Below are 121,896 nucleotides of genomic sequence, written 5' to 3'. Positions count from 1 at the left end.
GACAGAAAAGTGCCTCGGCGCCAAAAAAGAGATAAGCTGCACACAAGTTGGTCAGACGGTATTCCCAATACCAAGATATTAGCGTGAGCAGGTGAAGTTAGACCAGATGCAGTGCGCTAATCAAATAACAATAAAACAATACTTCCCTCACAATTCCTTTAACATGCGGTATACCATGTATTTCAGACAAATGGAATCCATATAAGGGAAAGAAAAAATTCCAAATATAGTGTAGTATGTTCAAGACAATATAATTTTAATACAATCATATAAAATTTGTCAATAAAACCATTGTAACAAATGATATTACAATCTAATGGTAATAGATGGGGAATTACCAGAGAATGGTATAATAAAAGCCTCAAATGGTGCCTTTAAAATGTGGCTTGCTGGTATGTTATCCACAAAACAAATGACTTGGTAATGGAAAAGTGAAGATGGAGGTTTACCAGATTTAAGCGGGGTAAGTGCCTTTAAGATGCCAACTTGGGGAGACACTGGCTCCGGAACCTGTCTCCAAAGATCACGCTACTCCGTCCGTCTGGTGAATCTCCCTTCAGCAGTAGTTTTTCCTGTCATACAGTGCCAACGCGTTTCGGGATCTCTCCCTTCCTCAGGGCTGCATGACAGGAGCTGGAAACATGTGCTATTTATACCCGATTGCAGTGGAAGCCTCAGTGCTGGAGGATTTGGACAGTACAGCGTTTCCCGTGATTGTGGGCCCGGTGATGAAACAGGATCCCCAACTGGGGACCCCCAAACTACAGGATGCCGGCTCTCTGGGTGAGGTAACCCAGGGAGGTGATAAGGTGAAAAACTACTGCTGAAGGGAGATTCACCAGACGGACGGAGTAGCGTGATCTTTGGAGACAGGTTCCGGAGCCAGTGTCTCCCCAAGTTGGCATCTTAAAGGCACTTACCCCGCTTAAATCTGGTAAACCTCCATCTTCACTTTTCCATTACCAAGTCATTTGTTTTGTGGATAACATACCAGCAAGCCACATTTTAAAGGCACCATTTGAGGCTTTTATTATACCATTCTCTGGTAATTCCCCATCTATTACCATTAGATTGTAATATCATTTGTTACAATGGTTTTATTGACAAATTTTATATGATTGTATTAAAATTATATTGTCTTGAACATACTACACTATATTTGGAATTTTTTCTTTCCCTTATATGGATTCCATTTGTCTGAAATACATGGTATACCGCATGTTAAAGGAATTGTGAGGGAAGTATTATTTTATTGTTATTTGATTAGCGCACTGCATCTGGTCTAACTTCACTTGCTCACGCAGTCCTGTACTTTGTCCGAGACACGTGTACAAAACCCTGCGTCCGCAATAAAACAAATCATACAGCTCTATAAATGTGAACAATACTAATTACTATTGCCCACTAGACACAACTTGTTCTGTATAAACTTTTATGCAGACCTGCATTTGTGTCTTTACACTTACTTCCTTAAAATACTGTTATTTCAAGTTTACCTATATAGCAACAAATGTATCCTATTTCACACAGATCTATAATGACTGCAATAATCTATAATTTAAATGATATGATTCAGATTGGATAACTATCTTGCAGAACATACACTGATATAAATATACACATAATTATAATAATATTATATATATGTACCATTCACTGGTCTCCTATGAGACACCTTACCTCTTATTTGCATATCAAAGCTATGTGCTTTTGCCTGCCTGTAAAAGTGGTTGAACCAGTTAGTTAGCATTTCAATGCCTATCTTATAGCAAACAGAGAGTTAACTAAATCCTGGGAAAGAAGAAGAAAAAAAAGTATTTTTTTTTTCTTTTCTTTTTTGTGTGCAATTTCTTACACCAAGCAAAGCATTTATCTCACCATTTAGTCTCACTAGGCCCAATTGAAACTATTTGTATTTGACTATGGAATGGGTTAAATAAATGCATTGGTAACTTATAAATGGTGCTTGATGTGACCAAGGAAACTAATTGTTCTGAGCAGACTGAAAATCAGCTATTTAGAAAATGACCTTCCTAAAATGGCCACTGCTCCTCCCCCTTCCACATCCATGAGGTTTACACAAAATGGTGGACAGGCCATGTGGTTAGTCCAAAATGGAGGACAGACCATGCGGCTTCCTTTGTCACAAAGAAATCACACATTATACAAACACCAGAAGTTATTTTAGGCCTGAGTTAAAAAAAACTATATCAAGGCTATGCAGCAACTTTTAAATGTACTTTTAAACCTACTTAACAGATAAACAATCCAATCTGAATCAAACACAATATGACTTATTTGAATTTTGTTTTGCAACAATAAAAATACATTTTAGCATTTTAAATATTATGAGAAACGCATTGTCCCTTGAAATTTCATATCATTGTCTTACTGATATCACAACAATACACACGGATATGATTTTCTCAGCTTTACGATGCGTCCACCAAAAGCTGATCGACCACAGCGTCGCGTTTATAATGTACAGTGCATTATTAAGACCATGATATCCCGTAAGAGCCCTCATCTGTGAATGCCAAATTGTTTCCTCACAAATATTTAAAATGCCCGCTCTAATATATATTGTAGGCGCCTGCACATCATATTACTTTTTGCCATGAATGTGCGCTGTACATTGCAAAACACTGCATCCCATAAGAGAAAACAATACACCCACACATTATCTGAGTTCCAAAGCTCATTGATGTATATATTTGTTATTAAAAGGATATGGATTCAATATATTACAATGTACAGTATACCTATAGTTACATGGTTACAACTCACACAGTAAGCAGTTAAAACATACAGTTACAGGCCAGCATACAATACCATTTTTCTTAAGTTATATAAATTTGTCTCTCCATATCACTCTCTTTCTCTGTAAAATCATGCAGGCACTCCATCATCATCTGGGACCGATCAGCAACTGACTCCTGTGTGATCAGCAATGTGTTATCTAGTTTTTGGGGGAGGGGACTTTCTCATTCATGATGAGTCACTAGTCTATTCGTGTGCTGAACAGGTTCAGCCTTGGGGACGTCCAAAGGGGCTGGCCTGAGTTTCCTGTCCATTGTCCTAATAAGAGTGATTTTTAGCTTTCATACATTTAACCATAACTATTTGTTGCAATGTCCTACAACTTAATAACAAGTATCAAATGAATCTACACATTAATCTGCTTGCTTTAATACCAAATATGACAGGTGTATCTGGTTTCGTTCAAATAATACACATACATGACATTACTTCATTATATAATTTTAAATCATCATGATGTCTGGCGCTTGATATTATTATAATTATGTACTGTATGAAATAAGTGTCGAATCCATCTCTGTGGCATGTCCATGTAAATGCATGTGTTACCATATTTTGCAGTGCTCGCTGCGCGTATTTGCAAGTATAGCGACTCATAATGGGTGTAGTTTGTATGTTCTTTTTATGTAATATTTTTTACTTTGACAGTGCGATCAACTAATCTCCGCCTATGGGGTAGTGTATTTTAGCATAGCAGGGCTGTGAATGCTTGTGCAGCCCTGCTATGCTAAAAAAGTTTCCTGCAAAACAAGACCAGCACTGTACATACTTACCCTGTGCGACGGATCCAGCAATGATGGGCACAGCTTTGACGTCAGACATCCGCCCTCCGTTCGCCTTGACACGCCTACGTTTTCCTTACGACTCCACGAAAATGGCTCCAAGCGGTGAGTTGCCACCCCAGGAACGCCTTCCTGCTGTCAATCTTCTTGCGGTCGCTACTGCGACCGCTTTCTTCGTAGTCAGCATTGTTGCGGGCAACAACATGCGTGTGCTTTACGGACCCCGTGGGTGCGCAGTAGCTTTTGTTTCCCAGCATTGGAATTGGGGCTCCTGGTCACAGGACCCCAATTGTAGAATTGGGTTTCTCTTTGACCGACCTTCTTGTTGTTCCTGGCCGGATCAGAAGGAGCTGAAGATTCCACATAGGAAGGTTTGTAACTATGAATGCTGTGATGTGGAGAGCTAACACACTTCCTTGGCTTACGGAGAGAACAGTCTTTAATAAAGTGATCAGAACCCCCACAGTAGAAACAGAGTTGACACTGCATGCAAAGCTTGCGTTCCTCTTCAGAAAGTCTAGACTGTGGCGTACTCTGGAACGTATCTTTACTTGATGCAAGGGGAAGCAACTTGGCCATAGAGAGATTGGCAGCTGTCGCATCTTTGTTCTCAGCAGACTGTGGGAAGGCTTTCATGGAGATGGGAGCAGAGATATTAGGAGTATCACTGAGACACTTTGAAATAATCGGAACAATGCTAGAGGGAAGGTCTTGTAACTGTTCCAACAGTTGATTGAGAATCCTTAAATATTCAAATTTACAAGCAACAGGGAACAGTGAGGACCGGGAAAGATGAACAGAGGAGCTCATCCCCTCAACAGGAATGTCTTTCACAAAAATGTCAGAGAGTTCTCTTGAATCAGATACCTGAAGGAGAATATCAGGTGTTGGTAAATGGAGACGAGGAGCAGAAACGGGAATGGTGGGTGGGGATACCACCAAAGGTACAGCAGTTGGCTCACTGGACGCCCCTGAACCACGAAGGGTTGTTTGGATTCCATCCAGCCGAGTGGAAAGGTCCTGGAGACAGCGAATAACTTGACCCTGTGCAGCCTCCTGATGTTCAAGGCGGGCTGCAAGCTCTTGCATCGGGCTAGTCGCTTGGACCTGGTCTCCTGCCGGATCCATTAGGTCAGTGCTTACTGTCACAACTGAGGGCTGGTGCTCACTACTGGAAGCCTCAGTTGTAGGGGCTGAGGTATACTTAAATGTGAAAGGCCAGATAGGACTCCTGGACATGCGTGAACCTGCACTACCTAAAGCCCGAACGCGTGACCACGACAACAGAGGATATGTTCAACAGGTTTATTAAATGAACTCAGCTCACAAATGAATATTGGCAGTAGCAGAATGACAACAGATAACAAGTCAGAGTTCTTGGAAGTGCATATAGGAAGTCTCTAGGTGTGGTACAATTGGGTACAGTCTTGAAGTATGTCCTTACCAACACCAATGCACTAGGGAGCTGATTGGAAGTAGAAGCTGGTGACTGTGAATTGCCGGGTTTTACCAGATGGGACTGGTCCAATGGAAGAGCTGACTAGATAGTGCTGGAGCGCACTAATGTAGCTTGAGAGCGAGTAATGTATAGATGATGCTTGGGAGCATATACAGGAGATGCTTGGGAGCGTATACAGGAGATGCTTGGGAGCGTATACAGGAGATGCTTGGGAGCATATACAGGAGATGCTTGGGAGCGTATACAGGAGATGCTTGGGAGCGTATACAGGAGATGCTTGGGAGCGTATACAGGAGATGCTTGAGAGCGTATATAGGAGATGCTTGAGAGCGTATACAGGAGATGCTTGAGAGCATATACAGGAGATGCTTGTGAGCGCAGATTACCGGAATACAGGAACAGGGCACCACTGGAAGCTGGAAGCCGGTGTTATAGCAATATGCTAAACGCAGGGTGCAATGGGAGATCGATGGCAGAACACCGATGGTGACTGGAGATCGATGGCGGAACACCGATGGTGACTGGAGATCGATGGCGGAACACCTATGGTGACTGGAGATCTATGGCGGAACACCGATGGTGACTGGAGATCGATGGCGGAACACCGATGATTACTGGCAGGGCAGAGCACCGCTGGAAGCTGGAAGCCGGTGTTGGGTAACTGCCGGTCACAGGATGCAATGATGAGACACTGCAGAGTCAGGCTGCACCATGGAGAGTGGAACTGGTGTGAGTTTCTAGTGGAGTTTGCAGGCAGGAACGACCACAATAAGAACAGACTGGTTTCACTAAGATGACAACTGAAGCACTGACAACTTTCCAGCCCAGGAACAGGACATTTATACCAGCTGGGAAACAGGGATTGGCTTGCTGATTAAGCAGATTCTAGAGTGCAGCTGCTGGATAATTAGGCAGAAACCAGAGTGCAGCTGATAGGCTGAAAAGTAACATGTGATGAAAACAAACATGGCTGCGCCCATGTTTGAACTTGGAGGGAAAGACTGTTTGTAACTTGCATGTGAGTTTTAACCATGAAGCTGCCAGAATCACAGTGAAGAGACTTGAGACAATGAGATGCAGCCTGCTGCATGCAGACAGTGCAGATGGAATCCAGGCTTGGAACGCTGGGACAGTCTCAAGAGGCATTTGGAAGGTAAATACTGATAAGGAATTACCTGGTTCGTGACAGCCCTGCTTTAAGCAGATCACTTGCTTCAGAGTCAGGCCATCGGAGTTCAGTCCGACAATGTCACGACATCTGCACTCGCAGCCGTGCGGCGATGTGAGAGGCCACCAATATCCTACTCTGAGCAGAGGTATACGCGCTGGCCATGTCGGCACTCTTCATTCCAGGGGTGGTAAATTGGGAGGCCGATTATCTCGGCCACCAAAATATGCGCCCAGGACAGTGGACTCTCAATCCTCAGGTGTTTCTTCAGCTGGTCCATCGGTGGGGCTGTCCTCAGATCGACCTCATGGCGTCCCGCCTGAACCACCAGCTGCCTCTTTCCTGCTCTCAGATGATAGACCCAGCAGCAGGGGATGCCTTAACGGCTCCTTGGGACTTCCAGTTTGTTTATCTCTTTCCTCCTTTTCCGTTGCTGCCTCGGTTTCTGCAAAGCATAGGGAGTGAAGACGCGCTGGTCCTCCTAGTGACTCCGGATTGGCCATGCAGGGATTGGTACTCAGGGCTCCACTATCTGTCAATAGCGAAGCCTTGGCTCCTACCAATCTGAGATTATCTACTACAACACAGCGTGGCTGTTGAGAAGACCATCTTGAGGAGGAAGGGGATTCCTCTTACAGTTATACCAACCCTGTTTCAGGCTCGTCAGTCTGTCACATCGTCTCATTGCTACCGCATATGGTAGGCCTATGTGGCCTCGTGTGAACGACGGGGGTTGTCTCCTATGGGTTTTTTTCTATTGGCCCGCCTTCTTTTTCTGCAGGCGGGTTTCTCTGCGGGATTGATTGAGACTTGGTTCTCAAAAGGTTCAGGTCTCCGCTCTTTCTGTTTTCTTCCAGAGAAAATTGGCTTTGCTTCCAGAAGTTCAGACCTTTTTTCACAGAGTTTCTCCAAATCCAACCGCCCTTTCGGCCTACGACAGCTCCGTGGGACCTAAGCCTGGTCCTCTCTTTTCTACAGTCACTGCGTTGTTGTTCGGCTCACCTTCGCTGCGGTGGTTTGTGTCACACATCTCCTTGTGTGTTGTATTTGTGTACTGTGACTTGGTTAACCTCCTCTGTTTAACGTTGGTTTCTTCCAGCTCTCCTCGGGCACAGTTTTAGTAGACTGGCTTGGAGGGGGAACATAGTAGGGGAGGAGCTAGTCACATTGCTAATATTTAAAGTGACAGCTCCCAGTTGCTACCTACCATACTCCCCACTGTAACTGCTCTCCAGTGTCCCCTGTGAAATTGGAGAAAGGGATTTATCGGTAAGTATCAAAATCCTGATTTTACCCATGACAGCAACGAGTGATATGTGTGCAGACGGCCTATCGCACACGTTATATGCCCACCAAGTCAGTGCACGACACGTGACGTACTTCACGGGCTACTTGCTGCCGATGTCAAATGTAGGAGGTGGTCATGTGACTATTGTGTAATTCAGCTTCACCTTTAAAAGCTAAAAAATAAGAATTTACTTACCGATAATTCTATTTCTCATAGTCCGTAGTGGATGCTGGGGACTCCGTCAGGACCATGGGGAATAGCGGCTCCGCAGGAGACAGGGCACAAAAAGTAAGCTTTTAGGATCACATGGTGTGTACTGGCTCCTCCCCCTATGACCCTCCTCCAAGCCTCAGTTAGGTACTGTGCCCGGACGAGCGTACACAATAAGGAAGGATCTTGAATCCCGGGTAAGACTCATACCAGCCACACCAATCACACCGTACAACATGTGATTTGAACCCAGTTAACAGTATGATAACAACGAAGAAGCCTCTGAAAAGATGGCTCACAACAATAATAACCCGATTTTTGTAACAATAACTATGTACAAGTATTGCAGACAATCCGCACTTGGGATGGGCGCCCAGCATCCACTACGGACTATGAGAAATAGAATTATCGGTAAGTAAATTCTTATTTTCTCTAACGTCCTAGTGGATGCTGGGGACTCCGTCAGGACCATGGGGATTATACCAAAGCTCCCAAACGGGCGGGAGAGTGCGGATGACTCTGCAGCACCGAATGAGAGAACTCCAGGTCCTCCTTAGCCAGAGTATCAAATTTGTAAAATTTTACAAACGTGTTCTCCCCTGACCACGTAGCTGCTCGGCAAAGTTGTAATGCCGAGACCCCTCGGGCAGCCGCCCAAGATGAGCCCACCTTCCTTGTGGAGTGGGCATTTACAGATTTAGGCTGTGGCAGGCCTGCCACAGAATGTGCAAGTTGGATTGTGCTACAGATTCAACGAGCAATCATCTGCTTAGACGCAGGAGCACCCATCATGTTGGGTGCATACAGGATAAACAGCGAGTCAGATTTTCTGACTCCAGCCGTCCTTGAAATATATATTTTCAATGCTCTGACAACGTCCAGCAACTTGGAGTCCTCCAAGTCGCTAGTAGCCGCAGGCACCACAATAGGCTGGTTCAAGTGAAAAGCCGAAACCACCTTAGGCAGAAACTGAGGACGCGTCCGCAGTTCTGCCCTGTCCGAATGGAAAATCAGATATGGGCTTTTGTACGATAAAGCCGCCAACTCTGATACTCTCCTGGCTGAAGCCAGGGCCAGTAGCATGGTTACTTTCCATGTAAGATACTTCAAATCTACCGATTTGAGCGGCTCAAACCAATGGGATTTGAGAAAATCCAAAACTACGTTGAGATCCCACGGTGCCACTGGAGGCACAATCGGGGGCTGTATATGTAGTACACCTTTGACAAAGGTTTGTACTTCAGGCACTGAAGCCAATTCTTTCTGGAAGAAAATCGATAAGGCCGAAATTTGAACCTTAATAGACCCCAATTTGAGGCCCATAGACAATCCTGCCTGCAGGAAATGTAGGAATCGACCCAAGTGGAATTCCTCCGTTGGGGCCTTCTTGGCCTCACACCACGCAACATATTTTCTCCAAATGCGGTGATAATGTTGTGCGGTCACTTCCTTCCTGGCTTTAATCAAGGTAGGAATAACTTCCTCTGGAATGCCCTTTTCTTTTAGAATCCGGCGTTCAACCGCCATGCCGTCAAACGCAGTCGCGGTAAGTCTTGGAACATACAAGGTCCCTGCTGAAGCAGATCCCTTCTTAACGGTAGAGGCCACGGCTCTTCCGTGAGCATCTCTTGAAGTTCCGGGTACCAAGTCCTTCTCGGCCAATCCGGAGCCACGAGTATTGTTCTTACTCCCCGTAGCCGTATAATTCTCAGTACCTTTGGTATGAGAGGCAGAGGAGGAAACACATACACGGACTGGTACACCCACGGAGTTACCAGAGCGTCCACAGCTATTGCCTGAGGGTCTATTGACCTGGCGCAATATCTGTCCAGTTTCTTGTTGAGGCGGGACGCCATCATGTCCACCTTTGGTTTTTCCCAACGGTTCACAATCATGTGGAAGACTTCTGGATGAAGTCCCCACTCTCCCGGGTGCAGATCGTGTCTGCTGAGGAAGTCTGCTTCCCAGTTGTCCACTCCCGGAATGAACACTGCTGACAGTGCTATGACATGATTTTCCGCCCAGCGAAGAATCCTTGCAGCTTCTGTCATTGCTCTTCTGCTTCTCGTGCCGCCCTGTCTGTTTACGTGGGCGACTGCCGTGATGTTGTCCGACTGGATCAACACCGGCTGACCCTGAAGCAGCGGTTTTGCCAGGCTTAGAGCATTGTAAATCGCTCTTAGCTCCAGTATATTTATGTGAAGAGACGTCTCCAGGTTTGACCACACGCCCTGGAAGTTTCTTCCCTGTGTCACTGCTCCCCAGCCTCGTAGGCTGGCATCCGTAGTCACCAGGACCCAGTCCTGTATGCCGAATCTGCGGCCCTCTAACAGATGGGCACTCTGCAACCACCACAGAAGAGACACCCTTGTTCTTGGTGACAGTGTTATCCGCTGATGCATGTGCAGATGCGATCCGGACCATTTGTCCAGCAGATCCCACTGAAATATTCGTGCGTGGAATCTGCCGAATGGAATTGCTTCGTAAGAAGCCACCATCTTTCCCAGGACTCTTGTGCATTGATGTACTGACACATTTCCTGGTTTTAGGAGGTTCCTGACAATTTCGGATAACTCCCTTGCTTTCTCCTCCGGGAGAAACACCTTTTTCTGAACAGTGTCCAGAATCATTCCCAGGAACAGCAGACGTGTCGTCGGGGTCAATTGAGATTTTGGAAGATTCAGAATCCACCCGTGTTGTTGAAGCACTACTTGGGTTAGTGCTACTCCGATTTCCAGCTGTTCTCTGGACCTTGCCCTTATCAGGAGATCGTCCAAGTAAGGGATAATTAATACGCCTTTTCTTCGTAGAAGAACCATCATTTCGGCCATTACCTTGGTAAAGACCCGAGGTGCCGTGGACAAACCAAACGGCAGCGTTTGAAACTGATAATGACAGTTTTGTATCACGAACCTGAGATACCCTTGGTGTGAAGGGTAAATTGGGACATGCAGATAAGCATCTTTTATGTCCAGGGACACCATGAAGTCCCCTTCTTCCAGATTCGCTATCACTGCTCTGAGTGACTCCATCTTGAACTTGAATTTCTGTATGTACAGGTTCAAGGATTTCAGATTTAGAATAGGTCTTACCGAACCGTCCGGCTTCGGTACCACAAATAGTGTGGAATAATACCCCTTTCCCTGTTGTAGGAGGGGTACCTTGACTATCACCTGCTGAGAATACAGCTTGTGAATGGCTTCCAATACCGTCGCCCTTTCTGAGGGAGACGTTGGTAAAGCAGACTTTAGGAACCGGCGAGGGGGAGACTTTTCGAATTCCAACTTGTAACCCTGAGATACTACCTGCAGGATCCAAGGGTCCACCTGTGAGCGCGCCCACTGTGTGCTGAAAATCTTTAGTCGACCCCCCACCGCCCCTGAGTCCGCTTGCACAGCCCCAGCGTCATGCTGAGGGCTTTGTAGAAGCCGGGGAGGGCTTCTGTTCGTGGGAAGTAGTTGCTTGCTGCACCCTCTTACCCCTTCCTTTGCCTCTGGGCAAATATGACTGTCCTTTTGCCCGCTTGTTCTTATAGGAACGAAAGGACTGCGGCTGAAAAGACGGTGTCTTTTTCTGTTGGGAGGTGACCTGAGGTAAAAAAGTGGATTTTCCGGCTGTTGCCGTGGCCACCAGATCCGATAGACCGACCCCAAATAATTCCTCTCCTTTATACGGCAATACTTCCATATGCCGTTTGGAATCCGCATCACCTGACCACTGTCGCGTCCATAAACTTCTTCTGGCAGATATGGACATCGCACTTACTCTCGATGCCAGAGTGCAAATATCCCTCTGAGCATCTCGCATATAAAGAAAAGCATCCTTTAATTGCTCTATAGTCAATAAAATACTGTCCCTATCCAGGGTATCAATATTTTCAGTCAGGGAATCCGACCACACCACCCCAGCACTGCACATCCAGGCTGAGGCTATTGCTGGTCGCAGTATAACACCAGTATGTGTGTATATACTCTTCAGTGTAGTTTCCAGCCTCCTATCAGCAGGATCCTTGAGGGCGGCCGTATCAGGAGACGGTAACGCCACTTGTTTTGATAAGCGTGTGAGCGCCTTATCCACCCTAGGGGGTGTTTCCCAGCGCGCCCTAACCTCTGGTGGGAAAGGGTATAATGCCAATAACTTCTTTGAAATTAGCAGTTTTCTATCGGGGTTAACCCACGCTTCATCACACACGTCATTCAATTCCTCTGATTCTGGAAAAGCTACAGGTAGTTTTTTCACACCCCACATAATACCCCCCTTTGAGGTACCTGCAGTATCAGAGATATGCAAAGCCTCCTTCATTGCCGTGATCATATAACGTGTGGCCCTATTGGAAAATACGTTTCTTTCTTCACCGTCGACACTAGATTCATCTGTGTCGGTACCTGTGTCGACTGACTGAGGTAAGGGACGTTTTACAGCCCCTGACGGTGCCTGAGACGCCTGGACAGGTACTAACTGGTTTTCCGTCCGTCTCATGTCGTCAACTGACTTTTGCAGCGTGCTAACATTATCACGTAATTCCATAATTAAAGCCATCCATTCCGGTGTCGACTCCCTAGGGGGTGACATCACCATTACCGGCAATTGCTCCGCCTCCACACCAACATCGTCCTCATACATGTCGACACACACGTACCGACACACAGCAGACACACAGGGAATGCTCTTATCGAAGACAGGACCCCACTAGCCCTTTGGGGAGACAGAGGGAGAGTTTGCCAGCACACACCAAAGCGCTATAAAAATGTATATAAACAACCCTAAAAGGTGTTGTTTCTGTTATATGCGCTTAATATATAAAAATATCGCCAAAATATGCCCCCTTCTCTGTTTTACCCTGTTTCTGTAGTGCAGTGCAGGGGAGAGTCCTGGGAGCCTTCCTCACAGCGGAGCTGAGCAGGAAAATGGCGCTGTGTGCTGAGGAGAATAGGCCCCGCCCCCTAAAACGGCGGGCTCTTCTCCCGGAGTTTGCGATATATGGCAGGGGTTAAATACATCCATATAGCCTCAAGGGCTATATGTGATGTATTTTAGCCATAGAAAAAGGTATTATACATTGCTGCCCAGGGCGCCCCCCCCAGCGCCCTGCACCCTCAGTGACCGCTGGTGTGAAGTGTGCCGACAACAATGGCGCACAGCTGCAGTGCTGTGCGCTACCTTATGAAGACTGAAAGTCTTCTGCCGCCTGTTTCCGGACCTCTGGACCTCTTCAACTTCGGCATCTGCAAGGGGGGTCGGCGGCACGGCTCCGGGACCGGACTCCATGGCTGGGCCTGTGTTCGATCCCTCTGGAGCTAATGGTGTCCAGTAGCCTAAGAAGCAAATCCATCCTGCACGCAGGTGAGTTCACTTCTCTCCCCTAAGTCCCTCGTAGCAGTGAGCCTGTTGCCAGCAGGACTCACTGAAAATAAGAAACCTAAAAAACTTTTTCTAAGCAGCTCTTTATGAGAGCCACCTAGATTGCACCCTGCTCGGACGGGCACAAAAACCTAACTGAGGCTTGGAGGAGGGTCATAGGGGGAGGAGCCAGTACACACCATGTGATCCTAAAAGCTTACTTTTTGTGCCCTGTCTCCTGCGGAGCCGCTATTCCCCATGGTCCTGACGGAGTCCCCAGCATCCACTAGGACGTTAGAGAAAAAACACTAAATACACTTAAGGCTGCACTACTAGCTCTTCCCCAACTTGGAGCATTTGGGATTTAAGAAAATCAGCAGACGACTGGGAAAAATGGCTGCTTATAATACCCATTTGGGGGGTAGAGGAACATTAGTATTTGGTACTGCAGTGCATGAGCCTGAATTTAGCTGCAAAAGCAGTTTCTGATTTGACCATGCCATAATCCCTTTCACAAGATAAATCATTCCAGCTTCTTTGTGGAAAGGCATACATAATTGTGTATTTTCAATAGTCATTGTCATTTGTTTTCTAATTCTTTGGGGCCAGTCCAGTTACATGTAATGTCCTGTTGGTGCAAGTAAGTGTGGTTGTATGCTGCACTTACGGTACTGAAGCCTATGGGGCTGCAAGCAAAAATGTGTGAGGCGGGCACTAGAAGGGGCCACAAGGGGTGCAAGTTCAGGTGGCGTTGCTGGCATTTACATTCCGCGGCAACTGCAACTTATATCCTTAGCAGTTAATTGGATTAATAATAATAATTATTATTATTATTAATTAATATTTTTAAATACATTAAGGGACAATACAAGGATTTATCAAATGATTTGTTTATTAAAAAAACAAAACACTACATAGGACACGAGGACATCCCCTGAGGTTAGAAGAAAAATAATTCCATACACAGCAGAGAAAAGGGTTCTTCACAGTAAGAGCAGTAAGGATTTGGAATTCTCTGCCAGAGACGGTAGTAATGGTGGACTCAATCAATAAGTTTAAAAATGGATTAGATAAATTCCTAGCGGAAAAAAATATCCAAGGATACAGCATTTAATTAATATTAAAAAAAAATGTATAATACAGGTTGAAGGAGATGGACATTTGTTTTTTTTCAACCTCAACAACTATGTAACTATGGATTGACCCGTGTGTGTGTGTGTGTGTGTGTGTGTGTGTGTGTGTGTGTGTGTGTTTTTTGTTCCTTTGTCTATACTGAGCGTATTTCTGATTAATTCCTTTTTCTTGTTGCACTGAGACCTGTTCCAAACCAGAGTTGGCCATGTAATCCAAGTGCTATCTTAGCCCCTTTAACCCCCGAATGTGTCCCCCTATTTCCTTTCTATACAACATTTGTAAATGAAACTGACAAATGAAAACTAATATTTTTTCTACTGTCACAATTCTGAGTTTTACGTAATGTCTTCGGTCAATGAAGACACACATCCTCAGTAATGATAGGTGGACTTGTCCAGTGAAACATAGGAGAGCAGGGTGGGAGCAGAATTTTTTTTTAATCAAGTATTTTTATTGAAGTTTTTTGTGTTCAATAACAGAAACAAAACACAAATAAACAAGAGTACAATACACAAAGTACTGTATAGCAGATACATTGATTAGTATCATAAGAAAATAATACGACCATAACAAAGCACATTAGAATAAATAGAGCAGAAAGGAGCAAACATTGGGGGAGATGTATTAACCTGGAGAAGGCATAAGGAAGTGATAAAGCAGTGATAAGGGCAATGTGATATAAACGCACCAGCCAATCAACTCCAATATGCAAATTGACAGGAGCTGACTGGCTGGTGCATTTATCACCTTGCACATATCACTAGTTTATCACTTCCTTATGCTGTCTCCAGGCTTAATACATCTGCCCCAGTATCTGTACAAATGCAGTTATCCCATATCAGGAGGAATAAGAGAGTACTTTAAAAAGGCAATGTTAAGAGTAAAAATGCAATCCATGCTGTAACAGGATAAAAGAGACTGGCAGGGGCACAAAGTAGACACAACCCAAGGGGAATAAGGTTGGTCGGGAGTAGGAGGCTCAATAGCATACATAGATGATTGCCAAAGTTTCCAGTCTTTGTCAATGTCAAGGGGACATTTCCACTTATGATACATAAATCGTTGATATGAAATAGTAACACTGACCAAAGCCACCCATGAGTGAAAAGAGGGAGGATCAAAAGCCATCCAGGTTTGGGCAATACATACCCAGGCGAAAACAAAAAGATTATTATAAACATATAGTTGGAGGGAGGAGTTGAGAGAATCTACCAGGCCAAGACCAAGACCATGGGAACCTAACTGGGGATCCGAATTCCAGTGGCCTGTATACATGTATACATATATATATATACACTTGAGAACAGAAGGAGGCAACCTAGGAACCAGGACCATAACAAATGCCAGAAACCAGCAGAGGAGACTGGAGCAGTAGTAGTTTACATTTTTAGCCAGATATATAGAAAATGCAAACACTAAAAAGCTGGTCGCACATGCACAATCATGTTTCCAAAGGCACTATTGCATTTTTCTATCAATATACAATTTAAGCACAACTTTGTAATCAGATCATTGTTAAACTGATTAGAAACAATCATATTGTAAGTAAAAAAATAAAGAGTGAATGATTGTGTCACACCCGGAGAGCAAAAAGATCTGTTGCTGTAGACATTTTACCAACAGTGCAACCAACCTTTACATTGTCCAGCTGCACAAGTCCTCTGTTTAACACCTGGATAAATTGTGAACTATACAGGATAAATAAAGTGCTGTCTGCTTTGTAAATTACAAATAAGGAAAGAAGATGTGAAAGTAAGTAAAGTGAATTATTATTATTATTATTTTTTTTTTTAAAACAATCACTGGTCATTGGCTACTGTTTCCGTAGTGGGCAATATAAGAGGTTGGGGATTGGTTCCCCTTTCTTGCCAGCACACGTCTAGAACTGGGTAAAGCTTTCCTTGGAACTCGGCCTGGAACATATACAACGGTATCAGCTCGTCGGGGCTATCTGCATTATAGAAGATCAGCTCTCCTTTCTCATAATTAAGGAAGATGCCAATACGTTGTGGGCGGGAGTGGATGGGCAGGGAGACGCTGGGAGATGTGAAAGCTTCATAGAAACGTCCTTCTTTGAGTCCAATGAGCCATGCTCCTGCCTCAGGTGCTCGGACCATCTTGCCCTTGCGACTCACTGTGCCCTTGACCACACCAATTCTCCACTTTTGTTTGGTACCGACAACCACTTCCCAGTAATGCTTGCCTGTGGAAAAACCACGTGTGGCCAGAACACAGCTGCTATTTTCAAAGCCTTCAGGATTGCTACCACGACGATTTGCAGGTGATCGGCACTGCACCATGGTATCTCCCTTGGACAACTCCAGCAGAGGATGTGCGGTGAGAGGGTCTAGTTTCAAAATCTCTGGCTCTAAAGAAATGAAAGGAAAAGTATTAAAAGGAGAACAGAAAGCTGTGAAAGCGTTTGCACTGGAACGCCACCAGAAATAAGGAGGAACTTCAGTAAAAGAGTAAGGACATAAATATATCTACAGTAATTAAAGAAACAAGAACTACTCACTAGCATGGAATGCAGATGAGTTTTATTTGTGTGTGTGTGTGTGTGTGTGTGTGTGTGTGTGTGCGTGCGCACGCGTTGCTGAGTCAAATAATCATGAGACAATGTAATTCTTAGCAATGTGTCTTTGGTATGGTCACGCAGGCACTAAGCAATTATGTATCGTCACCAGTGGTGGCTCCAAAGGTGGGTCTGCAGCACAGTCCAAAATTCATATAAGGGAGCCATGACAACTGCCAGTGAGTTACGGCTGCAATGTTTAGCAGCATTTGGGGTGGCAGTTGGTGTGGCTTACCCCTATTTGAACCTCTTGAGCGGCCCCTGATCTTCACTCATTTTTCCTTGCACCCCTTGGAGGTCCCAAGAAAAGGATCATACTGTAGATTGCTTACTATAATAATCGGAAATGGGGCTGATTCTGCGTTGGAGGCACCTCTGTTTTTACGGTCACAAATAGCAGGAATTAGCATACTGGGCATGCGCAGAAGCGAAGTTACACATTTTATCTCTCTTTGAAAGAAATGGGCTTTGGCAGAGTCGTCACCAGGTCTGGTGACACTCAGTGCGCACTCCATAACCCCTCTACACCCAAAGTGGGGGTGTGGTCTAACTGAAAGGAGCCAATGGCCTCACTGGGAATCTCAATTACATCACTCCAGGGGCATGCCCAGCAATCTCGGAGATGCTAGCCTGCCCCTGGAGACTTGTACCTACACTGCCCCTCCTCCTCTGTGACGGAGCTGAGTGTACAGAAGAATGTCACACCGCAGCACCTGGATCACTGCAGAGGAGCTGGGATTTTGGAGTCACCTCCTCTGGGGGTGACAACCTGGTGTGGCCTGAACCCTCTAAGTGACTACATTGTCATTAGTGGGCGGCATCCATGGGAATACATGACAGAAATGTGTGTCATGGGAGTGTCATAGAGTGTCATGGGTGAGTAGCTATAGCTCAGCATTATTCTTGTGGTACGGAGAAGGCAAGCCTGTTTCTGATGGATCTCCTGTGCCTAGCATGGGACTGCTGCAAGTGCCTGTACAGTACTAATAAAGACGGTTTGGACTGCGGATGGATAAACAGTGGGCAGAAAGGCTTCCTGTATGAAGTGGCACTGATCCTAGCATTAGCCGTATGGAAACCACCTTTAGCATAACGCAGTAAATCTGGTTTCCACGGTATAATGCACACACAGCAACTTTGCAGCTGAATCAGAATAAGCACCAATGTGTGCCATATATTGCAAGGAACTGAACTGCCCCAATGGTGACAGCTTTACAGGGGATGCAGTCAATTTACCGACAATCAAAATACCAACAACCATTGACCGACGGTCAAAATCCCGACAGTTTAAAATACAGACAAGGTCAAAATACCGACATTTATAATGTCGACAGGACAAAAAGTTGACATGATTTTTTAAATGAAACTGACTTGTTCATAATTTACCATCCCAGTGTACATGGAGAGGGAATATAATAGTGTGCCCCTGCGAGGGGACGCGGTACACTTATATGGTGCCCATGTTGACTTATGTTGACATACACATGAAAAAAACAATTAAAAACTCATGTTGGTTTTTTGATCTGTCGACATTATAAATGTCGTTATTTTGACCTTGTCAGTATTTTAAATTATGGTATTTTGACCATTTCGGGATTTTGACCTTGTCGGAATTTTGACCGTCGGTCAATTGCTGTCGGGATTTTGATTGGAGGTATTTCATACTGATCCCCTTTACAGATGTGTAACATAGCATGTTCCTCACTAGGCAGAATCCGCCGCTGCAGTCGTTTCCAGACTGTGAACTTGATGTCATCCTGCCGGAATCCAGGCTTAAAGAAGATGGCAGTGTAAGATGTGTCGGCAGAACGTGGTAGCGGTGGTTGACAGCTGAGGGAGAAAGAGCAGCATTATTTTAAAAAATCACCTACAATTTACATTATCTCCACATTGTGAATGTGTGTGACTTACCTGGAAGTTATATCAGTATAGTTCTGTCAAAAGAAACAAAAATAAATAAATGGTTAAAAGCATCTTGGAAGAAAGAAAAGCATTGTTCGATTTCATTTAAAGAGTGACGAAGAAGGCTCCTGCTGCTGCTGACTTTAATGATCTAGCTAGACTATATATTTTGTGTGTATGCAAAACTGCTTCACAATTGCTGGGTGTTAGGTTCCTGGTGCTCAGAACAAGGGAGATGTTGCGTAGTGAGTCCAGAGCACCAGAACGTGACGCTGAAATAAGGTGTGGTTTGGAAATAGCCCCTAGCAGCCTACCTCCATTGTTTCACCCGTGTGGTCAGTTCACGCCTGCGTGACTATGGTTTCTTGGGCCCACGGCAGCCGCGTTTGAAGGGCGGATTAGGTCTGCCCAACTCCGATGCCCCCAGGTCTTAGAGTGAGACAAGGCGTAAACGGAGACGGGATGATAACAAGGGGACCTCTAACTAAAGCAAACAGAAGGCTAGGGGCTACTAACAACCCTAAAACTAAGTATATGTGCGGCACGCCGCCAAAGGAAAAGAACAACAAAGGAAATGCTGTCCACACGCCGACACAATACTGTTGTGTACCGGCGGTGACAGCATATGCAGAACCCTCTGCAAAACACCAGTAACAAATAAAACCAAAGAATACAGCGGCCTAGGCCGACGGATGCGGCAAAGCCGCTACTCACGGAACCGGTACAAATACTGGCAAACGGACAGGAACCCCCAATGTAGCCGACACAGGCTCTCAGAACCGGAGGACAGGCAGAATCCCGAACGACAGACCGGTGGTGGACGCCAAGAAGCCAGATACTCGACCAGGCACAGACTAAGCCACAGGACTTCTGGACACGAACGCTTCACGGCAGGACACGGGATCAAACACTGGAACCGACACTGGAACCGACACTGAAACCGACACTGGAACCGACACTGGAACCGACACTGGAAGCAGCTAGACAGACACTGCTAGACAGGAGCACAGGAACTGGCAGGAACTAGCTCAGAACTCAAGAACTATCACCAGCGTCTGTGTATTGCACTGAGCCAGAATATAACAGAGAGTCCTAATTAATTATGTCGTGCAGCTGCCCTGCTGCACAACTGAGAGGTGCAATTAACAGACAGGTGAGGCTGAACACATGGGAACAAGCTGCAATTACACAGACTCACCACCGGCAGCAAACAAGAGTCTTCTTAAACCAGTTCAACGGGAAATCCTGGCCTGCAAGACAACTATAAACATAAAATAGGAATGAACCACTACCTGTGGTTCATAACAGTACCCTCTCCTTAAGGGTGGGCTCCGAACACCCCATGACACCCACGGGGAACAGAAACAGAAGTATAACATAAAATACATAACCAAAATGCAAAACAGGAATGAGCCACAGCCGTGGCTCATAACAGTACCCCCCCCCCCCCCTTGAGGAGGGGTCAACGGACCCCAAAATTCAGACTTTCCAAAACAAGGGATACAAAAAAAAAACCTGACACACTGGTCTAACAGGCAAGAAAACAGAAACAAGCTGTGGCAACAGCTTGTAACAGTGCCCCCCCCTTGACGGTGGCCACTGGACACAAGACAAGGAAGGAAAAATTTTTTTTTTTTTTTAACAAGGCAAGAGTCAATAATTATTTCTTTTTCTTCTTCTTATTTTTACAAAGTTCTTGAGGTCTGACCAAGGTAATTCCCCAAACATTGTCTGAACTGATGGTACCTCCCAGCAAGGCTGGGCTCAAATCAGAGATTGGTTTCTTAACCTTGGGAGCTGAACTTTCAGGCAAAGTACTACTATTATAAGAAGACAGAAAAGCACATACTGCAGTCAATACAACGGCCTGAGACTCTTGTGCCGAGTTTACAGTATACGGTGAACTCTCAGCAGATAAGACGGGTGACCTAGAGGAACCTGAACCAATTTCTTTGGAACCATATCTCTTAATAACTGAATGCTGGGGGATCCTGAAGAATGGGATCTTCAGTTTTCATTAAATTGGATGCCCACTCAAAAGGCTCCCCTCTAAAGGAATATATCAGATAGAGCACAAGGTTCTCTGAAGTTATGCCCAGAAATGGTCTAGACGACATAATGATGTAATAGTGTTTGTAAAGCGCCAGAAATTGGACTAAGTCCCCATCAAAGATTATAGATGTTGAGATATCAACAGAGTCAGGATCTGCTTCCTTCCCATCTGACTGACTAGAGTGCTTTGCTAGAACCTGGTCACTACTGACCTTACTCGAGGCTGAGACTTTCTGAACCCCACCTGGGGCAGTGACTTTCTGAACCCCACCTGGGGCAGTGACTTTCTGAACCCCACCTAGGGCAGTGACTTTCTGAACCCCACCCGGGGCAGTGACTTTCTGAACCCCAACCGGGGCAGTGACTTTCTGAACCCCACCTGGGGCAGTGGCCATCTGAACCCCACCCAGGGTAGTGACTTTCTGAACCCCACCCGGGGCAGTGACTTTCTGAACCCCACCCGGGGTAGTGACTTTCTGAACCCCGCCCGGGGCAGTAACTTTCTGAACCCCACCCGGGGCAGTAACTTTCTGAACCCCACCCGGGGCAGTGGCCTCCCCGCTGGGACCGGGCCGTCAGCCTCCCTCTCTGGGACCGGGCCATCAGCCTCCCTCTCTGGGACCGGGCCGTCAGCCTCCCTCTCTGGGACCGGGCCGTCAGCCTCCCTCTCTGGGACCGGGCCGTCAGCCTCCCTCTCTGGGACAGGGCCGTCAGCCTCCCTCTCTGGGACCGGGCCATCAGCCTCCCTCTCTGGGACCGGGCCGTCAGCCTCCCTCTCTGAGTCGATAATTATCGAAACTTCTCCCGGGACATTTACTGAAGCTATAACCTTCAGAACCTCCACTAACGCTATGCCTCTTGAGTCCTTTCCTGGGGAAGCGACTTCTGGACCCTTCTCTGGGGCTGTGTCTCTCGAGACCCCACTTGGGGATATTACTTCAAAGATCCCTTCTGGGGTTTTGCTTCTCGAGTTCCTTTCTAGAACTATGGTTTTAGACACCTTCTCTGGAGTTGCGCTTTTCAAGTCCCTACCTGGGGTAACAGCTTCTGAGACCCCTTCTGGTATTGACACCTGAGCTATAATATTCGATGTCCCTCTATGACCCAGAGCATCGGGTACCGCTCCAGGACTCTGGGCATCGGGTACCGCTCCAGGACTCTGGGCATCGGGTACCGCTCCAGGACTCTGGGCATCGGGTACCGCTCCAGGACTCTGGGCATCGGGTACCGCTCCAGGACTCTGGGCATCGGGTACCGCTCCAGGACCCTGGGCATCGGGTACCGCTCCAGGACCCTGGGCATCGGGCACCGCTCCAGGACCCTGGGCATCGGGCAACACTCCAGGACCCTGGGCATCAGGCACCACTCCAGGACCCTGGGCATCGAGCACCACTCCAGGACCCTGGGCATTGGGCACCACTCCAGGACCCTGGGCATCGGGCACCACTCCAGGACCCTGGGCATCGGGCACCACTCCAGGACCCTGGGCATCGGGCACCACTCCAGGACCCTGGGCATCGGGCACCACTCCAGGGGTTTGCAACTCTGCTTCCACAGGAAAATCAAGAGAGGGGAGAAACATTCTCCTTTGGTTCCTGAATCTATAATGGGGCTCCCTAGCCCAAGGACCCCAATTATATGGACAGAGTGCTTTTTAGTGTGGGTTGTGTGACAAGTACCTCTGCCACAGTAGAGACAGGAGTAGGTCTTGTATCCTGACTCAACTTGGCCAGAGGGCAGGACTTGTCACCACACTTTCGCTTGTGCGACTCACAGGTCTGCAGATAGTGGCCTAAACCCCCACAATATAGGCATAAATCTAAGTTTCTGTGACGCAGAGGCTCCTCTTCTGAGAGCCTGGGCCGCAGAAAACTTTTAAACTTTTTCTCTCCTGAGGATTCTCTTGTCACCATATTGTGAGCAAGAGTCTCTTTAGAGGTAGATGAACTCTCAATGACTTCTGGCAAGATAAGCAAAATTTTAGTCAGAAGGTTTTGCAGTTGCTTTAAGGATTGCTGCAAAACTTCCAGTCGCTCAGGTTTCAAAGCACTGAAAGCAGAGTTCAGGGCTGAGAGAGACGCCTGCAGGGCTTGCATAGTTGGCATAGGAGGATTAAACTAGACAAGACAAGACTAAACTAGACTAGACAAGACCAGACCAGACTGGACCTTTTTTTTTTATTTAAACTAGACAAGACAAGACTGGATTCTGCACACCGGACTGGATTCTGCACACTGAATTCTAGACTGGACTGGATTCTAAACACCGGACTGGATTCTGCACACTGAGTTCTAGACAGGACTGGATTCTAGACAAGACACTGGACCAAAAAAGAAAAAACTACTATTTAGCTTTGTTTCTTTTTTGTTGTATGGCTGGTGATAATGTTAGGTTCCTGGTGCTCAGAACAAGGGAGATGTTGCGTAGTGAGTCCAGAGCACCAGAACGTGACGCTGAAATAAGGTGTGGTTTGGAAATAGCCCCTAGCAGCCTACCTCCATTGTTTCACCCGTGTGGTTAGTTCACGCCTGCATGACTATGGTTTCTCGGGCCCACGGCAGCCGCGTTTGAAGGGCGGATTAGATCTGCCCATGTCAGGTCCGGGTGTTTTTGTGAATCCGTTAACCCGGAACCAACCACAGGTGTAGGTGCTGGGGTATGAAGAAAGCAGGGAGGACGAAGGAAGTTCCGTTTCATATATTTATTAAGATAACAATTCAGTAAGGAGTTAAATGACTAGTTGTTAATCATCATTTTATACTGAAGTATTGCAGGAATGGCAGAAATAATATGCTAGAGAAAACTCAAAAATAAATAAAAGAAATGTTCATGGAAACATATGCAAAAACAAGCTGATGAATAAATGTTGAATTGTCCAAATATAAACAAGCTTTGATGCTGAACTGCAGAATGTGTTTAACTGCTTAATGCAGACATGAAGAAATAACTAAGGATTTGCAATGGAGTTTTGAGAGTTAACTGAGAGACTGTGAAGAATTATCCTTGTTATGACAACATAGAAAATATAAAGTACTGAATTGGGTTACTTGCGGGTTCCGGAGATCACTGTGAAACTGTAGTAGATGACAAGGTGATGAATGGGTTAAATGCAGAGTTGAACAAACGAACAGCTGAGGGAAATGGAATCCTCCAAACTTTGAATGGTAGGCCGACAAGGTAAACCTCATGCAAGACTCTGGGAATTCAACTGTTTCCAGTAGGTGAGCAATTAACTGACAGCACAGCGGAGAGCCGGTGGATCTTTCAGCAGTGAAGGCTGCAGACGGACCTCTGGGAACGGAGGCGATATCTGGACCACGGGAATCACACAGGAATGCACGGAGAGAGCTCAGAGCTAGAGCACAGCGTTGATACAACAAAGCACTGGCCCAGAGTAACATAATCCCAGCCTACTTAAAGGCAGCACAAGCACGGGATTGGCTTACACCTGCCCACAGGTGTTTTCACAAGTGCTCTGTATTACCTATTTGGTCTCCAACATGGCCACCTCCTATACAGCAGACACACCGCAGTGCCTTAGGCCATTTGGTCCCCGCACTCACAGTTCCCAGATTCTGCATTACCTGTGCCACCGATCACGCCGCGTCCCCACACGGGCGCACAGCACCGCGAGCAACCGCACTGGCAACGGATGAACCCCAGAACCCGCAAAGGTAAGAGACCGGTTCGTGACAGTACCCCCTCTTCTACGGGTGGTCTCCGAACACCTTTGAACCTTATCAGGATTTTTGGAGAAGTATTTCTGTACCAGTCTTGGAGCATGAACATCTTCAGAGAAAACCCAGGATCTCTCCTCCGGACCGTAACCCTTCCAGTCGACCAGAAACTGTAAACGTCCATATCGGGAACGTGAGTCCACAATCTCTTTAACTTCAAATTCCTCATTCTGCAAAGAGTGAACTTTAGGAGATTTGGACTGGGTAGTACGGAACTTATTGAGAATCAAAGGCTTCAGTAAAGATGTATGAAAGGCGTTAGGAATTCTCAAAGACGGTGGCAACTTGACTTTGTATGACACAGGGTTGAGTACTTTTACAATGGGAAATGGACCAATAAACTTGGGAGCAAATTTCTTAGAAGGAACTTTGAACCTGAGATTGCGCGTAGAAATCCAAACTTGGTCTCCCACCTTGTAATTCGGTACAGCTTTACGTTTTCTATCTGCAAAAGATTTATAACGAGCGGAAGTTTTGACCAACGACTTACGCACACAACTCCAGATTCTGGATAGACGTTGAAGCTCTTGATCTGCTGCTGGAACCTCTAGGGCTGGCAATGGATGGAACTCTGGCACACGAGGATGAAAGCCGAAGTTAATATAAAAGGGCGTAGATTCTGAAGACGAATGGAAGAGATTATTATGAGCAAATTCTGCCAATGGAAGGTAGTCAACCCAGTCATCCTGTGAGGACGATATATATAGCCGGAGAAATGTTTCAAGGTCTTGGTTTACTCTCTCAGTTTGTCCATCTGTCTGAGGATGATATGCAGAAGAAAAGTTCAACTTGACATTTAAAGATGAACAAAGCGACCTCCAAAACTTGGCCACAAACTGTGTTCCCCGATCAGAGATGATCTCTCGAGGAAGGCCATGTAACTTGAAGATTTCAGAGATGAACAATTTGGCTAATAAAGGGGCTGATGGTAACCCAGTTAATGGAATGAAATGTGCCATTTTCGAAAATCGATCCACTATCACCCAAATGGTATTTCGCCCTTTTGATGGAGGTAGATCGGTCACGAAATCCATTGAGATATGAGTCCATGGTTGTTTGGGTATGGATAATGGATGTAATAAACCTGGTGGAGAACTTCTTGGACTCTTATGTTGGGTACATTTAGGACATGCTGCAATAAACTCTTGGACATCGGCTTTGAGACGTGGCCATCAATAAGACTGTTGAATAAACTTGAGAGTCTTTAGAACCCCAGGATGACCCATGAAGGCAGAGGAGTGAGCCCAGGTAAGCAGCCGTTTTCGAAGACTTGTGGCGACAAAGGTCTTGCCAGGCGGAGGAACTGGAGAGGTTCGAGTCATTAAAAAGGACGTAGGATTCACAATGGCTTGATTCGTGGTAGCATCATTTAATTCAGAAGAAGCAAAGGACCGGGAAAGGGCATCTGCCTTTTTGTTCTGAGACCCTGGACGATAGGTGAGCTTGAAATCAAATCGTGTGAAGAAAAGCGCCCATCGAGCTTGTCGTGGATTCAAACACTGAGCTGACGGCAGATACAGAAGATTCTTATGATCAGTATAAACTGTAATGCGATGTTGTGCTCCTTCTAGAAGGTATCTCCACTCCTCAAATGCCAACTTGATGGCAAGTAATTCTTGCTCACCGATTGCATAATTACGTTCGGCCGGGAGGAACTTACGGGAGAAATATCCGCAGGGATGGACCTTTTTATCTTCAAAGACTTGTGATAACACAGCTCCTACTGCTTCTGTAGATGCATCCACCTCTAGTAGAAAGGGACGATTCAAATCAGGCTGTCGAAGAATGGGGGCTGACACAAAGGCTTGCTTTAAATCAGAGAAGGCTTTGATTGCTTCTGAAGACCAGTTCGTAGGATTTGCTCCCTTGCGAGTTAGGGCTGTGATGGGAGCAGCTAACGTAGAATAATTCTTAATGAATCTCCTATAGAAGTTAGCAAAGCCGAGAAATCGCTGAATCCCCTTGAGAGTTGTAGGAGTGGACCAATCTCGGATAGCTTGTACCTTACCGGGATCCATACATAGCTCTGATCCAGAAATGATGTAACCAAGGAACGGTATGGAAGATACTTCAAAAGTGCACTTCTCTAACTTACAATAAAGTTGATTTTTCCTCAGACGTGTCAGTACCTCTTTAACTTGGTGACGGTGAGACTTTATATCCCTAGAGAATATTAGGATATCATCCAGGTACACTACTAGACACTTGTAGAGAAGATCACGAAAAAGTTCATTCACATAGCTTTGAAAAACTGCAGGTGCATTACAAAGACCAAAAGGCATTACAAGGTATTCGTAATGCCCATCCCGGGTATTAAAAGCAGTCTTCCACTCGTCCCCTGCCCGGATGCGGATTAAATTGTAGGCCCCTCGGAGATCCAGTTTTGTAAACACAGTAGCTCCTTTTACCCGGTCAAATAATTCTGGAATTAAGGGTAATGGATACTTGTTTTTCACAGTGATCTCATTGAGTCCACGGTAATCTATGCATGGTCGTAACCCACCGTCCTTCTTCTTAACGAAAAAAATCCGGCTCCTGCAGGTGAAGAAGATGGTCTGATAAATCCTTTGGTTAGATTTTCCTGTATATAATCAGACATAGCTTGCGTCTCTGGGATGGATAGCGGATAAATTCGTCCCCTAGGAGGTGTTTTACCCGGAACCAGGACAATTGGGCAGTCCCATTCGCGATGAGGAGGTAGAGAGTCTGCTGCTTGTTTACTGAAAACATCCGCAAAGGATTGATACACCGGAGGTAGGTCGGGAAGGCTAATTGACCGGAGAGGTACAATTGAGGCTAAACAGTCCTTGGTACAAGATTTACCCCACGAAAGGACTTCCATGGTTTGCCAATTAAGTTGAGGATTATGTTTCTGCAGCCAAGGTAAACCAAGTATCACATCTTGAGAGGCTTTGGGAATCACGTAGAAGGAGAGGTATTCGGAATGGAGCACACCAACTTTCATTTTAAGACATACGGTTCGATGAGTAATTATACCATCTGGAATTCGACTGCCATCCACTGCTGTAACAGCAACTGCTGCTTCCAGAGGCATGGTTTGAACTTTAGACCGTATGACAAAGGCTGAGGAGATGAAGTTCTCGGCTGCCCCGGAATCTAGGAGAGCTGAAACTTTCACTGTAGAACTTGAAACTTCTAATTGAATAGACAAGGTCGGCTCTTTCCCAGAACGTGATTCTAGAGTAACTCCTAGCTTAACCTCTCTTGAATAAGCTAGGAGCGAGAGTTTCCCGGTCGGAGTTTGCAGAATTTAACTAAGTGTTCGGAGGACCCACAGTACATGCAGAGGTTACCCTGTCGACGACAAAGTCGTTCCTCTTCTGTGAGGCGAGAGCGCCCAATCTGCATAGGTTCTTCTGTCGTTACCGGAGACTGTGATGAAGAATCTTGTCGAGGCCTAGGATGATAACGTGGACTGGATCGCTCTGCCCTGGATTTCTCTAAACATCGCTCCCTGTAGCGTAGGTCAAGTTTGTTACAGAGAGAAATCAATTCATCCAGTTTAGTTGGCACATCCCGGATAGTTAAATCATCCTTGATTCTCTCTGAAAGTCCATTCCAAAACACGGCGATCAGGGCCTCCTCATTCCAGTTTAACTCTGAAGACAACGTGCGAAACTGAATAATATATTGACTGACAGGACGTAAACCTTGACGTAGACCAGGGGTGGGCAATTATTTCAGCTGGGGGGCCGCTTAACACTTCCAACGAATATTCGAGGGCCACACACAAAATACTCAAAAAGAGTCCCCTTTTTACACATTACGGCAGATAGCGTCCCCTTTTTACACATTACGGCAGACATTGTTCCCCTTTTTACACATTACAGCAGACTGCGTCCACTTTTTACACATTACGGCAGACATCATCCCCCTTTTTACACATTACAGCAGACAGCGCCCCCGTTTTTACACATTACGGCAGACATTGTCCCCCTTTTTACACATTACGGCAGACTGCGTCCACTTTTTACACATTACGGCAGACTGCGTCCCCTTTTTACACATTACGGCAGACATTGTCCCCCTTTTTACACATTACGGCAGACTGCGTCCACTTTTTACACATTACGGCAGACTGCGTCCCCTTTTTACACATTACGGCAGACATCGTCCCCTTTTTTTACACATTACAGCAGACAGTGCCTCCGTTTTTACACATTATGGCAGACATCATCCCCCTTTTTACACATTACGGCAGACAGCATCACCCTTTTTTACACATTACGGCAGACAGTCCCTACCCCCCTATCCCCTCCCTCCCCTAAACCCATATTGTAGTTTTTAATTCAGCTGCCTCCCCACCCCTAAACCTATATGGCAGCTTAAGCAGTGATCCAGGGGCTGGCAGGACAGGGGGTTTACCTGTTCGTCACAGTGGCAGACGATCCCCGCTGTCCGATGATGCCGCCTGGAGTCACTGCTGATGTGGCCTCTTGCTCCCGCTCGCTGGCCGCTGCTTCTTCTCCTCACTCAGCCGCCAAGCGCAGTGCCCGCCCCCCGTGCCGCCCAGCGCGCTTGGTAACAGAGGAAATCCCGGTCAGCTGACCTTGTGACGTGACCGGGATTTCCTCAGCGGCGCCTCGTCTGAGAACAGTGCAATGACAAGCGGCCTGTCGGGCCGCTTGTCATTGCACTCTAATGGGGCACAGCGGGCCAGGCACGATCGGTCCGCGGGCCGCCTGTTGCCCACCCCTAACGTAGACGGAGAATCTCCAAGGATGCTGAGGTGGTCCTGCCTGGTTCGTCAAAGATTCTCCGGAAGGAAGATACGAACTCTTTGTAATTAGAGAGGATAGGATCACCTCTCTCCCATAATGGTGATGCCCACTCCAGAGCCTGACCGGAGAGGAGGGCAATAATATATGCGACCTTAGAACGAGCTGATGGGAAACTGGCGGACATCAGTTCGAACTGGATCTCGCATTGATTCAGGAATCCTCTGCAAAGTTTTGGAGTTCCGTCAAACTTACTCGGAGAGGGTAACTGCAAGCGGGACGTAGGCAGCATCACAGGAGAAGCTGTAGTGGTAACTGGGACAACCGGAGTTGGAATCTGGACTTGAGACGTTTTAATAGCTGTATGAAGAGTCTCTAAACGGTCTGCCATAGTTTGCATAAACTGCACTATTTGTGTCTGTATAGACTCCTGGTTTTCCAGACGGGAAAGGATATCTGACGTAGCACCGCCTCCTGCGAATTGGTCACTTGACGGATCCATGTGGCCAGTGCTTACTGTCAGGTTCGGGTGTTTTTGTGAATCCGTTAACCCGGAACCAACCACAGGTGTAGGTGCTGGGGTATGAAGAAAGCAGGGAGGACGAAGGAAGTTCCGTTTCATATATTTATTAAGATAACAATTCAGTAAGGAGTTAAATGACTAGTTGTTAATCATCATTTTATACTGAAGTATTGCAGGAATGGCAGAAATAATATGCTAGAGAAAACTCAAAAATAAATAAAAGAAATGTTCATGGAAACATATGCAAAAACAAGCTGATGAATAAATGTTGAATTGTCCAAATATAAACAAGCTTTGATGCTGAACTGCAGAATGTGTTTAACTGCTTAATGCAGACATGAAGAAATAACTGTAAGGATTTGCAATGGAGTTTTGAGAGTTAACTGAGAGACTGTGAAGAATTATCCTTGTTATGACAACATAGAAAATATAAAGTACTGAATTGGGTTACTTGCGGGTTCCGGAGATCACTGTGAAACTGTAGTAGATGACAAGGTGATGAATGGGTTAAATGCAGAGTTGAACAAACGAACAGCTGAGGGAAATGGAATCCTCCAAACTTTGAATGGTAGGCCGACAAGGTAAACCTCATGCAAGACTCTGGGAATTCAACTGTTTCCAGTAGGTGAGCAATTAACTGACAGCACAGCGGAGAGCCGGTGGATCTTTCAGCAGTGAAGGCTGCAGACGGACCTCTGGGAACGGAGGCGATATCTGGACCACGGGAATCACACAGGAATGCACGGAGAGAGCTCAGAGCTAGAGCACAGCGTTGATACAACAAAGCACTGGCCCAGAGTAACATAATCCCAGCCTACTTAAAGGCAGCACAAGCACGGGATTGGCTTACACCTGCCCACAGGTGTTTTCACAAGTGCTCTGTATTACCTATTTGGTCTCCAACATGGCCACCTCCTATACAGCAGACACACCGCAGTGCCTTAGGCCATTTGGTCCCCGCACTCACAGTTCCCAGATTCTGCATTACCTGTGCCACCGATCACGCCGCGTCCCCACACGGGCGCACAGCACCGCGAGCAACCGCACTGGCAACGGATGAACCCCAGAACCCGCAAAGGTAAGAGACCGGTTCGTGACAGCCCAACTCCGGTGCCCCCAGGTCTTAGAGTGAGACAAGGCGTGAACCGAGACAGGATAATAACAAGGGGACCTCTAACTAAAGCAAACAGAAGGCTAGGGGCTACTAACAACCCTAAAACTAAGTATATGTGCGGCACGCCGCCAAAGGAAAAGAACAACAAAGAAAATGCTGTCCACACGCCGACACAATACTGTTGTGTACCGGTGGTGACAGCATATGCAGAACCCTCTGCAAAACACCAGTAACAAATAAAACCAAAGAATACAGCGGCCTAGGCCGACGGACGCGGCAAAGCCGCTACTCACGGAACTGGTACAAATACTGGCAAACGGACAGGAACCCCCAATGTAGCCGACACAGGCTCTCAGAACCGGAGGACAGGCAGAATCCCGAACGACAGACCGGTGGTGGACACCAAGAAGCCAGATACTCGACCAGGCACAGACTAAGCCACAGGACTTCTGGACACGAACGCTTCACGGCAGGACACGGGATCAGACACTGGAACCGACACTGGAACAGACACTGGAACCGACACAGGAAGCAGCTAGACAGACACTGCTAGACAGGAGCACAGGAACTGGCAGGAACTAGCTCAGAACTCAAGAACTATCACCAGCGTCTGTGTATTGCACTGAGCCAGAATATAACAGAGAGTCCTAATTAATTATGTTGTGCAGCTGCCCTGCTGCACAACTGAAAGGTGCAATTAACAGACAGGTGAGGCTGAACACATGGGAACAAGCTGCAATTACACAGACTCACCACCGTTAGCAAACAAGAGTCTTCTTAAACCAGAGCAACGGGAAATCCTGGCCTGCAAGACAACTATAAACATAAAATAGGAATGAACCACTACCTGTGGTTCATAACAGTACCCTCTCCTTAAGGGTGGGCTCCGAACACCCCATGACACCCACGGGGAACAGAAACAGAAGTATAACATAAAACACATAACCAAAATGCAAAACAGGAATGAGCCACAGCCGTGGCTCATAACACTGGGTTTGATGTCAGAACTCACTGATAACAAGGTTATTCTGCACATTAATAACTTCACTACACAAATGCTGTTATACTTTTCATAGCTTCAGGGTTGTTGCTACATCCCTGAAGAAGTCCTGCAGTGGAACGAAACGCATCAGACTTCTACACCGGCAGCTGTCTCTTTGTTTTGTAACCACATACAGCATTTATATTGTCATGCAACTGTTGGCCTGCATAATATGAGATTGACCAAACAGGGGCTTATTTATTTTCTGCGTTTGTTTCATACTTTATTTTTTTATTGCAGGTTGCCTATAGACTGTTGTAGTTATTATTTGTGTAGTCACAAATTCTTAGGCTTGGCACACACATGACAGACATGCTGGTGTACCTGTCGTCACGCCGACCAAGCAGCTAATCAAAGTATAAACATTTTCTGATCAGACACTTGATGTGTTGTTAGGAACCCCAGCTGGGCGGGTATTTGAATGTACCCACTCAGCTGTGACATCAGACCCCCGCAGCAAGTTCAGGCAGTCGATACCCTCACAGTGGGCTCACAATATATTGGCATTTGCTTGAATGGCACATATATCAGCCAGTGTTTACCCAGCTTTAGTCCTCATAGGCTGGTCTCAAAGGCTTATATTTCTCTGACGTCCTAGTGGATGCTGGGGACTCCGTAAGGACCATGGGGAATAGCGGCTCCGCAGGAGACTGGGCACAAAAGTAAAGCTTTAGAACTACCTGGTGTGCACTGGCTCCTCCCCCTATGACCCTCCTCCAAGCCTCAGTTAGATTTTTGTGCCCGAACGAGAAGGGTGCACACTAGGTGGCTCTCCTGAGCTGCTTAGTGAAAAGTTTAGTTTTAGGTTTTTTATGTTCAGTGAGACCTGCTGGCAACAGGCTCACTGCATCGAGGGACTAAGGGGAGAAGAAGCGAACTCACCTGCGTGCAGAGTGGATTGGGCTTCTTAGGCTACTGGACATTAGCTCCAGAGGGACCGATCACAGGCCCAGCCATGGATAGGTCCCAGAGCCGCGCCGCCGGCCCCCTTACAGAGCTAGAAGACAGAAGAGGTCCGGAAAATCGGCGGCAATAGACGTCCTGTCTTCAACAAGGTAGCGCACAGCACTGCAGCTGTGCGCCATTGCTCTCAGCACACTTCACACTCCGGTCACTGAGGGTGCAGGGCGCTGGGGGGGGGGGGGGGGTGCCCTGAGACGCAATAAAAACACCTTGGATGGCAAAAAATGCATCACATATAGCTCCTGGGCTATATGGATGAATTTAACACCTGCCAAAATACACAGAAAAACGGGAGATAAGGCCGCCGAGAAGGGGGCGGAGCCTATCTCCTCAGCACACTGGCGCCATTTTCCCTCACAGCTCCGTTGGAGGGAAGCTCCCTGGCTCTCCCCTGCAGTCACTACACTACAGAAAGGGTTAAAAAAGAGAGGGGGGCACTAATTATGCGCAGTATTAAAAATACAGCAGCAATAAGGGGAAAAACACTTATATAAGGTTATCCCTGTATATATATAGCGCTCTGGTGTGTGCTGGCAAACTCTCCCTCTGTCTCCCCAATGGGGTCCTGTCCTCTATCAGAGCATTCCCTGTGTGTGTGCTGTGTGTCGGTACGTTTGTGTCGACATGTATGAGGAGAAAAATGATGTGGAGACGGAGCAGATTGCCTGTAATAGTGATGTCACCCCCTAGGGGGTCGACACCTGAGTGGATGAACTGTTGGAAGGAATTACGTGACAGTGTCAGCTCTGTATAAAAGACAGTGGTTGACATGAGACAGCCGGCTACTCAGCTTGTGCCTGTCCAGACGTCTCATAGGCCGTCAGGGGCTCTAAAGCGCCCATTACCTCAGATGGCAGATATAGACGCCGACACGGATACTGACTCCAGTGTCGACGGTGAAGAGACAAATGTGACTTCCAGTAGGGCCACACGTTACATGATTGAGGCAATGAAAAATGTTTTACACATTTCTGATAATACGAGTACCACCAAAAAGGGGTATTATGTTCGGTGAGGAAAAACTACCTGTAGTTTTCCTGAATCTGAGAAATTAAATGAGGTGTGTGATGATGCGTGGGTTTCCCCCGATAACAACTGATAATTTCTAAAATGTTATTGGCATTATATCCTTTCCCGCCAGAGGTTAGGGTGCGTTGGGAAACACCCCCTAGGGTGGATAAAGCGCTCACACGCTTGTAAGAACAAGGGCTCTACCCTCTCCTGAGATGGCCGCCCTTAAGGATCCTGCTGATAGAAAGCAGGAGGGTATCCTAAAATGTATTTACACACATACTGGTGTGATACTGCGACCAGCAATCGCCTCAGCCTGGATGTGCAGTGCTGGGTTGGCGTGGTCGGATTCCCTGACTGAAAATATTGATACCCTAGATAGGGACAGTATATTATTGCCTATAGAGCATTTTAAATGATGCATTTCTATATATGCGTGATGCACAGCGGAATATTTGCCGACTGGCATCAAGTCTAGTGCGTTGTCCATTTCTGCCAGTAGAGGGTTATGGACACGACAGTGGTCAGGTGATGCGGATTCCAAACGGCATTTGGAAGTATTGCCTTATTAAGGGGAGGAGTTATTTGGGGTCGGTCTTTCAGACCTGGTGGCCACGGCAACAGCTGGGAAATCCACGTTTGTACCCCAGGTCGCCTCTCAACATAAGAAGACGCCGTATTATCAGGCGCAGTCCTTTCGTGGGCAAGCGGGCAAAAGGTTCCTCATTTCTGCCCCGTGACAGAGGGAGAGGAAAAAGGCTGCAGAAATCAGTCAGTTCCCAGGAACAGAAGCCCTCTCCCGCCTCTGCCAAGCCCTCAGTATGACGCTGGGGCTTTACAAGCAGAATCAGGCACGGTGGGGGCCCGTCTCAATGAATTTCAGCGCGCAGTGGGCTCACTCGCAATTAGACCCCTGGATCCTTCAGGTGATATCTCAGGGGTACAAATTGGAATTCGAGACGTCTCCCCCTCGCCGTTTCCTAAAGTCGGGTTTACCGATGTCTCCCTCTGACAGGGAGGCAGTTTTGGAAGCCATTCACAAGCTGTATTCCCAGCAGGTGATAATCAAGGTACCCCTCCTGCAACAGGGAACGGGGTATTATTCCACACTGTTGTGGTACCGAAGCCGGACGGCTCGGTGAGACCAATTCTAAATCTAAAATCTTGAACACTTACATACGGAGGTTCAAATTCAAGATTGAGTCACTCAGAGCAGTGATTGCGAACCTGGAAGAAGGGGACTACATGATGTCTCGGGACATCAAGGATGCTTACCTTCATGTCCAAATTTACCCTTCTCACCAAGGGTACCTCAGGTTTGTGGTACAGAACTGTCACTATCAGTTTCAGACGCTGCCGTATGGATGGTCCACGGCACCCCGGGTCTTTACCAAGGTAATGGCCGAAATGATGATACTCTTTCGAAGGAAGGGAATTTTAGTTATCCCTTACTTGGACGATTCCCTGATAAGGGTAAGATCCAGGGAACAGTTGGAGGTCGGTGTAGCACTATCTCAGGTAGTGTTGCGGCAGCACGATTGGATTCTCAATATTCCAAAATCGCAGCTGATTCCGACGACTCGTCTTCTGTTCCTAGGGATGATCCTGGACACAGTCCAGAAAAAGGGGTTTCTCCCGGAGGAGAAAGTCAGGGAGTTATCCGAGCTAGTCGGGAACCTCCTATAACCGAGCCAAGTCTCAGTACATCAATGAAAGGGTTCTGGGAAAAATGGTGGCTTCCTACGAAGCAATCCCATTCGGCAGATTCCACGCAAGAACTTTCCAGTGGGACCTGCTGGACAAATGGTCCGGGTCGCATCTTCAGATGCATCAGCGGATAACCCTGTCACCAAGCACAAGGGTGTCTCTCCTGTGGTGGTTGCAGAGTGCTCATCTTCTAGAGGGCCGCAGATTCGACATTCAGGACTGGGTCCTGGTGACCACGGATGCCAGCCTGCGAGGCTGGGGAGCAGTCACACAGGGATGGAATTTCCAGAGCTTATGGTCAAGCCTGGAGACATCACTTCACATAAATATCCTGAAGCTAAGGGCCATTTACAATGCTCTAAGCTCAGCATGACCTTTGCTTCAAGGTCACCCAGAGTTGATCCATTCGGACAACATCACGGCAGTCACCCACGTAAACAGACAGGGTGACACAAGAAGCAGGAGGGCAAGGCAGAAGCTGCAAGGATTCTTCGCTGGGCGGAAAATCATGTGATAGCACTGTCAGCAGTATTCATTCCGGGAGTGGACAACTGGGAAGCAGACTTCCTCAGCAGACACGACCCCCACCCGGGAGAGTGGGGACTTCACCCAGAAGTCTTCCACATGTTTATAAAACTCGACAAGTATTGCGCCAGGTCAAGGGACCCTCAGGCAATAGCTGTAGACGCTCTGGTAACACAGTGGGTGTACCAGTCAGTGTATGTGTCCCCTCCTCTGCCTCTCATACCCAAGGTACTGAGAATTATAAGATGGAGAGGAGTAAGCACTATATTCGTGGCTCCGGATTGACCAAGAAGGACTTGGTAACCGGAACTTCAAGAGATGCTCACGGAGGATCCGTGGCCTCTACCTCTAAGAAGGGACCTGCTCCAGCAAGGACCCTGTCTGTTCCAAGACTTACCGCGGCTGCGTTTGACGGCATGGCGGTTGAACGCCGGATCCTGAAGGAGAAAGGCATTCCGGATGAAGTCATTCCTATCCTGATCAAAGCCAGGAAAGATATAACCGCAAAACATTATCACCGCATTTGGCGAAAATATGTTGCGTGGTGCGAGGCCAGTAAGGCCCCGACGGAGGAATTTTCAACTAGGTCGATTCCTACATTTCCTGCAAACAGGAGTGTCTATGGGCCTGAAATGGGGGTCCATTAAGGTTCAAATTTCGGCCCTGTCAATTTTCTTCCAAAAAGAACTAGCTTCAGTCCCTGAAGTTCAGACGTTTGTGAAAGGGGTACTGTATATACAGCCTCCTTTTGTGCCTCCAGTGGCACCTTGGGATCTAAATGTAGTTTTTGGGTTCCAAAAGTCACATTGGTTTGAACCACTTAAATATGTGGAGTTAAAATATCTCACATGGAAAGTGGTCATGCTGTTGGCCCTGGCCTGGGCCAGGTGCGTGTCAGAATTGGCGGTTTTATGCTGTAAAAGCCCGCATCTGATTTTCCATTCGGACAGGGCGGAATTGAGGACTTGTCCTCAGTTTCTCCCTAAGGTGGTTTTCAGCGTTTCACCTGAATCAACCTATTGTGGTGCCTGCGGCTACTAGGGACTTGGAGGACTCCAAGTTGCTAGACGTTGTCAGGGCCCTGGAAATATAGGTTTCCAGGACGGCTGGAGTCAGAAAATCTGACTCGTTGTTTATTCTGTATGCACCCAACAAGCTGGGTGCTCCTGCTTCTAAGCAGACTATTGCTCGTTGGATTTGTAGTACAATTCAGCTTGCACATTCTGTGGCAGGCCTGCCACAGCCAAAATCTGTAAAAGCCCATTCCACAAGGAAGGTGGGCTCATCTTGGGCGGCTGCCCGAGGGGTCTCAGCTTTACAACTTTGCCGAGCAGCTACTTGGTCAGGAGCAAATACGTTTGTAAAATTCTACAAATTTGATACCCTGGCTGAGGAGGACCTGGAGTTCTCTCATTTGGTGCTGCAGAGTCATCCGCACTCTCCCGCCCGTCTGGGAGCTTTGGTATAATCCCCATGGTCCTTACGGAGTCCCCAGCATCCACTAGGACGTCAGAGAAAATAAGAATTTACTTAACGATAATTCTATTTCTCGTAGTCCGTAGTGGATGCTGGGCGCCCATCCCAAGTGCGGATTGTCTGCAATACTGGTACATAGAAAAAAAGATTGAGAGTGTTTAACCACCCCAACTCCTGGCGCAAATGATGAATTAAATTTAAGTTGGCTATACAGCAGCTGCAAGCACTGAGGGACTGCTACCTCCCCCAAACAACAAAAATATATACACAAGAGTGCTGCGCTTGATGTATGCTTAATGATAATTGATTAAAAATTAATAGATACACAGGTGTCTGCTTAAATCAATTTAAAACACATATGGAACTTGCTGATAAAATTTAAACAAATTTATTTACACACACAATATAGTACAATAAAAACCATTGATAAAAGAAAGCTCAAGCACACTGATCGACGTTCTAAATATGTCACTTTGTTGAAATGATTTGTAACAATGTAATGTCAATGCTGCCACATAGACCTAGTTTTGGTCTCTTTGTATCAATAAAACTGAATTGCAACAGTTAATACAGCCTGTATAAGAATGATTGTAGCTCCCGTCCTCTATGCTACTGGCGTCCCAGTGCAGAGGAAATGCCGCTGATAATATTTACCCGACCTGCGGGAAGATTCAGTCTCGCAGCGTAGGAGGTACCGGGATAACTTCCAAGCGTCCGCCGCCGGCACTATCACGGTGCAGTTGATTCTGTCCTGGCGGGCGGGTATGGACGCTGCAGTGGTATGCTGACCTGGCGTACCGGTACAGATTCTCTGAGGCTGATTATCAAATTCAAATTCACCGCTGCAAAGGAATGTGGCTGGCAGCGGTCAGTGCGTCTGTGGGCTGAGCAAAAGGAGTGACGTCAACGCGTTTCGTCCCGTCTCCCGGGACTTCCTCAAGACGATCGTCTTGAGGAAGTCCCGGGAGACGGGACGAAACGCGTTGACGTCACTCCTTTTGCTCAGCCCACAGACGCACTGACCGCTGCCAGCCACATTCCTTTGCAGCGGTGAATTTGAATTTGATAATCAGCCTCAGAGAATCTGTACCGGTACGCCAGGTCAGCATACCACTGCAGCGTCCATACCCGCCCGCCAGGACAGAATCAACTGCACCGTGATAGTGCCGGCGGCGGACGCTTGGAAGTTATCCCGGTACCTCCTACGCTGCGAGACTGAATCTTCCCGCAGGTCGGGTAAATATTATCAGCGGCATTTCCTCTGCACTGGGACGCCAGTAGCATAGAGGACGGGAGCTACAATCATTCTTATACAGGCTGTATTAACTGTTGCAATTCAGTTTTATTGATACAAAGAGACCAAAACTAGGTCTATGTGGCAGCATTGAAGTTACATTGTTACAAATCATTTCAACAAAGTGACATATTTAGAACGTCGATCAGTGTGCTTGAGCTTTCTTTTATCAATGGTTTTTATTGTACTATATTGTGTGTGTAAATAAATTTGTTTAAATTTTATCAGCAAGTTCCATATGTGTTTTAAATTGATTTAAGCAGACACCTGTGTATCTATTAATTTTTAATCAATTATTATTAAGCATACATCAAGCGCAGCACTCTTGTGTAAATACTGGTACATAGTTATTGTTACCAAAAAAAAAATCGGGTTATTGCTGTAGTGAGCCATCTTTTCTAGAGGCTCCTCTGTTATCATGCTGTTAACTGGGTTTAGATCACAAGTTATGGTGTGATTGGTGTGGCTGGTATGAGTCTTACCCGGGATTCAAAATCCTTCCTTATTGTGTACGCTCGTCCGGGCACAGTATCCTAACTGAGGCTTGGAGGAGGGTCATAGGGGGAGGAGCCAGTGCACACCAGGTAGTTCTAAAGCTTTACTTTTGTGCCCAGTCTCCTGCGGAGCCGCTATTCCCCATGGTCCTTACGGAGTCCCCAGCATCCACTACGGACTACGAGAAATAGAATTATCGGTAAGTAAATTCTTATTTTTCTATTGTTGTAACAATCATGTACCTTGTGTATGTGTTTAGTGTATGTGTGTGGGATAGCATTTGCAACTTCTTGCAAAGCTTTGTTATTTATGACCTGTTTAATTTAACCTGTTATAAATAAATTCTTCAGTATTATACACTTATGTCTGGTCTGGACCATTTTATCATAGAATTGTGAATATAAATATTTATACATAAGGATTCCATTAGAGAACTGACCTAATCAGTATTGTGGTGAGCACCTCTATTTGAAAATGTATGACTCTTAACGGAAAGCAGTTAGTTTCCCGGCTGTCGGGATCCCGGCAGTAAGGATACTGACGCTGGAATCCCAACAGCCAAGGGAATCCCGGCGGTCGAAATCCCGTCCGAAGCCCGGAATCCCCACTCAGGGGTGGTCCACGGTGCCCCCCGAGGGTGAATAAATTAGTGCGGCAAGCGAAGCTTGCCACGGGGCCTGAAGTGTGACAAGCGCAGCGAGCACGCAATGGAACACGCTGCGCTCGCCATCAGGATACCGCTTTTCGAGATTCCGCCATCGGTCTTGTGACCGATGGGATCCCATACTGAATCCCTCTTAACATCAGAAAACAAGACTGAGAAAGTGTGGCTTTCTTGAAAGAATGCACCTTTTACGCCAACTATACCCAAAGTATTGCAAAATGGCTTAAGAGTTGCATTTAAATCAAACACAAGAGTTCAAGAACAACATCATCCGCACAGACGAGGCCAAAGTGGCCATCAAATGTAGCAAAACCTAAACACAGTGTATTAACACAAAAACCTCATCAAAGTTTTAGAGATTTGAGGGGAGATGTGTCAAGCTTGAGAGAGAGAGAGAGAGAGAGAGAGAGAGAGAGAGAGAGAGAGAGAGAAAGAGAGGAGACAAATAAATTACCAGCCAATCAATCAGCTGCTGCCACTTTACAGGCTGTTTGAAAAATGACAGGAGCTGAGTGGTTGGTACTTTATCTCTCTCCACTTTCTCTCAGTGGTGATTTAGGGTAAGTATGCAACCCAATCTCTTTGCCATCACTGAGTCCATCATGAACTCTTTATACCCAAGCGCTGTACAGGAAAATGTGTGGCTATCTATCCAACAACTGAAGACTGTTTGCAACTGGCCTTCCCAAAACGAGACTCTCACCACTGCAGTCCATTCTGGATACAGCTGCGAGGCTAATCTTCCTCGCTAGACGTTCATTGTCTGCAGCTCCACTCTCTCAGTCCCTCCGTTGGTTACCTGTATTCTACCGCATTCAATATAAAATACTTTTACTCACACTAGGCCATAAACCAAACTACACCAACACTTCACTTATCTCAAAATATCTCCCAGCCCGACCTTTTCGCTACTTACAAGATCTGCGACTCTCATCCATACTCATTACTCGTTCACACTCACGATTGCAGGACTTTCATCGGGCTGCACCCACTCTGTGGAATGCCCTACCACACACAATAAGACTCTCCTCTGGTCTCCAAACCTTCAAGCGTTCCCTGAAAACTCACCTCTTCAGGCAAGCGTATCAAATTCCAGAACTGCCCACATAACTTTCATAAAACTTTCCTATCAAATTTCATCCACTCTGCACAGTCCACACACATCCTCACATGTCTTCTCATTCTTCACTTTCCCTTCCTCCCGACCCCGGTTCATCATTACTGTGTGACCATATCATACAGCCCACCAAGAACCTTTGCAATCTGGCGGACAACTATGCAATAGATAGGGGTGTAGTATGTTATGCTGGCGCTTGGGATCCCGGTGCCCAGCGTCCCATGGGATGAGCGCAAAAGAGTCCCTTTCAGGCTTGCTGCACTCGCTGTGCTGCGGGCATGGTGGCGCGCTACGCTATTTATTCTCCCTCCAGGTATGTCGTGGACACCCCATGAGGGAGAATAGTTGTCGGTATGCCGGCTGTCAGGATTCCGGCGTCGGTATGGTGAGCACCGGGATCCCGACAGCCGGCATATCAAATGCCTCCCATAGATAGCACCTATCCTTGTGTACACATGCCTATTTTCCTATAGATTGTAAGCTTGCGAGCAGGGCCTTCCTACCTCTATGACTGTTTGTTATTATTACCCAGTTTTGTTATATAATTGTTATTTCCAATTGTAAAGCACAACGGAATTTGCTGCGCTATATAAGAAACTGTTAATAAATAATAAATAATTGATCTCAAGCACTCCAACAAAGCTACACTTGAATGGCTGCTAAAGAATGTACCGTATTTTTCGGACCATAAGACGCACCTGACCATAATTTTAGAGGAGGAAAACAGGGGAAAAAATATTCTGAACCAAATAGTGTAATATAATATTTAATAAACTATACCGTTACAGTGTCTTATATAGCGCAGCAAATTCTTTTGCGCTTTACAATTGTAAACAGAGATAAAACAAATTGGGTAACAACAGACAGACTTGGAGGTAAGAGGGTCCTGCTGCAAGCTTACAATCTATACTGTAGACACAGACATCAGCTTTACAGGCCATTTACATAGAATACGGTACACAGATTTTTCTGGGACAGTGTGTGACAGAGGCAGCCACACAAGCACAGCCATAGTCACAGTACATAGCAGACGAGAACCTTTTTACCTGTCAGTTTACGCCCGAAGCAGACTACTCTGAGGAAGGACTCGGAGGAGGTGAGGGGAGGGAGCGGGGGAGTCATGTGATGCCGCCTCTCAGATGACGGTAAAGCAGAAGCAGCAGTACTTTGGAGGAGGCAAGGGGAGGAAGCGGGGGAGTCACGTTATGCCGCCTCTCAGATGACGGCGAGGCAGCAGCAGCAGTACTTTGGAGGAGACGAGGGGAGGGAGCGGGGGAGCCACGCGATGCCGCCTCTCAGATGACGGCAAAGCAGCAGCAGCAGCAGACAGGACCCGCCGCTACCCGCACTCGTAACTGCTGCCTCTCCCACCCAGTGCGCTCCCACCCAGCGCATTGAGAACGCTCCATAAGGATTTTACTCTGCTCTGTTATTCGGACCATAAGACGCATATTCGGAACATAAGACGCATGTACTTTTCCCCCCACATTTTTGGGGAGAAAAAGTGCGTCTTATGGTCCGAAAAATACGGTAATTAAGGTTTTAAAATTGCCAAGTCCAGGCCTCAACTCCTTTGAGATGCTTAGGGGGGTATGCAATTAGTGCCATTTTTTTCGTCTACCCGAAAAAAAACGGAACTAATTCGACCCACCCTAGTCAATTGCGGGCATTTTCGTCCATTTTTAATACATTTTCACCATGCCGTTTCGCCTTTTTTTTTCGAATCGGCATGGGCGAAAATGGACTTCAAAAACCATTGAAAACCCCCTGTTAATTTGACAAAACACGTGGATCAGCAGTGATTTCGCCGATCCACGAGTTTTTCTGCCAGTGCTGGCATTTTCGACAAGTTGAAAAAGCGCCACTGAAATTCAATAGCGCAAATACAAATTTGCCCTAAAAACAGCGAAAAGTGTAATTTTTTCGACTTGTCGAAAAAATGGGCACTAATTGCATACCCCCTTAGGTGGAAAGTTTAGGAGAGCTGTGCATAAACAGGTGTCCTCAAACTTCAATGAAAGGAAGACGAGGAGAGGAACAATGGCCCTCATTCCGAGTTGTTCGCTCGCAAGGCGATTTTAGCAGAGTTACACACGCTAAGCCTCCGCCTACTGGGAGTGAATCTTAGCTTCTTAAAATTGCGAACGATGTATTCGCAATATTGCGATTACAAACTACTTAGCAGTTTCAGAGTAGCTTCAGACTTACTCGGCATCTGCGATCAGTTCAGTGCTTGTCGTTCCTGGTTTGACGTCACAAACACACCCAGCGTTCGCCCAGACACTCCCCCGTTTCTCCAGCCACTCCCGCGTTTTTTCCGGAAACGGTAGCGTTTTTATCCACACGCCCATAAAACGCCGTGTTTCCGCCCAGTAACACCCATTTCCTGTCAATCACATTACGATCGCCGGAGCGAAGAAAAAGCCGTGAGTAAAAAAACTATCTTCATAGCAAAAATACTTGGCGCAGTCGCAGTGCGAACATTGCGCATGCGTACTAAGCAGAAAAACGCTGCGATGCGAAGAAAATTACAGAGCGAACGACTCGGAATGACCCCCAATATTCATCAACTACAATGCAAAATACTGTTACTCATATATAAAACAATTACTTAATGTCATGGATGGTCAAAGCTACTAAATCCTGGGATGTAGTTACTTTTTTTACCCATGGCTTCTACCTGTTGGATTTTTTTTTTGTATGGAATAAATTATCAGAATAAAAATAAATTTCTAGCATATTTGTCACATTTAGGACTTGGAGCCCGATTCAGACCTGATCGCTGCTGTGCGTTTTCGTACAGCGGGCGATTATCGATAAACTGCGCATACGTATGCACCGCATTGCGCAGCGTGCCCCAAAACAACAAGTATCGCAGACCAATCAGCTACTAACTGTCACTTTAAAGCAATCATGTATAAGAGACTTTGTTTTAAAGGTGTAATGCCTTGTATATGATTACCCTTTTTAAAAAAACGTGAAAGAATCCCGCACAGCCGCCGAACGTGGACTTCATTACATCCCGTCAGTGGCATGCAAAAAAGCCACGGCTGCTGCATCCTAGCACCTCATATACAGATTTAGGGATTCAGTTGCGCACAGATATATAAGGATCACATCAAATTAATCAGCACAGTCTCCTGGTGCAACCTTGTCACATCGCACTGCGACTACGATGCATTTTTTTTTCAACGAAAAATACACAAAAAATGACCGAAAACTAGCAGAAGTCTCACCCGGATGAAGTGCAGATGACTCTCATTTCCTAGGATCTCTAGCTGCAGCTCTTTCTCTTGCACAGTGCTCAGGATCTCATTTTTCTGCTCTAGCTGAATCTCAATCGAGTTGATGAGCTCTGCAGCTTTCCTGGACACTAGTTTCAGAAAGCGCGACTCCTCTTCCGCGATGTATCTCTGGAGCTCGCGGAACTCCTTGCAGATTAAGCGCTGAAACACATCTGATTCATTCTACAAAGCATTGGAGACAACAGTGAATTCATTGACATATGTGGACATACTGCAGATAATTATTCTTTCCTGATTGTCAAAGGTTATAAATGTTATTTAGTTTCATGCTATTTTTATTCCCTTGATATTTTTATTTGGTTTGATAAGAGGGAAGAATCAACAATTGAATACTGCACATTATTCTGAAAAGTTATGATTAAGTCTGCCAAGATCTGAAATTAATTTCTAGAGAGTTCATAGCTTTATGGATGCACTGTGCTTTTTATATAGCTATATGTATGAAATATCTGTTTTTAAGTAGAAATTGACATAACAATAGTCTAACTTCCGTGGACATAATTATACAAATTCAGAATATTGGAAAATGTATATGAAGTTTGTCAAACTTTTCTTTTCATAGTCCGTAGACATGACAATGGGACATCGAAGGGTTAACCGTTCCTGTCATGTGGATAGACAGAGAATCTTTGGAGGTCATTCTGACCCGTTCGCTCACTGCTTTTTGTCGCAGCCGAGCGAACGGGTCTCTACTGCGCATGCGCCGGTGCACTACGGCACCGGCGCACAACGGCGCCGGCGCATGCCAGACGGCCGAAGGCCGTAGCAGGGCTGCGATCGCCTCTGCCTGATTGACAGGCAGAGGCGATCGCTGGGCGGGAGGGGGCGGAATGGCGGCGTTTGGCAGTCGTTTCGTGGGAGCAGTCCGGCCAACGCAGGTGTGGCCGGACCGAACGGGGAGCGGAACGCATCGGCTGCGTGATGTCACACACAGCCGCTGCAGGCCCGGGGAGCGATGAGTAGCTCCCGGCCAGCACGCTAAAGCTGCGCTGGCCGGGAGCTACTCTTGAAGTGCAAAGGCATCACCGCTGTGCGATGCCTTTGCAATTCTGCGGGGGGGGGCGGCATTTACATGCGTGGCGGACTAGCCCTGTACTGGGCGTGTCCCCCCCCCCCCCCCCCGCATGTCAGTGTGAATGATCGTAGCTGTGCTAAATTTACGATCAACTCAGAATGACCCCCTTTGTGCAATGGATAAATGAAGACTCCCATTCATATAATCAGTCTGTTTATACCAGGTAAAGGAAAAATGTGAGCTGGTGCTCAATGAGATGAGATGTGCGCGTTGCCATATAGTACGGTAGCCTAAAATCACTGATTGGTAGTCGGAGACTCGAATGAATAATCCCTAGCACTGTAACTACCCATCTGAAGATATCTAACATCAGTGTTAGTAGAGGATCGTTAGGAGTACCCCCCTACTTGTTAATATATTTCACGACTGACTTGTTGTTGAAGAACTTCTCCTCTTAATATTCTGTTATCACCAGAAATTCTAGCGAGGAAAGATAGCGCCTTAAGGGGCTGATTCAGACCTGATTGGTGCTGTGCGTTTTTGCTCAGCAGTGATCAGATCTGAACTGCGCATGCCCTGCGTAGCCCTGCAATCAGCTCTGCCTGATTGACAGGAAGAGGTGGTTGCTGGGTGGAAGGGGTTGGTCCAGCGGCGTTTGGCCGCCGTTTAGGGAGCGCAGTCCAGCCAACGCAGGCGTGCCTGGACCATTGCGGGGGGTGGGCCGTGGCGGCTGTGTTGATGTCACGCGCAGCCGCTGCGACCCAGGCAGCGACGAGTAGCTCCCTGCCAGCGCGCAGGAGCTGCGCTGGCTGGGAGCTACTCTTTAAGTTCAAAAGCATCACCGCTGTGCGATGCTTTTGTACTTGTGCGACGGGGCAGGGACTGACATGCGGGGCGGGATAGCCCTGTGCTGGGTGTCCCCTCGCATGTCAGTGTAACTGATCGTAGATGTGCTAAATTTACCACATCTACGATCAGGTCTGAATTAGCCCCTAAATTCCATTTACCATTACACGGGTGAAGACTCTTGGAGGTTCAGACACTAATATAAACTGATCTGTATTTCACTCTTGCAAAGTTTTGACAGAGTTTTGTAGATAATATTTTGTATTGGGTGAATGTGGTTCATGGCCCATGGATTTGCTTCCATTGTTGCTACTGCAGTAGCTTCTCAATGGCCTGAGAGCACACCCTTGTTGTATTTTCAGGGTAATCTCTGAAGTTCCTCATCTGTTGTATTATGGCAGGTAAAGGTAACACATTTAAAATCCAGGACAACTACTGAAAATCTCAGTTTTTACATTAAGCATAGTTGACAAACTGAATAGCTATCCATGATTTTATAGACACACTAGAACAATGTTGATTGTTCAGGTGGGTATTGTCTTGAATATTTTAGCCATCAAATCCCTATTCAAGTATAGCTAGAAACTCTCCTGACAACTTTGACAAGGACAGGGATAAGATAACGCCTACCATTTCCTTTGGTAGATCTTCTAGAGAAAAGCTGGCCACATGTCTAAAGAATATCTAACCAACCAACCATCTAGCTGGCTGGTTGGACGAAAATCTTGCATTGTATGGAAGAGACAATTATCAATTTCCTCCCAAATACCGGAAAACAGACAAAGACGGCTGTCCCGGCAAGTTGGTTAAATATTTTTTATTACGAATTTATCTGAGCATCCATCTTCGTCCATTTTCCAGTACTTGGGAGGAAACAGCTGATTGACGTTTACTTCCATACATTACCAGATTTTCATTCCAACTAGCTAATTAGTTGGCTGGTTGAAAATGTAATCTTTGGATATATGGCCAGCTTTTTCTGGTATCTCTATGAATTCTAGAAAATAAACAAGACTTCTTGTATTATTGAGACCAAACAGAACATAAGTTCCATAACCTGCCTACATGTAATGGTACAGTTGGGCTTCTATAGCCTCAGAATTCCTTGGTCTTTATAGCCTTTCTTATTTTCCCAAAAGGCATTTATGGCTAGTCTTGTAATATTTTTTTTTTAATTTATATAGCGCCACAAGGGATCCAGAGTACATCAACAAGTAAAACAAGAAAACAGTGACTTACAGTTCAAGACAATATAGGACAAGTACAGGGTATATAAACATATCTGCAACAGCATTAAGAATGGGTTAGATAAATTCCTATTGGATAAAGATATTCAGGGTTATGGTGTGTAGGCACGCATTATAGTTAATATAACTAGTCCTAACATAAAAATAACTAGTCCTATAATAAGACTGCATAGGAGACCACAAATAGGTTGAACTCGATGGACAATTGTCTTTTTTCAACCTTAGTTACTATGTTAGTTACTATGTATTAGGGTGGCAGAAAACCAATGTATTTGGTGCCTTCGAAGGTAGTATGGAGTAGAAGATTATTTAAGTAAGAGAAGAAAAGGCACATGAGGGAAGAGGGCCCTGCTCATGAGAGCTTACATTTTAAAGGGGAGGGACAGACAGGGGTGACACAGATGGGGTAGACAGTGAGAGTGGAACAAAGGGTTACGATGCGAATTGGCTAGGTTTGGTGAAGAAGTGGGTCTTGAGAGCCCATTTAAAGTTTGTAGAGAGGTGGAGAGTCTGATAGGGTGAGGTAGAGAATTCCAGAGATAAGGAGCAGCACGAGACAAATCTTGGAGGTAGGAGTGAGGGGAAGTAATCAGCATGCAGGAGAGGCGGAGCATTAGTGGAGCGACAAAGACAGATGGGAGTGTAAGGATAAGGTCAGAGATGTAAATGGGAGAGGAGTGGGTGAGGGTTTTATAAGTGAGTGAGAGAAGCTTGAATTGGTTCTGATAGGGAAGTGAAGTTCTTGTAAGAGAGGGGAGGTGGGCATAGTATGTTTGGTGAGGAAGATGAACCTGGCTGCGGGGTATAGATTGGAGTGGAGAGAGGCATTTGTCAGGGATGCCAGATAAGAGGAGATTACAGTAGTCCAGTCTGGAGATGACCAGTGAGTGAATAAGGGTCTTAGTGGCATCCTGGGTGGGAAATGGTCTGATCCTGGAAATATTTTTGATACGAAACGGCAGGTTTGTAAGTGTTGGCAAATGTGTGGTTTAAAGAAAAGGGAATAGTCAAGGATTACTCCAAGACAACTCACTTGGGGGCTAGAAGAGATAGTAGTGCCATCAATAGATAATGAAATTGTGAGTGGTGAGGTTGTGCAGGGTTTGAAGATGATCAGCTCAGTCTTAGACATGTTGAGTTTCAGAAAGTGTTGGGACATCTAAGAAGAGATAGCAGAGAGACAGTTAGAGATACGAGTGGGGAGAGCGGGGGAGAAGTCAGAGGAGGAAAGGTAGATTTGAATACCATCAGCATAGAGATGATACTGTAATTCAAAAGAGCTAATGAGCTCACCGAAAGAGCATTGAAGATACATGCTGCAGTCCCCCTGTGATACATTAGGGTGATACTTGATATTTCTGGTTACTTGCAAAAAATGGGTGTTTTGGGGGAATACGTGGCAAAGATTTAATGATAAATGGGCCATAAAGAGATAAATCTGGGTTAAAGTATTCTCTACTTACAAAGGCTTAAAAATATCAGCTACCACACTACACAAGTACTTGATCTGCTTCTTGCTCTAGTGCCTATCTTGTCTACTTCAGAGAGAGTGAGGAAGAGAAAAAGAGAGTGTGAGTTTTTGTGTGCGCCTGTGTGTATGTTTATGTGACTATGTATGCCTCTAAGGGGGTGTGTCCGACCATTGTCCCTGTGCCAGAGCTGCCTTATCTGAAACATTTTGAAGGACAAGCCACAAGGACACCTACAGTACCTCAGTGTGACTGTGCCTATTAATCACTGTGTGTGGGAATGTCATTGTCTAAGCCATTACAGTACACAATGAGCTCACACTCTGTTCACAAAAACAAGACATTTCTGTACACAACAGGAAATTGCGAAATGGAAAGTTTCAAGTGAAACTTATGCCCATTTGTATCTGCAGCCTATTGTTAGGTAATAACAAGTTCCCCAATCTACTGCACCTGTCTGCTGTGTTTTGGGTCACTTAGATAGCAAATATTCAGGGACGCAAGAAAAAAAATTGTATCTCAAGAATGAAAATACTTGATTCTTATAATATTTATTTTTTTGGTGCTGAATTAAAATTTGTTTCTGAAAATTCTCAATCAACCCTTGATTTAACATATTTATTAACATCTGATAAAAAATACAAAATGGTAGTATAAAAAATAGCTTGGATAGATTTTCTGCTGTACTTTGCCAAAGGAATATCTCTGCACAAAAAGTATTACATTTATAAAAGTGTACCTTACATTTTTTTCAAAGTATTCGCCAGAGGAGTCTATGCAAAGTTGTATATGCTCAAGCAACTTGGAGTCCGAGTAGGTTCTGTATGTCTACTATGGCTGGACGCGTAGATGAAGGTCTCCATTGCAGCTTCCGGTGACTCAAAACGACTTCCACTCATCTTCTGCTTGATTTGTGGGAACACGAAGAAGTTGCAGCTGGCCAGGTCTGCACTGTACAGCAGGTGAAAAAGCTCCTGGATGCGTTCATGGTCCAGAAAATCCACCACTTTTCTGGACTTGTGGGCAGGTGCATTGTCAAGATGGAGAAGAGCGAGTTCTTGGACAGCCCCTGGAAATGGCTTCCAGCACTTGTGGCAGGCATTGGTTGGTGTACCAGTCCCAAGTGACAGTGCGCTGCTGCACAAGTGGTACGGTAGCCACATGACCAGTCTTGGCCACAAAAATAGACAGCATCTGCTTGGATAGGCTTCGCTTACTGTACGTCAGAACTTCTGTGGGGGCGCACCTCCAACTGGAGTCCACTGGACCGATTGTTGTTTGGTTTCATGGTTGAAACTGTAGATCCAGGATTCATCACCACTGATGACATCTCAGACAGAGTTTGAGCGACCGCCATAAAACTTGGTCAGCATATGGCGACACCAAGTCACTTGAGCCTCCTTCTGCTCTTGAGTCAGCTGATGGGGCACCCCCCATACAGAACATTGCTCAGACCAACTTTTCGTGGAGAATCAATCAGATGGTCCTGATAAGATGCCTATCTCCTTCTCTAACTGGACCACAGTCACCCTGGCATCCACCTCAACTATGGCCCTCCCGGCAGAAACATTGTCCTCAATGATGGCGGACACAGGTCAGCCGCAGTGCTCCTCATCTTCCATGGACAGTCTCCCACGCTGAAATTCTGCAAATCACTCAAACACAGTGGTTCGAGATGGTGATTCCTCCCCAAAAGCAGATCGCAGTCGGTCAAAACTTTCCTGCAGACCACTCTTATAGTCATAAAAGATCATGGCTTTCCAGTAGCTTCTGTTGAGCTCCACAACAAGTTTGTGAAGGAAGTAAACATGCTGACTTCAGTGTGCTGTGCTGCTTATATACGGTTCAGTGCCTTGACATGTCACAAGAACTTTAGTCAGAGATTACAGTTCACAACCAGTCAGTCAAAATGTGTCTATTCTACCTATGCACTGCAAATACAGAAACTTATTGCACATTCCTTGCAGGTCAAGATACAGACAGTTCTAAATAGGTGATGTTTAATTATGGCCACCCTGTACTTGAAATTGTGGTTTTTAAAGACATATAGATGCAAACAGGAGATAATGGAAGGAAGTAAAACAGATACCTTTCTTGCTGCAGATATAATAGTGAATGTTACACTATATCTTACACTATATGGTCAGAATCCTGGCTGTGGAATCCCGACTGTCTCAATCCCAATGGATGCTGATGGTGAGTATTAGGGTTAGAGTTAGTTTTACAGTTAGGGTTAGGCACTAGGTGGGAGGGTTAGGATTAAACTGCGGGAGGGGACAGTTAGAGTTATGGTGGGTACACACTGATAGATATATCTGCCGATCAATTGATATGCAGATATATCTATGGACGGATTGGGCAGTGTGCTGTGCATATACACTGCCCGATCCGTCGGGGACTGATGTCATAAACTGGGCGGACGTGTACACACGCCCGCCCAGTTCAGCTATCAGTCACCGATGGCTGCCGCAGCTTGTGTACGGGCGGCCGGCCGGTTACTCGTACACACACAGCGATGCACCAATATATCGGTGGATATATTGGCTGTCGGATGTGCTGTAGGGCCGACGCAATATGTCTGTGAACAATGGAGTTCACAGACATATCGCCCATACACACTGGCCGATATATCGGCCAGTGTGTACGGGCCTTAAGGCCGCTGAAGGGGATGATTAGAGTTAGGCTGCCGGAGGGATGGGTTAGGGTTATGTTTAAAATAGTCACCGCAAGTTGTTGGGATTGTGACTGTCGGTTTTCCACTGCCGGGAGTCTGACTGTCGGGGTCAGGGTCGGACTGGCCCACAGGGGTACAGGGAAAACCACCGGTGGGCCCCACTGCCTGAGGGCCCACTCTTTCCTCTAGGGATCAGGTTCCAGACTGTGCACTTGTAATATACATGGTAGATATGTTGCATTACACTGCACAAGACTAGTGTGCATTTCAAGCCTCTGTGGAGGCTGGCCACACCTCCTTTGTAGAATGGTCACACCCCTAAGCATGGGCCCCTATCACTGCATTCCCCCCGTGGGCCCTTCATACACCAGTCCGACACTGGTCGGGATATCGTACCCAACCCTTTTTATTGTATGCATTGCACCACTACAATGTACAGTTGCTTCCTCAGACATCAGAATGACTCAATCCAAGCAAGGTAGAATAATGTACAACAGAAGTCACTGCACCCCACTCACTATGATACGGTTCTTGTTATTGGTGAGTTTGTTTATCTGCTCCTCCAGAACTCTTCTCTCTCTCTGTAGTTCAGTCATCAGTGCAGACACATCTTCCTGTAAAGCAGTATGGGAGAGAAATGTATTATGTGGCAAGAATTATTTATAAAACGATAAAATAATAAATAAGAAAAATATCTTTATAAAAGAAAGCTACAACCAAAATTAATTCTAATAACAAGAAGATGTGGCCATGAACACTGGGGTACTGGGTCAATAAGAGAAGCACAAATAGTAGAATTGTGTTTTTTGAACTGACACTTCAGGAACATGTCATACTGGTGTACACCAAGCACAGGTTTGTCCCCATAAGCATGTCATGCTTGGTCATGGAGCAAGTTACGGATACTAAAAAATAAATAATTACTAATGGGCTCTTATAGTGAACCAACATGTATAGTACCTTTAGTGAAAAACTTTTTGTAGCTATTATGTTTTTACTAAACATGCCTGGGACAATCATGTTGGTGTAACCTGTCATAAAAGAGGATACAATTGTTGGTGTATAGCCTGTTGGTATGATGGTTACAATAAGGGCACGGCAAATGTGAAAGTGACTATTAGGTCACACAGAGCAGACATGGCGACAGGGGATATCGGTACAGGGCCCCAAGGTTCAGGGGGCCCAAAGGATAAGGGACACAAAAAACAGGACCGCAGTGCCAATATTGCTCTTAAAACCCATTGATAACATTGTTTTTAAAATTGTATTTTATTTAATATAGTTTACATTTTTTTAAATATTTAAATATTATATTATGCATATCTGCAGAATGGATCTCCTCATCAAAAGGGACACAGTGGGGCAGCGCAGTCGCATGTGATCTGACCATGCTAGTTAAGTGGTTAGTGTTTACTCCAACTGCTCAATTTAAGAAAGAAAAACAAATAATAGGATCCCAACGTACCCCCCTTTTAACTCTGTCAGTCGGTCCGGTCCCTGTGGTCCATGCTGTATTGCCGTCATTACACATGTGCTTCCTTGTCTGTCCATGACACCACCTCAAAGAGTTGGATAGCCCAACAAGAAAACCGGCCGCTGGGCTCACTGACAGTCTGAGTCAAAGGCTCCACACAGAAGCTCCCCGCAGTCCTACCGCAGAGCCCTACTTACAGTATTTATGTGTGTGTAATATGTGTGTATATATATATATATATATATATATAATATATATATATGTGTGTGTGTGTGTGTGTGTGTGTGTGTGTGTGTGTGTGTGTGTGTGTGTGTGTGTGTGTGTGTGTATATATATTTCTCTGACGTCCTAAGTGGATGCTGGGACTCCGTAAGGACCATGGGGATTAGCGACTCCGCAGGAGACTGGGCACAACTAAAGAAAGCTTTAGGACTACCTGGTGTGCACTGGCTCCTCCCTCTATGACCCTCCTCCAGACCTCAGTTAGAATTTTGTGCCCGGCTGAGCTGGATGCACACTAGGGGCTCTCCTGAGCTCCTAGAAAAAGAAAGTTTATTTTAGGTTTTTTATTTTCAGTGAGATCTGCTGGCAACAGACTCACTGCTACGAGGGACTAAGGGGAGAGAAGCAAACCTACCTGCTTGCAGCTAGCTTGGGCTTCTAAGGCTACTGGACACCATTAGCTCCAGAGGGATCGAACACAGGGCCCGACCTCGATCGTCCGTTCCCGGAGCCGCGCCGCCGTCCCCCTTACAGAGCCAGAAGCAAGAAGAGTCCTGGAAATCGGCGGCAGAAGACTTCGGTCTTCAAACAAGGTAGCGCACAGCACTGCAGCTGTGCGCCATTGCTTCCCATGCACACCTCACACTCCGGTCACTGATGGGTGCAGGGCGCTGGGGGGGGGGGGCGCCCTGGGCTGCAATATTAAGTACCTTGGCTGGCAAAAAAACACATAATATAGTCATAGAGACTATATATGTGTAAAATACCCCTGCCAGATATACATAGAAAAAAGCGGGAGAAGTCCGCCGAAAAAGGGGCGGGGCTATCTCCCTCAGCACACTGGCGCCATTTTCCCTCACAGCTCCGCTGGAAGGATCGCTCCCAGGCTCTCCCCTGCAGTTTCCAGACTACATAGGGTAAAAAAGAGAGGGGGGGGCACTAAATTTAGGCGCAATATTGTGTATACAAGCAGCTATTGGGAAAAATCACTAAGTTATAGTGTTAATCCCTGTGTTATATAGCGCTGTTGGTGTGTGCTGGCATACTCTCTCTCTGTCTCCCCAAAGGGCTTTGTGGGGTCCTGTCCTCAGTCAGAGCATTCCCTGTGTGTGTGCGGTGTGTCGGTACGGCTGTGTCGACATGTTTGATGAGGAGGCTTATGTGGAGGCGGAGCAAATGCCGATAAATGTGATGTCACCACCTGCGGGGCCGACACCTGAGTGGATGGACTTGTGGAAGGAATTACGTGAAAGTGTCAACTCCTTACATAAAAGGTTTGACGACATATCAGATGTGGGACAGCCGGCTTCTCAGCTTGTGCCTGCCCAGCTGTCTCAAAAGCCATCAGGGGCTCTAAAACGCCCGCTACCTCAGATGGCAGACACAGATGTCGACACGGATACTGAATCCAGTGTCGACGACGATGAGACAAATGTACATTCCAATAGGGCCACACGTTACATGATTGAGGCAATGAAAAATGTGTTGCACATTTCTGATATTACCCCAGGAACCACAAAAAAGGGTATTATGTTTGGGGAGAAAAAACTACCAGTGGTTTTTCCCCCATCTGAGGAATTAAATGAGGTGTGTGAAGAAGCGTGGGCTTCCCCCGATAAGAAACTGGTAATTTCTAAAAGGTTACTAATGGCGTACCCTTTCCCGCCAGAGGATAGGTCACGTTGGGAAACATCCCCTAGGGTGGATAAAGCGCTCACACGTCTGTCAAAAAAGGTGGCACTACCGTCTCCGGACACGGCCGCCCTAAAGGAGCCTGCTGATAGGAAGCAGGAGGCTATCCTGAAGTCTGTATATACACACTCAGGTATTATACTGAGACCAGCTATTGCTTCAGCATGGATGTGCAGTGCTGCAGCTGCGTGGTCAGATTCCCTGTCGGAAAATATTGATACCCTAGACAGGGACACTATATTGCTATCCATAGAGCATATAAAAGACGCAGTCTTATACATGAGAGATGCACAGAGGGATATTTGCCGGCTGGCATCTAAAATAAGTGCAATGTCCATTTCTGCCAGGAGAGGATTATGGACTCGGCAGTGGACGGGTGATGCAGATTCTAAAAGGCACATGGAAGTTTTGCCTTATAAGGGTGAGGAGTTGTTCGGGGATGGTCTCTCGGACCTCGTTTCCACAGCAACAGCTGGGAAGTCAGCATTTTTACCCCATGTTCCCTCACAGCCAAAGAAAGCACCGTATTATCAGGTACAGTCTTTTCGGCCCCATAAAGGCAAGCGGGTTAAAGGCGCGTCCTTTCTGCCCAGAGGCAGAGGTAGAGGGAAAAAGCTGCAGCATACAGCCAGTTCCCAGGAGCAAAAGTCCTCCCCTGCTTCCTCCAAGTCCACCGCATGACGCTGGGGCTCCACAGGCGGAGCCAGGTACGGTGGGGGCCCGTCTCAAAAACTTCAGCAATCAGTGGGCTCGCTCACGGGTGGATCCCTGGATCCTTCAAGTAGTATCTCAGGGGTACAAGCTGGAATTCGAGACGTCTCTCCCCCGCCATTTCCTCAAATCTGCCTTGCCAACAACTCCCTCAGGCAGGGAGGCAGTGCTAGAGGCAATTCACAAGCTGTATTCCCAGCAGGTGATAGTCAAGGTGCCCCTCCTTCAACAAGGACGGGGTTACTATTCCACAATGTTTGTGGTACCGAAACCGGACGGTTCGGTGACACCCATTTTAAATTTGAAATCCTTGAACACATATATAAAAAAATTCAAGTTCAAGATGGAATCGCTCAGGGTGGTTATTTCAAGCCTGGACGAGGGGGATTACATGGTATCACTGGACATCAAGGATGCTTACCTGCATGTCCCCATTTACCATCATCACCAGGAGTACCTCAGATTTGTGGTACAGTATTGTCATTACCAATTCCAAACGTTGCAGTTTGGTCTGTCCACGGCACCGAGGGTATTTACCTAGGTAATGGCCGAAATGATGATACTCCTTCGAAAAAAGGGAGTTTTAATTATCCCGTACTTGGACGATCTCCTGATAAAGGCGAGGTCCAGGGAGCAGTTGTTGGTCGGGGTAGCACTATCTCGGGAGGTGCTACAACAGCACGGTTGGATTCTAAATATTCCAAAGTCACAGCTGGTCCCTACGACACGTCTACTGTTCCTGGGGATGGTTCAGGACACAGAACAGAAAAAAGTGTTTCTCCCGGAGGAGAAAGCCAAGGAGCTGTCATCTCTAGTCAGAGGCCTCCTGAAACCAAAACAGGTGTCGGTGCATCACTGCACGCGAGTCCTGGGAAAAATGGTAGCTTCCTACGAAGCAATTCCATTCGGCAGGTTCCATGCAAGGACTTTTCAGTGGGACCTGTTGGACAAGTGGTCCGGATCGCATCTTCAGATGCATCGGCTGATAACCCTGTCTCCAAGGACCAGGGTGTCTCTGCTGTGGTGGCTGCAGAGTGCTCATCTTCAAGAGGGCCGCAGATTCGGCATACAGGACTGGGTCCTGGTGACCACGGATGCCAGCCTTCGAGGCTGGGGGGCAGTCACACAGGGAAGAAACTTCCAAGGACTATGGTCAAGTCAGGAGACTTCCCTACACATAAATATTCTGGAACTGAGGGCCATTTACAATGCCCTAAGTCAGGCAAAACCCCTGCTTCAAAACCAGCCGGTACTGATCCAGTCAGACAACATCACGGCAGTCGCCCATGTAAACCGACAGGGCGGCACAAGAAGCAGGACGGCGATGGCAGAAGCCACAAGGATTCTCCGATGGGCGGAAAATCACGTGTTAGCACTGTCAGCAGTGTTCATTCCGGGAGTGGACAACTGGGAAGCAGACTTCCTCAGCAGGCACGACCTCCACCCGGGAGAGTGGGGACTTCATCCAGAAGTCTTCCAGCTGATTGTAAACCATTGGGAAAGGCCACAGGTGGACATGATGGCGTCCCGCCTAAACAAAAAGCTAGAAAGATATTGCGCCAGGTCAAGAGACCCTCAGGCGATAGCTGTGGACGCTCTAGTGACACCGCGGGTGTACCGGTCGGTTTATGTGTTCCCTCCTCTTCCTCTCATACCCAAGGTACTGAGGATAATAAGGAGAAGAGGAGTAAGAACTATACTTATTGTTCCGGATTGGCCAAGAAGAGCTTGGTACCCGGAACTTCAAGAAATTATCTCAGAGGACCCATGGCCTCTGCCGCTCAGACAGGACCTGCTGCAGCAGGGGCCCTGTCTGTTCCAAGACTTACCGTGGCTGCGTTTGACGGCATGGCGGTTGAACACCGGATCCTGAAGGAAAAGGGCATTCCGGAGGAAGTCATTCCTACACTGATTAAAGCTAGGAAAGAAGTGACCGCAAACCATTATCACCGCATTTGGCGAAAATATGTTGCGTGGTGTGATGCCAGGAAGGCCCCAACGGAGGAATTTCAGCTGGGCCGTTTTCTGCACTTCCTACAGTCAGGGGTGACTATGGGCCTAAAATTGGGTTCCATTAAGGTCCAGATTTCGGCTCTATCGATTTTCTTCCAGAGAGAACTGGCTTCACTACCTGAAGTTCAGACTTTTGTTAAGGGAGTGCTGCATATTCAGCCCCCTTTTGTGCCTCCAGTGGCACCTTGGGATCTCAACGTGGTGTTGGATTTCCTAAAGTCACATTGGTTTGAGCCACTGAAAACCGTGGAATTAAAATATCTTACGTGGAAAGTGGTCATGCTGTTGGCCTTGGCTTCGGCCAGGCGTGTGTCAGAATTGGCGGCTTTGTCATGTAAAAGCCCTTATCTGATTTTCCATATGGATAGGGCAGAATTGAGGACTCGTCCCCAGTTTCTCCCTAAGGTGGTATCAGCCTTTCATTTGAACCAACCTATCGTGGTGCCTGCGGCTACTAAAGACTTGGAGGCTTCCAAGTTGTTGGACGTAGTCAGGGCCCTGAAAATTTATGTTTCCAGGACAGCTAGTGTCAGGAAAACTGACTCGTTGTTTATCCTGAATGCACCCAACAAGCTGGGTGCTCCTGCTTCAAAGCAGACTATTGCTCGCTGGATCTGTAGTACGATTCAGCTTGCACATTCTGCGGCTGGACTGCCGCATCCTCATAGGTGTGCGCAGGGGGGGGTGCCTGGTGCGCACAGGCACCCCCTAATGTCTGGCACCCTGATCTCACATGCCTGATGCAGCGATCGCCGAGCAGGCTGATTACTGTCCCCTCTGCGCTGCACCCTGTCAGGACTGCATTACTGACTGGACACCTGGGTTAATCAAGGGTGCCACTGCCACCGGCTTTCAAATTCCCGGCTCCACCACAATGTATAAAAACAGCGTGATGTGACATGATGGCGTCATGCTGCTCACACGTCCACCCGTCACACGCCTACATCTCTCCTTCTATGCTATGCCAACGCCAGCCACTGATGAGAATCAGCATGCAGCCAGCGTTCCTCTTAGGAAGACAAATTCAATACTGGCAGACGGCCGGCAGCAGCATTGACACGTCACTTGTTTTTCCAGGAGCAGCAGCAGTACTAGTCTGCGACTGTCAGTGAGTGACTGACTTGTAAGTAAGCTGCTGCAGCTTGCAGGGGAAAGAGAGGGGGAGCCAGACCAGGCTGAGGAGGAGCAGTGTAATTGCAGTAAGTGCCATCAGGGGTGTTTGTATGATGCACACCACAACATCTGACAATGTATCTGCATTATTAGGATTGGTACAAAGGTGGATATTGTATATGCGTTGACCATCAATAGATGGTGCTAGACACGCCCAAAAGGTGGTGCTAGACACACCCCTCCGATGGTGCACCCCCTAATAAAATGTGCTGCGCACGCCAGTGCGCATCCTAAATCAGTGAAAGCCCATTCCACGAGGAAGGTGGGCTCTTCTTGGGCGGCTGCCTGAGGGGTCTCGGCTCTACAACTTTGCCGAGCAGCTACTTGGTCGGGGTCAAACACATTTGCTAAATTCTACAAGTTTGACACCCTGGCTGAGGAGGACCTAGAGTTTGCCCATTCGGTGCTGCAGAGTCATCCGCACTCTCCCGCCCGTTTGGGAGCTTTGGTATAATCCCCATGGTCCTTACGGAGTCCCAGCATCCACTTAGGACGTCAGAGAAAATAAGAATTTACTTACCGATAATTCTATTTCTCGTAGTCCGTAGTGGATGCTGGGGACTCCGTCAGGACCATGGGGAATAGCGGCTCCGCAGGAGACAGGGCACAAAAGTAAAAGCTTTAGGATCAGGTGGTGTGCACTGGCTCCTCCCCCTATGACCCTCCTCCAAGCCTCAGTTAGGATACTGTGCCCGGACGAGCGTACACAATAAGGAAGGATTTTGAATCCCGGGTAAGACTCATACCAGCCACACCAATCACACTGTACAACCTGTGATCTGAACCCAGTTAACAGCATGATAACAGCGGAGCCTCTGAAAAGATGGCTCACAACAATAATAACCCGATTTTTGTAACAATAACTATGTACAAATATTGCAGACAATCCGCACTTGGGATGGGCGCCCAGCATCCACTACGGACTACGAGAAATAGAATTATCGGTAAGTAAATTCTTATTTTCTCTAACGTCCTAAGTGGATGCTGGGGACTCCGTCAGGACCATGGGGATTATACCAAAGCTCCCAAACGGGCGGGAGAGTGCGGATGACTCTGCAGCACCGAATGAGAGAACTCCAGGTCCTCCTCAGTCAGGGTGTGCCCCTGACCAAGTATCAGCTCGGCAAAGTTGTAAAGCCGAGACCCCTCGGGCAGCCGCCCAAGATGAGCCCACCTTCCTTGTGGAATGGGCATTTACATATTTTGGCTGTGGCAGGCCTGCCACAGAATGTGCAAGCTGAATTGTACTACACGTCCAACTAGCAATCGTCTGCTTAGAAGCAAGAGCACCCAGTTTGTTGGGTGCATACAGGATAACAGCAAGTCAGTTTTCCTGACTCCAGCCGTCCTGGAAACTATATTTTCAGGGCCCTGACAACATCTAGCAACTTGGAGTCCTCCAAGTCCCTAGTAGCCGCAGGTACCACAATAAGCTGGTTCAGGTGAAACACTGACACCACCTTAGGGAGAAACTGGGGATGAGTCCGCAGCTCTGCCCTGTCCGAATGGACAATCAGATATGGGCTTTTTTGAGACAAACGCCGCCAATTCTGACACTCGCCTGGCCGAGGCCAGGGCCAACAGCATGGTCACTTTCCCTGTGAGATATTTCAAATCCACAGATTTGAGCGGTTTAAACCAATGTGATTTTAGGAATCCCAGAACTACGTTGAGATCCCACAGTGCCACTGGAGGCACAAAAGGGGGTTGTATATGCAGTACTCCCTTGACAAACTTCTGGACTTCAGGAACTGAAGCCAATTCTTTCTGGAAGAAAATCGACAGGGCCGAAATTTGAACCTTAATGGACCCCAATTTGAGGCCCATAGACACTCCTGTTTGCAGGAAATGCAGGAAACGACCGAGTTGAAATTTCTTCATGGGGCCTTCCTGGCCTCACACCACGCAACATATTTTCGCCACATGTGGTGATAATGTTGTGCGGTCACCTCCTTCTTGGCTTTGACCAGGGCAGGAATGACCTCTTCCGGAATGCCTTTTTCCCTTAGGATCCGGCGTTCAACCGCCATGCCGTCAAACGCAGCCGCGGTAAGTCTTGGAACAGACATGGTACTTGCTGAAGCAAGTCCCTTCTTAGCGGCAGAGGCCATGAGTCCTCTGTGAGCATCTCTTGAAGTTCCGGGTACCAAGTCCTTCTTGGCCAATCCGTAGCCACGAGTATAGTTCTTACTCCTCTACGTCTTATAATTCTCAATACCTTGGGTATGAGAAGCAGAGGAGGGAAGACATACACCGACTGGTACACCCACGGTGTTACCAGAAACGTCCACAGCTATTGCCTGAGGGTCTTTTGACCTGGCGCAATACTTGTCCAGTTTTTTGTTCAGGCGGGACGCCATCATGTCCACCTTTGGTCTTTTCCAACGGTTCACAATCATGTGGAAGACTTCCCGATGAAGTCCCCACTCTCCCGGGTGGAGGTTGTGCCTGCTGAGGAAGTCTGCTTCCCAGTTGTCCACTCCCGGAATGAACACTGCTGACAGTGCTATCACATGATTTTCCGCCCAGCGAAAAATCCTTGCAGTTTCTGCCATTGCCCTCCTGCTTCTTGTGCCGCCCTGTCTGTTTACGTGGGCGACTGCCGTGATGTTGTCCCACTGGATCAATACCGGCTGACCTTGAAGCAGAGGTCTTGCTAAGCTTAGAGCATTGTAAATTGCCCTTAGCTCCAGTATATTTATGTGGAGAAAAATCTCCAGACTTGATCACACTCCCTGGAAATTTTTTCCCTGTGTGACTGCTCCCCAGCCTCTCAGGCTGGCCTCCGTGGTCACCAGCATCCAATCCTGAATGCCGAATCTGCGGCCCTCTAGAAGATGAGCACTCTGTAACCACCACAGGAGAGACACCCTTGTCCTTGGAGATAGGGTTATCCGCTGATGCATCTGAAAATGCGATCCGGACCATTTGTCCAGCAGATCCCACTGAAAAGTTCTTGCGTGGAATCTGCCGAATGGAATCGCTTCGTAATAAGCCACCATTTTTCCCAGGACTCTTGTGCAATGATGCACTGACACTTTTCCTGGTTTTAGGAGGTTCCTGACTAGCTCGGATAACTCCCTGGCTTTCTCCTCCGGGAGAAACACCTTTTTCTGGACTGTGTCCAGAACCATCCCTAGGAACAGCAGACGTGTCGTCGGAAACGGCTGTGATTTTGGATATTTAGAATCCACCCGTGCTGTCGTAGAACTACTTGAGATAGTGCTACTCCGACTTCCAACTGTTCTCTGGACCTTGCCCTTATCAGGAGATCGTCCAAGTAAGGGATAATTAAGACGCCTTTTCTTTGAAGAAGAATCATCATTTTGGCCATTACTTTGGTAAAGACCCGGGGTGCCGTGGACAATCCAAACGGCAGCGTCTGAAACTGATAGTGACAGTTCCGTACCACGAACCTGAGGTACCCTTGGTGAGAAGGGCAATTTGGGACATGGAGGTAAGCATCCTTGATGTCCAGGGACACCATATAGTCCCCTTCTTCCTGGTTCACTATCACTGCTCTGAGTGACTCCATCTTGATTTGAACCTTTGTATGTAAGTGTTCAAAGATTTCCCATTTAGAATAGGTCTCACCGAGCCGTCTGGCTTCAGTACCACAATATAGTGTGGAATAATACCCCTTTCCTTGTTGTAGGAGGGGTACTTTGATTATCACCTGCTGGGAATACAGCTTGTGAATTGTTTCCAATACTGCCTCCCTGTCGGAGGAAGACGTTGGTAAAGCAGACATCAGGAGCCTGCGAGGGGGAGACGTCTCAAATTTCCAGTCTGTACCCCTGGGATACTACTTGTAGGATCCAGGGGTCCACTTGCGAGTGAGCCCACTACGCGCTGAAACTCTTGAGATGACCCCCCACCGCACTTGAGTCCGCTTGTACGGCCCCAGCGTCATGCTGAGGACTTGGCAGAAGCTGTGGAGGGCTTCTGTTCCTGGGAATGGGCTGCCTGCTGCAGTCTTCTTCCCTTTCCTCTATCCCTGGGCAGATATGACTGGCCTTTTGCCCGCTTGCCCTTATGGGGACGAAAGGACTGAGGCTGAAAAGACGGTGTCTTTTTCTGCCGAGATGTGATTTGGGGTAAAAAAGGTGGATTTTCCAGCTGTTGCCGAGGCCACCAGGTCCGATGGACCGACCCCAAATAACTCCTCCCCTTTATACGGCAATACTTCCATGTGCCGTTTGGAATCTGCATCACCTGACCACTGTCGTGTCCATAAACATCTTCTGGCAGATATGGACATCGCACTTACTCTTGATGCCAGAGTGCAAATATCCCTCTGTGCATCTCGCATATATAGAAATGCATCCTTTAAATGCTCTATAGTCAATAAAATACTGTCCCTGTCAAGGGTATCAATATTTTCAGTCAGGGAATCCGACCAAGCCACCCCAGCGCTGCACATCCAGGCTGAGGCGATCGCTGGTCGCAGTATAACACCAGTATGTGTGTATATACCTTTTTAGGGTATTTTCCAGCCTCTCAGCTGGCTCCCTGAGGGCGGCCCTATCTGGAGACGGTACCGCCACTTGTTTTGATAAGCGTGTGAGCGCCTTATCCACCCTAAAGGGTGTTTCCCAACGCGCCCTAACTTCTGGCGGGAAAGGGTATACCGCCAATAATTTTCTATCGGGGGAAACCCACGCATCATCACACACTTCATTTAATTTATCTGATTCAGGAAAAACTACAGGTAGTTTTTTCACACCCCACATAATACCCTTCTTGTGGTACTTGTAGTATCAGAAATATGTAACACCTCCTTCATTGCCCTTAACATGTAACGTGTGGCCCTAAAGGAAAATACGTTTGTTTCTTCACCGTCGACACTGGAGTCAGTGTCCGTGTCTGTGTCTGTGTCGACCGACTGAGGTAAATGAGCGTTTTACAGCCCCTGACGGTGTTTGAGACGCCTGGACAGGTACTAATTTGTTTGCCGGCCGTCTCATGTCGTCAACCGACCTTGCAGCGTGTTGACATTATCACGTAATTCCTTAAATAAGCCATCCATTCCGGTGTCGACTCCCTAGAGAGTGACATCACCATTTCAGGCAATTGCTCCGCCTCCTCACCAACATCGTCCTCATACATGTCGACACACACGTACCGACACACAGCACACACACAGGGAATGCTCTGATAGAGGACAGGACCCCACTAGCCCTTTGGGTAGACAGAGGGAGAGTTTGCCAGCACACACCAAAAACGCTATAATTATACAGGGACAACCTTTATATAAGTGTTTTTCCCTTATAGCATTTTAATATATATATACATATCGCCAAATAAGTGCCCCCCCTCTCTGTTTTAACCCTGTTTCTGTAGTGCAGTGCAGGGGAGAGCCTGGGAGCCTTCCCACCAGCATTTCTGTGAGGGAAAATGGCGCTGTGTGCTGAGGAGAATAGGCCCCGCCCCCTTTTCGGCGGGCTTCTTCTCCCGTTTTTCTGAGACCTGGCAGGGGTTAAATACATCCATATAGCCCCCAGGGGCTATATGTGATGTATTTTTAGCCAGAATAAGGTACTATCATTGCTGCCCAGGGCGCCCCCCCCCCAGCGCCCTGCACCCTCAGTGACCGCTGCTATGAAGTGTGCTGACAACAATGGCGCACAGCTGCAGTGCTGTGCGCTACCTTATGAAGACTGAAGAGTCTTCTGCCGCCGTTTCTGGACCTCTTCACTTTTCGGCATCTGCAAGGGGGTCGGCGGCGCGGCTCCGGGACGAACCCCAGGGTGAGACCTGTGTTCCGACTCCCTCTGGAGCTAATGGTGTCCAGTAGCCTAAGAAGCCAATCCATCCTGCACGCAGGTGAGTTCACTTCTCTCCCCTAAGTCCCTCGTAGCAGTGAGCCTGTTGCCAGCAGGACTCACTGAAAATAAAAAACCTAACAAACTTTTACTCTAAGCAGCTCTTTAGGAGAGCCACCTAGATTGCACCCTTCTCGGCCGGGCACAAAAATCTAACTGAGGCTTGGAGGAGGGTCATAGGGGGAGGAGCCAGTGCACACCACCTGATCCTAAAGCTTTTACTTTTGTGCCCTGTCTCCTGCGGAGCCGCTATTCCCCATGGTCCTGACGGAGTCCCCAGCATCCACTTAGGACGTTAGAGAAAATAAGATTTTACTTACCGGTAAATCTATTTCTCGTAGTCCGTAGTGGATGCTGGGTGCCCATCCCAAGTGCGGATTGTCTGCAATACTTGTATATAGTAATTGTTTAACTAAAGGGTTATTGTTGAGCCATCTGTTGAGAGGCTCAGTTATTGTTCATACTGTTAACTGGGTATAGTATCACGAGTTATACGGTGTGATTGGTGTGGCTGGTATGAGTCTTACCCGGGATTCAAAATCCTTCCTTATTGTGTCAGCTCTTCCGGGCACAGTATCCTAACTGAGGTCTGGAGGAGGGTCATAGAGGGAGGAGCCAGTGCACACCAGGTAGTCCTAAAGCTTTCTTTAGTTGTGCCCAGTCTCCTGCGGAGCCGCTATTCCCCATGGTCCTTACGGAGTCCCAGCATCCACTACGGACTACGAGAAATAGATTTACCGGTGAGTAAAATCTTATTATATGTATATATATATAGTATATATATATATATATATATATATATATATACACATATATATACACATGTGTGTGTGTATATGTGTAAATTTCATCTATCTATATTTACTACATTTTTAAAGTCACCCTCTGTTTTAAAGGGGGTCATATTTGGTGGGGGGAGGGCAGAGATATCGGTGTACCTGGCCTCAAGATTTCTGTTGCCGGCCCTGACACAGAGAGACCCACCCATGCTACCTCCATGCACGGAGATTCTCACACACACAAAAAAAGAAGTTAAACAAAAACTTATCAAATTGTTACTGAAGGCTATTAGAACAAGAATCAATCTCTTGCAAAAACTCACTTGGTATGGGAATAAAATCCTTTTCTGTAAACTCAGCCTGGGATTAAAGTGACATACTGTACAGTGCGAGTTCCTGACATCAGATTCTGAATGGTGCCTGAGGTTTCATACCTGCATCCAGTGTGATTATCATAGATGCTGGGACTGGTGATGTACAGCAAAGTGGACTATTTTCTTTCCATTCCTGAACCCTGCTTCCACTATAGTGGCTAATCCTAATTTACGGAAAATCTTGATATCTCTTTATGATGCTACATTGATACTACACGGACAGACGTTCTCAGCTCTGTCCAGTTCAACTAGTGGTTATCGCTATTTTTTGTACATTCTGACACACTTATTGATTTTTATCATTTGCAATTGCATTTGAAACTAAGGAAGGATGTCCCTGTAATATTACATAACAGGCTTAACTTGTCTACTTGCCTGGTGGTCATGGTCCATCTATTCTATTTGACACATCTAGATTCTGCTACATCTTTCGCAGACATCATATCTGTTTCAAATTGTACTAGTACTACAGAGATTATCCCCTGATGAAGTTGCATGTGGAGACAAAACGCATATCGTAAAGAAACGGTAAGATCCGGTGTGAGGATTTACAATTGAGAACTTGTACCCCCAGAATACGGTTGAAAACATTGGCCTCAAGAGTGAGAATCTTATAGTTATTGTCGCAAATGTGTGTTGTATATGTTATTTCTGACATATTGTAAACTACCATGTTTTAATCAATGTGAAGATTTCCAATTACGGAACATTGTATGAAAAGCAATTTTATTGGGTGTTTTTTTTATGTTATTGAGAATTGCCTAGGGTTGATACATTGATAAATAGTAATTAAATTCAAATGGCCATTCAACAGGATTGTTCCCAGACTATAGTATATTTTAAGTTTGTAATGCTACCTTGAGCACCCTCCCAGTATATATTTTGGATATCTCTTTATATACATGATATATTACATATATATGATATAACATTTTGTGGGTTTGTTAAAGTCACTAATTACTTGGAGCATTGTCAAGATAATTACAGAAGCTCATTAATGTCTCTCATAGGAATTTAAATATATATTATTTTGTATATGTTAGAAGGTGGAAAAATCATATGGAATCAAATAGTATTCCCTGCAAACATGAATATTGTATCATGTAAGAACCTATATGTATGCTGATGGTGGTCTTTGCTATACTTCAAATTAAGCATGGCATCACGTATCATTTGTATCATCCAAGTATTTAAAAAAGTTAATGAGGCAAATGTTCTGATTTCATCCCATCTGTGTATAGAGTTAATGTTGTTTACACACAATGGGGGAAATTCAAATGGGCTCAGTTTTCGGCTCTGAAAACCCTGCATCGCGAGAAAAAATAAAATACTTACCCCTCAGGTGGGCTCAGCAGCTAATGGTGATCTCCCTTCCATTTTTGCACTGGGGAGGGGGCTGCTGGAAGCTCTGGGGCTGCTGGGAGATGTAGTTCTCCGAGCTGCTGCCTTTGGGGGGGATCACACACATGGGGGGGGGGAATCACACATATGGGGGGCACACATATGCACACACATACTTACATACACTTACACAAATTACTACACTCACCACTGCTGGTGAATCTGGATCCTGATGTTGGAGGTGAAGACACCACTTAAAATTACAGACTAATTAAGCTAACTGGAAATTTCCTATTGCTTAATTAGTTATCAAGAGGGTATTAACCAAGTCCCCGTGATTTTTCCTAAAAATAACGAATTTAAGAAAAATCAGACTTGCTTTACAGGTGCATGTCCTTTAATTGAATAGCGAAACCCTGCAACTGCAGGAAAAACCAAGGCACAGCCCTGCAACACAGCCAATGACCGATAGATCTAAAGATATATTGGCGCATCTTGCTGCTTGTTGCAGGGACTGCCAGTGACTGACATCTCGACTGGGTGAACACATTTACATGCCCACACACTTGTGACATCAGGCATGACACATCAGGCGGACGATTGGTAAATGTGTATGCACTTACCATCGTCAGATAGGTCGGCCGATCCATTGGCCAGATATGTACCCAGCATAACTGTTCATCTGGACAAACCATGTTGCACTGCAAGGGGTGCAAATACATTTATTTATTTTCGCCACGCAGTGTAAATTCTAATTACTGGCTCTTTTGTATGTAACCCACAAATGTTGGACAGCTTTAGTTTTACATTGCAATTAAGATTTTAGTTTGGACATGTTCCTTTAGGTGCAAACTTTCAGGCTTTGGTGGTCATTCCGAGTTGATCGCTCGCTAGCAGTTTTTAGCAGCCGTGCAAACACTATGCCGCCTCCCACTGGGAGTGTATTTTAGCTTAGCAGAAGTGCGAATGAAATGAGCGGCTGCAAAGTTTTTTTGTGCAGTTTTAGAGTAGCTCAATACCTACTCAGCGCTTGCGATTACTTGAAAACGGTCATTTGACATGCAGAAACGCCCACTTCATGTCAATCACTCTGCGACCAGCAGTGCAACTCAAATGCTTCGCTAGATCTTGTGTGAATAGTACGTTGCGCGTGCGCATTGCGCCGCATACGCATGCGCAGAAGTGCCATTTTTTTGCCTCATCGCTGCACAGCGAATGAATGCAGCTAGCGATAAACTCGGAACAACCACCTTTGTTCCCAACTCAGCCTCAATATATTGTTAATAACCTTCTATTCCTAAATATATAGAAAACAGTATATCAAATTTCTTTATAAACCAAGACCAAATTTGCCTACCTTCATTTTGCTATATACACTGGTAAGTGGTCTGATTGGGTGATGCCGGTGGTCCCCAATAGTGCCACACAGGCCGCAGATAACCTCCTGGTCTTGCTCGCAGTATAGGCTCAGTGGGTTATTGTGATTAGGACAGGTCTCTGATCCAGCTTGCTCCTCACTCAGCATCTTTAGTGTCTCAATAAGGCGCTTTAGTGTAACATTGGGGGGAGAAGAACTGTAGTCCACTTCCTGCCGACACACGGGGCACAACAGTAGTATATCAGATTGCTTCATAAGCCCCCATAAGCAGTCCCTACAGTAGGAGTGTCCACACTGCAGCATAGCAGGGTCTTTAAACATCTCCAGACAGATTGGACATGTCAACTGGTTCTCCAGTATAGGGAATCTTAAATTACAAGCCATCCCTCTCAAAATGGACCTGCAATAGAACACCACAAGCAGACCTTGTTATTTCTTGGGCTTCTAAGAAAAATTTACCATAACAAACTTGGTGGAAAACAAATAAACTATGATTACAGACATAAAATTCATACAATATGTACAGCAATAAGTTTTGGAATCCCTCATAGTGGCTGAGAGTCTTATCTGCATACTACGGTATGGAATGTTCTCACAACAGAACACTGTGTACAGTACAGCAAAGTCGTTTCCTGTGGCAGAGAATATCAGTACACATCTGTGACGGGTTCAGTATGATTTACCGACGGACACAATACCGATGGTCATAATCCCGACAGCCACTGACCAACAGTCAAAATACTGACACCATCAAAATATCGACATTCATTATGTTCAAAATGTCGACATAGTCAGAATACTGACATTTGAAATGCCGACAATTCAGAATACTGACGTGAGTTTTTCTAGGTTTTTTGGTGTAAATGTCGACATAGGTCGACATGGACACTGTGTGAATGTACCGCGTCCCCTCGCATGGCATGCTGTGCTTGACATGCTTCGGGCACGGTGCCTCGCTGTGCTCGGCACACTATTATATTCAGCCTCCAGGTCCACTGGGATGGTAAAGTATGAACAAGTCTGTTTTGGGGCATAAATTCCTTAAAAACGCATGTCGGCATTTTGATATGTCGGTATTTCAAATGTTGGTATTCTGACCATGTTGGCATTTTGAACATGCCGGTATAATGAATGTCGGTATTTTGATCGTGTCGGTCAATGGCTTTCGGGATTATGACCGCTGGTATTTCTCTGTCTGTAAATCAACTGCTACCCATCTGTGAGAACCCCATTAAGTTGAGGAACGATGTGAAATGTATGGGCTATCACTAAATACAGTTATTAAAAAAACTGGTGGGACACTAAAATTCACAGAGATACACAGGAATCCCTCACGCAGAGGAAATGGAGTGGTGGAGTGATACGGAGCAAAGTGTGTGATGTGTCTCTCTGAGGAGAGGGGGGAGCGATATAGTTTCAGAGTGATTTGTCCTGTCAGAACTCCTGAGGGAGCAGGCAAGAGTGGTCCTGTGGGAGCACAGTGTAAAGAACAGAGCTGCGCTGGAGGGAGCTTACCTTTTACTTCTGAAACGAGATTGTATCACCACATGTACTCAGTACATACACAAATACAATACAAATATGAAAATAGGTGTTTGGGCAATTACAGTGCGCTGAATCTGTGTGTAAGGGGAACTGACCAATACACGAGACTGTAACCTATCAATTTACTAGAAATCAATTGCCAATACACTGGTCAACCTGACTAACTTGCTTTCATGGTATCCAAGTATTCAGTCACAAGTGTTTAGGCTTTTCCCAAACGCTTTTCCCAAATGCTGGAATAATCTTACACACCCCACCAGCCTTCAATCGTGTCCCTAAAGCCAGGAGCAGATTTAGGGATAGGGGTGAGGCACAGCAGAAATGCCCCCCCCCCCTTCCCTCGCCTAATTTTATTATTATTATTGGTTGGTTACAAGCCCTCATTTGATGGTTTTCCAATTTAATACAATAATAAAAAAGCAACTAACTGTGACTATTTATTATGTATACATTTTTAGGACAGCTTACAGGGGCAGTATGTGCATGTCCTACCCATTTACATTTAATTCAAGATGGCATATGGCACAGTACAGTGGAAATAGTTTGTAGTTACTGCTACTTTTTGGGCTGACAGTACCAACACGAGCATCCAAATTCTGTCTCCAAACAAGTGCCACCCCTAGGCACGTGCCTAATGGGTAATTCGCCACTGCTTAACACTGCTGTCTTCATTAAAGTCTACCACCCCTTGTCCTACTGGGCAACCCCTGGACTCTACAACGTGGATATGGTCGTTAGGTCGACACAACATAGGTCGACAGTCATTAGGTCGACCACTGAAGGTCGACATGCATTAGGACGACAGGTACAATAGGTCGACATGGTCATTAAGGCGACATGTACTAATTCAACAGGTCAAAATGTCGAGTTTTTCATTTTTTTCCCAATTTATTTGACTTTTTCATACTTTACGATCCACGTGGACTACAATTGGGAATGGTATCCCGTGCCGAATGCAGTGGTAGCGGAGCGAGGCACCTTTTTGCTCGCCATGCAAGGGGACACGGTGCACTAATTGGGGATCCCCGCCACTTTCCAAAGAAAACGACACCAAAAATTTTCCACAAACCCATGTCGACCTTTTGACTTGTCGACGTAGCACATGTCGACCTAATGACCATGTGGACCTAGTGCCTCTGTCGACCTTCAGTGGTCGACCTAATGCCTGTCGACCTAAGTTGAGTCGACCCAATGACCCATACCCCTACAACGGATTCCCATAAGCTGGGCATACACGGGCAGAAATAATTCCTCTCACACCAACATACATTTTATCTAACAGCCTCACCCCCAGCAGATGTCATGGGAATATACCTCCAAATATCTCACAGTGTGTGGTCACAGGACAGTTCCCCGCGCCTCACCAGTGAAAGAACAGGGGAAATATTTTACTTGTAACTTCAAAATATCACATCGGCCGGACACGCTGGATGATTCTGCATGTCCAACTGATTGATATTTGCGGACCAGTCGCACACATTCACTGTACAATTAGCAGGGCAATCCGCCGGTATTGGGTGGATAGGCCATATAATTGTATATATTGTATATCTAGTATTACCTGTTCATCCGTACATTATAAATTCTCCCTCTCCCTTCTGTTTTCTCTATGTAATCATGTAATCTGAGCACTGCAATTATGTATATAGAAACAGCTGTGTGCTCATGTCAAAATTTGTATAATGTCAGTTTCGAACTCCTGCAGACTCTACAGAGATTGAAGTCTAAAGTGAAATGCCCCAAATCAAGATTATATTCACAGCATAATGATAAATATAGGATACGTCCTCCATATAGTTGTAACTTTTCTGTACAATGCTTCTGTAAATGAAAACTATTATTCTTAAGAACCATATGACATACCTGCAGCTTTATCAAGGAGCAGCCAGCACGTTGTGTGGAAATGTGCGCAGCATACCTGTGTGTTCTGCCTCCTTATCTGCTAGTCATGTGAGGTGGGTGCAGTGGATGTGTTTCATGTATGTGTAATTAGAAGTGGTGAGGAGGTACTGTGAGAAGCAATCAGATTGGAGCACACCAACCAAATATTAACAGAGCCGCAACATAAGAAGCCAAACACGTTTTCTGTAACTGGTACCCGTATTACCAGTGGCATGCTTCATCTGCGGATAGTGCAGCCAGGGTTGGACTGGCCCACAGTGGTACAGGGGAAACCACCGGTGGGCCCTACTGCCTGGGGGCCCACCCCCTCCTCTAGGGATCAGGTTCCAGACTGTGCAGTTACTAATCTAGTACATTATATTGCATGCACTACAGTATTTACTGTATATATTTTTCTAGGGGACCAAGACTTGCAAAATGGTTAGGTAAACCAATGTGGTGGCTGGGCACACCCCCTCTAGAGACTGACCACACCCCTAAACATGGGCCCCTACCACTACATTTCCCCGGTGGGCCCTACAATCCCCAGTCCGACACTGAGTGCAGCCAAGGAGAACTCTCTAAAACCAGAAAAGCTGTTAGAGATAACAGTACTCCAGTTTTAGTACAATTATCATATCATTTTGGGCTGTTGATTGTAGATGACTGTAGATTGTAGACAGTTGCATAGGTCATCCAAGCAGCTGCCATCAACAGTGTCAATTAAATTTGAAATGGTCTCTCCAAATCTTTAACATTATCAGAATATATAACAGACTGTACAGCAGTAGAAGCTATTGGTGCGTTGGAAGTAAAATAGGCACAAGTTGGTTCCAGGAAAAGCAAATGTGGATTATTTTATCACACAGGCATAGCAGAGTTGGTGGCAGAGCTTTAGCCTCAGCACCCAGAGCCAAGGCCTCTTCCCCTACATAAACAAGATCCTCCCCCTGTTGCCCTGTCAAAGTGACAGTGGCAGCAGGTGCACCACTTTCTCAGCAGGTATATTTTTCCCTGTCTATAAGATAGGAATAAACAGACACCCAACTGACTTTTCAAACATTTGAATATCCCCCTATAAGTGCACACATAATGTAACAAAAGTGTTGCTTTAGTTCAGGGGTGGAGATCCTTTGGCCCTCCAGCCAGGCCCGCCATCAAAGGGGGTCGGTGGGGACTCCAGTCCCGGGCTTGGACTGAAATGGGGCCCGCGTGGCAGCATTCAGGTTCAGGGCCATGTCATCTGCCTGCCTGCGCACCGGCAGCTTCAGAAGGACAGAGCCGCGGCGCTATTCTTACTACAATGCTGGCCGTGAGCCAATCGGAGCTCATGGACCGGCAGCTAATCAGGAGCTGCCAAATTCGTCAGCTCCTGATTGGCTCACGGCCGGCTCTGAGTCTCTAGTAATATTAAGAATAGCGCCGCGGCTCCGTCCTCTGTCCCCCCGTGCTGTGGCTGACTGTCGGTGCGCAGGCAGCTGGCCATGTCCCCGATTCTCAATGCATTCTCTCGGGCCCACTCAAAGTGTAAGTTTGGGGAATGCAGGAGGGGCAATGGGGCAGTGTTTGTGGTGGGGGGCCCTGCTTCATTTGTCAGTCCTGGGCCCCATCATTTCTGATGGCAGCCTTGCCTCCAGATGTTGTTGAACTACACATACCAGGATGCCTTGCTACAGTTTTTCTATTTGGCCATGCTAAACCTGTTGCAGGGCATGCTGGGATGTGTAGTTCAACAACAGCTGGAGGGCCGAAGGTTCCCCATCCCTGCTTTAGTTTAAATATCATGTGAAAATGTTGTCCACAATTCAAGAGCAAGGAGGCAATTTCAGTAGGAGGAAAGTCACAATACTGTACATAACTGTTTAGTGATGTGCACCGGACATTTTTCGGGTTTTGTGTTTTGGTTTTGGATTCGGTTCCGCGGCCGTGTTTTGGATTCGGACGCGTTTTGGCAAAGCCTCCCTGAAAAATTTTTGTCGGATTCGGGTGTGTTTTGGATTCGGGTGTTTTTTTACAAAAACCCCTCAAAAACAGCTTAAATCATATAATTTGGGGGTCATTTTGATCCCACAGTATTATTAACCTCAATAACCATAATTTCCACTCATTTCCAGTCTATTCTGAACACCTCACAATATAATTTTTAGTCCTAAAATTTGCACCAAGGTCGCTGGATGACTAAGCTAAGCGACCCAAGTGGCCGACACAAACACCTGGCCCATCTAGGAGTAGCACTGCAGTGTCAGACAGGATGGCACTTAAAAAAAATAGTCCCCAAACAGCACATGATGCAAAGAAAAAAAGAGGTGCAATGAGGTAGCTGTGTTACTAAGCTAAGCGACCCAAGTGGCCGACACAAACACCTGGCCCATCTAGGAGTGGCACTGCAGTGTCAGACAGGATGGCAGATTAAAAAAATTGTCCCCAAACAGCACATGATGCAAAGAAAAAAAGAGGCGCAATGAGGTAGCTGTGTGACTAAGCTAAGCGACCCAAGTGGCCGACACAAACACCTGGCCCATCTAGGAGTGGCACTGCAGTCTCAGACAGGATGCCAGATTAAAAAAAATTGTCCCCAAACAGCACATGATGCAAAGAAAAAAAGAGGCGCAATGAGGTAGCTGTGTGACTAAGCTAAGCGACCCAAGTGGCCGACACAAACACCTGGCCCATCTAGGAGTGGCACTGCAGTGTCAGACAGGATGGCAGATTAAAAAAATAGTCCCCAAACAGCACATGATGCAAAGAAAAAAAGAGGCGCAATGAGGTAGCTGTGTGACTAAGCTAAGCGACACAAGTGGCCGACACAAACACCTGGCCCATCTAGGAGTGGCACTGCAGTGTCAGGCAGGATGGCACTTCAAAAAAATAGTCCCCAAACAGCACATGATGCAAAGAAAAATGAAAGAAAAAAGAGGTGCAACATGGAATTGTCCTTGGGCCCTCCCACCTACCCTTATGTTGTATAAACAGGACATGCACACTTTAACAAACCCATCATTTCAGCGACAGGGTCTGCCACACAACTGTGACTGAAATGACTGGTTGGTTTGGGCCCCCACCAAAAAAGAAGCAATCAATCTCTCCTTTCACAAACTGGCTCTACAGAGGCAAGATGTCCACCTCCTCCTCATCGTCCGATTCCTCACCCCTTTCACTGTGTACATCCCCCTCCTCACAGATTATTAATTCGTCCCCACTGGAATCCACCATCTCAGGTCCCTGTGTACTTTCTGGAGGCAATTGCTGGTGAATGTCTTCACGGAGGAATTGATTATAATTCATTTTGATGAACATCATCTTCTCCACATTTTCTGGAAGTAACCTCATACGCCGATTGCTGACAAGGTGAGCGGCTGCACTAAACACTCTTTCGGAGTACACACTGGATGGGGGGCAACGTAGGTAAAATAAAGCGAGTTTCTGCAAGGGCCTCCAAATTGCCTCTTTTTCCTGCCAGTATACGTACGGACTGTCTGACGTGCCTACTTGGATGCGGTCACTCATATAATCCTCCACCATTCTTTCAATGGTGACAGAATCATATGCAGTGACAGTAGACGACATGTCAGTAATCGTTGGCAGGTCCTTCAGTCCGGACCAGATGTCAGCACTCGCTCCAGACTGCCCTGCATCACCGCCAGTGGGTGGGCTCGGAATTCTTAGCCTTTTCCTCGCACCCCCAGTTGCGGGAGAATGTGAAGGAGGAGCTGTTGACGGGTCACGTTCCGCTTGACTTGACAATTTTCTCACCAGCAGGTCTTTGAACCTCTGCAGACTTGTGTCTGCCGGAAAGAGACATACAATGTAGTGCTCTGATTTCAACAGATTGACCACCCGTGAATCCTGGTTAAGCGAATTAAGGGCTCCATCCACAAGTCCCACATGCCTAGCGGAATCGCTCTGTTTTAGCTCCTCCTTCAATGTCTCCAGCTTCTTCTGCAAAAGCCTGGTGAGGGGAATGACCTGACTCAGGCTGGCAGTGTCTGAACTGACTTCACGTGTGGCAAGTTCAAAGGGTTGCAGAACCTTGCACAACGTTGAAATCATTCTCCACTGCGCTTGAGTCAGGTGCATTCCCCCTCCTTTGCCTATATCGTAGGCAGATGTATAGGCTTGAATGGCCTTTTGCTGCTCCTCCATCCTCTGAAGCATATAGAGGGTTGAATTCCACCTCGTTACCACCTCTTGCTTCAGATGATGGCAGGGCAGGTTCAGGACTGTTTGCTGGTGCTCCAGTCTTCGGCACGCGGTGGCTGAATGCCGAAAGTGGCCCGCAATTCTTCGGGCCACCGACAGCATCTCTTGCACGCACCTGTCGTTTTTTAAATAATTCTGCACCACCAAATTCAATGTATGTGCAAAACATGGGACGTGCTGGAATTTGCCCAGATGTAATGCACGCACAATATTGGTGGCATTGTCCGATGTCACAAATCCCCAGGAGAGTTCAATTGGGGTAAGCCATTCTGCGATGATGTTCCTCAGTTTCCGAGGTTGTCAGCTGTGTGCCTCTTATGGAAAGCGGTGATACAAAGCGTAGCCTGCCTAGGAACGAGTTGGCGTTTGCGAGATGCTGCTACTGGTGCCGCCGCTGCTGTTCTTGCTGTGGGAGGCAATACATCTACCCAGTGGGCTCTCACAGTCATATAGTCCTGAGTCTGCCCTGCTCCACTTGTCCACATGTCCGTGGTTAAGTGGACATTGGGTACAACTGCATTTTTTAGGACACTGGTGACTCTTTTTCTGACGTCTGTGTACATTTTCGGTATCGCCTGCCTAGAGAAATGGAACCTAGATGGTGTCACACGCCATAGGCGGCGTTCACCGTGCTTACCCCTGCGTGCTTGCTGGTCTGTGTTGCGGCCTCCGCCTTCGATGGTTCATGGGCTCCGGCGCCTGGCTGGTGCGGCTCCCGGCGGTTCCCTGGGGCAGGGGTGCCGCCATGACACCCGGCATCACGTGGGCAGGGAGCAGGTGACGTCATCGGACTGTTCCGCCAATCCAGCGGAGGCGGGAGATTCAAAGGCAGATGCCGGGCAGCGCCTCGGCGCCTGAGTATCGTCTTTTCCCCTGAAGTGGATGCCAGTGCTCTTGTTCCCGGCGAGTCTCTCTGCAGTCGTACCCTAGTGTCTCCGGCGCTTCCAGGTGCCAGTTGCTGCACAGTTCCAGCGTATACAGCGGCTGGTGTGTTCCTCTGCAATCCAGTCACCAGTGCTTCTTGGAGTCAGCGTGGGCTGCGGGCTAAACGTCGCTCTCAAGTTCTACAAGTCTTCAGTGTCTTTAAACACCGCTCTCAAGTTCTACAAGTCTTCAGTGTCTTTAAACACCGCTCTCAAGTTCTACAAGTCTTCAGTGTCTTTAAACACCGCTCTCAAGTTCTACAAGTTTTCAGTGTCTTTAAACACCGCTCTCAAGTTCTACAAGTCATCTGTGTCTTTACCCACCGTTCTCAAAGTTCTACAGTGTCTTTAATCACCGCCCCCAAGTCATACAAATCACCAGTGTCTTTGACCACCGCTCACAAGTTCTATAAATCATCAGTATCTTTAGTCACCGTTCTCAAGTCATACAAATCATCAGCAACCATCGCTCACAAGTGTTTCAAATTATCAGAGTCTTTAACCACCGTTCACCAGTTCTTCAAATCATCAGTATCTTTAGAACCATCACTCACAAGTTCTTCAGTCACCATTATCTTGTACCAACACTCACAAGTACTTCTTTTCCTGGAATCTTTAACATTGCTCACAAGTTCACCTATAGTCCTGGACATTCCCTCCATACGTTCCTTCTCTGCTATGTGACATTGTGTTGCTCCCTTCCTGCAATAAAGTTCTTTAATATTTTCACCAAGCTTTACTGTCAGAGTCCTGTATGAGAAGAACCTATATCAAGCCATCCCTGTTCCGACCCAACTGTGGTTCCTCTCCCCTACCATCGGGAGAACCCCCGAGTTCACAACATCCCCAACCTAGGTCAGTGACAGTATACTCAGGCCTCATGGACCCGGGGGATCTGAGCCCAGAGGCAAGTACCATCCAGGACTTGATTTCTCGAGTACAAAGTCAGGAAACAGCACAGGGCCTGGTGATGCATTATCTCCAGGAATTATCTGGCCGGCTGGATCAAATTCAGACTTCTCTGGCTACAGTAGTACCGGCCCCAACTCCAGTACCCGCTCCAGTGGTTGTCTCTAGTAATATTCCATCCTCCTCTGGAACCAGGTCACGCCTTCAGCTCCCTACTCCTTCTCGCTATAATGGGAATCCAAAGAATTGCTGTGGTTTTCTCAATCAGTGCGAGGTACATTTTGAACTTCTTTCACATAAACTTCCATACTGATCGGTCCAAGGTGGCATACATTATTTCTTTGCTCGAGGGTTCAGCGTTGGATTGGGTGTCTCTGTTATGGGAGCGATCTGATCTATTGGTGTCAGGAATCGACTCACCAAGCTGACATCTGTCCGCCGCTGCGGACTCCGTCCTGGGTCCCTGCGTTCATCTGTCATCCGCGTCTCTGCCATCAGACGCCATCCTGGGCCTGGGAGCGCTCCTGTGATAGCGGGCGTGTAGCACGCCGCGTTCCCGCTAGGCCGCGGCATGGGCGCCGCCATGACAGCCTCCAGCAGTCAGAATACGGCGGCCAATCCGGTGCTTGGCCGCACCCACTTGTCCTCACTCCACCAATGACTGTTTTACAAGGGGTATATATGAAGCTGCAGGATCAGTCTGCAGGCATCCTGAACTTTGTGTCACTCCTGCGACTCATGTGTAAGGATCTGGTTCCTGTTTCCTCCGTGTACCTGGATACCTACCTACTGTTCCGTGTTCCTGGCTTTCTACCTGAGACTCTGTACTCCTGGTTACTCCTCACAGCTCAGTGGAACTACAAGCCCCAGCAATACCTGCTTCCATCTACAGGCTTCACACTCACCACCATCTCTGTGTGCTTCAGCCTAGCAGTAGAGACTGACTCCAGGTGTGTTCCATCTCTCCACCTGTGATACAGCTTGCTTGCTGCCAGTGCCTCATCACCTGCACTGTGAGTCAGACTCCTGCCTCTGCTACCAGGTTTGCCATACAACACCATCTCTGCTGGTTCCATGTTTTAATCTGCTCTGGTTTCCATACCAGAATATTCTCTGCCAAATTATCACTCATCTGTTATCATCACTACCGGTTATTATTTCATCAGTCACCATTCATTCTGTTACCATAGACTCTCAGCTATTACGCTGTACAATTGACATTTGCATTTCTACTGTTATTTTCTGCTGCCGTTTTGTGAATCATCTGTATAATAAATATCATTGCGCTCATGCGCAGAAACATAATCCAGCCTCCTCGTTTTCTCCCATCCACCTCCACTGACCCACTAGCGCCCCCTCCGGGGACACAGACAAAACCAAGTCTGACAGTAAGTTCAGGATCGATGGACTCGGATGGTGGACGGAGTGTGGGGTCAGAGGCCTTGCAAAATCTGGTCTCCCGTCTGGATGGTCAAGAGGCTGCGCAGCAGCAGATGTTCCAGTTCCTGCAAGGGATGTCCTCCCGGATAGATACACTACAGCAATCCCTGCCTAGTGTACACACTTCTACAGTTCCTGTTACTCCAGCACCTGCCAGTACTGTGAGTTCCTCTATGCCGGCTGCATCAGCTCCAGTGTCACGTCTGCACCTGCCCGTGCCAAGCAAGTATGATGGCAGCCCAAAGTTATGTCGCGGGTTTCTCAACCAATGTGAAATCCAGTTTGAATTGTTGTCACATAATTTCCCCACGTCAAGATCCAAGGTTGCCTACATCATCTCTCTACTTTCTGGATCTGCTTTGAGTTGGGTGTCTCCTCTGTGGGAACGTGCCGACCCTCTGATTAACAACTATACAGAATTCGTGTCAACCTTCAGACGGATCTTTGACGAGCCTGGTCGTGCAACATCAGCTTCTGCAGACCTAATCCAACTTCGTCAAGGTACCCGTAGTATGGGACAATATGTCATCCAGTTCCAGACGTTGGCCGCAGAGATTCAGTGGAACAATCAAGCCCTGGTAGCAGCTTTCTGGCATGGACTCTCTGATCGGATCAAGGACGAACTGGCAACCCGCGATCTTCCTGTACAATTGTCTGATTTAATTTCCCTGTGCATCAAGTTGGACTCTCGCATCCGCGAACGCAGCAATGAACGTGCTCGGAGTGAGCCACGCAGATCAAGGATGATACCTTCCGTACAGTTCCAGTCTCCACCTTCTGATGAGCCTATGCAAATAAATAGGTCCCGCCTAACTCCTGAGGAGCGGTCAAGAAGACTTCGTGAGAGACTTTGTCTTTATTGTGCGGCTGCAGGTCACCAGATTAATTCCTGCACAGTGCGTTCGGGAAACGCCAGATCCTGACTTGTAAAGGAGGAGTCAAGTTGGGATCTTCTAGACAAGCTCCTTCTAATCAAGACCTTATCCTTCCTGTGACTTTAGAGACTTCAGTTGGGCTTCAGTCTGCATCAGCATTAGTGGACTGTGGAGCCGCAGGAAATTTCATCACCCAAGCTGCGGTAAATAAATTTTGCTTGCCTGTATGTGAACTTTCTTACCCAGTCTACATTACCGCCGTGGATGGTAGCCGAATCTCCAAGGGGAATATTTCTCACCAAACTGCACCAGTGGTTTTGGGAGTTGGGTTCCTACACTCAGAATTAATAAAGTTCTTAGTCATTCCTCAAGCCACCCAGGAGATCGTTTTGGGCATGCCCTGGCTCCAGCTACACAATCCACAGTTTGACTGGTCAACGTTACAACTTACTTCATGGGGTTCACATTGCCATCAGTCCTGTTTAGCCCAAGTTTGTCCAATCAAGTCTACTGAAGTAAAAACCCAGTCAAGTCTTCCTGCGGCTTATCAAGATTTCTCTGATGTCTTCAGTGAAAAGGCCGCGGATGTCCTGCCGCCCCATAGAGAATGGGATTGTCCCATCGATCTCCTTCCTGGCAAGAAGCCACCTAGGGGGCGTACCTACCCGTTATCTGTTCCCGAAACTGAAGCGATGAGCGACTACATCCGGGAGAATTTACAGAAGGGATTCATCCGTCCTTCATCATTACCCGCTGGTGCAGGCTTCTTCTTTGTTAAAAAGAAGGATGGAGGACTGCGTCCATGCATTGACTACCGGGGTCTCAATGACATTACCATTAAAAATAGTTATCCATTACCACTCATTACCGAATTATTTGACAGAGTTAAAGGAGCCCGCATCTTCACCAAGCTAGATCTCTGCGGTGCCTACAACCTCATCAGAATCCGGAGTGGTGACGAATGGAAGACAGCTTTTAACACTCGAGATGGTCATTACGAGTACCTGGTAATGCCATTCGGGTTGAGTAATGCCCCAGCAGTGTTCCAACACTTTGTGAACGAAATCTTCCGTGACGTTCTGTATAAATACCTCGTTGTTTATCTGGATGATATCCTCATCTTCTCCCAAGATCTTCCCTCTCATCGTCTACAAGTCCGTGAAGTCCTCCGACGTCTTCGTGAGAACCGGCTCTACGGTAAACTATCCAAGTGTACCTTTGAAGTTTCCTCTATACCCTTCCTGGGTTATATAATTTCCGGATCGGATCTCCAGATGGACCCGACAAAGTTGGAAGCCATTGCCAATTGGTCCATTCCAAATTCTCTCAAGTCTATTCAGCGGTTCCTGGGATTTGCCAACTACTATAGGAAATTTATTCGGGGATTCTCCACTCTCATCGCTCCTATTACCAACTTAACTCGGAAAGGGGCAGACCATTCCAACTGGTCAGAAGAGGCTTTAGCGGCCTTCCAGAAGATCAAGCTGGCCTTTATGTCTGCTCCAGTTCTGTCCCAGCCAGATGTAAACAGACCGTTCGAGTTGGAGGTGGATGCCTCTACAGTTGGAGTTGGAGCTGTTCTCTCCCAGAAGGGAACCGATGGGAAAATCCACCCCTGTGGATTTTATTCTCGTAAATTCCTCCCTGCAGAAGCTAACTACTCCGTTGGAGATCAAGAACTACTGGCGATTAAGCTGGCCCTCGAGGAATGGAGGTATCTCCTGGAAGGGGCCAAACATCCGTTCAACATCTACACGGATCATAAAAATCTGCTATATTTAAAGGCAGCCCAGTGCCTTAATCCTCGCCAGTCCAGGTGGGCTATGTTTTTCTCACGTTTTAACTTTAAGCTTCATTTCCGCCAAGGTTCGCAGAATGTTAAAGCTGACGCCTTATCCCGATCTATGGAATCCGAAGAGGAAACGCCTGACTCAGTTCCACATTCCATCCTGAGTCCAGTGGTATTTGCTGCATCTCAAGTCTCCCCAGCTCCTCCTCCTGGTAAGACTTTTGTTTCCCCAGAACTCCGTCCCAAGTTGCTGTCTTGGGCCCATCAATCCAAGTTCACTGGTCATCCCGGTGTCCTGAAAACCTTCAAGTTCCTCTCTGAGACATACTGGTGGCCAAAGATGAAAGCTGACATCAAGGATTTCGTAGCATCCTGTCCTAAGTGTGTGCAGCACAAGACTCCTCGTCAGTCTCCAGCAGGTCAGTTACAACCATTGTCTATTCCTAGTCGCCCTTGGTCACACCTGTCCATGGACTTTATCTCCGACCTTCCTCCTTCTCAAGGATACAATACCATCTGGGTTGTAGTGGACAGATTTACCAAGATGGCCCATTTTGTTCCTCTCCAGGGTCTCCCTTCTGCCCCAAAACTCGCCCAAATCTTCCTACGGGAGATTTTCCGCTTACATGGTCTACCCTCAGAAATAATATCCGACCGAGGTGTACAGTTTGTAGCGAGGTTTTGGAGGGCTCTCTGTTCTGCCATGCAGGTTAAACTGAAGTTCTCGTCATCTTACCACCCTCAGACGAATGGGCAGACAGAGAGGGTAAATCAAGAACTAGAGACATTTTTAAGATTGTATGTTTCATCTTCTCAGGATGACTGGTTTGATCTGCTCCCATGGGCCGAGTTTGCCCACAACTTCCGCTACCACACTGCTACTGAGACAACTCCATTCTTTGCAGTATATGGGCAACATCCTCGTGTTCCAGACTTCCAAGAACTCCCTCACATGGATGTTCCTGCCGCCACTACTGCCCTGAGTCAGTTTTCTTCAATCTGGAGGAAGATTCACATTTCTCTCAAAAAGGCCTCCAGCCGGTATAAATACTTTGCTGATCGCAAAAGACGCGCAGTTCCTAGCCTGAAACCTGGGGACAAGGTTTGGCTGTCTACCCGGAACCTCCGTCTTAGGGTCCCGTCTATGAAATTTGCACCACGTTTCATTGGCCCCTTCCCTGTCGAAAGAGTCATCAACCCTGTGGCCTATAAGCTGAAGTTACCACCTTCTCTGCGAATACCTAATGCTTTTCATGTTTCTCTCCTCAGACCTTTAGTCCTGAATCATTTCCAAAGAGCTCTTCCAGTTGGCCCCAAAGTTCGAACTCAGCGGGGCGTGGAGTTCGAGATTGGCAAGATTCTGGATTCCCGTTGCCGGTATGGACGTCTTCAATACCTTGTCGATTGGTCCGGTTATGGCCCAGAGGAGAGAAGTTGGGTAAATTCGTTGGATGTCCATGCTCCAAGGTTGGTCCATGTCTTCCATAACACTCATCCTTCCAAGCCACGTGGGTGTTCGGTGTCCACCCTTAAAGGGGGGGGTACTGTCAGGAATCGACTCACCAAGCTGACATCTGTCCGCCGCTGCGGACTCCGTCCTGGGTCCCTGCGTTCATCTGTCATCCGCGTCTCTGCCATCAGACGCCATCCTGGGCCTGGGAGCGCTCCTGTGATAGCGGGCGTGTAGCACGCCGCGTTCCCGCTAGGCCGCGGCATGGGCGCCGCCATGACAGCCTCCAGCAGTCAGCATACGGCGGCCAATCCGGTGCTTGGCCGCACCCACTTGTCCTCACTCCACCAATGACTGTTTTACAAGGGGTATATATGAAGCTGCAGGATCAGTCTGCAGGCATCCTGAACTTTGTGTCACTCCTGCGACTCATGTGTAAGGATCTGGTTCCTGTTTCCTCCGTGTACCTGGATACCTACCTACTGTTCCGTGTTCCTGGCTTTCTACCTGAGACTCTGTACTCCTGGTTACTCCTCACAGCTCCGTGGAACTACAAGCCCCAGCAATACCTGCTTCCATCTACAGGCTTCACACTCACCACCATCTCTGTGTGCTTCAGCCTAGCAGTAGAGACTGACTCCAGGTGTGTTCCATCTCTCCACCTGTGATACAGCTTGCTTGCTGCCAGTGCCTCATCACCTGCACTGTGAGTTAGACTCCTGCCTCTGCTACCAGGTTTGCCATACAACACCATCTCTGCTGGTTCCATGTTTTAATCTGCTCTGGTTTCCATACCAGAATATTCTCTGCCAAATTATCACTCATCTGTTATCATCACTACCGGTTATTATTTCATCAGTCACCATTCATTCTGTTACCATAGACTCTCAGCTATTACGCTGTACAATTGACATTTGCATTTCTACTGTTATTTTCTGCTGCCGTTTTGTGAATCATCTGTATAATAAATATCATTGCGCTCATGCGCAGAAACATAATCCAGCCTCCTCGTTTTCTCCCATCCACCTCCACTGACCCACTAGCGCCCCCTCCGGGGACACAGACAAAACCAAGTCTGACAATTGGTTTCTAGTTACACCAATTTCATTACGTCACTCCGGAGGATCTTTGATGAGCCCGGCAGGACGACCGCTGCCTCTGCAGACTTGCTTCGTGTCCGACAAGGCTCTCGTTCAGTGGGACAGTATGTGATTAATTTTCAGACCATAGCCTCAGAACTGCGCTGGAATAATGATGCCCTTCGGGCTGCCTTTTGGAACGGGCTCTCCGATCGTCTAAAGGACGAGTTGGTCACTAGAGATATGCCGGATTCTTTAGAACAGTTGATCTTGCTCTGTGTAAAGGTGGATCTTCGCATGCAGGAACGAGGTGGTGAACGTAGTCGGTCAGATCGATCAAGGGTCCGATCTCTTCCATCTAAGCAAACGGTTATTCCAAGTCCTGATGAACCTATGCAGATTAATCGATCTCGGCTGTCCCCAGAAGAACGTCAGCGTCGTCGTGAGGGTAGACTCTGCCTCTACTGTGGAGCCGCGGATCACTTTCTCAAGTTTTGCAAGTCTCACCCGGGAAACGGGCAGTCCTAGCTTGTTCCGGAGGAGTCGAGCTAGGGGTTTCTTCTAAACCTTCTCCGCCAGTGGACTGTTTACTCTCCGTATCTCTGTTCTCCGAGTCAATAGCCAAACCCGTTAAGGCTCTGCTGGACTCAGGGGCTGCAGGGAATTTTATTTCCCTTTCCTGTGCCCAGGATCTGGGTTTACAGCTACGGTCGGTCGAACGACCTATTACGTTGACTGCTATCAATGGTACCCAAATTTCTAACGGTCTGATTTCAATTTGTACAGTACCAATCAAACTGCAAGTGGGAGCTCTGCATCAAGAACACCTGGAGTTCCTAGTGATTCGTGAGATGCCCCACGATCTGGTTCTTGGCCTTCCTTGGCTTAAACTTCACAACCCTCACGTCGACTGGAGTTCAACACAAATAACATCTTGGAGTTCTTTTTGTCATTCAAATTGTCTCACCCCTGTCTATCCGCTTCGTGTATCTTCCAAGTCAGATGAAGGGCTCATTCCGGAGGCCTATCGGGAGTTTTCTGACGTGTTCTCGGAGCAAGCAGCCGATCAGCTACCACCGCATAGACCCTGGGACTGCCCTATTGAGCTCATTCCGGGGAAGATGCCACCTCGGGGTCGCACTTATCCCTTATTACTGCCCCAGACCCAAGCTATGTCGGACTATATCAAGTCTAATCTGCAGAAAGGATTCATCCGCCCCTCTACCTCCCCGGTGGGGGCGGGTTTCTTTTTTGTGAAGAAGAAGGACGGAGGGCTGAGACCATGTATTGACTATCGTGGTCTAAATTATGTCACCATTAAGAATAAGTATCCTTTGCCGCTCATTACGGAGCTTTTTGATAGAGTTCGCGGAGCCCGAGTTTTCACCAAGCTTGATTTAAGGGGAGCTTATAATTTGATACGTATCCGACAGGGGGATGAATGGAAGACGGCCTTCAATACCAGGGACAGGCATTACGAGTATCAAATGTCATTTGGCCTCAGCAACGCCCCTGCCGTCTTCCAGGGATTCATTAACGAAGTCTTTTGAGATATGCTTTACCTAAGTGTAGTGGTATATTTGGATGACATTCTGATATTTTCTAAAAATCTCACAGAGCACAGAATACAGGTCAAAGAGGTACTTCTTCGATTGCGAGAGAATCATCTTTATGGCAAGCTTTCCAAATGTACTTTTGAGGTTCCTTCTATTCCATTTCTTGGTTACATCATTTCGGGCACGGAGCTTCGTATGGATCCAGAGAAACTCACTGCCATCCGGGACTGGACTCAGCCTCTTTCCTTGAAAGCGGTACAACGATTTATGGGTTTTGCAAATTACTACCGGAAATTCATAAATCGATTCTCTACCATCGTGGCACCTATTACTGCCCTAACCAAGAAGGGTTCTGACCCAAGTCATTGGTCCTCCGAAGCTGTAACAGCGTTCGCTCAGTTAAAGGCAGCCTTTATGTCCGCTCCAGTACTTCAACAACCACATTTTTTAAAACCATTCTTTTTGGAGGTTGATGCTTCCTCGGTAGGCATAGGTGCCGTGCCTTCGCAGTACGCTCCAGATGGGAAGTTACATCCATGTGGTTTCCATTCTCGCAAATTCTCTCCTGCGGAACAGAATTACACCATTGGAGACAAGGAGCTTTTGGCAATAAAATCTGCCTTGGAGGAATGGAGATATCTTTTGGAAGGTGCTAAACACCTAATTACAATTTTCACTGATCATAAGAATTTGCTGTACCTCAAGACGGCCCAGTGCTTGAATCCCCGTCAAGCTAGATGGGCGCTCTTCTTTTCTCGGTTTTCGTTTGTTATTAAGTACCGGGCTGGGACTTCTAACACCAAGGCTGATGCTTTATCCCGTTCCTTAACAGCTTCGGATGAGGAGAATTCCGTTGAGAAGGCTTTGATTCTCAGTCCAATTTCTATGTCAGCGGCTCCCACCGCTCTGGGTCCTCCTCCTGGGAGAATGTCTGTGCCAGCTAAATTTCGACCAAGGTTGTTGCAGTGGGCTCATATTTCCAAGTTTTCCGGTCATCCTGGAGTTCAAAAGATGTGGGAGTTTCTACGAAGGTCTTTCTGGTGGGACACTATGAAGAAGGATATTCAAGATTATGTCAACTCATGTCCTCAGTGTGCTCAGCACAAAATTCTTCGTTTGCCTCCTGCGGGGTTGTTGCATCCACTGTCCATTCCTCAGAGGCCTTGGACCCATATCTCTACGGACTTTGTCACCGAATTGCCCCTCTCCAATGGTCACAACACTGTCTGGGTAATTATCGACCGTTTCTCTAAGATGGCACATTTTGTACCTTTGACCGGGTTACCATCAGCTCCCAAGTTGGCTTTGTTATTTATCCGAGAACATTTCCGCCTGCGCGGCTTACCTCAGGAAATCATCTCTGACCGGGGGGTACAATTCACTGCAAGATTCTGGAGAGCTCTCTGTACGGCCTTACAAATTAAACTCAAGTTTTCATCCGCTTACCATCCACAAACCAATGGGCAAACTGAACGCGTCAATCAAGATTTAGAGACTTTTCTCCATGTTTATCTTTCTCCCTCGCAAGATAATTGGGTGGAACTGTTGCCATGGGCCGAGTTTGCCCATAATCATCTGTACCACTCTTCGACTGGTGAGTCCCCATTTTTCATTAATTATGGGTACCATCCTCAAGTTCCTGAATTACCCATTTGTCCTCCGGAGGATGTTCCTGCTGCAGCCTCTACTCTTCGGCACTTCAGCCAAATTTGGAGTCGAGTTCATGCTCATCTCAAGAGAGTTTCTGGCCGCTATAAGTTCTTTGCGGATAGGAAGCGACGAGCAGCTCCCCAATACAAGGTTGGTGACAGGGTATGGCTTTCCACCCGCAACCTCCAGTTAAGGGTGCCCACTATGAAGTTCACCCCAAAGTTTATTGGTCCTTACCCCGTGTTACAAGTCCTGAACCCGGTTGTCTGCAAATTGGGATTACCTTGCCACCTCCGGATACCAAACTCCTTTCATGTCTCTCTCCTTCGCCCCCTCATTTTAAACCGGTTCCATTCAAAGTCCCCAAGGCCAACCTCTGCAGAGTCTGAAGCTGGAACAGACTTTGAAATCAAAGCTATTCTTGACTCTCGTTATCTTCACAAGAATCTACAGTATTTGGTGGAGTGGAAAGGTTTTGGCCCCGAGGAGAGGAGCTGGGTCAAGGCTACTGAAGTTATGGCTCCCCGACTGGTGCGGATTTTCCATTCCAGACATCCAACAAAACCTGGAAAGTGTCCGGGGGCCACCCCTGGAGGAGGGGGTACTGTCACACGCCATAGGCGGCGTTCACCGCGCTTACCCCTGCGTGCCTGCTGGTCTGTGTTGCGGCCTCCGCCTTCGATGGTTCACGGGCTCCGGCTCCCGGCGGTTCCCCGGGGCAGGGGTGCTGCCATGACACCCGGCATCACGTGGGCGGGGAGCAGGTGACGTCATCAGACTGTTCCGCCAATCCAGCGGAGGCGGGAGATTCAAAGGCAGATGCCGGGCAGCGCCTCGGCGCCTGAGTATCGTCTTTTCCCCTGAAGTGGATGCCAGTGCTCTTGTTCCCGGCGAGTCTCTCTGCAGTCGTACCCTAGTGTCTCCGGCGCTTCCAGGTGCCAGTTGCTGCACAGTTCCAGCATATATAGCGGCTGGTGTGTTCCTCTGCAATCCAGTCACCAGTGCTTCTTGGAGTCAGCGTGGGCTGCGGGCTAAACGTCGCTCTCAAGTTCTACAAGTCTTCAGTGTCTTTAAACACCGCTCTCAAGTTCTACAAGTCTTCAGTGTCTTTAAACACCGCTCTCAAGTTCTACAAGTTTTTAGTGTCTTTAAACACCGCTCTCAAGTTTTACAAGTCATCTGTGTCTTTAAACACCGTTCTCAAGTTCTACAAGTCATCTGTGTCTTTAAACACCGCTTTCAAGTTCTACAAGTCATCTGTGTCTTTAACCACCGTTCTCAAAGTTCTACAGTGTCTTTAATCACCGCTCCCAAGTCATACAAATCACCAGTGTCTTTGACCATCGCTCACAAGTTCTATAAATCATCAGTATCTTTAGTCACCGTTCTCAAGTCATACAAATCATCAGCAACCATCGCTCACAAGTGTTTCAAATCATCAGAGTCTTTAACCACCGTTCACCAGTTCTTCAAATCATCAGTATCTTTAGAACCATCACTCACAAGTTCTTCAGTCACCATTATCTTGTACCAACACTCACAAGTACTTCTTTTCCTGGAATCTTTAACATTGCTCACAAGTTCACCTATAGTCCTGGACATTCCCTCCATACGTTCCTTCTCTGCTATGTGACATTGTGTTGCTCCCTTCCTGCAATAAAGTTCTTTAATATTTTCACCAAGCTTTACTGTCAGAGTCCTGTATGAGAAGCTCAACATGGATAAAACTGAACTTATTATCTTTCCCCCAGCCAGAGCAACACCCCCTACAAATATCTCTATCACTGTTGACAACACTATCATCTCCCCCGTTCCCCAACTCCGCTGCCTGGGCGTCACTCTTGGCTCCTCCCTCTCCTTTGCACCCTACATCCAAGCTCTGGCGCAATCTTGTCGGTTCCAGCTACGCAACATTGCTTGCATCAGGCCATTTCTCTCCCAGAGTGCAACTAAACTTATCATCCACTCACTGGTCATCTCACGACTCGACTACTGCAATGTGCTCCTCACTGGCCTCACTTGCTCCCACATCGCTCCCCTCCAATCTGTCCTCAACTCTGCAGCTAGGCTCATCTTCCTCTCCCGCCGCTCTACTTCTGCCACTCCCCTTCAACAAAATCTACACTGGCTCCCATTCCCCTACAGAATCCTCTTCAAACTCCTCACCCTCACATACAAGGCCATCTCTAATTCCACTGCTCCCTACATCTCCAATCTCCTCTCCCTTCATACTCCCTCCCACCCACTACGGTCGGCTGATGACCGTCGCCTCTCCTCTGCCTTGGTCACTGCTTCCCATGCACGAGTTCAGGATTTTGCCCGTGCTGCACCCCTTCAGTGGAATGCGCTCCCCCGCTCCATTAGACTCTCCCCGACCTTGCAAAGCTTCAAACGGGCATTGAAAACCCACCTATTTATCAAAGCGTACCCCTCCAATGCATAACCTAGTCCTTAGGCTGCTCCTCCATCCCCCTGCCCCATGCCTTGGACATCTCTGCTTTGCTCGCATACCACCATCAGGCTTCTACCTGCTTGCTTGCACCTCATGTCATCTGTCTGTTGCCCCTCCCCACTAGATTGTTAGTTCTTCAGAGCAGGGCCCTCTTTCCTCTTGTCTAAGCCCTCTTCTTGACACATTTCACTCAGCGACCATCTTTACCTGCTTTTTCTCCTGCTGGTAAAGGCTCATCTCTATCTATGGCCGCCAGCCCCAAGTAGTACAATGATTACTCCTTCACTACTTACATCTAAGCTGTATTATGTTTTGAGAATTGTGTTGCTCTTTGTTACCTGCACTCCATTTTTGTTATTTATTTACTGTTATGCTAAGTTTTGTCTCCCTGTACTGTCCTTTGTACGGTGCTGCGAAACACTTGTGGCGCCCTATAAATAAAATGTAATAATAATAATAATATCAAGCTATACCTGTTCCGACCCAACTGTGGTTCCTCTCCCCTACCATCGGGAGAACCCCCGAGTTCACAACATCCCCAACCTAGGTCAGTGACAGATGGTATTTGGTACCGGGACACAGTACCTCAATCAAGTCTCTAGTTGCCTGTGAATTAACGGTGGATACCGGACACACGTTTCTCACCGCCCAGGCTGCCAAGGCCTGAGTTATCCGCTTTGCAGCAGGATGACTGCTGTGATATTTCATCTTCCTCGCAAAGGACTGTTGGACAGTCAATTGCTTACTGGAAGTAGTACAAGTGGTCTTCCAACTTCCCCTCTGGGATGCCGATCGACTCCCAGCAGCAACAACAGCAGCGCCAGCAGCAGTAGGCGTTACACTCAAGGATGCATCGGAGGAATCCCAGGCAGGAGAGGACTCATCAGACTTGACAGTGACATGGCCTGCAGGACTATTGGCTTTCCTGTGTAAGGAGGAAATTGACACTGAGGGAGTTGGTGGTGTGGTTTGCAGGAGCTTGGTTACAAGAGGAAGGGAGGATGTTCCTAAGTGGTTAAAGTCCTTACCACTACTTATTACAGCTTGACAAAGGCAACACACGGCTTGACACCAGTTGTCCGCATTTCTGTTGAAATAATTCCACACCGAAGAGGTGATTTTTTTTTGTATTTTGACCAGGCATGTCAATGGCCATATTCGTCCCACGGACAACAGGTGTCTCCCCGGGTGCCTGACTTAAACAAACCACCTCACCATCAGAATCCTCCTTGTCAATTTCCTCCCCAGCGCCAGCAACACCCATATCCTCATCCTGGTGTACTTCAACAGTGACATCTTCAATTTGACTATCAGGAACTGGACTGCGGGTGCTCCTTCCAGCAATTGCAGGGGACGTGCAAATGGTGGAAGGCGCAACCTCTTCCCGTCCAGTGTTGGGAAGGTCAGGCATCGCAACCGACACAATTGGACTCTCCTTGGGGATTTGTGATTTAGAAGAACGCACAGTTCTTTGCTGTGCTTTTGCCATCTTAACTCTTTTAAGTTTTCTAGCAGGAGGATGGCTGCTTCCATCCTCAGGTGAAGCTGAACCACTAGCCTTGAACATAGGCCAGGGCCTCAGCCATTCCTTGCCACTCCGTGTCGTAAATGGCACATTGGCAAGTTTACGCTTCTCCTCTGACGATTTTGATTTAGATTTTTGGGTCATTTTACTGAGCTTTATTTTTTTGGATTTTACATGCTCTCTACTATGACATTGTGCATCGGCCTTGGCAGACGACGTTGATGGCATTTCATCGTCTCGGCCATGACTAGTGGCAGCAGCTTCAGCACGAGGTGGAAGTGGATCTTGAGCTTTCCCTATTTTACCCTCCACATTTCTCTAACGTCCTAGTGGATGCTGGGGACTCCGTAAGGACCATGGGGAATAGACGGGCTCCGCAGGAGACTGGGCACTCTAAGAAAGAATTAGGACTACTGGTGTGCACTGGCTCCTCCCTCTATGCCCCTCCTCCAGACCTCAGTTAGAATCTGTGCCCGGACGGAGCTGGGTGCATTTTAGTGAGCTCTCCTGAGCTTGCTAATAAGAAAGTATTTTAGTTAGGTTTTTTTATTTTCAGAGAGATCTGCTGGCAACAGACTCTCTGCTACGTGGGACTGAGGGGAGAGAAGCAAACCTACTAACTGCGGCTAGGTTGCGCTTCTTAGGCTACTGGACACCATTAGCTCCAGAGGGATCGAACACAGGAACTTAACCTTGGTCGTCCGTTCCCGGAGCCGCGCCGCCGCCCCCCTCGCTGAGCCAGAAGACAGAAGCCGGCGGGTCAAGCAAGAAGACGTCAAAATCGGCGGCAGAAGACTCCTGTCTTCATATGAGGTAGCGCACAGCACTGCAGCTGTGCGCCATTGCTCCCACACTAACCCACACACTCCGGTCACTGTAGGGTGCAGGGCGCAGGGGGGGCGCCCTGGGCTGCAATTGAGTACCTCCTGGCTAATAGGGCATATATACAGCTGGGCACTGTATATATGCATGAGCCCCCGCCATTATTTTTACACAAAATCGCGGTACAGAAGCCCGCCGCTGAGGGGGCGGGGCTTCTTCCTCAGCACTCACCAGCGCCATTTTCTCTCCACAGCTCAGCTGAGAGGAAGCTCCCCAGGCTCTCCCCTGCAGAAGCACGATAGAAGGGGGTGAAAAGAGAGGGGTGGCACATAAATTTGGCGTAAAAACAATATATACAGCAGCTACTGGGGTAACACTACGTTACTGTGTGATTCCTGGGTCATATAGCGCTGGGGTGTGTGCTGGCATACTCTCTCTCTGTCTCTCCAAAGGGCCTTGTGGGGGAACGGTCTTCAAATAGAGCATCACATGTGTGTGTGGTGTGTCGGTACGTGTGTGTCGACATGTCTGAGGTAAAAGGCTCCCCTAAGGAGGAGATGGAGCTAATATGTGTGTGAGAGGGTGTCTCCGTCGACAACGCCGACACCTGTTTGGATATGTGTAAGTGCTAAGGTGAATTTATGGCACAAAAGATTAGAGAACAGACAGGAAATCTACCCATGTCTGTCCCTCTGTCGCAGAGACCTTCAGAGTCTCTCAATGCTCACTATCCAAAATAATAAACACTGATATCGACACGGAGGTTGACTCCAGTTTCGACTACGATAATGCAAAGTTACAGCCAAAATGGCAGGAAAGTATTCAATATATGATTTTTGTAATAAAAGATGATTTGCATATCTCATCTGTCCCTGACACAAGGGTACAAATGTTTAAGGGGAAGAAAGCTGAGGTAAATTTCCCTCCTCTCAAGATGAAAAAGAGCGGGAATCTCCAGACAAGAGACTGCAGTTTCCCACAAAGAATTCTCAGGCAGTATCCTTTCCCCACTAGGGCCAGGATACGATGGGAATCTTCCCCTAGGGTGTCACAAAAGGTAGCCCTGTCGTAACAGCTATTCTCAGGGATCCTGCAGATAGCGTGCACATTCTGGTACACTACTCAGACCGGCGATGTATGGGACAGGTATGGTGGGGTGCTCTATGGATGGGACAAGTGTTTTTAGGCTTGCAAGTGGGAGTCATTGTTTTGGGTTATTTTTGGGGAAGTGTGGAAAAATATACTTATACCCATTGTTACGTATACCAAATTTAATTTGAGAACTTGCTTTGTATTATATGCATTTTTTCAAAAATAAATGAAAGAATAACAGCCATTTGCATCGGCACTGCATCGGGATCGCAAGGTGACTTTCACCTTGCGAGCTGCACTAACTTTTCTTACGATTTTGACTATATAGTCAAAATCGTAAGAAAATATCTCACCATTACACAGCCTAAGTAACACAGTGGTCTGTTCATGAAGCAGTGAAAAGTGTGGAGAAGTGGGCAAGTGGAGAAGTTACCCATGGCAACCAATCAGCTGCTACGTATAATTTTATAGGATGCATTTTATAAATGTTACCTCAACACTGATTGGTTGCCATGGCCAACTTCTCCACTGGCTCACTTCTTCACACTTTTCACTGCTTCATGAATAGACCCCAAAGTCATTTCTGAGGTCTCCTAGTGGAAATAGAAACATTGTGCATTCTTACTTGTGTCTTATGAGAAAACGTTCAGTTGGTTAAGGATGGTCTCTGTTTCTTCGGTATAGCAACAACTTAATCTGTTGGAGTCCCTACGGTCTGTCCTTGCCTCCACACATCCAGGGAATTTCGGGCTCTCCATAAATGTAAAGAATGTTTTTTTCTCATTATTATTATTATTATTATTATTATTATTATTATTATTTTAAGGCCTCCAATTTCTCAGGTTTTATGTCATCACTCCCAGTTTACATACGTTCTCTTAGAACTGTCCACAGTTGCCTGCACTTTATATGGTTTGATAATAGTAACAGCTCATCTGAGTTGCAAGTCATGAAACTATTACCTTTCCCTATATGTCCTGCTAGTGACAACCTGGTCACCGCTGCAGGATAACCAGCACACAGCACAAGTGTGTACAACCCTCCAAAATAGTGGATTAATTACCATACCAATTGGGAGAAAAGTCTTAAGGTGGGTACACACTATTAGATATATCTGCAGATCAATTGATCTGCAGATATATCTATGTACGGATCGGGCAGTGTGCTGTGCATACACACAGCCCGATCCGTCGGGGGACTGACGTCATGAACTGGGCGGGCGGGCGCTCGCGCCCGCCCAGTTCACCTGTCAATCACCGCCGGCCGCCGCAGCATGTGTACGGGCGGTCGGACGACCGCCCCGTACACACACAGCGACGGGCCAATATATCGTTAGATATATTGGCTGTCGGCTGTGCTGCGCGGCCGACGCGATACGTCTGTGAACGACGGAGTTCACAGACGTATCGCCCGTACACACTGGCCGACGGTCCCGCGATGTATCGGCCGTTCAAGAGAACGGCCGATACATCGACCAGTGTGTACGGGCCTTTATGGCCCGTACACATTGGCTGATATATCGGGCGTTGTACTGAATGGCCGATATATCGCGGGTCCGTCGGCCAGTGTGTACGGGTGATATGTCTGTGAACTCTGTCATTAACAGACCTATCGCGTCAGCCCTGCTGCACAGCCGACAGCCAATATATCTACCGATATATTTGCGCATCGCTGTGTGTGTGCGGGCGGTCAGCCGACCACCGGTACACATGCTGCAGCAGCCGGCGGTGACTGACAGGTGAACTGAGCGGGCGTGTGTACACGCCCGCCCAGTTCATGACGTCAGTCCCGAACGGATTGGGCAGTGTGTATGCACAGCACACTGCCCGATCTGTTCATAGATATATCTGCAGGTCAATTGATCTGCAAATATATCTATCAGTGTGTACCTACCTGTAGTATTATCCACAACAAGGTTTTCTGGAAGGGATTATACATTCACAGTGAGTGTCGTATATATATGGCCAAACTAAGGGGGCCATATACTGTAGAATAACTAACATGGTGGGGCTGGGAGTGTTTTAAACAGTGATGAAAGTATTACTGTGTTCCCAATTCCACAAGGCACATCATTTTAGTGCGGACACAGAAAAAAATAAACATCTGTACAATTAACTCCAATGTAGAACTGCAGCAAAGCATTTTATGGGCTGGTGGCAATTTCCAGGAAGATGCCACATTATCATTGTGTAACAGAAAATGCAGTAGGATGAACTAGTGAGCTTACCTAGGAGGGATGTAGCACAGGGAAGGTAGAGTAGGGAGGAAAGATATCACCCTTCTGGCAAGAGATTCAAGCTTTCAATTCTCAGCTTATTCTCACCACCACCGTTTCTTAAGAAAACATAATGGTGGTGGGTTTCATCAACCATCACTGAAACACAAAAGTTGGTCAGTGATGAAAGAAACAACAAATCCTCTAGAAGTAGACATTCGGGAGATGCCTGCCAAGAGTCATCTGAAAGGTCCAATGCAACTCCATTAATGTAATGTGTCTTTTTTGTCGAAAATGCATCTTAATGACAGCATGATGCGACTGTGCTGATTACTTTGATATGCAACACTTGTATATCTGTGTGCGATTGAGTCTGTATATGAAGCAAAATGGAACTTGACATGGAAAAAAGATGCAGCCACTACATTGTAGCATTTTGTATACAGAGTCAGAGACTCAGTCGCACACATGTGGCACCCCATAAGGGTTGCCACGGACATTTAACTTATTTCTGCACCCTTTTTACCCCTCTACAAAATGCAGCCTGGCTAAACACTTTGAGACTTCAGAAGGGAAAGGGTTAAGAACATTTTCTGTGCTGTAGCTGGCATGTGCTGGAACAGTTAACAGCCGGGTTTCAGATCTGTTGGCAGTTGGGCGGCGGCCATTTTAGGAAGATGGAGGAGAGTGGACCAGCACCTTGGAGCAGAAGGGGCTGAATTGTACCTAACCTGATTTGGTGGGGTCCCCGGAGAAGGCTCCTAATCTGACAGGCACAAAGGTGGTCCATCCTCAACAAGGCAGCTGTTGAGTGGTGAGGAGGAAGAGAGGCACCTTATCAGAGTCCAGCAGCTGACAGGGAGTGTCTAAGGTCTTGTGAAGATTGACAGCAGCGGGCAAAGCACAGACACAAGCGCCGGCCCCCTGTTCAGCCTGTAATAGGGAAAGCAAGTCCGGGGCTACAGCGATCTAGTGATGGACAGCACCTGGGCGAACCAGCTAATGAAGGGAAACGTCCAGCATTATACAAACATCGGCTGACAGCTGCTGACAATAACTGCAGGAGAGGTATACTGAGCCAGCAGGACACCTCGCATCACATTTCAGTGGCAAACGCAGGATTTGCATGGGGGGGTTTCCAGAACTGGGCGGAGCCAATCACGGGGGTGGGGACTGAGGTGACCCAGTATATGCTGGGTCCGTAAAACTAGTGTGTGTGTGTGTGTGTGTGTATGTATATATATATATATATATATATATATATATCTACACATATATAGGCTTGTGCCATTATGCCACAGTTTACACTGCACCACTGGCTGTTGGAGTGATGCAGGTCGTTGATTAAGTGGATGCATTAAAATCATTTATACTAAAGTCCTGGAGTGCCATGTCCTGTCTTGAACATTTGTTTGTTCTGACTCTTCTACATATATATATATATATATATATATATACATACACACACACATACATATACACGGGTGGTCTTCAGTATGCCGGCGGTCGGGCTCCCGGCGACCAGCATACCAGCGCCGGGAGCCTGACCGCCGGCATACCGACACTTATTCTCCCTCGTGGGGGTCCACGACCCCCCTGGATGGAGAATAGAATAGTGTGGTGCGTGTAGCGTGGCGAGCGCAGCGAGCCCGCAAGGGGCTCATTTGCGCTCACCACACTGTTGGTAAGCCGGCGGCCTGTATGCTGGTCGCCGGGAGGCCGGCCGCCGGGAGATCGTAGTGAACCCATATACACATATACATAGCATATTAAACATGCATACATATATATATATACACACACATACAGTACACATATATATACACATGTATATATATATATCATGTGTGTGTGTGTGTGTGTGTGTGTGTGTGTGTGTGTGTGTGTGTGTGTGTGTGTGTGTGTGTGTGTGTGTTTATATGTATGTATGTATATACATGTGTATATATGTAGGCACATGGATATATATGAACTATAATTAAAATAAAGTAAACTTTTATTGCACTTGCAAGTGCCACCAGGAAGACAGCAGGCTGCAGAGGACGCTAGACAGTCATTAATAATACTCATGCAGCTAAAAAAAAAAAAAAAATTTTTTTTTTTTAGTGGAGGGGGGTTTCTGGGTACTCGGAAACCACCCCCCTGGGTGCGCCACTGCATTTAAGTAGTAAAGCTGCACCTTGACAGAAAGCTTGACATTTAGATACAGCTATCCCCTTTGAACTGCTCTGTGAGTACAATATATATGTAAAGTACCCATTGCTTCTCCTCTGCATCAGCTGATAGTGGTAGGGCATGTGTCCCTCTTTATCCACAGTACTGACACTGACTCAGGAAGTCTCAGCAGCCCTTGTTATTGCTAAACCATAAGAGGGATAATGGGGGTCATTGCGACCCATTCGCACGCAGCGGTTTTTCACTGCGGTGCGAACGGGTGCGACATGCGCGGCAGGTGCTGTGCGCATGCGCGATGTTGCCCGGTAACAGGGGTCGCCAGGTTATGTCGCGGCTACCGACGGAAGCAGTCGCAGAGTCGAAGGAGGGGTGGATGGGCGGTTCCGGACCGTTGGAGAGCGTTTTCGGGGAGTGGTGAGTAAAACGCAGGCGTGTCCAGGACAACGGAGGGCGGAGGAATGACGTCAAAGCCGGCTCCATCATCGCTGGATCCATCGCACAGGGTAACTAACTATGTCCAGCCCTAGTCTACTTCTGCTTGAAATTTTTTTAGCTTAGCAGGGCTGCAGAAGCAGGGCTGTTACTAGGCAATTTGGCTCCCAGTGCGAGATTTAAAAATGCACCCCCCCCACCCCCATTGGCATAACAAAAAAATTTGCCCCCCCTCCCCCACATATATAAAAAGTAAAAGGTATGCGCGCGCCTTTGACGCGCGCTCCCGTCAAAGGGGAGTGGCCTCGATAAAATGGCCGTGGTCTCTGTAAAATGGGCGTGGCCTCGTCTGAAAAGACTACCTTACACCCCAGTTTTTGACCTTGCACCGACAGATCACAGCGAGCACAGGAGAAAAATAAAAAATATATATTATGCCATACACTGCAATGCCCTTGATACATTAAATCCACATTTTACACGTTACGGCAGGTAAGAGTCCCCATTTTACACATTACGGCAGGCAAGAGTCCCCAATTTACACATTACGTCAGTCAAGTGTCCCCATTTTACACATTACGTCAGTCAAGTGTCCCCATTTTCCACATTACGGCAGGCAAGAGTCCCCATTTTCCACAATACGGCAGGCAAATGTCCCCCATTTTCCACAATACGGCAGGCAAGAGTCCCCATTTTCCACATTACGGCAGGCAAGAGTCCCCATTTTCCACTTTATGGCAGGCAAGTGTCCCCATTTTCCACAATACGGCAGGCAGGTGTCCCCATTTTACACAATACGGCAGGCAAGAGCCCCCATTTTACACAATACGGCAGGCAAGAGTCCCCATTTTACACAATACGACAGGCAAGTGTCCCCATTTTACACAATACGGCATGCAAGAATCCCCATTTTACACAATATGGCAGGTACGTGTCCCCATTTTACACAGTACGGCAGGCAAGCGTCCCCATTTTACACAGTATGGCAGGCAAGAGTCCCCATTTTATACATTACGGCAGACAAGAGTCCCCATTTTACACAAAACCGCAAGCGAGTATCCCCATTTTACACATTATGGCATTCAAGTGTCCCCATTTTACACAATACGGCAGGCGAGTGTCCCCATTTTATACATTTTGGCAGGTGGCAGAGGGGGGGGGAGAGAGAGAGGGAAAGGCTGACTTACGGTTGAAGGGGTTCTTCCCGCTCTTCGCCGCCTCTCCCTCCTCTTCGCGGCGCTGGGCGTCTTGGCTCCCCCTTCTCCCTCTTCCGGAGTACCCAGCTCGGGGGGCGGAGTTTTGCGGAATGACGCGTTGCGTCATTCCGCGAAACTCCGCCCCCCGAGCTGGGTACTCGGGAGGAGGGGGGATTTTAAAGAGTTCAAGAAGTGCAGTGGCGGGCGCCCCATGCGGTTGCACGGCTCGCCCGCCGCAAGAAACGGCGCTGTGAACAAGCGATCACAGCCCTGCTAAGCTAAAATACACTCCCCCATAGGCGTGGACTATTGATCGCAGCAGCAGCTAAAAGTTGCTGGCTGCGATCAACTCGGAATGACCACCTATGTGCCCAGTTGTCACATTCATAATAGGGAAACAGACAGTGTTGTATGTCTACTTTTCTTCAATAAAAGAATTTCTTTCTTCATAGTGCCGTCACACACACAGCGTCTAATAGGAAAATAAAGTGTCTTGGCTGTGACTTTCATAATACACAAGCGAGGATCCTTAGAGCATATATGGGAGCCGCATTCCCCCAAAACTGAAATTCTCTGCAAGGATACATCAATAAGTTGTACTACAGGGCTAGAACTCTAAAATATTTTGCTAGAGTCAGCCAAGACTTTATGAAGTTACTTCTGTTGCCTGGAGGATAGCACGGTCCATATTAACTTTTGCATAGTAATTTATCGCTTTACTAGGAAGACTATTTTGCATTCAGGGATCTCTAACAAAATACTAGTGTGATACCCTGAAACTGCAGCCCAAATCAACTGTGGCACTACAGGTGCCAGCATGACTTTAATAAAAGTAAAATGTTTGCTGGAGTTGCATAAGCACTGTGCCAGCAGCCTACAGCTTGCAGCACAGAAGGAGTTAACAGCACAGCTCATAGCAATACAGATCAGTCTGCAAAATGCAAAGGGCATGACTCACTCATTTGCAGACTCAGAGCGGGAAACTGAGAGCGGGAAAGACAGAGCGGGAAATCCCAGATTTAGAATGTGACCCTGGGAATGCAAGGTTATAAAAAGGTTGTCCTGCAGTGAGACACAACACAGCTACAACAGAATGAGAGCAGCAGAGCAGAGAGCAGACAGACAGTGAGGAGAAGCACATGTTTTAGCTAGCTGAAGTGTGGTGGATTAACCAGGAAGATGTAGCCCCAGTGAGGGCTCCCCACATGTTTAGGTGGGGAGTGATGCCAGCCACAGCAAAGCATTTGACAGAGGGAGACATCGCAGTGTGAGAGCAGCAGTATGCAGAATCCAGTAAAAGGGTGATGCCAGGAGAAAAGTGTACTCAAGGTGTGAGTCTCAAGAGGTATCTGGGTGAAGTGGTTGGAAGCCACGCGGCGTGAGTAAGCGCCCCCCATGGAAAAGTATCTCGAGAGGTATCTGGGTGAAGTGGTCGGAAAGCCACGCGGCGTGAGTAAGCGCCCCCAAGGAAAAGAATCCTCGCTAAGTAAGAGAGAGAGAGAGAGACGGCAACCTGATGTGTAGCACTACTGGTCACAGAATGCCCTGGTATGTACTGATGTTCGCTATAAATATGCCGCTGCGACTAAGCGATGCGCTGGAGGAGGTGCCCTGATATGGGATCCACTGTAACTGATATGCTTTGTGCTGGAGGAGTGTTCACAAGTTATCCCTGAAATATCCGTTTGATGTTGAAATAAACTTTATGCTGTTTATCTGAGATGGACTGGCGCCCAATTCTTTATGCGCTGCACCGACACCTGTAGTCCACACCCACAAGGTACTTGTAGTTAAAGACCTGATTCTTCAGGGGACCCTCTGGTAACTGTACCTGAACCCATGACAAGCCGGGGTAAAGTAAGTGTGATGTACTATATACAGTGACTGCAGATCTTGCATACCTAGAGACGTTGGGCTATTACACTAGGATTGTGGATACAGTGATATGGAAAGGTATACCTCAACACTTAATCTCTCCCGGGCAACGTTAATGAACGACTAACAGTGCACTATAAATTTAAAAGGCAGCCAGCTATATTATTTAGTGGCTATAGTACCCAAATTATAGAGTAAATCTTTAGTGACTGCTTTGGTGAACTGCGTGTTAGATCAATAAGATTATTAGTTATTGATTCTGTATATTTTAATTTCTATCCTGTGTTTGGCAGAGATATGCGATTGAAATATACATTGAGTATACTATAAGTACCGTCATTTCTGTGAATTACTCCAAAGTTCTTACAGTGAGAAAAGCCTTACAGAAGCGATTCAGCTTAATAACTGTGTAATTAATTACGGTGTGTATCTTGAACTGTATTGTGGATTGGCAGTGGAACCTGCCTCCCATCGATATCCCAGTCGTTAAAAGATCTGGTAAGTAAACTGGAACCTATATACTTACTGTTAAAGATACTTCCTATTCTGAGTGTTACGCACAGATATACAAGTGTCGCATATGAAATTAATCCGCACAGTCTCCTGGTGCATCCTAGTTGAATCTAATGTGACTAAGACATATTTTTGGCAAAAAAGAGACCTGTCACTAACAGAGTCTTACGGGACCTGGTGCACCAAGAGGGGCTGTTTGATGCGACTGCAGTAAAGATGTATGAGGCAGTGACGTGCGGTGAGGTAAATGCCTGGTGAGGCACTGGCTAAACTGAGCAGCAGCACATGTATATACACAGCGATGAGGAAGTTATTTCCCGGTACAGCCAGAGGTGACATGTTTCCTAGTAGCTATGACAGGAGGTCCTGTACTCAGGGCCTTATTCAGCATCAATAGCAGTTTTTCTATTGATGCCATACTGGGGGCCGCCCAGCACAGGTCAAGGCCACCCAGCATGCGAAAGGCGGGCAGCGATGTGATCGCAATTCAATTGTGAATGCATCTCTGAATAAGTGAAGCCACCCTGCCTCCACATGGCTGCAAAGGCAGTCAGGTCACCGCCATTTTCCAAGTCACAGCAGGCATGTGTGATGTCATGCGCCCGCCCCTACAATGCCGCATCGCCACCCTCGCAAACGCATTGCCAGGACTGCGCAGAACGGTCCCTGAGCGTGCGCACTGGGCCAAAAAGTGACCAGATGCGATCGCATTGCACCAGAGTGTGATGCTGAATGAGGCCCTAGGCCCCGGAATGACGCCCACAGTACACGCCTATAACGGAGACATAAACATGATCTGTGCCTGCAATCCGCCCCATTCAGGATATTTAATAATAAAGGAACCATTCTGTCGAATGTATCCCAAGGGGCAGCTGCATAATGCTGGATTGCTACCCCCCAAATGTCGCTCTGAGATGTAGTCAGGACCCCGGAGGTCAGGATCCTGGTGGTCAGAATACAAACACCGAGATCCCGACTGCCAGAATGCCAGCAGCGCCGCCACAGCTATTCCAATTCGTGGGTATCCATGACACCAATGGGGTGGAAATAGAGTCACCGAGCCCACAGCGTGTTGCGCTCACCCCCCTGCCAGCATTTTGTTGGTCAGTATCCCGGTGTCGGTATTCTGACCACCGGGATCCCGTACCCAACCTGTCACTGCCGAGCAAATGTCCTCACTGACTGCACAGTGGAAATTCCCCAGCTACTAATCCCACTCTCCATAACTAGCACAGCTAGCGCTACAGAACATGAGGCCCTGTACTCACCTGGCAGCGGCACACTATGGGGGTGATTCAGACCTGATGGCTTGGCTGCAAAGTCTGCTGTCCTGCGTTCGGATAGTTGCCGCCTCCAGGGGAAGTGTGCGATCCTATGTGTACACAGAGCTGCGAAAATCCACTTTGTGCAGTCTCTGCACAACCCAGGATGTACTCCTACAGTGCGATCACATCAGGCTGATTGGGGCAAGAGCTGACGTCAGACACACACCCTGAAAACGCTTGGGCACACCTGCGTTTTTCCAGACACTCCCTGTAAACGGTCAGTTACCACCCACAAACGGCCTCTTCCTGGCGCTGACCGGCGATCCCCGTTGTTGTCTGATGTGCATGCGCATTGTGGTGCATACGCATGCGCAGTTAGGATCTGATTGCCCACTGCGCGAAAACAGCAGCGATTAGGTCTGAATGACCCCTATGTCTACATCCTGTGCCAACAGATCCACCACTTTGCCCTTCCCTTCATCGCTTCACTGAGTGCCCAGCACCATGGTCACTCTGCTGTCCACAAGCGCAAGAGTGCAAGCAGAGGGACACCCGCAGCTGCAGGGAGCTGTCAGAGGCCGGAGAGGGGGACACCTTTGCAGGTTCGGAAGCTAGGGCAGTCAAGCATCTGCAAGTCTGGCTGAACTGGAGGTAAGGAGCTGCGGAAGCTCTGTGGTTGATCTGCGCCCGCAGACAGGACCGGCAGGTGACAGAATGTCATGCTCCCTCCTGAAGGGAATGCTGGTCCTGTTGGCACTTTTATCATTCGTGTCACCGATTGCAGGGTACACGGTAGTAAGCAGGGGTGGATTGGTAACTAAAAGTGGCCCTGGAAATTTTTGGGGAAGTGGCCTTTAGTGGGTGACACATGGCGAGGGTGTTGGGGAGACACAGTAGGTGATGTCAGGGATACACAGAAGGTGACAGGGAGAAGAGACAGAGAGAGGCAGTGGGAGATGTAGAGAGTGTGACAAGCAGTGGGTGACAGTGTTAAACAGTAGGGAGAGGTTAAAAGGGCGAGGCAGTGGGTGACAGGGAGAGACAGTCAGTGTTTGGGAGAGGCAGAGAGTGACGTCTGGGAGACAGAGAGAGTTTTGGGGCGAGATAGTGGGAGACAAAGAGGCAATGGGTGACAGGAGAGTGTGACGGGGAGACGCAATGGGTGATACCAGGGAGAGGTGACAGGGACAATGACATATATACATACACATGACACAGCAATACACATAGTGATATCCATGACAGTAAGACTACATGGAGAATATAAGTGATATACAGGGGGGCAATGGGCTGAATGGAGGGTGCATTGTGATGGGAGAACACTGGGCTGGATAGGAGGGGGCAGTGAGATGGTGATTGGAGGGGGGCACACTAGGCTGGAGAAGGGAGACACTGAGCTGAATGAGGGAGGGGGGACACTGACTGGACTGGCTGGGGGTTTCTAGAAGCGGGGGTAGTGAGATGGCTGCGCTGCAGTGGGTTGGTAGAGGATGGAAGGGAGGGAGACACTGGGATGGGGGAGTCAATAATGGTGGGGGACAGGGACACTGTACTGAGCACTGACCTGGTGTTGTTGCTGGTGTCCCATTCCTGGCATGCCTGGTTCTGCACGCTAGATGCAGCACCACGCTCTCACACAGCAGCCCTGATGGTGCGGTGGTTGCCAGCGATGCCTGCCTCACCCTGGCGGTGCTGTGCGGTGCGGCCCTGTTTGGTGGGAGCCTGAGGAAAAGTGACTGTGTTATGCCCAGCCCCAGCATCTGTCTCATGCAGCCACCATCAGCGAGAGGCTGACCTGTAAGGACTGTAGGCGGGGACTATATAGTCAAAATAGTAAGAAAATATCTCACCATTACACAGCCTAAGTAACACAGTGGTCTGTTCATGAAGCAGTGAAAAGTGTGGAGAAGTGGGCAAGTGGAGAAGTTACCCATGGCAACCAATCAGCTGCTACGTATAATTTTATAGGATGCATTTTATAAATGTTACCTCAACACTGATTGGTTGCCATGGCCAACTTCTCCACTGGCTCACTTCTTCACACTTTTCACTGCTTCATGAATAGACCCCAAAGTCATTTCTGAGGTCTCCTAGTGGAAATAGAAACATTGTGCATTCTTACTTGTGTCTTATGAGAAAACGTTCAGTTGGTTAAGGATGGTCTCTGTTTCTTCGGTATAGCAACAACTTAATCTGTTGGAGTCCCTACGGTCTGTCCTTGCCTCCACACATCCAGGGAATTTCGGGCTCTCCATAAATGTAAAGAATGTTTTTTTTTTCTTCTTCTTCTTCTTCTTCTTCTTCTTATTATTCTTATTATTATTATTATTATTATTATTATTATTATTATTATTATTATTTTAAGGCCTCCAATTTTCTCAGGTTTTATGTCATCACTCCCAGTTTACATACGTTCTCTTAGAACTGTCCACAGTTGCCTGCACTTTATATGGTTTGATAATAGTAACAGCTCATCTGAGTTGCAAGTCATGAAACTATTACCTTTCCCTATATGTCCTGCTAGTGACAACCTGGTCACCGCTGCAGGATAACCAGCACACAGCACAAGTGTGTACAACCCTCCAAAATAGTGGATTAATTACCATACCAATTGGGAGAAAAGTCTTATGGCCCGTACACATTGGCTGATATATCGGGCGTTGTACTGAATGGCCGATATATCGCGGGTCCGTCGGCCAGTGTGTACGGGTGATATGTCTGTGAACTCTGTCATTAACAGACCTATCGCGTCAGCCCTGCTGCACAGCCGACAGCCAATATATCTACCGATATATTTGCGCATCGCTGTGTGTGTGCGGGCGGTCAGCCGACCACCGGTACACATGCTGCAGCAGCTGGCGGTGACTGACAGCTGAACTGAGCGGGCGTGTGTACACGCCCGCCCAGTTCATGACGTCAGTCCCGAACGGATTGGGCAGTGTGTATACACAGCACACTGCCCGATCTGTTCATAGATATATCTGCAGGTCAATTGATCTGCAGATATATCTATCAGTGTGTACCTACCTGTAGTATTATCCATAACAAGGTTTTCTGGAAGGGATTATACATTCACAGTGAGTGTCGTATATATATGGCCAAACTAAGGGGGCCATATACTGTAGAATAACTAACATGGTGGGGCTGGCAGTGTTTTAAACAGTGATGAAAGTATTACTGTGTTCCCAATTCCACAAGGCACATCATTTTAGTGCGGACACAGAAAAAAATAAACATCTGTACAATTAACTCCAATGTAGAACTGCAGCAAAGCATTTTATGGGCTGGTGGCAATTTCCAGGAAGATGCCACACAGGGCCGGCTCCAGGCCTACTAGCACCCTGAGCGAGAAAATGTAAAAGCCCCCCCCCCCCCCCCCCATGCGCGCGCCGAAGGCGCGCGCGCGTTCCCGGAAAAGTGGGTGTGGCCTCTGGAAAAGTGGGCGTGGCATCGTAACTTCATATCATCAAACTATAAACATATTTTCACACAATTAGCAGCCTTACACATAGCCACAGTAGTGTTCCTTACACACAATGTCTCCAGTATAGTGCCAGATACACATAATGTGCAGTGCCAGCTACACATGACATGCAGCGCAGCAGTGCCAGCTACACATGACATGCCCCGCAGCAGTGCCAGCTACACATGACATGCCCCGCAGCAGTGCCAGCTACACATGACATGCCCCGCAGCAGTGCCAGCTACACATGACATGCCCCGCAGCAGTGCCAGCTACACATGACATGCCCCGCAGCAGTGCCAGCTACACATGACATGCCCCGCAGCAGTGCCAGCTACACATGATAGTGTTCACTTTTTAGGGCATGGTGCTGATCACAGGGAGGGCACATTTTTAAGTTAGGAGGGCAAAATGATGTACATACTGCTTGTTGTTCTCATACCTATATGTCAAAGCATGGACAGTGCGCGCCGAAGGCGCGCAGCAAAAATTAAGGGGAGTTACTTCGTGGGGAAGGTACGTGGCCACATAATAGTGGCAATTTGCATTACACCACACAGTAGTGCAGCTAATACACACTGCACCAGGTAGAACCTCCTATACACTTTGCGCCAGGCACAGCACTGAGACACATTGCCTAGCCACAGACGCCTAGCGGGAACACTACATGACATGCTCCCCAGCAGTGCCAGCTACACGTGACATGCCCCCCAGCAGTGCCAGCTACACGCGACATGCTCCCCAGCAGTGCCAGCTACACGCGACATGCTCCCCAGCAGTGCCAGCTACACGCGACATGCTCCCCAGCAGTGCCAGCTACACGCGACATGCTCCCCAGCAGTGCCAGCTACACGCGACATGCTCCCCAGCAGTGCCAGCTACACGTGACATGCCCCCCCCCAGCAGTGCCAGCTACACGTGACATGCCCCCCAGCAGTGCCAGCTACATAAATGGCCACACAGTGCCAGATATGCACCCACAGTGCCATATATAAAAATGCCCCCACAGTGCCAGATATGCCCCCAAAGGGCCAGATACATAAATGCCCCCAGTGCCAGATACATAAATGCCCACACATTGCCAGATGCATAAATGCCCCCAGTGCCAGATGCATAAGTGCCCACACAGTGCCAGATGCATTATTGCCCCTCACAGTGTCAGATACATTAATGCCCCCAGTGCCAGATATGCCCCCACAGTGCCAGATACATTAATGCCCCCAGTGCCAGATATGTCCCCACAGTACCAGATAAATAAATGCCCCCCACAGTGCCAGATAAATAAATGCCCCCACAGTGCCAGATAAATGAATGCCCCCCAGTGCCAGATAAATAAGTGCCCCCACAGTGCAGATATACCCCCACAGTGCCAGATACATAAATACCCCCACAGTGCCGATATGCCCCCCCAGTGCCAGATAAATAAATGCCCCCACAGTGCCAGATAAATAAATGCCCCCAGTGCCAGATAAATAAATGCCCCCAGTGCCAGATAAATAAGTGCCCCCACAGTGCAGATATACCCCCCCAGTGCCAGATACAGAAATGCCCCCACAGTGCCAGATACATACATGCCCCCACAGTGCCAGATACAGTAATGCCCCCTCACAGTGCACAGATAAATGTCCCCCCCCCCACAGTGCCAGATAAATGAATGCCCCCCAGTGCCCCCACAGTGCCAGATAAATGCCCCCCACAGTGCCACATGTGCCCCCAGTACCTGCTGTGCCGAGGCCGAGGGAGGGTGAGTGCTGCTGTGCTGCCGAGGGAGGGTGAGTGCTGCTGTGCGCGCCCGCTGTCTGTGCGGCGCCGGTGTCTGACATCAGACGCCGGCGCCGCATAGCGCACAGTGCCAGCCGGGACTCGGAGGACAGCAGGGGAGATCAGGGCCGGCTCCAGGCTCCGACATGGCGGCGCCCAGGGTGGCGCCCTGCGCGGCCGCTCGAGTCGAACATGCCTCGAGCCGGCCCTGATGCCACATTATCATTGTGTAACAGAAAATGCAGTAGGATGAACTAGTGAGCTTACCTAGGAGGGATGTAGCACAGGGAAGGTAGAGTAGGGAGGAAAGATATCACCCTTCTGGCAAGAGATTCAAGCTTTCAATTCTCAGCTTATTCTCACCACCACCGTTTCTTAAGAAAACATAATGGTGGTGGGTTTCATCAACCATCACTGAAACACAAAAGTTGGTCAGTGATGAAAGAAACAACAAATCCTCTAGAAGTAGACATTCGGGAGATGCCTGCCAAGAGTCATCTGAAAGGTCCAATGCAACTCCATTAATGTAATGTGTCTTTTTTGGCGAAAATGCATCTTAATGACAGCATGATGCGACTGTGCTGATTACTTTGATATGCAACACTTGTATATCTGTGTGCGATTGAGTCTGTATATGAAGCAAAATGGAACTTGACATGGAAAAAAGATGCAGCCACTACATTGTAGCATTTTGTATACAGAGTCAGAGACTCAGTCGCACACATGTGGCACCCCATAAGGGTTGCCACGGACATTTAACTTATTTCTGCACCCTTTTTACCCCTCTACAAAATGCAGCCTGGCTAAACACTTTGAGACTTCAGAAGGGAAAGGGTTAAGAACATTTTCTGTGCTGTAGCTGGCATGTGCTGGAACAGTTAACAGCCGGGTTTCAGATCTGTTGGCAGTTGGGCGGCGGCCATTTTAGGAAGATGGAGGAGAGTGGACCAGCACCTTGGAGCAGAAGGGGCTGAATTGTACCTAACCTGATTTGGTGGGGTCCCCGGAGAAGGCTCCTAATCTGACAGGCACAAAGGTGGTCCATCCTCTAGCAAGGCAGCTGTTGAGTGGTGAGGAGGAAGAGAGGCACCTTATCAGAGTCCAGCAGCTGACAGGGAGTGTCTAAGGTCTTGTGAAGATTGACAGCAGCGGGCAAAGCACAGACACAAGCGCCGGCCCCCTGTTCAGCCTGTAATAGGGAAAGCAAGTCCGGGGCTACAGCGATCTAGTGATGGACAGCACCTGGGCGAACCAGCTAATGAAGGGAAACGTCCAGCATTATACAAACATCGGCTGACAGCTGCTGACAATAACTGCAGGAGAGGTATACTGAGCCAGCAGGACACCTCGCATCACATTTCAGTGGCAAACGCAGGATTTGCATGGGGGGGTTTCCAGAACTGGGCGGAGCCAATCACGGGGGTGGGGACTGAGGTGACCCAGTATATGCTGGGTCCGTAAAACTAGTGTGTGTGTGTGTGTGTGTGTGTGTGTGTGTGTGTGTTGTGTGTGTGTGTGTATATATTAGAGATGTGCACTTGAAATTTTTCGGGTTTTGTGTTTTGGTTTTGGGTTCGGTTCCGCGGCCGTGTTTTGGGTTCGACCGCGTTTTGGCAAAACCTCACCGAATTTTTTTTGTCGTATTCGGGTGTGTTTTGGATTCGGGTGTTTTTTTCAAAAAACACTAAAAAACAGCTTAAATCATAGAATTTGGGGGTCATTTTGATCCCAAAGTATTATTAACCTCAAAATCCATAATTTCCACTCATTTTCAGTCTATTCTGAATACCTCACACCTCACAATATTATTTTTAGTCCTAAAATTTGCACCGAGGTCGCTGGATGACTAAGCTAAGCGACCCTAGTGGCCGACACAAACACCGGGCCCATCTAGGAGTGGCACTGCAGTGTCACGCAGGATGGCCCTTCCAAAAAACACTCCCCAAACAGCACATGACGCAAAGAAAAAAAGAGGCGCAATGAGGTAGCTGTGTGAGTAAGATAAGCGACCCTAGTGGCCGACACAAACACCGGGCCCATCTAGGAGTGGCACTGCAGTGTCACCCAGGATGGCCCTTCCAAAAAACACTCCCCAAACAGCACATGACGCAAAGAAAAAAAGAGGCGCAATGAGGTAGCTGTGTGAGTAAGATAAGCGACCCTAGTGGCCGACACAAACACCGGGCCCATCTAGGAGTGGCACTGCAGTGTCACGCAGGATGGCCCTTCCAAAAAACACTCCCCAAACAGCACATGACGCAAAGAAAAAAAGAGGCGCAATGAGGTAGCTGTGTGAGTAAGCTAAGCGACCCTAGTGGCCGACACAAACACCTGGCCCATCTAGGAGTGGCACTGCAGTGTCACGCAGGATGGCCCTTCCAAAAAACACTCCCCAAACAGCACATGACGCAAAGAAGAAAAAAAGAGGCGCAATGAGGTTGCTGTGTGAGTAAGATAAGCGACCCTAGTGGCCGACACAAACACCGGGCCCATCTAGGAGTGGCACTGCAGTGTCACGCAGGATGGCCCTTCCAAAAAACACTCCCCAAACAGCACATGACGCAAATAAAAATGAAAGAAAAAAGAGGTGCAAGATGGAATTGTCCTTGGGCCCTCCCACCCACCCTTATGTTGTATAAACAGGACATGCACACTTTAACCAACCCATCATTTCAGTGACAGGGTCTGCCACACGACTGTGACTGAAATGACGGGTTGGTTTGGACCCCCACCGAAAAAGAAGCAATTAATCTCTCCTTGCACAAACTGGCTCTACAGAGGCAAGATGTCCACCTCATCATCATCCTCCGATATATCACCGTGTACATCCCGCTCCTCACAGATTATCAATTCGTCCCCACTGGAATCCACCATCTCAGCTCCCTGTGTACTTTGTGGAGGCAATTGCTGCTGGTCAATGTCTCCACGGAGGAATTGATTATAATTCATTTTAATGAACATCATCTTCTCCACATTTTCTGGAAGTAACCTCGTACGCCGATTGCTGACAAGGTGAGCGGCGGCACTAAACACTCTTTCGGAGTACACACTTGTGGGAGGGCAACTTAGGTAGAATAAAGCCAGTTTGTGCAAGGGCCTCCAAATTGCCTCTTTTTCCTGCCAGTATAAGTACGGACTGTCTGACGTGCCTACTTGGATGCGGTCACTCATATAATCCTCCACCATTCTTTCAATGGTGACAGAATCATATGCAGTGACAGTAGACGACATGTCCGTAATCGTTGTCAGGTCCTTCAGTCCGGACCAGATGTCAGCATCAGCAGTCGCTCCAGACTGCCCTGCATCACCGCCAGCGGGTGGGCTCGGAATTCTGAGCCTTTTCCTCGCACCCCCAGTTGCGGGAGAATGTGAAGGAGGAGATGTTGACAGGTCGCGTTCCGCTTGACTTGACAATTTTGTCACCAGCAGGTCTTTGAACCCCAGCAGACTTGTGTCTGCCGGAAAGAGAGATCCAAGGTAGGTTTTAAATCTAGGATCGAGCACGGTGGCCAAAATGTAGTGCTCTGATTTCAACAGATTGACCACCCGTGAATCCTTGTTAAGCGAATTAAGGGGTGCATCCACAAGTCCCACATGCCTAGCGGAATCGCTCCCTTTTAGCTCCTCCTTCAATGCCTCCAGCTTCTTCTGCAAAAGCCTGATGAGGGGAATGACCTGACTCAGGCTGGCAGTGTCTGAACTGACTTCACGTGTGGCAAGTTCAAAAGGTTGCAGAACCTTGCACAACGTTGAAATCATTCTCCACTGCGCTTGAGACAGGTACATTCCACCTCCTATATCGTGCTCAATTGTATAGGCTTGAATGGCCTTTTGCTGCTCCTCCAACCTCTGAAGCATATAGAGGGTTGAATTCCACCTCGTTACCACTTCTTGCTTCAGATGATGGCAGGGCAGGTTCAGGCGTTTTTGGTGGTGCTCCAGTTTTCTGTACGTGGTGCCTGTACGCCGAAAGTGTCCCGCAATTCTTCTGGCCACCGACAGCATCTCTTGCACGCCCCTCTCGTTTTTTTAAAAATTCTGCATCACCAAATTCAAGGTATGTGCAAAACATGGGACGTGCTGGAATTTGCCCATATTTAATGCACACACAATATTGCTGGCGTTGTCCGATGCCACAAATCCACAGGAGAGTCCAATTGGGGTAAGCCATTCCGCGATGATCTTCCTCAGTTGCCGTAAGAGGTTTTCAGCTGTGTGCGTATTCTGGAAACCGGTGATACAAAGCGTAGCCTGCCTAGGAAAGAGTTGGCGTTTGCGAGATGCTGCTACTGGTGCCGCCGCTGCTGTTCTTGCGGCGGGAGTCCATACATCTACCCAGTGGGCTGTCACAGTCATATAGTCCTGACCCTGCCCTGCTCCACTTGTCCACATGTCCGTGGTTAAGTGGACATTGGGTACAGCTGCATTTTTTAGGACACTGGTGACTCTTTTTCTGAGGTCTGTGTACATTTTCGGTATCGCCTGCCTAGAGAAATGGAACCTAGATGGTATTTGGTACCGGGGACACAGTACCTCCAACAAGTCTCTAGTTGGCTCTGCAGTAATGATGGATACCGGAACCACGTTTCTCACCACCCAGGATGCCAAGGCCTCAGTTATCCGCTTTGCAGCAGGATGACTGCTGTGATATTTCATCTTCCTCGCAAAGGACTGTTGGACAGTCAATTGCTTGGTGGAAGTAGTAAAAGTGGTCTTACGAGTACGACTTCCCCTCTGGGATGACCATCGACTCCCAGCAGCAACAACAGCAGCGCCAGCAGCAGTAGGCGTTACACGCAAGGATGCATCGGAGGAATCCCAGGCAGGAGAGGACTCGTCAGAATTGCCAGTGACATGGCCTGCAGGACTATTGGCATTCCTGGGGAAGGAGGAAATTGACACTGAGGGAGTTGGTGGGGTGGTTTGCGTGAGCTTGGTTACAAGAGGAAGGGATTTACTGGTCAGTGGACTGCTTCCGCTGTCGCCCAAAGTTTTTGAACTTGTCACTGACTTATTATGAATGCGCTGCAGGTGACGTATAAGGGAGGATGTTCCGAGGTGGTTAACGTCCTTACCCCTACTTATTACAGCTTGACAAAGGCAACACACGGCTTGACAAATGTTGTCCGCATTTCTGGTGAAATACTTCCACACCGAAGAGCTGATTTTTTTGGTATTTTCACCAGGCATGTCAACGGCCCTATTCCTCCCACGGACAACAGGTGTCTTCCCGGGTGCCTGACTTAAACAAACCACCTCACCATCAGAATCCTCCTTGTCAATTTCCTCCCCAGCGCCAGCAACACCCATATCCTCCTCATCCTGGTGTACTTCAACACTGACATCTTCAATCTGACTATCAGGAACTGGACTGCGGGTGCTCCTTCCAGCACTTGCAGGGGGCGTGCAAATGGTGGAAGGCGCATGCTCTTCACGTCCAGTGTTGGGAAGGTCAGGCATCGCAACCGACACAATTGGACTCTCCTTGTGGATTTGGGATTTGGAAGAACGCACAGTTCTTTGCGGTGCTTTTGCCAGCTTGAGTCTTTTCAGTTTTCTTTTTTTTTTCAAAAATGTTTTTATTTAGATTTTACATTTGAAACATTTTAATACAATGCCAACAAAGCAGTTTTTGAAAAGTAATTGAGAGACATTACATTATATAATGACTATAATATAAGACGTTGTATCCATAACATTAATTATATAGAGTATCCGTAAGGTGTATAACCAATCAGGAAAAAGCAGTCTCTTCCAAGAGAAGAGATAGATAGCGAGACAATAAAAAGGAGGAGGAAGAGGTATGTAAAAGTAGGGAAAAGAGTGAGAGAATAGATGAGGAAAAGAAAAGAGGAAGGGGGGGGGGGAAGGATGAATCGCCTGCCGCCCCATAATTCCTGATCATTTTAACTCAGTCGAATGGGGGGGGTCAGATAGAAGTATTGTAGTCTCGTACCATAAAGTTGTACGAAAACAATTGTGAATCTGAGTCTTTATTGAAATGTTTAAAGTATCAATAAAAGATTCCCAAACATCAAAAAATTTCTTAATGCGTTGTTCTTTATGTAATGAAGTCTCCATCCAATCCATTTTAAATACATAAAATAGTTTATCCTTGAGCATTTGTAATGAAGGAGGGGATGGATGTATCCATTGTTGTAAAATAAAAATTTTTGCCACGGCTGAAAGAATCAACAGTAATTTGCAACAACCCGGGGAAACCCTAGAGGTCGTTGGTAGTATACCAAAAATGGCCCATTCAGGGGACATTGGTAAAAAATTAACTAGTTCTGCAGTGGCAAACTGTTTTACCTGAAGCCAGAATTTTTTAATATGAATACAATCCCACAGGCAGTGAAAAAGAGTAGCCTCAGGTCGCGCGCATTTTAAACATGTCGAAGTGGAAGACTTCCCCATTAATTGACATCGAGAGGGTGATAGATAGCCCCTATAAAAATTTTTAAAGAACATTTCTTGGTACATCATAGTTGGGAGAGTGCGATTAGAATGTAGAAGCGCCCTTAGAATTACGGCTTCGCTAAGATCAGGAAAGTGTCTCTGCCATCTAGTAATGCCAGTGTCATAGTGGTCTCCATAATACGGTGTTCGCAATATTTTGTAAAACAGAGAAATAGCTCCTTTAGCATTAAATGGAGATTGAAAGGCAATATCCAACTGGTTCATCCAGTCCATGGGAGAAAGATAAGAAATTACTTTGGAAACATAGTGTTGTGCTTGCAAAAAAGCTAAATTATGAATTTGTAAAAAGGGAAATTTAGAATGAGCCTGAGCAAAAGTAAGAGTACGCTGTGTAGTTGCACTGGTAAGCTGACGAACTGTCGTAAGCCCTTTTTGAGCCCACAAAGTAAAAGGGGCAGAGGCCAACCCGTTTTGGAAGTTCACATTACCAATTAAAGGAAGAAACAAGGAATATGAAGTGCTAAGTTTCCACTTATTGCGGATCGTATGCCAAACCGACCACGCTGACATCAAGAGAGGGTTATCTAATATTTCTGGCAGGACATCAGATTTCTGAGAATGCAGAAAACAGACTAAATCTATATTGGTAAGAAAGGATTGTTCTACTGAATAATTGGAGTATAAGTCAGAATGTGAAATCCAATCCTTGATGTGCCTACATACAGCAGCATAATTATAGATTTCCATATTTGGAAAGTTAACGCCTCCTTCAGATTTAGTTCTTTGTAACAACCGAAGACTAAGGCGAGGTTTTGTTTTCTTCCAAATAAATTGTCGGAAAGCCGCATCAATTCGTTTAAGATCCGTTTTGGTGAACAATAATGGCAGAACCTGAATGGGATACAGCAGTTTCGGGAAAGTAATCATCTTTATGAGGTTGGCTCTTCCCAGATAAGATAGTCGTAAATGTTGCCAACCATCCAACTCCTTAAGAACTGTATCAATAGTACTTTTTATATTAATGGTATAGAGATCATAAATATTTCTGGGAAGGCGAATCCCCAAATAAGAGATATAAGAATCTTCCCATTTCAGATCACCGACCTGTAACGTATCCTTACGAAAGGAGGCGTTTAAGGCCATAATCGTAGATTTGGAGTGATTTATGGTGAAACCCGATATCCTATCAAATTCTTCTAATTTAGAAATAAGGGGCAATAAACACTCATGGGGGTTAGAGATAAAAAGAAGAAGGTCGTCCGCGAAGGCAGCTATCTTAACTTCTGTATTGCCATAGGACATACCTCGAAAAAGGGGCCAGGATTGGAGAGCTCTTAGCAAAGGGTCTAATGCAAGGTTGAAAAGTAATGGGGATAAAGGACACCCCTGTCTAGTTCCCCTAAACATTTGAATGGAGTCACCTAGAAGACCGTTGATTAACAGTTTTGTCTTGGGGGAGTCATATAGATATTTAATTAAATTAATGAAAGAAGAATCAAACCCCCGCTTTTGCAATACAACATATAAATGGGGCCATAGAATTTTGTCGAATGCCTTTTCGGCATCTAGGCTTAACAATATATTAGAGGATTGTTTCTGGGTTACTGAGGAATATAAGGCCGCTACCGCCAAGCGAACATTGCGTACCATGTTCCTACCATGGGTAAAGCCAGATTGGTGGGGCGACAGGAGAGAGGGAAGGATTGTTTGCAAACGAGTCGTCAGAATTTTTGAAAGAATTTTGTAATCCTGATTCAAGAGCGTAATAGGTCTATATGAGGTTACTAAATCAGGATTTTTATTGGGTTTTAGTAATAGTATAGTATAAGCATCATTAAATGTATGATATTGAAGGTTACCCTCCCGAATCTGTTTGAAAATATGAGTCAGAGAGGGAATAATATCATCCCTCAGTAACTTATAATAATTCCCATTAAATCCGTCCGGACCCGGCGATTTGTTAAGACGTAAGCTGTCGATGGCAATCCCAATATCTTCTTCTGTTATATCGCTAGAAAGGAATTCTTTCTGTTGGGTTGTTAGACATGGCAGGTTGGCTTCTTTAAAAAAGGAATCTGATAAAAGGGGGTCAATTGGAGAGTCCTTATAAAGAGAAGTAAAGTATGAATGAAACACACCGTTAATGTCAGCAGGGCCAGTAGCCAGTCTATTAGAGTTTGGGTCCACAATTTTCATAATAAATTGTTTCTTCTGTTGTCTGCTTGCCATGTAAGCTAAAACTTTTCCCGATTTACCCCCCCAGCGGTAATAAGTGTTTTTAGAATAATCCAATTTGGTTTGAGCTTCTTTCATAAGAAAGGATTCTAAAATTTGTTTGTGATGTAAGTAAATTGATTTGTTATCTGCCGTTGAAAATCTCAAGTAGTGATGATAGGCTTCTTTCAGTTTGTTTTTTAATGAATTTAATGTTTTCCTATGATTCCGATTACGTTTGGCTATGTAAGAGATCACATGACCCCTCATCACTGCCTTGGAGGTCTCCCAAAATAAGACAGGATCATCCCAATGTTCTAAGTTATCATCTACGTATTCCCTCCATTTAGCCTTCAAATATAATTGAAAATCATCATTCTGGGAGAGGTACGAGGGGAAACGCCAAAGGCGCGAAGAGTACCAGGGAGTAGATCTAGTTAAATCAAAAAGTATAGGGGCATGATCAGAGATAATGATAGGATCTATTATGGTATTACAAACTCGCTGGAACAGAGTATCCGCCACCAAAATATAGTCTATTCTAGTAAATACATCATGAACCCTAGAATGAAACGTAAAATCCTTACAGGAAGGGTTGTGCAGTCTCCACTGATCTACCACATCATGGTTAGAGCAGAGAAAGTCAACCCCATTCACACGGTTTGAAGAGGTAGTGGAGGTAAAAGTGGAGTGATCCAATAGGGGGTTATGTAGACAATTAAAGTCTCCTCCTATTATTAAGTTAGGAGTCTCATGTTTCATGAGAAGATTTGATAGCTTTTTGTAAAAGGCCAAACTAGATGTGTTAGGGGCATAAATATTTAGGATAGTAAATTTCTCACCATGAACTGAAAGATGCACCAACAAGAACCGCCCCTCCCTATCTGCCACTACATTGTCAATGGTGTACTGAAGATGCTTGCTAAACAAGATCGCTACACCACGTTTCTTTTTATCAAAGGAGGCTGAGACACATTCCTGAATCCATGTCGCCTTAAGGGTCGCATGGGGACCACGCAGCCAGTGCGTTTCCTGCAATAAAATAATATCAGGGGCTAATCGTTTGAGATGGGACAATACCCGTCGTCGTTTACATGCGGAGTTCAATCCGGCTACATTATTCCATGACAAAAATCGGATAGCAGAAGATGTCAATTGGGGGGCTAAATTAGAGGAGTCAACATGAGTTGTCATCCAATTCCACACTTACCAAAAGTAGTTGTAGATAGTGTATCCTTGATTAGCGCACCCGTCTCATCCCAGCTAGTGAGACAAGCGCTTCGAACATAAATTGGATATGGCAGCGGCATGGAGATAATGGAGAGGGGCCACAGGCGATCCAGGAAAAGAGAAGGAAGGGGAGAGAAAAAAAGAGAGAAAAAGAGTAGAGAGCACCAAAAATGGCATATAAACAAATTGTAACACATTTCCAACAGTTTATCTATAAGAGTTCAACCCCTCTAGCACAAGAGAGGTAGGAAATTAGCATTTATTCGTAAAACCAGAGTAAATTGTAAATATCTGAGATGATATACTATCAACTCATCCATTTGGAGGTGGATTTGTAGAGGAACCTTGTAAAGAAATCTTTAGGTGATCTCTAGCTTGGTCAGGAGTGTCAAAATTAAGGGTCTTCCCATCAATGAAAACCCGCAATTTAGCTCGGTATAAGAGGGCAAATTTAACATTTTCACTAAACAAATGTTTGCATATTGGGGTAAATTCTTTCCTCCTCTGGGCCACTGAGGCCGAAAAGTCCTGAAATATCAACACTTTAAAGTTTCGCACGTCAAGCGTGCGCTTTTTCCTGTATGCCATGAGTATGTTCTCTTTATCTCTAAAGTTAAGAAATTTGGCAATCACAGGACGAGGACGTATTTGGGATGAGGGGGGCCCCTATCAAGGCCAATACTATGTGCTCTTTCGATGAGCACTGTTCCCGAGGTACTAGGAACATTGAGGCTTTGAATGATGTCAACACTCAATAGGTCGAAAAGATCCGAACCAGATATTGACTCTGGGATGCCTATAAATCTAAGATTGCACCGCTTATCCCTATTTTCAAGGTCATCTATCTTTGAGGTCAAAAATGCTATTTGCTGGAAGTGAGAGTCATCAGAATTTTGCAGAGATACAATAGCATCTTCTGCCGTACTAACGCGTTGTTCCACCTCCACTAACCGTTTGGTATGTGATTCTAAATGGGATAAGACCGTGTTTAAAGTTGTTTGGATCGCGTCCAATTTTTTTTCCAGGGTTGGGTTTAAAGGTAAGGGACTTTCCCCAGAAAGGGAGGGTATAATGGGTGTGGAAGAAAAGTCTTGAGATGCCGAGGGAGGTGAGCGATTAGGCTGGGGTGTGTTTACCTTTTCCCTAACAGAAGGGGTTTTGGATTGAGATTTCCCGTTTCTGACCATGGTATCAGTTGGATATTTATCTATAAATTTGTCCATACTATGGGACAATAACCAGGTTAGCTAGAGATTCTATACCACCTATGGATGGATGCTTTTGAAATATCTACATAACTAGAAATATACAAGTGGCAATAGTTGAATTCAACCACTGAAGTTGTGAAGAGTAAGCTGTACTTACTGAATTACACACACAAAAAAAAAAAAAAAAAAAGGGGGGGGGGGGGAGGGAAAGGGTAGGAGGGTGAGGGAGGGAGGGTGGAAGGAAAACACTAAAACAGTACCCAATGGGAGCTACCGAAATATCTAACTGATAGTAAAAACAGTAAGTAGGAAGTTATACCTCAAGAATCAGCACAGTTTGTAGTACAATAACAATAATATGTAGTAAATTTATCTACAGATTATCTGATATGTGTAGAGTCAAACAGACTAGTTGCAATTGGTAGCAGTAAACAATGAATATACATATATACCATGTATATAACTGCAGCCATAGGTATTTGTCACCATTAATAGCAGGCTTTTTGATGTGAGCCAAGTTGTATAAAATATACTGGCCTTTATTATTATGTATCACCCAATGGCAGTATCTATTTTCTATTGTAGGGATGATTCGAGTGTTACCAGTTGTGAAACCGTGATCCGTAATGTGTTATAGAGGCAAAGTAAAGAGCCCAACCCTACGGTTACACATGTAAAGTTTTGGCGTGAGATATATTATGAGTATTTAACTTGTGTGTCATGACACCAGTGTGTCCTGCATCTGTGCAGTCACTTCAAGTAGAACATCTGTCCAAGTGAGAACTTTTATATATTTGGGCTATATAGTGTAAGACCTGTAGGTGGCACTTTTGTATAAGAAAAGTAATCTACAATACTTAACAAACAGCAGTAAATTCACCCACAATTTACCCGATATACGTAGAGTCAAACCAAACAGTTATAGTTGGTGGCAAGAAACAATGTATAACATATACATAAACCAGGTATACAGGTATTACCTCAATTAAAGCAGTAGGTGGCACTGTTGTACAGGAAAAGCATATATGGAGTACAAGGCTTGAGCTGAGTATGTGGTTGTGGGATAATGGTTATATGAAAGGGATATGGGTACTGAAGGAGAAGAAAAAAAAGAAAAGAAAAAAAAGTTATATAAATAAAAATGTGAAACAAAGTCAGATATTGGATTAGTGATAAATAATTCTCCGGGTATTTATGCTGGTAGTGTCCCAAAGCTAGGGAGACAGTTACTGTGTCGATTAAGGCTGTTTGTCTTAAGTCTGTGGAGTGAAAGCTAGCAGCTGACTAGCTGTGCCGTGTATCATAGGACTACAGTCAATCGTTTTCAGTTAACTGCAATCCAGTGAGGCTTTAATAAGGAATTAGAGCCGACTAGGAGTCTTCCCTGATCACGAGAGTACTGTACACCACCGATGGTAAATAGTCAGCTTTAGCCTCCGCAGCAGCGCATATACAGTACTAGGTATACCAAGTTTCTGGAGGAATTGGCACAGAAACGTTATCAGTCTAAGCTCAGTGTGCATATGGGGTAATGACACCTCATCCACGGCTGCACAGGCAGTATCAGCAGCAGTAAGCCCGATTGGATCTTCCGCTATCCTCCAAACACCACAGGGCGGGCGCGGGTAGGACACAGCAGCTCACCTACATGCAGGGGAGCAGGGCATAGCTCCAGACTTAATTTCTGTTGTGCACGGGATTAACGCGTCTTCAGCAGAGGCAAGCCGTACCGGGTCCCCGGCCGCTCGATCACTGCAAGGCCGGCCGGGTGCAGGCAGGACACGTGGGCTCACCTCCGTGCAGGGAAGCAGGGCACAGCGCCAGACTTGAGCTCTATCGTGTGCTGGGTTAACGGCCCACCTCTTCAGCAGCGGCAAGCCGCACCGGGTCCCCGGTCGCTCTCCGATCACCGCTGGCAGGACACGTGGGCTCACCTCTGTGCAGGGATGCAGGGCGCCGCGTCCAGTTCGGCCTCCGTTTGCAGCGTCCCGGTAATACACGGCGTGGGACACCGAGCTCCGAGGTCCCTGAAGGGATGTCAGGTACAGTGTCGGGGTTCTGGGGCG

General features: G+C 47.0%; 1 protein-coding gene and 1 long non-coding RNA gene across 3 annotated transcripts; both read right to left on the bottom strand.

Annotated features, from left to right (window-relative positions):
- Nucleotides 1–15,948: 15,948 nt before the first annotated feature.
- TRIM50 (tripartite motif containing 50) lies at nt 15,949–97,178 on the bottom strand. 2 transcript variants are annotated; one of them, XM_063956146.1, is made up of 9 exons: nt 96,810–97,178; nt 96,091–96,237; nt 94,489–94,615; nt 68,655–69,075; nt 52,212–52,307; nt 44,374–44,604; nt 18,688–18,710; nt 18,482–18,606; nt 15,949–16,569 (listed from the first exon to the last, which is right to left on the bottom strand). In XM_063956146.1, exons 4-9 carry the CDS (start codon nt 69,057–69,059, stop codon nt 16,001–16,003), a joined length of 1,449 nt encoding a protein of 482 aa, XP_063812216.1. In that variant the 5' UTR covers nt 69,060–69,075; nt 94,489–94,615; nt 96,091–96,237; nt 96,810–97,178; the 3' UTR covers nt 15,949–16,000. The 2 variants fall into 2 exon arrangements, with proteins under 2 accessions (XP_063812216.1, XP_063812217.1); XM_063956147.1 differs by lacking the exon at nt 94,489–94,615.
- Nucleotides 97,179–105,673: 8,495 nt separating this feature from the next.
- Nucleotides 105,674–110,125, bottom strand: LOC134986662 (uncharacterized). Its single transcript, XR_010192499.1, has 3 exons — nt 109,745–110,125; nt 109,026–109,172; nt 105,674–105,783 (listed from the first exon to the last, which is right to left on the bottom strand). It is a non-coding gene; the product is annotated as an uncharacterized LOC134986662 (long non-coding RNA).
- Nucleotides 110,126–121,896: the final 11,771 nt, after the last annotated feature.

The sequence above is a fragment of the Pseudophryne corroboree genome, chromosome 2 (genome assembly GCF_028390025.1).
Source record: "Pseudophryne corroboree isolate aPseCor3 chromosome 2, aPseCor3.hap2, whole genome shotgun sequence".
Classification (NCBI taxonomy): Eukaryota; Metazoa; Chordata; class Amphibia; order Anura; family Myobatrachidae; genus Pseudophryne; species Pseudophryne corroboree.
The sequence above is the reverse complement of the archived record's forward strand: the minus strand, read 5'-3'. Positions and strand labels throughout refer to the sequence as shown.

What these genes read in the sequence shown, in the direction of transcription:
- TRIM50 (XM_063956146.1), bottom strand. Translation starts at nt 69,059, where the DNA reads ATGGCTTGTAATTTAAGATTCCCTATACTGGAGAACCAGTTGACATGT. An exon ending in ATAACAAGAACCGTATCATA is followed by an intron (nt 44,605 to 52,211) that starts GTGAGTGGGGTG and finishes AATGCTTTGTAG; the next exon opens with AATGAATCAGATGTGTTTCA. An exon ending in GCAGCGGCGGATTCTGCCTA is followed by an intron (nt 16,570 to 18,481) that starts GTGAGGAACATG and finishes TCATTTCTTTAG; the next exon opens with AGCCAGAGATTTTGAAACTA.